We start from the raw sequence: 144,179 nt of genomic DNA, 5'->3' as shown, positions 1-144,179 counted from the left end.
GGTTCCCACCCTGGGCGCCTTGCAACATAGCAGAACTGAAGCCAGGGACTGAGCGCGGCGGGAGTGAAAGAATGAGTGAGGGGTCGCTCAGCACGAGGTCTGCAGAACAGACACGATAAATATTTGTAACTCCCAATGTAAAGTTCTAGATCCACCGGCCTGACCGTGGAGGGGTGCTAACACATTGTAGACCCTCGGTAAGCAACGTTAGTTGCCTCTCAGCTGAAACGATTTTGCAATCTCTGTCTGATCGTCAAGTCAGGTTAAACACAGATTTTTGCTCTGACGGGCATTAATTAGGGACCAATTTGCAATTCAAGTGTGAAGGCTAATTTTAAGCTCAAGTAAAACACTGACTTTCTAAGAATTGTTGCTTTGGTACTGAACTCTTACACACCAGAAATATTGAGAGCTTCCCATGCTCTAGGCACTGAGCAAGACGCTTGAAGAAGGTATTATCGTTCCCATTTTACAGAAGGGCAGATTAAGACTCAAGCGTGGTAGTAGCTTGTCCCCAGCGACACAATTTCGTGGTAAGCAGAACCTGGGTTCCAACTTTTCACCACACAATATTGCCTAATATATAATGTAGATAGATAGGCTGGTGAACTCCAAGCTGAGATGCAGTAAACACCATAACTAAAAAGATTTCCATTTAAAGGGCTTTCACCTTTAGGTTACCAAAGATGGGAAAGACAATGATCTCTAATACTCTATCCAACCGTATTGGGCACTTACTGTGTGCTAAGAAATATACTAGAATCTGGAGATAGACTGCCAGGTAAAAAAGACAGGTTGGATGCAGGCTTCGGCTTCTGATGTCTCCCAAAATCCCTGTAAAATGACAGTGATGGGGATTTGGGGTGGAGGGCATAAAACCACTGGGACAAAGAATGGGAGACAAGGGCAACAAAGTGGAAACGGGATAGCAAATGGGCAAGTGGTAACTGACTTAGCAGATCCAAGAAAGCTAAACCCTACATTGGCACAGGGAAAAGCTGAACTACAACCTAGGTTATATCACAGGACAGAGGGCTCTGGAACAGGCAGCACCAAGCCCATGTAGGAGTGGATCATTAGGCACAGTGGAGGGCAGGGGTACCATACTGAAAATTATGTATTTGTGTGTGTCTGTGTCTCTGTGTATCTCCTTGGATGCCAAATAATATGAAAGCAAAAAAATTTTTTTAATTCAATAAAAGAATTAGAGAAAAGGAAATCTTATGGGAAGTAGAGCCAAAAGGCAAAGAAATGGGAAATGAGAGAAAAGAAAATTAGAAGAATAGTCCAAAAGGATAATAGAATAATACTTCCATAAAGTTAAAACCAAGAAAATGGAGGGAAGAAACCATAAAATAATAATTCAATAACATTTTCCAGAACCAAACATGAGTTTTGGACAGTGCCCAGGACAGTGAATGAACAGGGACTTGCACCCAGGCCCATGGGACTGGCAAAGAGAAGATTCTCAAGGTTACAGAGAGGAACACAGCAGGTTTCACTTTTATAAAGGATCAGGAATCAGAAAGGCATCAGACTTTTCTACAGCAACTTTGGGAGCTACAAGGAAATGAAGCAAACCCTTCCACATCCTGAGGAAAAATGATCCTCACCTCGAAATCTGGTTCTGTCTGGAGTATCAATCAGGTATAAGAGTTGATGTCTCTTTCAGACATGTAGAGACTCCCTTTGTCCTTTTCTCAGGCGGCTGCTGGAGGACATCACCAGAACAAGGATTTAAACCAAGGAAACAAAAGACACGGGATCCAGGAAAGGGTGGATGCAGCCTAGAGAGAGGTGGTGAGAATCCAAGGGTGAGGGGACAGAGGCCCCAGTGCAGCAGGGCTAGGAGTCACCCAGCCCAGACTGGAGCAGCCAGAGGCTCTGAGACTTCTTCAAAACGAAATTAATGTGTTGAATATACAGAAAGAGAAATACATAGTTTCGGGAAAGTTTTGACATAAGTTGGGGATAAATGCCTAGAGAACTAAGCAAAAATTCATATATATTTATTAACTACAGGGAAAATAAAATGATTCATAGACAATAAGTATGGTAAATCTCAAGGCTCAGCTGTCAGTAATATTTGCATAACGATAATAATGTAAACAATGAATGCTGATCTAACCAGAAGTAACTATAGCAGAAAGGATAGAGGGACAGGATGTGGGCAGGTGTGATAGGGAGAAGGGGAGGGTATGCAAGAGATCTAAATACTCATCATCTATCATGAGAGATCAGTAGATGCTTAAAACTGAAAAATCAAGAGGTAGCAGTACGCATGTTAATTAAATATATAAAGATAAGTACAAAACATTCAGTTAAAAGTTTCAAAGTGTTGCCTCTGGGGAACAGGAAATTTAAGGAGGGTTATAGGCCTTGTAGAAGTATCTGATACTCTCAACTATGTGCACATATAACTTTAACAAAAATAAAAGCTAATGGGGTGCCTGGGTGGTTCAGTCGTTAAGCGTCTGCCTTCGGCTCAGGTCATGATCCCAGAGTCCTGGGATTGAGCCCCGCATCGGGCTCTCTGCTCAGCAGGAGGCCTGCTTCTCCCTCTCCCACTCCCCCTGCTTGTGTTCCCTCTCTCGCTGTGTCTCTCTGTCAAATAAATAAAATCTTTAAAAAAAATTGCTAAGGGGGGCTCCCGGCTGGCTTAGTCAGTGGAGCGCATGACTCTTGATCTTGGGGTCATGAGTTTGAGCCCCATGTTGGGTGTAGAGATTACTTAAAAAAAAATTTTTTTTTTTAATTTTAAGTATCTAAGAGCTAAGTTAAATACAATTTTTAAAAAAGGAACTTGAGAGTCCGTGGTGAGCAAGGCAGATACAGGCCCTGTCAGCATGGATGTGGAGAGCAAGTATTGAAACCTGTAAGCATGTGCTCTGGGAATTTCCAGCCAAGGATTTAATTGAGTCTCTGGATCAGAATTTCGGCTGAGATTTGAAATGTGAACAGCAGTTAGCTAAGCAAAGAGATGATAAGGGTTGATGGAAGTGTGTTCTAGGCAGAAGGAGCGAGATGTGCAAAAGCCCAGAGACAGGAAAAGCAGGGCACCGTGAAGAGGCTCAAATGCAGAATTTAAGGGGAGGAGGACGGCAGACAAGACCTGAAGCTGGAAGGAGGATGGCAGACAAGACCTGAAGCTGGAAGCAAGCCTCCGGCCGGTCCCTCCAAAACTCTTGTGGGCCATGTGACAGGGTGGACTCTGAACAGTGTTAAGCAGGAGAGTGGCCCCGGGGAGGCCTGACTTTAAGAACTCTGACTTCATTGAGGGAGAAGGATTGAGCGGAAGCGAGATTAGAGGCTTCCTCCGGTACTTATTAACTGTTCCCTGTTCCTGGACACTAGCCTAGGTTTATTTTTAGTTCTAGGGACAGACTCAGAATTTTTACTTCTGGTTTTTAACAGAAGTTAAACAGACTTCCAAAGGCTGTTGTTAGGCATCCCACATGGTAATGGTAGGTACAACCTGGTATTACGGTGCCTTCCTCAGTTTTAAATTGTAATGTATCACGAGTCTGTGGCTGTAGCTGTGCTCCAGGTGTCCGTGAGTGCTGAGATCAAACTGAGGATGACCCAGGGTAGAAAAGTGGGCCGCCTTCCGATAGGTGCCTTGGTTTCAGGGTCTGGTCCACATATCCAGGGCTGACTCAAGGCAACCCGACTCAGAAGAGCCTGATGGACAAACCAGATGTTACTTTATTAATTGCTGCCAGTGGATAGACTCTACCAACAATCCTAATGCTAATTCGTATCTCAATCCCTGAACTCGTCCTGAAAGAGTTTCTTGGAGCCATAGCACCCTTAAATAGGGGCTATTCCCCAGGATACCCCGGCTCACCTGATCAGGCCTGGCCTGGCCCAAGTTCCTCAACCTCTCACTTAGCCCTGAGCTTAGTTCCCTCCAAGGGCAACCATCTCCAAGTCTGCGGGCCTCCTCACTCTAGCCCCACACCACAAACACAATGATTCCATGGACTCATGGAAAGTTCTAACCTCAAGAGCATTGGTCCTCCAAGGACTTTAGATTCTTAATTCCATGAAGGACTGGGAGCAAAACACCTTCTTGAATGGTGTGGTCCCAGGTGGTCTTTACCTGGAGGCAGTGCCTGGCGTTGTTGAGGCAAAAGGGGGTTCACATTCTAAGGCCGCGCCCTAGCGCATCTCTGTGGGTGCTGAAAGTGGGGGTAGCTTTTCCTGTAACTTCAATTAAGCAACAGATCTAATCTACTTTTAATAAGCTCAGTAATTAGCAGGATCCCTAGAGACTTCTTCAAACAAAAATATAGACGGTGGTGAGGAACTAGAACATTTCAAGTATGAAGTATATAGTGGGAAGATGAATTAAGTTTAGCATTAAAAATGATCGGTGTTAATATCAAAATGAACCAAATGCCCAAGAAAATCTGATGTTTAATGTCACAAGACTAACAAGTTAAGTTTGAAACGATTTCACTTGTAAATGGCCTTTCAAGGAAAAGTCCCCATACAAATTCCTTATGTCTGAAGGATTAGACTCAAAGATGTAAAAATAAACAACCCATTTTTGTGTTTGAAAGAAGCAGATGCCCCTGTCCTCCATGGGGGGACTGACCGAACCCCTCCAGCCCCGTTCCCACACGCCTGGAGGGAGGGGCTGGGCCTGGGCGAATTCCAGGCGGGAGCAGTTCGGGGGTTGGACTTAACTGCTGCTTCTGAAAAAACTTGTTCTCTTCAGCCAGAAAAATGCTCTCCAAGTCTTCTCTAAAAATAGTACTTGCTGGGATTTTCCAGTTTGACATTCCTTCAGTTCCTATGACCAAGGACAACTCGAGCCAATCCATCTGCACCCCTTCCCAGAGACGCCAGTGGAACCCCACCCTCCGTGGGAGGCCAGTTTGAAGGTCCTGCTGCCACCAAACTTTGTGGGCACTCGACGATTCAGATTCAGGCAAAGATTCGCCCGCTCAGCAGCTGCCTTGCTTCTCCCTGGCGGCCCTCCACCTTCTCTTCTCGTGGCAGAGAAGAGGGAATGATTTTCTAGGGAAAGTAGAAGGTGTGACCATAAGGAAATGTGGGTGCTGGGGTGCCTGGGTGGCTCAGTCGTTAAGCATCTGCCTTCGGCTCAGGTCATGATCCCGGGGTCCTGGAATCTAGCCCCCCATCGGGCTCTCTGCTCAGAGGGAAGCCTGCTTCTCCCTCTCCCACCCCCCACCCCCCGCTTGTGTTCCCTCTCTCACTGTCTCTCTCTGTGAAATAAATAAATAAAATCTTAAAAAAAAAAAAATGTGGGTGCTGCCTTCACTTACCTCCAGTCCCCGTGGCCATGCCAGGCCGGATGCTGACTACATTAGCCTGGGAAACTCAGGGAGCTGCTGCGGTAGCCAGGGGGCGACATACATAAACCCACCCTTTGCCGATGGCCCACTTCCACGTGCCAGCCACCGGGCCACACGCTGCAGCCTCAAGGCTCTAATAGCAGAACTGTAGGCGTACTCATTGTGTGGCCAGAGTGCGCATGCTTGCTTCTGTCTGCCTAGCATCCATCCCCCTGCTTCTAATGACAGCACCCACCTTGTTATGGACTGCTCCTTTTCAACTCCGATTCCCACCTCTCACCTCCCAGGTGATGCCCACCCAGGAAGGGTCTGCCCCTGACCCAAGAATGACCCGTCCTGGTCCCCTTCTACCCTAGATTGGCTAGGGGGGGATTGGGACATGAGTTGAGCCAATGAGAATCCTACCCTGGGCTTTTTCTCTCTAGAACGCAGGGGTATACAGACTTCAGTGTGCATGGGCATCATTCAAGGGGTGGATTTTCAGGACCTCCTCCAAGAGTCGGATGCTTAGGCCTAAGGTGGGGCCAGGAATCTCCTGCTGCAAATATCTGTAGCACTTCCAGACCGGTACAACTGCCTGGGGGAGGAGAGGCAGGGAAAGCTTCAAGGAGCTAACCCGCGTCTTGAAGGCTACATAGGAATTCACTCAGCAGCCTGTGATCCCGCCAACTGTTCTGCCTTCTTGAAGCAGTTTCCTGGCCTGGTATATATGGCCCAGGCTCTCCTGATTTTTCTCCTACCTCTCTGGTTGCTCCTTTCAGTCCGCTTTATAGGTTCGGTCCCTGGAGTTCAGTATTTCTCGGGGTACTAGCTTCATCACCCTTCTTAACTCCACACCATTCTCCTGAGCTCCAGCTACTTACATCCACTTGCCCATTAGACGTTACCCTTGGGTGTCCTGAATTCCATGAGGCTAAACGTAATTCATAATCCCACCTGCTGGCGCCCCAACCTTGCAACCCTGCCCATTCCTTTATGAGGCCAATAGGAGAAGGAGGAGAAGGCATTTTTTTTAAAGATTTTATTTCTTTATTTGAGAGAGAGAGAAAGAGAGAGAGCACATGAGACGGGGGAGGGTCAGAGGGAGAAGCAGGCTCCCTGCCGAGCAGGGAGCCCGATGCGGGACTCGATCCTGGGACTCCAGGATCATGACCTGAGCCGAAGGCAGTCGCTTAACCAACTGAGCCACCCAGGCGCCCAGGAGAAGGCATTTTTAAAGTACATTCCATGTGCCCGACACTGCTCTACTCGGTTTTCATATATTACCTCATTTAATCTTCAAAATAGACCAGTGAAGAGGGCTAACTCCTAGGTCTCCTGTAGGGCTCAAGCTAGATGTCACCTCACCCAGGAACACCTTCCTGAGTCCCCAGGCTGGATCAGCTGCTCCTTCCCTGGGTTTCCCAGCCTCTGGCATCAAAGTATCTACCCATCCATCTGCAGCCCTTCCAGACCATGATCTCTGTTGTGTCCTCTGGGTCTGGCCCAGGGCCAGACATGGGGTAAGCACGCAAGGAACCATTTGTGGAACATAAGACCATATTCACTGGCTACGTCACCCCAGACAAGATGTTAACATCTGTGGGCCTCAGTTTCCTCGCCTGTAAATTGAAAAGGGTTTAGAATCATGTCTGAGACAAAGCAGACACTCAGCAAATGTTCACTCATTGTTGTCATTATTCTGAACAAGCAGTGCAAGACATTCTGGAAAGAGGAGATAGCCTAAGCAAAGGCCTGACAGAAAGGCCTGAGGGGTTCAGAAAGAGGTGAGCAGTCTCAGTGTGTGTTCAGACGGGGAGGGTTAAAGGGTCTGTGAGGGGCAGAGGCAGGGACGGATAGGCAGAGAAGGTTGGGAACACATTCTGAAGGCCCCTGCACTCAGGAGAGCCATCAGAGTTGCAGTGGGCTCTTTAAGCAGGGGACTGACATGATCAGATTGGGGTGAAAACAAAAAGTAGAGATAAATAATTCAAAGTCTTATCGTCTCTATCAAATGGGTAGCAGACTCTGTTACCTTAAATAATGTATAGAGCCCTTTATTTATTTTTATTTATTTATTTATTTGACAGAGAGACAGCGAGAGAGGGAACACAAGCAGGGGGAGTGGGAGAGGGAGAAGCAGGCCTCCAGCAGAGCAGGGAGCCTGATGCGGGGCTCGATCCCAGGACCCTGGGATCATGACCTGAGCCGAAGGCAGATGCTTAACAACTGAGCCACCCAGGCGTCCCTGAAAGTTTTAATTAAATGTATTTACTTGGGGTTGCCTGGGTGGCTCAGTTGGTTTGGCATCTTACTCTTGATTTCGGCTCAGGTCATGATCTTGGGGTCATGGGATCAAGCCCTGCATCAGGCTCCACGCTCAGCGAGGAGTCTACTGGAGAGTCTCTCTCTCCCTCTGCCCCTCCCCCTGTTCACGTGCATTCTCTCTCAAATAAATAAATCTTTTCAAAAAGTGTATACTTGGGGGCACCTGGGTGGCTGAGTCATTAAGCGTCTGCCTTCAGCTCAGGTCATGATCCCAGGGTCCTGGAATCGAGCCCCGCATTGGGCTCCCTGCTCAGCGGGAAGCCTGCTTCTCCCTCTCCCACTCCCCCTGCTTGTGTTCCCTCTCTCGCTGTGTCTCTGTCAAAAAAATAAAATCTTTTTTAAAAAATGTATACTTGGAAACAATCTCAAAATTACAAAAAAAAAAAACCTCCAAAAAACCAAAAACCTGTAAGTACAGTACAAAGAACTTTTTTCCCCCTTGACTATTTGAAAATAAGTTGCCAACCTAATATCCCATCACACCCAAATACCTTAGTAGTGCGTATGTCCTACAAACAGGGACATTGTCCTCCTTTACCAGAATACAACCATCAAAGCCAGGAAATTATTGATAGGTTACTACCATGTAATCCTTGGATCCCATTCAAATTTTGCCAAATGTCCCTATGTCTTCGTAGCAAAGTGATCCCATTAAGGATCAAGTGTTGCCTTAGCTGTCCTCTCTCTTTAGTCTCCTTCAGACTAGAACAGTTCCTCAGACTTGTCTTGACTTTCACGACATTCACACTTTTGAAGATTACAGCCAATATTTTGTAGGAATGTCCTGTAATTTGGGTTTCTCTGATGTTTCCTCAGGATTAGATTCAGGTCATACATTTTTGGCAGAAACACCCTAGAAGCGATGTTGTGTTCTTCTCAGTACGGCCTATCAGGAGGCATATGATTCCTGCTTGTCCTATTATTGTTCACTTTGATCAGTAGATGAGGCTTGTCTACCAGCCTGCTCCATTGTAAGTTACTCTTTTTACCCCTTGTAATGAACAAACCTGAGTCACACTGAGCACAAAAATAAGTATTAATCATATGGATAACCCATTGAATAAATCATATAAATTGAAATGAGGAATGAGAATTGGAATGCTGTTTCTGCTTAAACTTCCAATTTATTTATATCAAATATAGACTTATGATTTCCTATGTTTTTAATGGGTTATAATCCTTTTAGAATCTTTTTTTTCCCCCTCAAATTGTGTCTGATTTGATTTTGGGCTCCTGTGGGGTTTTTTTGTTTTTGTTTTTCCATGTCTCCCTATTCTTTGAGCCCTTTCTTACTTTCTGGCACACATCTCCCAAGCTCACTTACACTTTCTCTGTCCCAGCCCTAGAATCAGCCATTTCTCCAAGGAGCCCCAATTTATTTTATTGGAGAACAGTATTTAGAAACCAAAATCTAGGCATGAGCTGCACTCACTCAGGCTGATGCTGCTCCTAGGCCCTCTTGGTGCAAAGAGCTAGGGAATATACATATGTATATAAACACACACATATACATGCATATATATATATTTATATCTGTGTGTATTGAAAACCATGAGTTCACACTAATATCTCTAACTCCATTATTCTAGTTTTCTTTTTTTTAAAGATTTTATTTATTAGAGAGAGAGAGAGAGAGAAAACATGAGCGGGGGGAGGGGCAGAAGGAGAGGGACAAGCAGACTCCCCACTGAGCAGGGAGCTCAACGGGGAACTCAATCCCAGGACCCTGAGATCATGACCTGAGCCAAAGTCAGATGCTTAGCCAACTGAGCCACCAGGCACCCCTCTCATTTTCTCTTTCCAGTATTTGTTACTCCCTTCTCTGGTGGTGAGAAATCTGGCTATTATCTTTCATACATTAATTTACAAGATCAATGCCCCTGTATGTAACCACTTTCCAAATCTCCATCACCCCAGGCCCTGCACAGATGCTCTCCTACCACATGACCCCACATTGGGCCCCTCCTCTCACGTGGAGACTCACTTCATCCGACTCAGGTCCTGACACTCCATGTGGATGCCCTCCTTCCCCACTCTGGACTGATAACCTGGAGTTAGGCCAGCCCTCCCATGGGTTTGCCGTTTTCACCCCACTTGGGCTCTGATGCCCTATGCCCCTCTCCTCCTGAAGATGTCATCTTCACCCCCTTGAGAAGAGTGAGGAGGGTTTTTTAATGCCAGGCCATTCCCCCATCCCCACCCATAGGGACATTCTCTTCACTCTGCTCAGTTTCCAGAACCTGGCTTTGGGTCACCATAGCTTCTCACCCCAGCCCCAGCCACCTACTGTGCTCTGCCCACCTCAAAGCTTTAGGGCCAAATCAGTGGGGAAGAGGAAAAGCATCAATGATTTGAGGTTTTATTTTGAGCAGAGAAGCTGACTGGTGTTAACTCACTGCTTGCCTTGTCTGTTGCTCCCAGAAGACTATTAGTCCTGGAGAGGCCGAGCCTACCTTGTTTACCTCCTCCTCATCAGTATCTCAAGCGTCACCCACTCATGCCCACTGTTCCTTGGAAGATGGCAATGGTTGCTGAGGAGAGGCAGGGGGAGGCCCCAAGAGGCCACATACCCCAAGCACGTATTTGAAAGCCCACACATGCAGATGGCGGGGAGCGGCCTTGCCCAAGAATCAGGCAGTTGCCCAGGTGATGGAATTTATAGTGTGCTGAAAGCTTGTTTGCCCTAAAATAGCTCTCTTGCTCACTGTCTAAACTAGCAATTTCTTTCTTTGTATTTAAGGCCTGGTGTTTAGCACTGCTCCTGGGGGCTGGGAGACAGTGTACAGATTAGGTACAGGAAGGCAGCCAAGCAGGAGCAATGACACCTGGATTCTCAGTTCCCTTCTGTAGGACAGTGACAAGTAACTTCCCTCCCTGGCCTTCCTCCCCAACCTTGAAAGTGGTGATTTCAAGCTCTAAGGTCTCTCTCTCACACCAATAGTTCACGGCTGGTTCTGTTTCAGGACCATCTGCACACTTGGCAATGCACGTGGCATTCACCTCAACGCATCCAGCCTCCCTATGAGGTAGGAGATGGATTCTCCTCACCACTTTCCAGATGAGGATGCTAAGATTCAGAGAGGTCACGTGACTCACTTGTCCACAATTATACAACTCTTAAGCTCTGGAGCCAGGACTCAAAACCCAAGCCTACCTGACAGCCCATGTGTCAGGGCTGGGGCTGTGGGCTATGTTTTTCCTTTTATGTCAGAGCAGTTCCGGTTCAGCTCCATGCCAGAAATACTTACGGTTCCAAGCGTGGGCGAGAACCATCTGGCAGAGGGGCTGGTTTGAGGCTGTGTTTGGTGATGCCTCCCTTGAGGACTCGGAGCAAGAAGTGAGGTGTTTGCTGGATTGCCCTTTGTGCCCGTGACCATGCCACCCCTGGGAGTCGCAGAGACCTGCTCCCAGGGGTGTCCCTATAATGGCAAACCCACCAATTTACAAATGGCTGATTTCCCTGGGGGCAGGGAAGGTGAGAAGTAAAAATAGGTGGGGCAGGAGAGAGGAAACTGAGAGGCCACACAGAAATATTACCAGAGTCCAAATTCGAACAGTCATAAAGATAGGGATCCTTACCCAGCCTTAGTAACCCCGCACATGAACGTTCACAAAGAACATTCTGCAGAACCTAGAGGATGTCCATAGTCACAGCTAGCTGGGAGAGCCCACACTTGAGCCCTTCTGAAAAGTCACACCTACCCAGTCACCCATGAAACAAATCAAAACAAAATACGTTTAACCCTGAGTCTTCCAATCCCACTCCACCACCTATAATGATACGCGCAGAACACACGGTGGGAACCTAGATTTAGGTGTTTATAGATGGGAAGGGGGACATCAAGAGCAAGGCTGCCCAGTGTGGGGCAGAGGCTGCACCGGGACCAGGGGCATGCTCGTGCAGTTACAGCAGTGCAAAGCAAACATCCCTGCTGTTTGTTCCCTCCTGTGCTGCTATGTATGAGACATGTCCTCGAAGATGGGTTTTCAGGGTGCAAACCACCTGAACGCTAATTGGAACCTCTGAAATACTTTCTCAACATGCACATTTTATTTGTATACAAAGTCTAAACAACCACAGCCTTTAGTTTCCTATATACTCCAGGGTTTAATGCCCGCATTTGTTAGCTGATTCTGAGTAGGTCAAAAACGGATTCACAGTAAAATGGCGCCAAACATTTTAAGTATCAAGGACAGATGTAACATGCCACAGACTGCTGACAGATGTACCAAGCACCCCCGCTCTTTAAAATAAGTTACTGCCTTAAAAAAAGGACTTTTAAGCAGTTGAATTCTTCCCCAAATAAAAATTAAGATGCTTATAATCTGAAGTTCACATCTTGCTTGCCTTTTCTAGAACTTTAAAATAGTTCTTTGAAGAAGCTGATTGGGTGAGGTGGGTTTGGAGAGGAGGTAGGGTGGGTAAGATGGAGGAACCTGATGATCATTTCTGAATGTTAATGAAGTTCTATGCAAGAAATAGGTTCAATTAAATGTTCTAGAAAAACATATATGAAGCTATCTCGGCGGTCTTGTGATTCATCTTGGTTGATGAAAACAAGATGGAAAACAAAGTTAAGTGTTAACAGTACTGGAAAAATTTTAACTTTACCCACATTGGAATTCCTTTCCTTTTTTTTTTTTTTTAAAGATCTTATTTACGGGGCGCCTGGGTGGCTCAGTCGTTAAGCGTCTGCCTTTGGCTCAGGTCACGATCCCAGGATCCTGGGATCGAGCCCCGCATCGGGCTCCCTGCTCAGCGGGAAGCCTGCTTCTCCCTCTCCCACTCCCCCTGCTTGTGTTCCCTCTCTTGCTATGTCTGTGTCAAATAAATAAAATCTTAAAAAAAAAAAAGATCTTATTTACTTATTTAGAAAGCGAGTGCACGAGCGGGTGGAGGGGCAGAAGGACAGGGGGCTCAGTCTCACGACCCTGAGACCATGACCTGAGTCGAAATCAATAGTCGGCCGGCCGCTTAACTGACTGAGCCACCTGCGCGCCCCAACACATTGGAATTTCTTAGGATCGGAAACACTAGAAAAGTTAGGCAACTCTGTCTAAAATGCTGCCCAAGGTTGCAAAAGAGACCTCATGACCTCAACCCTCCCACACAGAGCCCTGGTCCCCGCTTATCTGTTGCCCACCCTAGATCCCCACTGCTGCCCTCTCAAACCTCTCCTTTCCCTTCAAGCTCCAAGATTCCCTCAGACTCAGAGCCCAGGGAAAGTTCTGGGCTGCAGCTCAGCTACGGTCTGGCTCTTTGTACCAGCAGGGTGCACTGTCCACCCACGGTGGGCGTTTTGGCTTCTTCCTCCTGCTTTCAACCACGCTGCTACAGCTGTGTTGTTTCTGTCTCCTAGTCAGCACACACCACCTGTGCCTCAATTAGCAGAGCACTGGGATGGCACTTCGCATCCCTGTGGCTATCTGCAGGCCTTGCAGGGTGAGAACTACAGTACTAAACAGCAAGCACTGTCCTTGCCTCCAGAATCCAGGGTCAGGTATGGCATCCCATGGGAATTGCACCAGGCAGGTGCCCACCGGTTATCCGTCCCTTCAACCTCTATTTCCTTTATAGATGAGATACTAAACTACAAAATGTGAGATGCCACAAATGGAAGGTGTAGATTCTACACAGGTACAGATGGGGTTGCTGGAACAATGTTTAAATTACAGTTTCCGAGAGGTATGTTCAGGGCCAACAATCACACTGAAGACCAACCACATGCCAGGCACAGGTATGCATCCTGTACTGTTCACAATGATTGGAAAGAAATTTGATCCTTCCTTTATAGAGGAAGGAGGCCTAAAGGTGTGAAGTTCCCCAATTTAGGCTGCTTTCTTGTTCTGCTTTTTTTTTTAAACATTTTATTTATTTATTTTAAGATTTTATTTATTTGACAGAGAGATAGAGAGCACAGATAGGCAGAGTGGCAGGCAGAGGGAGAGGGAGAAGCAGGCTCTCCGCAGAGCAGCGAGCCCGATGCGGGGCTCGATCCCATGACCCTGGGATCATGACCTGAGCCAAAACCGAGTCGGACCCTCAACCGACCGAGCCACCCAGGCACCCCTCTCGTTTTGCTTCTTCATCAGTTCCGTATCTGTCTGAACTGTACTTGCCTGATTCACAAGTGGTGAGACTTCTGTAAGGTCAGAGGAAGGACGCATGCCGGTCCCATCAGGCCAGCTGCCTCCCTCTGTGTGCTGCCACCGATCCAAGGTGAGAGAAGGAATCCAGAGCGGGCGGTAGTGTGTGTGAGGGCCACCAGGCAGGCTGGCCTTGCATGCACACTCAGGGATATCTACACTCGTCAAAGTCTGTATCTTAGGGCCCGACAAGAGCCTTTACCACAGGTGACCCCCCAAACTCTTCATGCCCTAAGAGGCAGAGGTCCTTCCAAGATAGCAGAGTGGCAGGCCCCTCAACCCACCTTTCTCAGCAAAGAAACTGTGATTACAGCCCCTTCTCCCTCTGTATAGGTATACTCTATACTTTCTCTTTGGGTGCATTCTCTGCCAGTTTTCCCACCTAACAAGAACGACTTCTCCATCCAGGACAGAAATGGAAAAAGGTTAAAGAGCAATATACATGCGCTTAGCACCACAGATGAAAACACTTTCAATAGGTACATTTCCCTCACCCGCTACACAGGAGTACAATACACACCAGCAGAGCACCACAATTAGCTCAAACTCCAAAGCTGGATGTCTTGGGTTCAACTTCTCACTCTGACCTTACTAGCTGTTCAGCCTTGTTTCCTCTCCTGGAAACTAAGATGGGGATGATGGCAGCACCTGCCACACCGAGCTGTTATGAAGATTCAGTCAGTGTATACAAAACCTCTAGAGGAGTCACTGGCATATAGTGATCTCTAGTAGCTTTGCCATTACAATGCTACTGCTAGCCCCCATGAAATAAAATAAGCCCCCAAGGACGTCTTTATTTACCAAACTTCCTAAACTCAATTTCAAGGCAAAAGAGAATGGGTTAATAATTTCTACAACTGACAGGTGTTCAGAATGATGTAACCTTTAAAAAAAATGATGTAACCTTTATGGAAGGGATTCTGATAACATCTAACAAAAACTACAGAGGTACATTTACCTTTGACTGAGCAGTCCCTCCCCACTGTTAGGAATTTACCCTGAAGATACATCCCCACAGATAAAAACAACATATGCACAGTTATTAATTGTAGCATTATGTACAAATAAGACCAGAAATGTCCTAAATGTCCACCTATGAGACTGGGTGAATAAGCTATGATACATGTGCATAATTGGCTACTATGCAGCTATAAACAAGAATAAAGACTTGAAGACAGAAGACTGAACTCATAAAAAACTTTTAGGCGACGTTAAGTGAAAAAAGTATATATTGTATGTCCACTGAAAGAACCTAGATCCAACAGCATCCAGTAACATTAACCATGCCTACAGTCTAGACTAAAATAAATACTGATTCCCACTAAAAAGAACCAGGACTCCTTGGGGAAAAAAAAACTAATTCCAGGTCAGAGGCAAGGGAAATGCAAGGTGAGCCTGAAACATCTTTTTGCGCCAGAAATAAAAGAAATGCTCCAAGACCAATGGGGGCATATCAAAAGGACACAGCTGATGTATCTGAGTCTAGTAACCATATATATAAAGAACTCCTACAATGCAACAATAAGACAAATACCTTAATTTAAAAATGGGCAAAGGATTTGAATAGACAGTTCTCCTAAGATATACAAATGGCCAATAAGTACATGAAAAAACGCTTGACATCATTAGTCACTGACATACTACTTTATGCTCATTAGGATGGCTACAATTAAAACAAAACAAACAAAAAACTCCCAGAAAACAAGTGTCAGCCAAGATGTGGAGAAATCAGAACCCTCATATATTGCTAGTGGGAATGTAAAAAGCTAAAATGGTTTAATTGCTGTAGAAAACAATCTGGTGGTTTTTCAGTTAAAACAGAATTGTGATATGACCCAGCACATACTCTTAGGTACGTGTCTACAGAACATGTTTACACACAAACTTACATATGAATGTTCCTAGCAGCATAATTCATAATAACCAACAACTGAAAACAACCCAAATGCGTATCAACTGATAAGGGGATCAAATGAAATGTAGTTTTATCCTTGCAATGGGGCGGGCATTATTCAGCCACACAACGAGATGAGGTACTGGTACATGCTACAACATCGATGAACCTAGAAAACATTATATTCAATAATTGGGGGGGAGGGCAGAATTTGGACTAATAGGTATGAGGTTTCTTTTTAGGGTGATGGAAATGATCTGGAATTTGACAGAGGTAGAGGGTACATAACATAGTGAGTGTACTGAAAACCCTTGGACATTTTAAAGTGGCAAATCTTATGTTGTGGATTATAGCTCAATAAAAAGAAAAAGGGACACAGCTGGATGAAGGGGCTACCACTCATCAAATATGGGGCAATTTGAGCATCAAAAAGAATGAGTTACTAGATTATAACACTCTGAATTAAAAAATTCACAGTGAAAACAATGACCCAAAAAGGGAGAGGGAAGAACTCCTCTTTATAAATGAATGCCAGCTAATGCAGGAGGAATGATGGGATAAGAAAAATGACCATTTAAGACTCCTAATGAGATAACTGATTTAGGCAAGGGTCATCAGTGGGTGCTCACAACCGATGTGTAAAAGGTGGCCGAAGACGAAGATACTCAATGGTACCACGCACAGTTTATTGGGTAGATCTGGGGGACACCACCTTAACCAAAGAATCAAACCCAACATCACCAATACAGGGACAACCCGATGTGATGCACTAGAACATAGACAACCTCACTTATGTATCCCTGCAGAAAACATTTAACCTGAAATGAATCATGAACAAACAATAAGACAAACCCAGAATGTGGGATTTTCTATAAGACAACTGGCCTGGACTTAAATATATTTAGGGGTAAAATGCCCTGATGTTTAAAACTTACTTAAATGACTTAGGGAAGGAAAAGTGTATGCATACATGCGTCTATGTGTGCACGCGAGAGAGAGAGAGAAATGGAGGGAAAGAGAAAGCAAATGTGGCAAAATGTTAAAAACTGGTGAATCTATGTTAAAAAAAAGTACAAGGGTATTCAATATACTTTCAAATTTTCTGTAGGTTTACAATTTTTCAAAATAAGTTGGGAGAAAATGTGTATAATCAGCTTTAAAGAACAAAAATTTAACGTGCTTATTAGTTAAATGTAATGAACAGAAACAATGTATCTCTAATACAACAAATGTGATTTTCTTCAACATATTTTACTGTTCCCCATTTAAACAGGTAAAAAACGTTACGGTATAGTTGCTCTGAAATTCCTCTACGAAGCCTGAAGGCTTCTGAATTAAGTAAAAGTTAGCCCAATTCAGTTGATAAAAAGTTTATCTAAGAGGCAAGAAAATATGTTGGATAACTCACAAACCCCACTGTACTGCACCCGCAGCTTAGAACTCTACATACTTCAAAATATGGCTTCAAGATGTTTCTTCTTTAACAGAATTTGTTAATTTTTCGTGAGAGAGGTAAACATTTTTTGCTACACAGACCATATGATTAGCAGACAATTCAACTTTTATCTCCAGTGAGATGATTTATCATAAAGAAAGTCACCAAAAGTTGTAAGCAGTCTGGATTCGCGTTTATTGAAGCCAGTAATTAGAGACATCTTCTTTTCCAGCACTAGAAAGCAAGGTTCCACATGACTGCATAACTGCATCCGGTTAGAGCCACACCCCTGGACTAAGGCTGGTGGGGGAATAATCTGCAGTCCTAATTTTAAATTAAAAACACCAATGAACTTAGTATAGAGACGACAGTGAACTTTCACTTACAGCATCAACATTGTTAAAGGTCATCATGATGTACAGAGCAGTCACTTTCAACTTTGTTAAACCAATAAAACACGACAACGTCTTCAGTTTAAATAGTGATTTTAAAATGCCAATCAAAAAAAAAAAAGTGCAAACAAAATTAAATAATGATAGCAGCATACCCGTTGCATTTTTAGGAAAGACCAATTCATGGCCCTTATCATGGCCACATCTTCAAGGTTGGGCTTATTTCTTTGATTTTTCCACTTTAAAGACAAACAGCAGATGTAACCACTACAATATATATAAATAGTCTTAAATTGTCTTTAACAGTCTACCTTACAAGTGTATTCTGCAAATAAAATGAATTTTATTTTAAAAAGTAAAGGCTGTTTACTGTTCGGCCTTTGGTTCCACTGCTTGAAAACCACGAAATAACAAAAAATATCTCCCCTCCTCCCCCCCCCCAAAATAACCCTGCAGCTCCCCAAAGTTGGTAGACTTTGGCAACCACTGAGCACGTGACATTACGTGCTCCAGTGTCTTCTGCTACTAGGAGCATCCACTTGTCATGAGAAACTAAAAGTGATCTTCAAGAAACCTTCCCTCACAAGACAGGTGTCTTAGCATTTTAGCAGTTTTAGTACATTTTATATTGACACAAAAGTGCTTATCGTATTTAAATGACAAAAAATTTTTAAAAAGTAAAATTCTGCATTAAAATTTGAAATCACACTGTATCCCCTGTAGGCATGTCCCTTTCCAATAATTCTTTCTGGTTTCTGAGGTCACTCATTTTGCCCCCACCCCCACCCCAGCTGCTATAGAGAGAGGGATTAAGTGACCCCACCATCAGTGTGGTCACAGTTGTTGGGCACCTATTGGTCACTACACCACAGCTATCCTTATACAGTCAGTTTACTGTCACTATCTGGACAATCTAGTAATTGGAAGCCACAATACATTTAAAAACAAAAACTGAATTTAAAAAGGGGTGAAAAAGTGTATTTTTAACAATAAAACTGGCACAAGGAACATGTTTTTGTTTGTTGGAAAGGCAACTAAGTACTCAGCTTTCTCCTTAACAGTGTTCAGACCTTTACAAAAGAGCAATTCAAGACAGTCTTAAGAGTCTTGTCTTATTATATAACACAGGTTATTAAGTTATGCCCAGTACTATGTTAGTGGTCAGTCAAATGTGGTATGTAAAAGTAATGACATTAGGGAAGTTATGCTCAGACACAGTACAACAAACATTCATATAAAAAAAGTAAACTCCACATAAGTGAACTGAGGTTTTTTTCCCCTTGGTCTGACAACAAATGTTTTATACATTAAATTAATGGTAGTGTTTGCATTCAAATGTTCTGTGTCACGTATAAAATTAAAAGTGCCATTTCAAATCCACAGAAGTCATTTCCAGAACGGTGGTATGACATGACGACATGTATGAATTTGCCCTAAATGGAAACACTGAAACTCTTATTTCCATAAGAAAAAAACGCTACATTTTATGAAAAACACAAACAAGAAAAAAATGTATCATTTCCATTTTCAATATAAAACATTCACACTTATTTGCCCATCTGATAGCACTGATCAGACCAGAGAGCTAGGACAAGATCCTTTTGCATCAATGGAACTCTGTGAAGGTTTCCACAGACCATAAGGCAGGGATTGGTGCAAGCCAATTCATCAGAGTGCAATTACATTACAAACCTCCCTCAAACTTTCTGTAGCATATTGCATTATGGTAAAATGAGAGGTTGTTACCCATTCTCTATTAGTAGGCCAGCCTGTGGTAGTATAAAAAAATTTAATTTAAAAAACAAAGCAGGACCTATTTAGAAAACAATTCAAAGGAAACTAATTTTGTAACTGCTGACTTGAATCACACCCCACAGTGACCGTCTGCCCCGATGCACATCTGTGGAGCCCAGCATGGCCCACAGGGACATGGCCTGGGCCACACATGTGACTCTGAGGCAGCTGCCATCTTCCCCACCATTGTCAGCTCCACCTGACTCAGGCACCCCCACACTCTACATATCTGTCATAAGTTAAAGATGCATTCAGAACAAGTCTAATTCCCATTTTCTCAGTGTTTAGCTTGGAAATGCTTTTGATTTTAAGTCTTAAAAATAATTATTCGACTTTCTACTGACCACACAGTATTTACTCACACTGCTCATCTCCGCCTTCCTCATCTCCTTCGACGTTCAGCTTCCCCACCATCACTTCTCTCATTCTTCCTTTCAGTCTTCTCTTTCCTGGACTTGCTGCTACTTAATCTGCTTCCCAAGAACAAGTGAATTCGCCAAAACGCAACTGGTCAGACTAACCACCCTCTGATCAATGATTTCCTGGTCTCATTTGCTCCACCCTGAAAGAAAGCAGGCCCTCTTTCTCCCATCTACCTTCCCTTCCACAAGAAGCCCAGCTGCACTTGCTTCCCACGAGAGAGCCGCATGCCTGAGAGTCCAAGGGTTATCCTTAACAAAGGGGTCTGACACATAACCTTCCTAAATGTGCATTTCATACTCGGACAAGTCAATGAAGTATTTTTTAAGTTCATCTCCCCTGCCCCAAAAAACTGATAGCATGTGCCATATCAGAAAAATCCTTGTCTTAGCAGATCAATATACATAGTTATTTGGTCATTTTACATATGTACTTTTTAAGGAGGATCAGGCTTCATTTTCTGTTGAAGAGTTTGTTACCATGGAGTCTGGTTTTCGAGTCATTCTATCCAGTTCTTCCTGAACATTTGTCAACACAGTCTTTTGTCCTTTAAAAAAAAAAAAGCAGCAGTGTTAAGAAAAATTATTTTTCTAAAAGGAATATTTGAATTTACAGACTACTGTAATCATCTGTGGTGATATAAACCTCAGTAAGAATGCAAGCAAGTCTTTTTTCATTGCAATTATTATAAGGAGATACCCTAATTCAACCCTTCTTAATTCCAAACATCATAGGTCTGTGTTCCCCTGAATACATAACTGCCCCCCTGTGTGGGCATGCCTTTGTGCCAAATATAAGAGCCTTTCTGAAAACACTCTCACCACCCAACTCCAACCCCAGGCACTGTCATCGTCGCCTTCTTAGAGGTGGTATGTGAGTTTCTGGTATACCATAAACTACTTTCTGTGCCTCAGACAGGTGTTTGTTTTGTTTTTAATTACAACACTAACTCACATGGGTAGTCTGGAAACACCATGTTTCAATAAGAATATAATGCTAGGGCTAGACATTTCAATACTGTACAAAGTCAGTGCTCATATTCTTTTGTTATCAAATGCTGAGGCCTGGAAATGACCCTTATCTCCTATCAGGGGATATCAACCCGAAGCTTTGGCCACGGGACCCGATTTAGAGTCTCCAAGAACTCAGGAGCCCCTAAAGGCTTGGCTGACCTGAGGATGGAGTGATCTCCTGCGGACCTCCTTTCATCTGAAAACACCAATTAGGGAAAATACTCTATTAACATTCCTTATAATCAGTGGAAAAGTAAAAGCAAAACCCTTTTTAAAATGGCCTCAAACTTCCTGGCAAAATGGGTAATTCCCAAGGAACTTGGCTCTTTTGTTTCAGAGGCCTCCAAGACATAGACTGGCCCTACTGCCCACATGGAAGGAAAGGAGGGTGGGCTGCCACAGAGAGGAGTGTGACAAGTGGGGAGCTTCATGGAGGAGGAAAGGACAACCCTCCAGTGAGACAGGGAGGGTTCACAGGCTCCAGCTCATGGCAAGACTAGAGACAGTGAACAAAAATCTTTATAAAGCATCATAGAATATTAAATATAATAAATAAAATGCCACCCATGAACAGTTCCACACCAGGGTCACATGTACAGTTTAGAATACACCTCAATTTACCCAACAGTCAGTTCCTGACAACCCCATGTACATAAATTCCACCTTAAATGTGCCAAGGAAACCTGCATGCTAATAAAGTAATCCTACTGTAAAGTGTACTGCTCGGTTTAAGGTGGGGATGTGCTTACTCGCTTGGCTGTTCAGAACACGGAGGATCTGCACGTCAGGTGAAGGCAGACACTCCTGTCCATTCCCCCACCTCCAGCACTGCTCAACTGCAAGGATCAGAGGTCTCCAAGGGCCCTTCAGTACCTGATTTCTTGGCTGTGCTCTGCACACCACCAGCACCAGGACTTCCGGGAGAACCCGTTTTTTTACTCAGCAGGCTGTTGAAGAAGCTGGCCAACACACCTTCACTTGCTGCATTATCTAAGGAAACATTAAGAAAAATAGCATCACACCACTGGACGACTCAACACCACCACAAAACTAGCTTTCAGCTTGGAATTATCCATTTGTGGCTATCATCTTCCCCAGACACTGAGCACATTCATTTACTATGATTCCTTCTATAAGGCCACTGCCAAGGCTAATTACGTGTTAGCATGATTTATTAAGTGCAAACCTGTTTACATTTTCCATCTGTTTGGGGACATAGCTCACCCAGGCGCCCTAAGATTTTTTATTTTTAAGTAATATCCATACCCAACATGGGACTCAAACTCACAACCTTGAGATCAAGAGTCACATGCTCCACCTAATGAGCCAGACAGGCACCCCTCAAAATACACTTTTAAAGTGTCATCTTGGGACGCCTAGGTGGCTCAGTCAGTTAAGTGTCCACCTTCGGCTCAGATCATGATCCCAGAGTCCTGGGATCGAGCCCCGTGTCAGGTTCCCTGCTCAGTGGGAAGTCTGCTTCTCTCTCTCTCTCCCTCAGCCCCTCCCCCTGCTCATGCTCATGCTGTCTCAAGTAAATAAATAAAATCTTTACAAAACAAAAAAGTGACTTATGTTGTCTTCCTCTCTGAAGGAACCTGCACAGCCTAACTGGTATCTTACACAGAGCTAAATGCAAAGGCCACTGATTCCAACAAAGGGACAGGCCTTGGTCTCTGCCAATTGTGAGCCCCCTCCCTTTGAGGGAAAGGGGAAAGCAGCCCCTTCTTGGGGGAAGAGAACAGCCCAGCTGCCATGAGTCTCACCTTCCAAACCTAGCCACCCAGGCCTTTCAGGGTTCAGGCCTAAGATTAAAGACTCTCCATAGAAATAGGATACATACTTTTGATGTTTGGGTCCGGCTTCTTTACTGATGTGCCTGGGGAGGCGCTTGGCACACTGGCTGGCCCACCCCGGCCCTGAGTTCTTGGAGAGCCAGAGGGTCCTCTCGCAGGGGATTCCTAAGTCCAAAACCAGCCCAAGTCACACATAGGCATAAAAATAACAGGAAATACATATTCCAAAAATGAAGACATTCTCTGCAGGATGTTTTTCACAGTCTAGGGAGAAGGATGGTAGGACTGGGAGTTTGTTCCAGCTCAGTCTCTTTCTAGACCTTAGTTTCTCCTTAGAGAAATCAAGATAATAAAGCCTGCTCACTCTATTTCCCTGAGCTATATTCCTTCATCAGACATTTCCTGAGTCCCTATTATGTTCCTGGCCCTGGGCCTTCAGGGAAACCAAACTCCCTGGAAAATACAAAAACCCACACAAATATAAGCTCTTAGAAATAATGGCATCAAGAATGAAGACACCTACAACACTGGGCCTTGACACCCCATTTAGTTTAAGGTACTCACGGAGGCTCTCGTGGGCGTGGCTGGCTGCTTGGCAAGGAGTGACTGCAAAGAGAGGGACACACTGGCTATTAACCAAGGTCTGCAGAAACACTTACTGCCCAGTGTTCCACTAGAGGGCGCCATGAACAACAACCAAGTCATAGATTTTATATTATGCATGCAAAAAGTTTAAATTCAGCAATTTGGTATATGGTGAAAAAAATAATCCAAGTAACCAGTTTTGGAGCTAAGGTAGCAAGGAGAGCACATAAGGGAGGACAGGTTGGCAAAAGAACCATCAACACCCCAGCCTGCTGAGCTGCCTGCACCATCAGGCAGACCCATGACATGGCTAAGAGACATGTCTAACAACAGTCCTAGTGAAACAGAAAGGTGAGAGTGGGTTTCCATTCTGAACTGTCAGCTTGGGGAAGTTACTCTCCTCACCTACAAAATGGATACATCAGCTCACCTGCATTCATGCACAGGAGGCTGTGTGGGGCTATGTAAAATAATGGAAGTGAGGTCAAGGCACTTGGTAAACTGTCAACACAGGAGGTATTTATTTGAGGAAACCTAATTTCCAGAGAAAAAGGTTACTTAAAATGATAATAAACCCCTCATTGCTGAGAATCTGCAAGCAGGTAGGGGATCACCTGAGACAGATGGCCTAACCCCTACTCTGTACCAATGCTAGAAATGGGAGGGAACAAGGAGACCTGGTTACAACCCCTTTGACACTGAAAGCTCTTTGTGATGTCCTCAACCTCACCCCACGGGACTGGCATTTCATGCATGAGAAGGCCTCTGCTCTGGTCTCACTGGTTTGTCTTACCTGCTGCTTCATTAGGAACACCTGCTCATCCTCCGCTGCCAACTCTTTGTCATGGACCAGCTGTGAAGTGAAATGACATACTCGTTTGCGGTCACAGGCCAAGAACACCAGAACTAGTATCAAAATTCTCAATGAAAGAAGAATCTTGGGCTCGGGTCTCAACATGGACCTGGGGAGAGTACCTGCTGCAACTGCACAATTACGTTTTTTCTAGCCTGGAACCAACTCTGTCCCGAGACCAGCCTTGGCATGTGGCCAACTGACATTTTTTAAGTCTGGCAGGTTCTAAATGCCTCCCAGATCAGGGCCTGCAGATCAGAGGTGCACAGGGATCTCCTAGGTTATCCAGAGGTGTGGTGGCACTGTCAGGACTTAGTGGGAAACTTCAACCCAACTCCATGTGGGCATTCCATCACTCATGCCCCACCATCTGGAGCCATTTACTTAACACGAGACTTGAGATGAACATTTTTTTAAAGGCCCTTGGATTACGTTTTTTCCCCCTTAAAGTGGTTCAGTATGTAAAACAGATTTCTTTATATATTTCTTTTCTCATAAAAACAAACAGACAAATAAACCCCCAACAAAACACAAACCCTATAACTCAAACTGACTGACTTGGTTACCTTTCTCACAGGTGGCTTCACAATAAAATCTTCATATGCATCTTCTGGCTTCACAGTTGTGAAATTTTCATATAAAATCGCTATTTTCTTTTCATTGTCCCAACCTGCAGGTCTAAAAGCAAGGAAATAGGGATTGATGTGCTTCTCCTGGGACTGCCTCACAGCACACTTTAGAGCACATTCCGGGTTAAGAGGGGTCCTAGGTGAGCGCCTTTCTCACAAGATCTGGTCTGTAGTTGCTGGGGCTGGCTTCTAGCTTGTGGCAGACAAGCCAAAGTTTAGTGCTGGCAAAACCCATCAGCTTGACAGCGCAGATCCTGCTCCAGACTAAGCTCATGGGGCCCAAGATCTAAGGAACCAGAATGAGATCTTACTGACTACACATGCTAACCCACAGAAGTGTTCAGAGCTTTCACACAACACCATCCAGAAAAGCAAGGACACAATGGGGCCTTATTCAGAGAGAGCGGAGGTTGCAGAGAAGAGCACAGAGGAGAGCTCAGGACGAGACTGTTTGTCTTGGGCTTCAGTGTAGAGGAAATTTCTCTGAGAACTCTTCTGAAAACAGTTTTCTTATGGACTGCTTTATTAATGTTACTGGTGTGGGAAGATGTGGAGCAAAGGAGGGCATCAGGACCTACACTCTCCTGGGCCCCAAACCAAAGGGACACAAGGAGTCCTTGAGGCTCCTACATGGGTGCTGCCCTGATTGTTATCACTAATGGCACCCAAGTTCCATTAAGTTGAGCTACAGTAGCCTACATTCCCACCAGACTCTCCTAAAAGAGCAACTGTAAAATGCCCTACACAACACACTTTTGAATTCTACAAGCTGTAAAAAATGCCAACTGATTGTTCTCGCAGGCCTCCCTTTCCCCACATAACCACTGCTTCACAGCTCTATGACCCAGACAGCCTTCTTAGCCAGGGTGCTCTACCCAAATGGTTTTGCTACCTTCACCAGCTCCCAAATAGCTAAAATACCAACAGGATCAAAGATGCAAAGGGACAGGGTATGATCAAAATACCATCAGGACCCAGGCAGCCTTCAGAAGCTGTGAGATGCTTTTCTCCAGAACAGCCCCGATCCCCAGACCATCTTCCTCAGCTTCCTGTTCCTCAGGATCCCAAGTGATTTGGGCACTCACATACCACTCACTGAGCTTGTGTCTCTGGTGCCTGCCTGATCGCTCTGGACAATTCTCTAAAAATCGATCTAAGGCTCTAGCTTTGCCATTTGTAAGCAGCCTGAATGAGGCTCTCCCTGAATGCTCAGGAAGCAACCCTGTTCAGTCCCCAGAGCTCTTGGCTTTCATATCTTCAGCCTTCTCAGAAACTGTCCCTCCTGCCCCTCCATTCCTTCTGGTCTGCTTAGCACACAAACACTTAGCCTTCTGCCATCACCCCTCTGCCCTCCCTGCCACAATGCCTCCACTACTCCATTACTGCCCCACCCCTGCCCTCCCAGTGCTGTGTGCAGGGACCACATCTTGTTCATTTCTGCATCCTTAGCATAGAACCTGGACACCTAGAAGTGCTCAGCAGTTGCTGAAGACACTGTAATTTCCGTGAATATCTACGCCTACAAACACTAGCACAAGTCCTCGGAGGCCACACAGCTTCAACATTCATTCATGCATCCAAAACACTCATCATTCTCCAGGGACAGAAAGACACAAACTGGAGGAAACAGGTATCTAAATCTCTGCCCAAGAACATCAGCCCCAGTGGCTCCTAAAATATGAAATGCCAAATATACAGTAAGTATTCAGTATAGCTAAAGCTCATGCTGATAGGTACACCAACGAAGGTGCCTGCAATCTTCCCTGCCAATGAGCAGAGAAATCAAATGCTTCAGAAGAAGATTATCAGGGTCCCCAAAGCCCAATTCCCTACACTTCAACTCCCTCCTCCAGCCAGTATTCTATCAGAGCTGACAATAAGTGGCAAAAATGGCTGGCTTAAGTTTTGGCACCTTGCTCTCAATGAAGAAAGGCAGCACACCTGACCTCACTCCACCTACTTCCCTTAGACTAGAGGCAGAATGACAAGTAATCTGGAGAGGAGCTGGGTCTACCTATCCCCTGTGAGGTCCAGCCCAAGCACTTCGCCCCATGGCAGCAGAAAACTGGCTGTGTATAAAAGAGACAGAAGGCACCTTACTTGGAAGGATAAAATGTGAAAAGCAAATGTACTATAAAAAGAAGCATTAAAAAAAAAAAAGCATTTGAAATAACCTATAAGGAACTCACATAAAAACTGCATCCTTTTCCACAACTAAGGCAGGTGTGATAAAGTGGAAGCCATACGTTTTATGAACAATGTACTTATACAACAAGTCGAGGTTTTTCTCCTCCTTCACTGATGTGTAAATCAAGGCTGCTCCATCTAATCAATCCGCTTAAGGAAAACAAATTCACTGCAGGAGGAGATAAAAACAAACACATACAAGCATAATCCTCAAAGTACTACTCACAGGTGAATCAGTTTTTGCTCAATACATGATCAACAGAAAGCGTTAAAACTTTTAAAACTAAAACGGTAATCGTAACAGATGAACCACGTCGAAAGCATAAAGCATGTCAATGCTGGCAGACCATGCACTTCATTTTTTAACACGTAGACTGCTACCTTTTGACCCATCAGGTTGGTTCCTAAGCAGTCAAGTTAATGGCTCTGAGGTTAGCCCAGAAAAACATCCTTGGCATAACCAAGGTACACAGATTTGTTCCTGGACAGATGGTTCACAAGGGATCCAGTTTATCATTAAGCCCATCTTTTGTAAGAGATGGATACCGAACATGTATCAGCACCCTCACTGAGCTGGACAAGATAAAAGGCCCAGAGGAAGTGGCAGGAACCTATCCCTCACCCCCATATCCCAGAATATAGAACCAAAGCACCAACTACTATTGTATTTTTACAGAAATAAGATTCAAAAGACTGCTGACACAGTATCTCTCTCGTGGACAGCACAAAACACACATATGGGAAAAACCCTGTGGCATCTAAAACAATACCGTGTTGGGTAATTAACCCTTTCTGCAAAAAAGCAAAGTTTAAAAAGATTTCCAAAATATGATAAAAGTAGTTTGGTATTAAGACTATCCATATCAGCTTTCTTCTTAATATGAAAGCCTTATCAAATGTACAGCATTAAAAATAAAAAGTGATGAAAGACAGACACAAATTAGTAAGTCTCAAATTCCAATACAGTAAAATACAAAACTCGTGAAAAGATGTATACAATTTCTCCATGGCAGAAGATTGTTCTGGATTCAGGAAGTACTTTAGCTTTTTGAAGATGCCCCAAATGGAGAGAAGCCTGGATCAGCACAGAGAGGGGAGCCTGCGCTCCTATGCCCTGACACAGCGTCCCAAGGATACACTGGAGGCAGAACCTCCGTAGGTGTGACTGGATGAAGTCAAAGTGCTCGTCCCTGTAATCATGCTCCTTCTCCAGGACACTCACTGCATCACACTGCAGGGAAGACAGAAAGAGAAAGGAGTCATCTTTTTGCTTCTCTCCCTGCTGAGGATGGGAACAGCATCTTCTTTAGAAATAAGGTATCATAGTTCCAAAGAAGAAAGCCGAAGCCAAAGGTCTAAGCATTAATCAGACAAGAGTCAGAAACAACTGGAGAGTTTTCTTTCATCCTGGGCCACAGTTTCCAGAGCTGTAAAGTGGGGATAGAACAGTCTGATCACCTCACAGTTGTTCTCAGAATCAAACACAGTCACATCAGGAAGCAGGCCCATGGGACATGGCTGTGCACTGCACACTCCACAGGACTCCTGTCTCACAGAATATAATGCGAATGGCACACTCTGTGGTTGAGAATAAAGTACTTTTGAAACCCAAAATGTTGTGTGTGTTTTAAGTCTATTTATTTATTTAAGTAATCTCTACACATAATGTGGGGCTCAAACTCACGACCCGAGATCAAGAGTCTCAGGCTCTTCCGACTGAGCTGGCCAGGCGTCCAAAAACCCAAAATGTTTTTAAAGCTTTTTTTTCTTTTGCAAGAGAACAACTTTATTTCTCTCTGACTGAACTTAATTTTCATTCTCGCATCATCATCCTATAGGGTAGAACAAACTGAAACTTTGAGTTCCCTTCCTTCTTTTCCTACTGAGTGTTATGTTCCTTTCTGAAAATCATCTCAAATCCAACAGATTTTAAGAGACTAAAACCCTGAAGAATTCTGCTCTTCTATATTATTTTTTATAATCAGCTTGGGCTAGATCAACTGGTTCACAGAGCCTTAAGAAAACTGCTTTTAGTTCTAAGTTTGAATCACTCAACAAAGTTGACAGTGCTTCCTGGACTATGAACAAACTGAGTGATGTCATGTTTCCAGCAGCAACATTAAATGACAATATTCTCTAGCCTGACCTACTCAATATACCTTAGTGAATCCCGAATTAGTACAACTCTCTTGTAGGAAGACACACAAGCAAAGCCCCTTAGCTTCTTTCAGATGGTGACTGTACACTGGCCAAACCCAGCCAGATTTACAATTCCCTGGCTCATACCTTTGTGCACACCACCAACACTGGGATTCCCAGGTTATGAGTCAGCATATTGTCACCAAGAGGCAAGGCAACATTTTCTTCATCAGGACCTGAGGTCAAAGGTCCTCTTCTCTGTGGGGAACCTTGACAACCTTCTTCAGGCTCAACATAGTCTTGAAACTCTTTCACAACTACAGGTGAAAAAAGGAAAAGAAAATCACAAATAAATAAAAAATACACATGCCAGTTTTAGGAAACCAAAAAAGGCAGTAATAAGCATAAAACATAAAGAGTCATAACAAACTTCCCAACTCTGCTCTACTGCAATATTAGGGATTTGGAGGTAGTGATGCAAAATGCCAATTCTGACACATTCAGTCTGAGCACTATAAATTCAGAGCAGCAAAGACATACCCCTGGACATCTTTAACCAATTTTTTTTTTTAAAGATTTTATTTATTTATTTGAGAGAGAGAATGAGAGAGAGAGAGCATGAGAGGGGGGAGGGTCAGAGGGAGAAGCAGACTCCCTGCCGAGCAGGGAGCCCGATGCGGGACTCGATCCTGGGACTCCAGGATCATGACCTGAGCCGAAGGCAGTCGCTTAACCAACTGAGCCACCCAGGCACCCCCCCCGCCCCGGACATCTTTAATTATATACAACTCTTAAATAGGTTTTAATTTTTTTACTTACCTATTTCTTTAAGATTTTATTTTTAAGTAATCTCTACACCCAATGTGGGGCTTGAACTCATAACCCTGAGATCAAAAGTTGCATGCTCTACCAACTGAACCAGCCACAAGTTTTTAAAAAAGAGTAAGTGTTGCGGCGCCTCAGTGGCTCAGTCGTTAAGCATCTGCCTTCAGCTCAGGTCATGATCGTGGGGTCCTGGGATCAAGCCCCGCATCAGGCTCCCTGCTTGGTGGGAAGCCTGCTTCTCCCTCTCCCACTCCCCCTGCTTGTGTTCCCCCTCTCACTGTCTCTGTCAAATAAATAAATAAAATCTAAAAAAAAATAAATAAAATAAATAAAAAAGATTAAGTTTGTTTTTTTTTTAAAGATTTTATTTGACAGAGAGAGACACAGAGAGAGAGGGAACACAAGCAGGGGGAGTGGGAGAGGGAGAAGCAGGCTTTCTGCTGAGCAGGGAGCCCGATGTGGGGCTTGATCCCAAGACTCTGGGATCATGACCTGAGCCGAAGGCAGACACTTAACGACTGAGCCACCCAGGTGCCCCAGATTAAATTTTTTTAAAAAAAGTTTTAAAAAAATTATAAGATTTTAATACTTTCTAATGTGAAAAAAGCTGCATTTCTTACATATCTAATATTTTAAAAAATGAGACTAGTAAAATAATCTGAATTCCACAAGAACATGCTGTTTCCATACAGCTGACATGTCTGTACTAAGGAGCGAGGCTGGGCTTGGCCAGCCCATCCACATCTCTTCATGATCCTCACTCTTGTGGACGGTCTCATCTTTAGGAGATCCCGAGTCACTGTGCAGTGCTGACCGACCTGTTCCTGCCTAACACACGATGGAGTCAGTGGTATAATGTCCACTTCTTGGCACACACAGTCACTACTTCAGGTCAAGAGTGCAATCCCATAGGAGGGCCTTCAAGCTGAGAATAGTCCATGGCCCTGGTTAAGCTAAGTGAACACAAAGCTCACGGATCCATACCTTTTCATGGGTACTTCAAGGCTTACATGTCAGGCCAGAAAACAAGGATATGATAATTAAAGCTACTTTGAGCTAGAGCAGCAAACACGCAGCTCTATACCCTTCTACACCCATTAGGACAAAAGGACCAAAATGCCTTTTAGTCTCATCCACAACATGCTCATTAAGAAAATACAAATAAATGGATTAAAGAGAACCTAGAGAGAGGTGCACATACTCCTCTTCATCCACAGACAGATTTCAAATATTTTTTTAAGGGGGGGAGGGGCAAAGGGACAGGGAGAGGAAAAGAACTTTTTTTTTTAAGATTTTATTTGTCAGAGAGAGAGAGAGAGACAGCGAGCACGCATGAGCACAAGCAGAGGGAGCAGCAGGCTCCCTGCTGATCAAGGAGCCCAATGTGGGATTCAATTCCAGGACCCTGGGATCATATCCTGAGCCGAAGGCAGACGCTTAGCCGATTGAGCCACCCAGGTGTCCCACAATTTCTCTTTATTAAGCTCATTCATATAATTTCATTGTCAATATAAACACTCGAGATCTTCACTGCATTAAAAAAAAAAACAACCTAAAAAACAGAAATGGTTTCTGATGAACTTAGCATGGCTGTTGAAGGATTTTCAAGAAATCAAAGGTTCTCAAATTTTCTCCTTGAAAGCATTTTAACAAATCTTCAAATCAATGGAAAACACAAAGGCTTAAGTGTGGGTAATACCTATCACTGTCCAACATCACATGAGGCACTCAACCAGGAATTCCAAGACAGTGAGCATGGCAGAGCCTGGAGCAAGTTACAGGTAAGCTAAGTGGCTATGGGAAGTGAGGCAGGGGTGCGCCAACTCCCAACGGTGAGCTCCAGGGAACTCCATCACCCAGTGCACTGCATGTATTCTACATATGCCAGGATGTAAAAATAGTTGAGAAGCCTAGGGTTAGACTAGTCACTCTCTAAAGGAATGACTTAACTATAGCTATCGAGCAACTGTAGGAAACACACGTGTTTTTAATAACTCAGCATTTTAGAAAATAAGTTGGAAGGCAGAATTAAGTGTTCATAACATAGAGATTGGTGAAAAAGGAGGATAAACACATAATGACTGTGTAATTCAGATAATAAAATTTGCATTTCCCTTAGGGGGCACACATACCACAGTATTAACAATTTCTCTCCAATGGTGGGATGGCCAATATTTCACAGTCCACCTGGGGGGTCCCCCTTTAGTATCTCATGGGAGTGGGTAAGGGAAGGAGATCAGAGTACTCTACCCTAGCTGCTGCCTCTCTCTCATCTTTTCCCTCCTACCTCATTGATCACCCACTGATTCCACAGTCCTGAAAAGATTTCACAGACAGCACCTAATCTTTTTTCTCTATTTGATAAGCAAGGGAAGCCCCAGACATAAAGCAGGAATGACTAACCTACACAAGTACCACCTTCTAGTAGCTCTGGGGTTGCTCTGCCTTCCCCGGTCACTGCCAGCCAAACAGCTGCCACAGATTCAGGACCCCTGGGGAATCACATCCTGAAAGAGTGGCCCGCTGAGGAATAGCATTCCAAACTCAGCAGACTGGAGACCGGCGTTGGATTGGAACTAGGCTGGGTGACAGCCCTTCGCTCATTCAATACAATACCTAGAGTCCAACTTATCTGCAAAGTGGGAGTCTGATGAGCAAGAAGATGGATGACTGCTTTATGAAAATGTAACCTACAGCCAGTACTAACAAAGGCATTCCTTCAACAGGCAACACAAAGGCACGACTACCATCCAAACATCTCGGAGGAAGGGCGGTGAAAACAACAGAGGCCTTCAAGGAAGGTTAACCAGAGTCATGAGGCACAGACGTGGTTCCAGCAATCGCTAGTTGCCCTCCTGTGTCCCCTCTCTACTTCCTTAGAACCAAACCCAACCCTGATACATGGAACACATGGCCATACAGAACTACATTTCCCAGCCTCCTTAGGAAGACAATAGGCACGCACCCTTCAGCCCCTCTTTTCTCTTCCTCCATGTGCTGCCTGGAACACGGATGTGAAGGCTACAGCTCTAGTTGTCCAGAGGAAGAGAACCACACCCTAGAGATGACAAAGCAATAAGCAGAAGGACCCAGGGTCTTTTGAGTCTGCCTTCCCAGAGCTGCTTTCCAGGCTTGAACTGCTTACCTCTAGATTTCATTCATAGGACAGAATCAACTTGTCTTTTTTAAACCACTGTTATTTTGGGTTTTGTGTCACAAGCAGCTGAATCTAATCCTAAGTGACAGACATCAATGACTAAGCACATAATCAATTCAATAGTTCATGGGAACACAAGCATCCAGGAGCAGGCATCTTATCTGCTGTGTGCATCTCCGATGCCTAGAACAGACCCAGTCCAAGAAAGACACTTTCCCTATCTGGGAAAGAAAAATATCCTTGGCTTGATCTTTCTTTTTTTTCTGTTTTAAAAATCTTCACAAGGTTATAACACTAAGAAAAAAGATTCAGAGACTGAAATCTCCAGGGCGTTAACCCACTAATCTGGGTAAGCCTGGGGTTACCAGTGAATGGGCAGTGAAAGACAAACAGCTCTTCAGCCTCAGACCTATTCTAAGAAGTTGTCTTTAAGTTCTCTATTCCAGGGGAAAAAGAGGCATTATCTAGAAAGGTCAGTGGTTGAAGACAGACGAGCTGAGCTGCATAACAACCACTGTAGCATACATGCGGGTGACCCGGGAAACACACATGTATGCAGCAAACCAAATAATTAAATGTTAAACTCCCTGTTTTAGCTAATGTGGGACAGGAGCAAGAGGAATTTATGATAGGCAGACACACAGTGAGAGATACAATTTAGAAAGCACATCAAAATTTCTGAACCCTTCTGCCAGTAAGTGTGAAGATCCCATGTGCCATGCCCTAGAAGCCCTCATTAATTCACTAAAGGGAATGATGTCATCCTGTGGCAAAAAGCCAGGCTGAGCCCAGCCTGCCCTGGCCAAGACTGCGGCCGCTGCCCACGCCACAGCCCCAGCCCCTGCCCCTCCCATTTCCCTGGCAAGTGGACAGAAGCTGATGTAAGTGCACAGAAGCAAGGGAAAGGAAAAATAAGCTTCTGAATCACAATAAGGAAAAACAAAACAAAACAAACTTTGTTTAATTTGAAAGTTCTCTGTTGTCAAAAGGGCTTGGGTGTCCTTAGTCTCAAAATAGCCTCTCATTTTAATGACAAAAAATGACCTTCCTATTTCTAACTAAAATCATGCTTGCTGGATCCCAAAATGAACTAAGGTAGCAGCTCAAAGATTTCTCTTTTGTACGGCTTCCTTTAAACCTCTCAGTAAGAGAGTCCATGGGGCCTCAATGGAATCTCAGGGCAATGGACTCAAGCTGCAGATCCCACAGTAGGCCTCCACACCCACTGATGCTAACTCAATAGCCAGAATAACAGAAAAGTGGAAAGACCCACAGAACTGATCCAAATTTGAGGGGTGAGGAAAGAACCCATATTTTAAAAGAGAACCAATGAAGATAATAAGGAATATGGATTCGTTTACTTTCTTCAACTGTGATGCTTGAGAATAAGAATGCTTTAAATACTTTTTGACTACTGAATTTACAAGAGCAACTCTGAAATAAACTGTACAAACAAAACTACATATTCCATAAGGGAAGCTTTGTAACCTCCTGACACTATGAAAAGGAAGGTGGCTTGAACCATCCAAAGACACTAGTGAATTTTCCAATTAAGAAAATCTATTTTACTTACACTTCCGTTCCAGCTCCCTCATTTCTTCTGGTGGAATTTTCATTTTATCAATGTGCTCACGTAAAACACTAGCCCATTTCTGTAGAGATTCCATCACGGTCCAAGGCCTAGACATGTCTGCAACAAAAATGACCAGGGTCTCCGGCAAGGATTCAGCAGACACTGCAAACTTCAGCAAGCCTTTGTGGTATAGGTCTCCATCCAGAATCCACACATTGCAGCGTGTGTGATCTAAAAAAAGCAGTAAAGCTAAGTTACTACCTGACAATAACCATCAGCACAGCTGGAAAAAAGCCACATCAAGAAGAACTTGAGGAGTGCCTGGGTGGCTCAGTCAGTTAAGCATCTGCCTTCGGCTCAGGTCATGATCTCGGGGTCCTGGAATCGAGTGCGTCAGGCTCCCTGCTTAGTGGGGTCTGCTTTTGCCTCTCCCTCCACCCTCCTCCCACTCCGCCACTCATGTGCATTGTCAAATAAATAAAATCTTAAAAAAAAAAAAAAAAAGAACTTGAAGGTAACCACCGTAGAATTCCAGACAAAACACACAAAGAAATCCTCTTTGGAAAAGAGCCCAAGTGTTCAGTGAGCAGTAACCCTTGGTCAAGGTGCCTAGTGAACTATCTACACTTTAAAAATTTGTAATTACCATAATATATTATATCCACATCTAAAGAGATTCCAGCAACGTCTGAGGAATAAAGAGTGAAGGACATTTTAGCTTTCAATAGGAATCAAATGATACATATAAAAGCTAAAATGTTCACTGGTCAACTGCCCTATAGTCTGTGTAGTCCATTCTCCTCAGCTACCAACAATCCATGGGGCAACAAGCTGTGCCGAAGAGCCTGTGGTTAAACAAGCTCTTCTTGTCAGACACACTAAGCAGGGAGTTCACGTAACTACAAACGGTGCCAAAGACACAGGACCTTTGTGTTTAAATGCCAAGATAAAATCATTACATATAAAAATTGAGGTATAAGAATTACTGGATGCCTGGTGATATTAAGGAATTAGTTATTTTTGGTATAATAAGAATATAGTTATGTTTTAAAAAATCCTTATCTTTTAGGGGCGCCTGGGTGTCTCAGTCAGTTAAGCATCTGCCTTCGGCTCAGGTCATGATCCCAGGGTCCCTGCTTGTGCTCTCACACTCTCTCAAATGAATAAATAAAAAAATCTTTAAAAAAAACCCCAAAAACCTTATCTTTTAAACATACATATGGAAATATTTGCAAATGAAATGATATGTCTGAAATTTGCTTCACCATAATCCAGTGTGGAGTGAAAGAAGTGAGAATATAGTTGAAATAAAATTGCTAAAGAACTGTTTAAGGTAACTCTTTGAGGCAAATAACACACACTGGGGTTCATGATCCTAAGTCTATGTTGTACCTATTTTTAAAGGTCTTCCATAATAAAAGGTTAAACATACACACAAATGTGCAACTACTGACATTTAATGAAGCACATGGTTCCAAAATCATACCTGGATGATCAAACCATAGAAGGTAATTCTCCACGGGCGCCTGGGTGGCTCAGTCTGTTGGGCGACTGCCTTCGGCTCAGGTCACGATCCTGGAGTCCCAGGATCGAGTCCCGCATCGGGCTCCCTGCTCAGCAGGGAGTCTGCTTCTCCCTCTGACCCTCCCCTATCTCGTGCTCTCTCTCTCTCTGTTACTCTCTCTCTCAAATAAATAAATAAAATCTTAAAAAAAAAAAAAGATAATTCTCCACAATAAGCTATTTTAAAAAGTTTTTAGGTATCATTTTTGAGAAATACTTTTCTTATAAAAGTGCCTTGAGGGAGAACTCCTACAATCCTAAGTATCATTTCACTAATTTCTTTCCCAACAAATTCCAAAATACACTTTTAAAAACCTATCTTCTGTTAGCTATGCTTTTTTGTGTAATTGATTCATTAAAACATATACTGTTAAAAATTTTATACTCACGACTTTATTTCAACAGTATAATAAAAGGTATCTCCACCTAACTAAACTTTCAAAGTTCTAATACACTTTATTTATTTTTTAAAGATTCTGTTTATTTATTTGACTGACAGAGATAACGAGAGCAGGAACACAAGCAGGGGGAGCGGGAGAGGAAGAAGCAGGCTTCCCACCGAGCAGGGAGCCTGATGTGGGGCTCGATCCCAGGACCCTGGGATCATGACCTGAGCCGAAGGCAGACGCTTAAAGACTGAGCCACCCAGGCACCCCTCTAATACATTTTAGACAGTGATTTTCGTTTGGGTTCTGTGGATGTCTTGAAAGATACTGCCCCGTACCTGAAGCCCACTGATTTTAATGCCTTCCCCTCACTAGGCATGGTTCCTTTCTTCAGCTTCTCTTCCCACTGCCCACTACATATAATCAGCCATGCGCATGGAGAGCACACACACCACATGTGATGTTAAACGGATGCCCACAACCCTGGAGGCAGTGGTTCTTTGACGTGTCATGCCCCACCACAAACCAGGGACAAGCCAGAGACCATTTTCTCTACCTGTGTGAGTGTCTGCAAAATGTATTATTTATAACCCACTCACATCACACAATAAAAAAGACTACTGATGAAAGATGTATAACTAATCACTGGTAAGGCAACTCCTCCATCAAAAAAGACCTGCAAGTAGGTGGCCTAAAAATGTAGAGACCAGGAAATTTTTAAGGCAACCTTAAGGAATCTGAAATAAATGTTAACACGTTCTTCAATTCAAAGGCAAGTGAATATGGTTAATATGATGCTTTGGCATGATATATGCTTATACCATCTTGACACAAGAAGCTACACAGGTTCACAGAATGTTTACACCAGGTTTTGTACTTTCAAAAGGGTACTGGAGCTACCACTGTGTCTCAAGTAGTCGGCCACCTCTCATTCCATCAACCTACAAAATAGGTATTGTTACTCAATTCTACAAATAAGGAAATGGAGGTGTGGAGGGCTTAGGTCAGTCACAACTAGTGATTATAGAAGCAGGACTCTGAACCAGTTCTGGTGGCTCCGAAACCCAAGTGCTTTCCACAATAACCATGCTGCCCAACAAAAACAGGATGCAAAAGACTCAGACAATATGAAGCCCTCTAAGCCTGGCCCAGTGGCCCCTCAGTCCCAGACTTACCCACACTGATGCTGGTGGGCCCAGCTGAGCACCTGAATGCCTGTCTTTCTTACTAAGAAGAGCCCTCAGCACCAGGCCTACCTCCTACCTTTCTTTCACAACTTTCAGGCAATGTTTGGCATGGCAAAGGAAGCTAGGAGAGGAAGAGCAGGAATCAGACCTCTGGGGTTCTAAAATGACCATTCAGTTAACATTAATAGAATGCAGGTCTCCAAGATTTAATAAGAGATCCTTATCCATGACCTCTATTAAATGACTTTTGGAGATCAAAGAATTATATTGCTGGAAAGGACATGGGTCCATCTTCTTCATTTTAGCACTAAGGAAATGGGGAACCAGAGGTGGTGGGATCTGCTCCTTTATATAATCACCCTTATACTATGATCCTTACTGTTTAAATGGGTAAAGGCAAATATAAAGTAATCTAACACAGGTATTTCACCCTTAGATGAAATAACCTTCTTACAAATGAAAAGACCTAGGCACCAATGATTATTTGTTTTAGAGCCATTCATAAAACTTCAAAGTTTATAAAAGAGGTATTACTGAGTAGTGGTAACAAAAAACAATTACTCCAATCCAACTCATCATTATACTTTTAAGAAAGAATTTTTAAGTAATATCCAATCTTTATAACAGTGCTTATCATGTACTTTTCTTTTCTTATCATGTACTTTTCATATTCCCAACTACCCTGTAGGTAGAAACTATTACTATCCATATTCTAGAGATAAGGAATTAAGAGAGAACATCATCACCTCCAAGCCTCTATTTCCTCCACTGAAAGAAACACAGGCAATCAGCATTTCTACATTGTCACAAAAAGACTCAAAAAACTCTACTGTGAATATCTATTGAGCTGTTATTCTCTGAATCATACGAATTTCAGATTCTCCACTAGGACATGGCAGAGTAACAATGTGCCCAAATCAATCTGCCAAGCATTTCTCTCATAGAAAGGTCCAAAGCCTTTATGTATTTATTTTTTCCAAAGCTTTTAAGAACATCTTTCTTACTACCTTTACGTGCATTTGAAACTTTACCTTCAATATCTCCTTTTAATTAGGGGCTACCCAGAGCAATAGCTAACAGTCCCAATTCCTCATTTTTATTAACATACTCTAAAAGGGAAAAGTGGGTTGGGGCGCCTGGCTGGCTCAGTTGGAAGAGCATGCGACTCTTGATCTCAGGGTCATGAATTTGAGCTCCATGATGGGTATAGCGATTACTTAAAGAAATAAACTTAAAAAAAAAAAAAAAAAGTGGTAAAGTCCTGCAAAGATATACATTTCATCTGTTGCCCTGTGACTAACTCTCTTAGAACTAAACCGAAAAGTGAGAATGCCTAGACACACTGCAGGAGCCACAACCACTGAGTCTGAGACATGCATATACCCCTTACCACGGATCAACATTTCACTTACCGTCTCGGTCCTCATCATGGACGCTGAGGTAGAGATACTCTAGGCCTCTTCCTTTTTTGCCATGCTCAGCTCCTTGAAGTTTAGTCATGAGGGTTGTTTTCCCAGAGCCATCCTCACCTACAAACGATATACAAAAGAAGGCAAAGTGTGCTGTTTATTCTAGGCAAGGACGGGGAGTATTGACACTTACACAAGTGACAACTAAGAATTTCATGCAAAGCCTGCTGCTGAGATCTGACCTGCATTCATCATAAACAAAGTAGGCTTTGGGGTGCCTGGGTGGCTCAGTCGGTTAAGCGGCTGCCTTCGGCTCAGGTCATGATCCCAGGGTCCTGGGATCGAGCCCCGCATCAGGCTCCATGCTCAGCGGGGAGCCTGCTTCTCCCTCTACCTCTGCCTGCCTCTCTGCCTACTTGTTCTCTCTCTCTCTCTCTGTCAAATAAATAAATAAAATCTTTAAAAAAAAAAACAACAAAGTAGGCTTTGCTGTAAGAGTGGGTGGGGGGATGGTGATAAAGGTGGCAAATTCCAAGATCTAAAATGATATTCTACTGCAGTCATCCTTATTTCACAAGGGACAGAATAAGGCAGGTCCACAGGCCCTACCTACAATTTGTAAGACATGCATCTGGAGAAGTAAAAGTAAAAGGTGGAGTCAGTTTCTCACAAAATAAACTTTTACTACAAGAAAAGCAAGAAATCTTCAAAATATAATTAACCTTAAAGCCAGGAACTGGGAACTAAAAAAAAGTCTGATCCTGCCTCATAATCATGAAGAATAGAAACTATTATTCACTTTTGATTTTAGTACCTCTCTTTCATAAGCATCCTGGAGGCTAGGAAACTGATGAAAATAATTACAGACCTGAGCAAAACTCTTTAAGTACAGTCTCAGTAATTATCAAGCTCCTCCTCATCCCCCTCCCACCAACTAACAACCACCCCCACCCCCGAAAAAGAAACCTTACACATTAAGACAAACCACCACCCAGAAACATTACTAGGCACCCCTGGGATTTAATAATATGGAATTACAGGACATGAGAATTGAGAGGCATTCCACAGATCAAAGGCCTCTTCTCCATCCCCAGTGCCACTACTGCATTCAGATACTCCACACAGAGATACTGCATTCAGATACTCCACACAGAGCTACTCCCTTCTGGGCCATGGTGAACATTTGTCAGCCTGACTTCAATATCTGCTCATTTTTGTCACCTACAACTCTGCTGCCAGAATTCCCTTTCTAAAACACAGATCTGGTGACCTTGATGCCCCACTTAATGAGGAGCTCTAACGGTCCTCTATTCCTCTATTACCTTCTGTAGTGATTATCACCTAAAGACCATAAACTTTCCTCAAAAACACTGGCAAAATTACCCTAACAGCTATTGCCAGGAGGATTAGGGGATGGAGGGGAAACAAAAGGCCTTGAAACTGAGGGGCCTCCAGGAAAAAGCAACAACTCTTCAGTCCTCCACAATCTGCCCCAACTTACTTCATCCGTCACCTTCCACAAGAAGCTTCTGGCAGCTTCCAACCCCCCACACCCTCCTGTCACCTCTGTGTTCCTACAAACACTAACCCGCTGTACCCTTTCATGTTGACACTTATCCTTCAAAACACCGGACACCAAAAGTACCCTCCCGCAAAACATCAAGCAATGTGATGCTCCCACAGTCATCTTGCCATGCCAACATGGTGTAGCACAATTACCAACCTATCAGTCTCTCATTAGCCTGAGATTCTTGTGCAAAGTCTGAAAGACATCTGTGCTGTCTCTGTGCCCAGCCTACAGGAACCGCTCAACAAACGGGTTCTCTGAATGAATGAACCTGATCAAACTCCCTCACTTGCAGAAGGAACTGAGACCAGACACACTAAGGGACCTGACCCAGCAGTGAGGGCTGGAATAACGCAGTAAAGTCCCCAGGGAGGACTCCAAGACCTACTGTCCTTTGCAGGGTCTCCCCGACTGTGCACTACTTATGAAGATGAAGGAATGGCCCCGGTGCCATTTCTAGCCCTGACCCCAAGTCATCTCGTTCCCGCACCTCCTTCACCTAACCTACTCATATTCTCACCCTCCCTCACCCCATCCGCAATTTGGTGAACTTCGAGGCTATGAGCGCAGGGAATCAGGGATATTTAAAATAAGTTGATGTTGCGGCCAAATGACTAAGGAATGTGCCGACAACTCCATGCCAGCATCACTGGACTCTCCAAAAGAGATGTCCCAACCTCAGGCACGGTGGACTTGGCCATCCTCCGGCTGTCCAGCCAGGATCTCCAGCCCTCCCGGGAGAGGCAGGCTGCGGGCAGGCGGCAGGGGAGGGAGAGGCTGGGACCTGTGAGAGGGGCGCCCGTCTCGCCCACCCCAGCTCCCCGGGCAACGCCCCGCCTCCGGCGCTCACCGAAGACCAGGATGTTCTTGCCGGACGGCAGCTTGGACCTGGCGCGGGTGGACACCTCGCTCAGGATCGAGGACCTATGGGGACAACAGCGAAGCGGTCAGCCCCCGGGCTAGCCTCACCCGACTGGACCTACCCTGCCCGCGACGGCCCGTCAGACCATCAGACGGTCCAGTCCAGTCCGGCCGGCTCCCCGCCCGGCCGCGCCCTCCTGGGCTCAGCCGGCTCGGCCCGGCCGCCTCGCTGTCTTACCATAGGCTCTGGCCTTCTTCCTCCTCACCGGTGAGGTCGCCGGCAGCCGCCACGGCGGGCCCGTTGGGACCCAGCAGCAGCTTCTTCTCCACCCCCACCGGCGCCATCTTGCCAACTGCAGCCACAAAGAGGGCCCTCCCCCGGGCCCGCCGAGGACCCGCGAGGACCCTGGTCGGGCCGCCCGCCGCCCGCCGCCCCCCACGCCACACCTCACGCCGCCCGCCCTGTAGGGTCCACGCCGCCCGCCGCGCTCCGCCGGGCCCACGATGTCCGCGAGCTCCCACAGGGTCGTGAGGCCGCCGCGGTGGTGGAAGGTGGGCGGCGGTCAGGCGGCCGCCGGGGCAGCCATGCGCAGAGAGGCGACGGCGGCTGGAGGGGGAACCGCCCGGCCGGAGAGCGCGCGGGCGGCCTCTGCCGGCCAAGGGGCGCAGCGGCACCCGGCCTGGGGTCCTCGCCCCGCTCCGCGCTCGCGGTGCGCCGTCGGGGGCCAGGAAGCCAAGTGGGCTGGCGCGAACAGTTCAGGCTTTGGAGTGAGACCAGTGCACGACAGCGCCATTTATCTGGCGCTTACCTGTGCCACAGTCACACATTATCTCACTGAATGTATCTAACCCTTTCGCAGACGAGGAACCTGAAGCTTGGAAAGCTTAATAAACCTTCCCGAGGACCCCAGTGCCAGAAGATAGCATCCCAGTACTTAAATCTTATTCACTGAGTTTAAACTATTGTATCATGAACTCTGCCCAGTTCTCACCAAGCCCCGCACTGAAAGATCGACCTTAAACTAGACCCTCAAATCCTCATAAATAGCCCGCTTTTCTACTCCTCTTTCCTTGACCCTATTAAAACTGCAAGGTAGTGATCTTTGCCGCAGTAAACAATACACTCGAGTTTATTAACGTTTTTTTTTTTTTTTTAAGATTTTATTTATTTTTTTGACAGAGAGAGACATAGCAAGAGCAGGAACACAAGCAGGGGGAGTGGGAGAGGGAGAAGCAGGCCTCCCGCAGAGCAGGGACCCCGATGTGGGACTCGATCCCAGGACCCTGGGATCATGACCTGAGCTGAAGGCAGACGCTTAACGACTGAGCCACCCAGGCGCCCCTATTAACGGGTTTTTAAAAAATGTTATTTCCAGGGAGCCAGCATTTCACACCACAAATAGGCAGCTTTACTTTCCTGTCTTGGGGTGGGGGGTTGAAGGAACGAAAAAGATGTGAAGGATAAAGGTCAAGAAGCGACAAGGGGAAATAAAGTAATGGGAAAAAAACAAGTCCATTTCACCTATCCAGCTTAACTTTAGGTGTGGCCTCTGAGGGATCTTGCTATCCTCAAACAGCTCACTTTATAAGGCATTTCTAAATATCACAAGGAAGTGGGATATGGCGGAAAAGCAACCACCTACATGAGTTTCAAATGAGCAGAATTCTGATCCGGCTCTGCCAAATGTTGGCAGCAAGAGTTACAGGATCCAACAAATGGGCATAGCATCTGCCAACCTGAATGTAAGGTTCAAACAAGACAATGAGAGTGAAAACCCATTAAGAGTTACACCCTTGGGCGCCTGGGTGGCTCAGTTGGTTAAGCGACTGCTTTCGGCTCGGGTCATGATCCTGGAGTCCTGCATCGGGCTCCCTGCTCGGCGGGGAGCCTGCTTCTCCCTCTGACCCTCACCCCTCTCATGTGCTCTCTCTCTCTCATTCTCTCTGTCTCAAATAAATGAATAAAATCTTAAAAAAAAAAAAAAAAAAAAGAGTTACACCCTTGGAAGTCTGAAAGTGTTACAAGTCATAAATCTGAATTTTCACAGGACAGAAGATGGAGTTTAAAACTACAGGCCAGTGAACTTATCAGCCCTAGGTAAAATTCTCTAATGTGACCATTGGAAAAGGAAAAGATAGGACTAGATTTACAGTCCTTTTCTTTTTTGCAGGAATACCAGGCAGGAGGATGTTGCAGACACAGCAACTGCAGTTTTCAACAGGGCATCTGGCAATTCACATCATAGATAAGAAAGTGAAAAATGTAAGCTGAATGATAGCATTGAGGCAAGTTAAAGACCAGGCCCAGAGGGGACCAATGAGCAGGGACAACCAGAGGCTGCTAGGAGCCTGCCCCACCTCTCACCTTGGCCCAGCCAACTCAAGTTGCCATCAGCTGTGGATGACCTGAAGCAGGAAGGGATGCCTAATATACTGGATGACAAACTGCGTGCAGATTAAATCTAGCAAGATGGGGCGCCTGGGTGGCTCAGTCGTTAGGCGTCTGCCTTCGGCTCAGGTCATGATCCCAGGGTTCTGGGATCGAGTCCCACATCGGGCTCCCTGCTCGGCAGGAAGCCTGCTTCTCCCTCTCCCACTCCCCCTGCTTGTGTTCCCTCTCTCGCTGTGTCTTTCTCTGTCAAATAAATAAAATCTTTTTAAAAATAAATAAGTAGGGCGCCTGGGTGGCTCAGTTGGTTAAGCGACTGCCTTCGGCTCAGGTCATGATCCCAGGGTCCTGGGATCGAGTCCTGCATCGGGCTCCCTGCTCTGCGGGGAGCCTGCTTCTCCCTCTCCCACTCCCCCTGCTTGTGTTCCTTCTCTCGCTATGTCTCTCTCTGTCAAATAAATAAATAAAATCTTTTAAATAAATAAATAAATAAATAAATAAATAAATGTAGCAAGATGAAATTTAAGAGACTGCTGAGTTCTGTAGTGGGGTTAAAAATAAAAGCCTAAGAACAAAATAGAAATTAATTAAAATTATAATCTGTAAATCATAAACTATACTAACTACAGTCTGAGAGTTGATCATGTAGAATACCAAGAACTATCTCAGGTGAGGTCCATAAAACCTCATTGGGCCTCTCAAAGCTGATCCCTTACTCTGGCAGTCAGGCCACATTTCTTTCTGGACACAGTTTATAAAGACAAAGAAGTGGGGGCACCTGGGTGGCTCAGTCGTTAACTGTCTGCCTTCAGCTCAGGTCGTGATCTCAGGGTCCTGGGATCAAGCCCCGCATCGGGCTCCCTGCTCCGCGGGAAGCCTGCTTCTGCCTCTCCCATTCCCCCTGCTTGTGTTCCCTCTCTGTCAAATAAATAAAATCTTAAAAAAAAAAAAAGACAAAAGAAGTGTTCAGTGACTAAGTTCATAGGAGACATGACACTGTTCTGCTGAAGTAACTGGGGCTTATCAGCATGAAAGATAAAGCATGTAGAGGGAAAAGAGGAAAATGATGGATATTGATCTTTGCCTTTCAAGGACTGGCATAGTGGAAAAGAAATTCAACTTTTGTGATTCTACAAAAGGTGCTCAAGGAAAGCACATTTCATTTTAATGTAAGGAAGAAATGACCATCAATTATTACCCTAAGTAGTAAACTCCATGTTTCTGAGGATTTTTGTAAAATTAAGGAGAGCCACCAATGGCCAGGTACAGCAGTTCATGCCTCTGGCAGCAAACTATAACTGAGGTCAGTTCCAACTCCAAAGGTCTGTCATTATTAAAGTCATTTTTTATTCTCAGTTGATTTGGCCAGGTCTGAATTCCTAAAGCCATACAGTTCTCGGTCATTATTCTTCAGCTTTCCTTTTGATTATGTCATTTATTTTATTACCAAATATTTCCATTTGAAGGAAAAAAAGTAGCTCATGTTAACCAAAAGTTAGTCAAGGGTTAGGACAAAATTTCAGTATTTCAGAAGGCAATAGAGTATTGGTTCTTTTCTTTTCATTATTTTTTTTTAGGGGGGGAGGGGCAGAAGGAGAGAGAGAATCTTAAGCAGGCTCCATGCTCAGCATGGAGCCCATGCGGGGCTCAATCTCACAAACCCTGAGATCATGACCTGAGCTGAAACCAAGAGTCAGACACTCAACCAACTGAGCCACTCAGGTGCCCCAATACTGGTTAATTTAAATATTGCCTCAATAACTGATACAAATCAGTGTCTAAGCTATAGTATGTCATATTCTTGGGGATGCTTCACTTAAGCAGTGTTTGATTTTTCTGTTACATACATAATTCCCAGTCAATAAAAGAACTATTGGGGTGCCCGGGTGGCTCAGTTGTTAAGCGTCTGCCTTCGGCTCAGGTCATGATCCCAGGGTCCTGGGATTGAGCCCTGTGTCGGGCTCCCTGCTCAGTGAAGAGTCTGCTTCTCCCTCTCCCACTCCACCTGTTTGTGTTCCCCCTCTCAGTTTCTCTCTCTGTCAAATAAATAAAATCTTTTTAAAAATTAAAAAAAAAAATGAACTATTACCTGAGACCCACTTGAAGTGGAAAAATATGCTTAAGTCGTATTTGAACAATATTAAGAAACAACTTCGATTATCTAAACTGGTAAGGCTGAAACAACAGACAAAATGTTTTCCCTTTTGACCTAAAATAACTTGCATAAATCTTGAGAAGTACAAATCGAAATAACCGAACAGACTATTTAAATAATCTCCATAGTGCTTAGGAAATACTGACAGATAATAGACTAGATTCATTCACACTTTAAATGCTTTAAGGAATTTTCCTAATTGTAAATTATTCTTTCCTTTAAAGGAAATTTTGGATTTAAATAGAAAATTTTCTGCATATTGGCTCTCTGGAATTTTCACTATGGATCAGAAAATTAAAAATTTAATAAAAACTCTGAGTTTATCAAAGTAGAAATAGTCATGATGTGAAAAGGTCAAAGAATACAAACTTACAGGAAATAACTTCTGGGACTGAAGAAATCTACAATGACATGAGGCAGTGAGCCAACGGCTACCTAAGTATACAGGTGAGGTTTCAGGCCCTGATAATCACCTTGCCACAGCAATAGCATTTTAAGTATAATAAAGGCTGCAACAGCATCCTTTGGGGATCATGATAGAAATATAAAAAGAATAAGAAAAATAGAAAATTGAGATCAAATAGTTTGGTTTTCCACTAGAAGAAAACTAACTTAAAAATGAACAAAAAAATGTTCTCAGTTTTTAAAAAGCAAAACAAATAAACATACACCAAAAAGAAGTGAACCTAACCATAGAATTTGGGAGTATTCAAAGGAATTACATAATCAGCCTTTAGAAGAGGAACATTTTCGTTAACAAAATGTCAAACATTGATTTAATGTGTGGGAACTTCACGTGAACAGCTTGGGAAACTATTCTAAGTTCTGGGGAAGAACTTTCACTGGGTAAGAATATACTAAAATCCAAATGTCTCACATGGTATCCATTACAATATAATGTCAAATAATGTTTAAAGGCTGATCATTTTTTTTCTCTGACCTGTGTTCCTTGAGCTTAAGGAAAAATAAAAGCATATTCCTAAATGAATGTTTGACCTTATAAAGGAATTTTGTCTTACTAATCTACACATTAAAAATGTATTGTTTTAGAAATTACTTTAATAATTCGATGAGACAAAGCGTCACAAAAAGTATGTAATTAGAACAGTATTCCTGTTTTTAGATTCCCTGCTTCATGAGCGTTTAGAAGAGTATTTTAAATTGTGTTTTCTCAAGGCATTGTATTTTAAGAGTTCAAACTAAAAACTGACAGGTATTCCGATCAAGGAGCTGCACACTTGGGACGTTTGGTCAGCTTGTGGTATTTGTGAGCAAGGTCCACAGCCTTCCGTCCTTGCTGAAAGGGGAAAGACCACAAAATTAAATTCCAATGATTTCCCATTTTCTTAACTCCATTGAAAAGGTAATTTACTTCTTCTTCAGTAAAGTTTTTACGAATTCTTCTTTTTTCTGTAATTAAGAATAATTGTAGAATATATTAGTACTTGCTGAAAAAAGGGATCTTCTTGAGACCCAAATAAGTGCTTAACTTATTCTAAGGATATGAACTATATAGTGAGAAAGCTTCATGCCTGCACTACTCATCATAGAGAAATCCATGTCAATTTAAAAACTGAGTGCCTACTATGAAGCTAGGCCTTATCACTCTGAATTCTTCAATAACTGTAACTTAATCCTATTGTAATAATACTTGCAACACCTTTCAATCAAGAAACACAAGAATTTATAAACATTTGACTGTTAATTCTCTCAACATTCCTGTGAGGACAATTAACAAACAGCTTACCTATCTTACAGATACAGTCTTCCCAAAGGGCTCCATTACTTCATAGAATAAAAAAGAATATCAACACTTGTTACTTTAATTAACAGGCTTGATAAATATTTTTAAAGAATAAGGGTCTTTTGAAATTCATTTTTAAAAAACACATTCACTACCTATATGGGTGTTCAGCTTGATTAAAACTCAAAAAACAGGCTGCACAAAGGGGGAAGGAAGTTTTCAACTATCTGGCTTTTAGGGATACTTTCTACAAAAGAAAGAATAAACAGTTGGTGTTAAAAACATAAATATCTTCTGGTGATGATTACTAGGAAATAGTTTTCTTTTAAACTTTTTCATTCATTGCTAATTCATGTTATCATTGTAGATAGATGCTGATATGGAGGGCTTTTTTTGTATTCACACTTAAGGCTACTATTTACTTTAGGAGAACTTGAAATAGTTGTGCTGGGAAAACCTTAGAAAATCTTGCCCTTGCAGGTCAAGACTGTTAGCCATTTGTCTAGCTCTCCTAAGACAGGAGCCATAGTTCAGATCTTTTAAAACAGAAATAAAAATCCTATCAGAAGGCTGAGAAATCAATAAAAATAATGTCTGATTATTACTTAATGGTATTACTTAGAATGCAAGATCCATGAAGGTAAGAATTTTTGTCTGTTTTGGTCACTATCATATCCCAAGGCCTAAAACAGTACCTGACACATAGGAGAGGATCAATAAATACTTGTTGGAAGAAAAAACTTATTGGTAAAAAGTGTTTCAAAACTTATCAATGGGGGGGCGCCTGGGTGGCTCAGTTGGTTAAGCGACTGCCTTCGGCTCAGGTCATGATCCTGGAGTCCCGGGATCGAGTCCCGCATCGGGCTCCCTGCTCGGCAGGGAGTCTGCTTCTCCCTCTGACCCTCCTCCCTCTCATGCTCTCTGTCTCTCATTCTCTCTCTCGCAAATAAATAAAAAATTTAAAAAAAATTAAAAAAAAAAAACAAACTTATTAATGGGGGCGCTTGGGTGGCTCAGCCAGTTAAGCATCTGCCTTTGGCTCAGCATGATCCCAGGGTCCTGGGATAGAGCCCCACATCTCCCGCTCCCTCTGCTGCTCCCCCTGCTTGTGCTTTCTCTCTTTCTCTCAAATAAATAAATAAAATCTTTAAAAACAAAAAACAAAAAAAACTTATCAAAGACGTTACTCTTCACTTTTGGGTCTCCTGGAAAACTACTGTTATCCAAGAAATACATGATTTCAACTTCACTTGCTAAATGATTTGAACTCATAATCAGGACAGGACAGGTTATTATAACGTTCAGGACACAGGCATCTGGAAGTTGTTCACAGCCAATTCCCACTTTTCTAATGAAGCTGCCATCTCACGGACTCCTACATCTGTGCCCAATTCCTCAAAGTTTACTGCAGCTGAATACGGGGCAGCCTAGAAGGAGGAAGCAGCTCTACCCCACAGGGCTCCCTTCTGTGACTTCTTTAGTGCTCTTCTTAATATTGATCGGGTATTAGGAAAGAATAGGGGAAACAAGGCAAGAAGGTTCAATTCTAGAAACCCTTATTTTTCAAACCCTCTCAAGATACCAGTCCATTCTGAACGAGAGCCAAGGCTCTTTAAATGCTGAGATGCTGCAATGGTCTCTTCTCAAAAGAATGGTTTCAAATTTGAATGTAACCTACAGCCAAACAAATGGTCATAAATGTCTTTCAAAAAGAAAGGGAAATCAAGGGGGGAAAATGGCAACATATCCAAAATTCCTAGCCTGCTTGTGAAAGAGGTTTGTAAGACCAATCTACTCCACACCTCCTCAAGATGTCTTTATAAATTCTAAAAAAAAGCAGGCCAAATTATTAACTATTTGTTTTTAGCTAAAGGAATTCTAACCTACAAAAAAGATGTATGTATTTATGAGCTGGACATCACTTAATAGTATTTAGGATCCCTCTGTATAATCAATGTATAACCATAATTATGTACATTTCATGAGGCTGTGCAAATGAGTTTACTATGTAAAATGATTATAGGATATTTTTAGTTGTTATATATTTGCTTTTAAGTCATGTTGTTGAAAAAAATCCATTATTAACTTGATGCCAACTCCTTGTCAAAAGCAAGTTTTCCAAGTGCAACATGTTTCTATGGAAAAGTTACCATTAAAAAAAAAACAATAAAAAAAATAAATTAATTAAAAAAAAAAGTTACCATTCTCTAACAGTTTCTACAGGAAATATTTCAAAAAAGTGGGCTGCCCTATAGGAGTACTGTACATAATTTTATTTTGCATGCAGAACTTTTAACTTAGAAAAAGATCCAGATATAAAAAGTTAATTCAAGGGGCACCTGGCTGGCTCAGTCAGTAGAGCATGTGACTCTTGATCTCGGGGTTTTAAGTTCAAGCCCCACATTGGATGTAGAGACTACTTAAAAAAAAAAAAATCTTTTTTTTTTTTTTTTTTAAGATTTTATTTGTCAGAGAGAGTGAGAGTGCACAAGCAGGGGGAGAAGCAGGGAGACGGAGAAGCAGGCTCCCCGCTGAGCAGGGAGCCTGATGTGGGGCTTGATCCCAGACCTGAGATCATGACCCGAGCTGAAGGCAGACGGTCAACCAACTGAGCCACCCAGGTAACCTCCTCCCCAAAATCTTAAAAAAGTAAATTTGAAACTTCTTTTAAGGCTTTGGAAGTGAAAATGGCCAATTAAAAGTATATGGCAGAATGTTTCCATATGTATCAAGTCTAAATATCTTTGCAATAAATAACAGAATAACTCTATAGATACCACTAAATTCCAGGTTATTTTGACAAGTAAGGTTATTCAACTGCTTATTCTTACTCTTCAGGCATTAATTCCATATGAAGAGAATACAGTGATAACATTCTTTAAGTCTCTGTAATAAATTTGGAATGGTTATAAACCTGAAATGTTAACCCGTAGTTAAATAAAAATTCTCATAAATTAACTCATCACTTAAGAAGTATTTTGATTTTTAAGCAGGGTTCTATGTGTCTCTTCAATTCTGATGGTGTGAAGTGCTGTAGTTATGAACCTAAACCCTTTGCAAAATCTCTCTGAGGCACTTATACATAGGAGAATAATTTTGTTCTTAAAATAGAAATGTGATCGAGAGGATAGAACAGGGGCTTCTGAAGAAAGACAGGCTTGCATTTGAATGTAAGCTCTGCCATTTGCCAACTCATTGTACCTTAAAGTGGGAATAAAATAAAACCTACCTTATAATAATATTATTATAAGAATTAAAGGAAATGTCTGTAGTACACCTAACATACAGGAAGTGCTTAATAAATGTTAGTTTCCTCCTGCTTCTTCCCCAGCTGGCAAGCAATGGGTGAGAAAGCAACATGAGAAGGAAAGTGAGAAGCCTCTTTTCTTAGGACCTATGGCCTTCATCAAAGCCAAGGATTATCATTTAAGAACCATTAATGATGAGACTGAGAACAATCCTTCAGCTGTCCTCTTTTTCTCAGAACTATATGCAATTTAGGTTTATTTAAAAATTAAATATATTAACTTATTTCTCCAGAGGTAGAAGATTCACCACTGAGTTGTCGTCTTCTACGTGGGGTCAGCAGAATTTCTGAAAAATACAGAAAACATTTAGGATACTTAGAGTATCAATCTGAGTAAGAGCACATCAATTCCATTAATATGGTATCCCCCCCCCCACCGCTCTAATGGGAATTCTTAGATGGATTAGGAAGAATTTTTAAACTACCAGAGACTAAATCTGTTCCCTGGGTACATCTTAAAACACTGGTTGCTCAGAGACATTTTCTTTTCAACATTTTGCCCTCTAGCTTTTTAATATATTTAATGTTCTAGATCACAGTTCAGAAGGCATAGTCATAATTACAGTTTCAAAGCTGCGGAATTAATTACTTTTGTTACAGATAAGTGATTTCCTTAGTTCACTTTTATATCTGTCTTCAGCTTCCACAATGACTTTATGACGATCACATTGGTATGGGCAAGAGTGCAAGAGCTTGCTAAAATTTCGGCTATTCAGAGATTTTCCTACTGCTATGCAACCTAAAAGAAAACAAATTAAAGTGATATATAGATGTTACAAAATATCTAATAACAAAAATCTGTGAAAGCAAATATCTTTATGATGGTAACTGAAATCAGGAACTTAATTATAAATATGTCAAGAAGCTCAGTCATAGGAGAGATTAAAGACAACAGATACAATACAGTGAAATAAGTGTTACAATAGAGGTGTGAACAGTTAGGTTGATATATAAACAGACCACCTAGCTTGGTTCTGAGTAGGAGTCACTATTAGGAAAGCTATCCAAAACAAGTGACCCTTATGCCTGGTTGTCTTTTTCCCCCCAGTGTTTTATTATGGAAAATTTTAAACACACAAGAGTAAGGGAAAAAGAACTTCCACATATCCATCATTCACCTTCAGTAATTATTAAGTCATGCTCAGTCATATTTTGCCTACAACCCACTTACTCTGCTCTGCCCCCCATGTATACACTGGATTATGGAGGCTGGAATTGGCATTAAAGTATCATTTCATCTGTAAATACTTCATATGCAACCCTAACAGAAAAGGGCTTCTTTTTCAAACACACAAAACCATTATCAAGCCTAAAAAAATTATGCCTAATATAATCTAATATCCAGTGTTCAAATTTCCCCATCATTTCAAAACTTTCTTTTTACAGTTAATTTGTTTAAACCATGATCCAAAGAAGTTCCATCATTACATTCAGTTGAAATGTCTCTTGAGTTTCTTTTAATCTATCAATTCTCCTCTCTTCCTCCTTGTCATTTACTTGATGTAAACACTGGGTCATTTGTACTATGGAGCTACTCAAAGGCTAGGTTTTCTTGATTTTATCCTAGTTAGATGCTTTAAAATGTTCCTGTGTGTCCAATAAACTAGTAATTAGATCTGGATGATTGATAAGATTCAGATTCAATTTTTTTTAAGATTTATCTTATTTTTAAAGATTTTATTTGAGAGAGAGCAAGTAAGTGAAGGAATACGAGTGGGGGGAGGGGCAGAGGGAGAGGGACAAGCAGACTCCCTGCTGAGCAGGGAGCCAGATGCGGGGCTCGATCCCAAGACCCTGAGATCATGACCTGAACCAAAGGCAGACACTTAACTGAAGGCAGACGCTTAACCGACTGAACCACTCAAGCACCCTTATTTTATTTTAGAGAGAGGGAGAAAGAAAGAGAGGGAGCAGGGGGAGGGGCCAGGGGAGAATTTCCAAGCAGACTTCCTGCCAAGCACGGAGCCTGACATGGGGCTTGATCCCATGACCCTGAAATCATGACCCAAGCAGAAACCAAGAGTTGGATGCTCAACCAACTGAGCCACCCAGGTGCTCAGATTCAATTGTTTTTAGTAGAATTCCTCACAGGCAGGATTGAGAACTTCTTTCTGCATCATATTAAGAGGTACAGAAAGTCTTTTTTTAATGTTAAGATTGATCAGTAGGTTCAGATGACGTTAGCCACTTCCATCCATTATAAAGTTCCCCAACTACCAGTCACCTAATGTTATTAGTGGCCCACTCCTAAAGGACTAGAAGTTAGCCAGGAAGAAAGCTGGCTGAGATAAGGACATTTCAAGTACAATGAACATGTGCAAAAGCCTAAAAAAGTGAAAAGGCACAGCATGGTCAGAGAATTATAGGTACTTTGGTGTGGCTAGAGAGAAATGTGGGAGGAAAGCTGAAGCTAGTGAAGGTTGCAGGGGGCCAGATAAGAATGTCTTTTTTTTTTTTTTTTTTTTAAGATTTTATTTATTTATTTGACAGAGAGAGAGCACAAGTAGGCAGAGTGAGGGGCGCCTGGGTGGCTCAGTTGGTTAAGCGACTGCCTTCGGCTCAGGTCATGATCCCAGAGTCCTGGGATCGAGTCCCACATCGGGCTCCCAGCTCAGCAGGGAGCCTGCTTCTCCCTCTGACCCTATCCCCTCTCATGCTGTTTCTCTCTCTCTGTCAAATAAATAAATAAACAAAAATCTTTAAAAAGTAGGCAGAGTGACAGGCAGATGGAGAGGGAGAAACAGGCTCCCCGCCAAGCAGGGAGCCGGATGCAGGGCTCGATCCCAAGACCCCAGGACCATGACCCGAGCCGAAAGCAGCCGCCCAACGGACTGAGCCACCCAGGCGCCCCAAGATAAGAATGTCTTGAAAGCCATACTAAGTATTAACTATCTTCAAGTCAGTGCGGAGGAACTAAAGGATATTTATTAAGCAAGGAAATGATTTTCATTTGTCTCATAGAAAGCTTAGGCGAAGGTAAGAGGATCAGTTGAGGGGTTACTTCAATAGTCCAGAATATAAATGAGGGGATTCTGAAACAGGACATTTAGAGGGAGAATGTTAAGATTTCTGAGGTAAAAACTGGTGAATGAGGAGCTGCTGGGGTAAGGGAAAAGCTTAGGATAATTCTTAAGTAATCTGATAGTTGATTGAATGACAAAGTTTGGAATAAGCATGGCAAATTTCTGGAAGACTTAAAGAGAACAAATATGCAATAAAATTTAACAAGTGGAAGCAGAACAAAATTCCACAAAAAGCCAGGCAGAGAGTTTGAGTCACTGAGTTACAGAGAAGCACTGAGGGTTCTTTTAGCTTGATGACATGATAAAAAGCACATGTTAGAGAAGTTAACAGCAACATGAACATTATAGTTGGGGGTTGGTGAGACTTCAAACTGCAAGACTGTTAGAAAGTTGGTTTAACTGAGCATGAAGCAAAAAGCGCCTCTGTGGGAATGAAAGAACCAAATTTGACAGACTAGAAATAGGAGATGTAAAGAGAAAAAATGGTTATAGATAATTGAAATCTGGAAGGCCAGAAGAATAGTAACAACACTAACAGAAATGGAGTGGAAAAAAAAAAAAAAGAAATGGAGTGGCTGGAGGGAAGGCAATTTAACGAGGAGGAAGATGCTGTTTTAAATACATCAAGCTTCAAGTAAAAACACGATACTTAAGTGAGTATGTCCTGGATACAGCTGGAAATGGAGGAATGAGGCTATAACCAGTTCAAAGTAGAAGCCAAGTATAGAGATAACAAATTTGAAATCATCAGTAAAATGATAGCTGATGCCACAGAAGTAAATGTTGCCACCGTGTTGAGAAAGTGCTACAGATTATGTCTGGGGGAAATATCTGTAGAAATTTGGCAAGAAGAGAAAGATAAAGTAATAAAGGTGATAAAATGGAGTGGTTTTTAGAGTTCTTGAAGGATTGAGATCGATTCATCTTTGATACTCACGCCTGCCATAGAAGAAACACTCCCTGAGTATCTGTGAAATAAATGAATCATCATTGAAGAAAGGAACTAGGAGAGAACCATCTCAAACAAAGTAAGGGATGAAAGGAAGTTAACAGTAATAGAGCATCCACTCTGCCCTCTGAAATGCGTCAGACCAGAGGTTCCCAAACTTTCCCACTTCATGGCATCCTTAAGTTCTTGGTGATTTTTTATGGCACCCCTGGGCCAAAAGAAATACTGATTTGCCTGTTAAGTCCAAAACAACTTAATAAATATTTATGTTCTAATAACTTAGTAGCCACTTGAAAAAATACACCTAAATTGAAATAACACGGGCACCTGGGCGGCCGAGTTGATTGGGCCTCTGACTCTTGATTTCAGCTCAGGTCAGGATCTTAGGGTCGTGGGATCGAGCCCCGCGTTGGGCTCCACACGTAGCACAGAGTGTGCATGTCCCTCTCCCTCTGCTCCTCCCCCTCTCGTACGTGCGCTCTCTCTCCCTCTCTCAAATAAATAAGTAAATAAAATTAGGGGCGCCTGGGTAGCTCAATCCGTTAAGCATCTGCCTTCAGCTCAGGTCATGATCCCAGGGTCCTGGGATCCAGCCCCATTTCGGGTTCCCTGCTCAGCAGTGAGTCTGCTTGCCCCTCTTCCTTTGCCCCTCCCCCCACTCATGCTTGCTCGTGCTCTCTCTCAAATAAATAAAATCTTTTTAAAAAAAAATTTTAAAAAAGAAAATAGTATTTAGATTCCATTCTTATTAATCACAATTATTTCTAATGGGATATGTGCACCTACTAGGTACAGCACAACTCCTCAAACCTTGGAATCTGACATTGCCACCCTCATTTCCTGTTCCATACTATTTTCATGTGGTGCTTGCTTTTTTTTTTTTAAAGATTTTATTTATTTATTTGAGAGAGAGAGAATGAGAGAGAGCAAGCACATGAGAGGGGGGGAGGGTCAGAGGGAGAAGCAGACTCCCTGCCGAGCAGGGAGCCTGATGCGGGACTCGATCCAGGGACTCCAGGATCACGACCTGAGCCACCCAGGCGCCCCTGGTGCTTGCTTTTTATCACAACCACTGAAAGCCCAGCTCCACAAAGACGACATCATCACAAGGAATGTAGTGCAATCTAACGCTGAAACTGTAAACGACTTTGAGCTAGTAGTGCCTGTGGTATCCAAAAGATGTTGACTATTTTGTGTTTCACTTAAAATTTAAAGTATTGTGTAGTGCCTTGTGAGTTCAATGCACACCTCCAGGGAGCCTGGGTGGACGATCTGGGAAGTTTGTCTTTAAACTACTGAGAGGAGGGCGCCTGGGTGGCTCAGTTGGTTAAGCGACTGCCTTCGGCTCAGGTCATGATCCTGGAGTCCCGGGATCGAGTCCCGCATCGGGCTCCCTGCTCGGCAGGGAGTCTGCTTCTCCCTCTGACCCTCCCCCCTCTCATGCTCTATCTCATTCTCTCTCTCAAATAAATAAATAAAATCTTTAAAAAATAAAAAATAAAAAAATAAACTACTGAGAGGAGAGGATTTCAAGGAAGGGCAGTCAGCAGCACAGAGATACTAGAGAGGATAAAAATTTTTTAAAAAGTCTTCGGTTTTGGCAGGAAAAAAAGAGACTTCAGGAAATCTTTAACATTTAAGTTTAGTAGAATGGCAATAAAAGGAGCCAGAGTGCAGGGAGTTAAGAAGGGCATTCATACCATGAAAGAGAAAGGAGAAAGAGCAGGCTGTCTGGTAATAAATGATGAAAGAAAGAGGGGATGAATACTTGAAGAGATAGCAAATCACATCAAGTATTTAATACTTTTTCCCTCTTTTTAAAATTTTTATTTACTTAAGTAATCTCTAAACACAACGTGGGGCTCAAACACACAACCCTGAGATCAAGAGCCGCATGCTCCTCCAAATGAGTCAGCCAGGAGCCCTTAGCTTTTTCTTTTTTAGATGAAGAGAAATGAACATAGTTTAAGGTGGGCCAAAAGGGGTTAATGAATAGAAAGGTAATGAAAAGAAAGATTTCACAAGTATTAAAGTGAGGAGGAAAAAAGAGATGGGATTCAGATGATGTAGCTAATTTTAGAGTAATAGAGACAAACTCTACATTCAAGACTAAAGAATAGTGTTATTTCAAGCCTACTATAGAATAGCCTCAATTTTGTCCATAGAGCAGAGAGTGACACTAAAAGAGGAAATATCAGGGTATGGAGGAGAAGGGGCTGGGTTAAGCATTGTGGGTTAAGCATTGTGGCACATTTACAGGAGACTTGCAGAAAAAATAAAATAATGGGGCGTGGAACACTAGAAACATTTACACATTAAATATAGACATAAAAATAGATACTGTTTAATATTTAATGTCTTATGTTTAGAGCATTATCCAGAATACATACCTATTGGCTCTCTGAAAATATAAAAAATGTTTACCTTACTCAGAAAAGTTAAACTTGTAGATGGTATTGTTGACAAAAATAGAATAATAAAGTAATAAAGTATTAGATGTGGTGATTCATATAAATAAATATTGGAAGCACAGGCTAATGCAGATAGGTATTGATTTGAGTGTTTTATGATATTCCAGATTGTTATTTTTCCAAAGGAAATGAAGTTTAAATCACACAGGCAGAACTACTACAAATCCTAGTTAACTAATTTCATACAAAGTTTTAATTGCAAAACAAATGTAATTAAAGAATATTTACCTGAGCATCTATACTTTAACATTTTGGAATGATTGTCAGTTGCTAGAAAACTGATGACTTCTTTATTTATTATATCTGAACATAATGTAAATGGATCTGGAAAAAAAAAACTGCAACACGTAAGATTCTTCTGATTGATGAAAATGCCCTGACATTTACACGATATATTAATTCTCAAGATTTTCATAAACTTTAGCACAGTACAACATATCCAGTCACCCTAGTAGATAAACAGAAAGGTTCTGGTTATCAGTAAAAGGTGACTGAGGCACTTAAACCACCAGAAAGAGAGTCAAAGGTGTGGCTCATATGTTAAGAGGGCAAATATACCAATGTACATTTTTAGCTATATTATCCACCTAAATATGTTTTCTTAAAAAATCAAAGAAGAAATATTTTTAATCATACCTGTTACTGGTAACTGCTGCTTTCTATTTTTGACAACGGGAATTGGATGTTTAAAAATATGGTCACTAAAAGAAAACAGACACCAGATATTTAAAAGTAAACATAGTGGGGGCGCCTGGGTGGCTTAGTTGGGTAAGCGACTGCCTTCGGCTCAGGTCATGATCCTGGAGTCCCGGGATTGAGTCCTGCATCGGGCTCCCTGCTCGGCAGGGAGTCTGCTTCTCCCTCTGACCCTCCTCCCTCTCATGCTCTCTGTATCTCATTCTGTCTCAAATAAGTAAATAAAATCTTTAAAAAAATAAAAAAATAAAAAATAAAAATAAACATAGTGTTTGGTGTGTGGACAAATGTTTCTGTAGGCAGTGGTGCAATTCTGGGTGTTTGGCAGGCAGAAGGAGATGGAACCAGGGTCTACCAAAGTCTATCAAATTCTGCCCAAGTAGTGTTTGTAATGGTTATAGCCTCCTTTCCAAAAATGGAGTTAAATAAGATTCCAGGGGCGCCTGGGTGGCTTAGTCGGTTGAGCATTTGCCTTGGGCTCAGATCATGATCCCAGAGTCCAGGGATCGAACTCCACGTCTAACTCCCTCTGCCCTTCACCCTGATCATTCTCGTCCTCTTTCTCTCAAATAAGTAAATAAAATCTTTAAAAAAAACCCAAAAACCTACAAGACTCCAAAGGGCAATAATACTGATGCCAGCAGAAACATGGGGGAAAAGTTATAAAAGAGGAAAACATGGGACACCTGCCTGGCTCGGTTGGTAGAGCATGAGACTCTTGATCTCAGGGTCATGGGTTCGAGCCCCACACTGGGTATAGAGATTACTGAAATAAATAAATAAACTTAAAAAAAGAAAAAGGAAAACAGGAAGGAATGAGGCGGAAAAAAAAAGGAGAGAACAGAATCAGAGAGCAAGAAGGCTGGCCCAAGAACGTATCTCAATGCTTTCCAATTCCATATCCCTGAGAAATCAAGTTAAATTGACATCAAGAATGGTTTTGCAAAGGAAAAAAGGGGTGATGATGATGTAATCCATCTCCCTAATATCCTGTTCACCCTGCAACCTTCCCAGAATATAGCAGCATACTCTTCAGTTTCCCTCCTGGCACAGTAACCATCAGAGGAGAGAACACAAGTAAGGGTTTAAGAAACACTACAATCCCAGGTCTGGCCCCACAAGCTACCTGAGGGAGAAAGGACATCAACTGGAGGTGAGGTGCAAGGAACAAGTGAAAAGGCAAGCCTAAGCCAGATTTTCATCACACACTATTCCCTTTTATCAAATTAAATTTAAAAACTGGTTTTTGCTACATTGCTAATGGATTATCAATGTACACACTGTTACTTCAGGTATAGCATTTCAGGTTAACTTTTCTGAGTATCTTTTCTAAAATTCAAATCTGATGTCACTCAATTTAAAATCCTCAATGGCTCCCATGCCCTATGAGGGAAAACCAAAAATCCTGAGTATGACATGCAAGGCCTTAGATGAACTGGCCTATACCTCCCCAACCAAACTCCCTTCTCAACATTTCCATTTAGGCTCCTCCCAAGACCATGTTTTTTGTTTTGTTTTGGTTTTGGTTTTTTAAAGATTTTATTTATTTATTTGACAGAGAGAGAGAGAGAGACAGCGTGAGGGGGGACACAAGTAGGGGGGGTGGGAGAGGGAGAAGCAGGCTTCCAACTGAGCAGGGAGCCTGATGCAGGGCTCGATCCCAGGACCCCAAGCTCATGACCTGAGCCGAAGGCAGTCGCTTAACCAACTGAGCCACCCAGGCGCCCCAAGACCATGTTTTATCATTTCTATATCCCAGGGCTTAACAGTGTGGCACATAGTACTGCACAAAAAATACTTGAATAAATACATAAAAGTTAGAAACAATTATTAAACTATACCTTGATTGAGAAACAGAATTCTTTTTTTCAAAAGTTGTTCCTTCATGTAAGTTTTGATTATAGCTTGAAATGGCTTTACATAAAGTCTTACTTTGCCCACTCTCCCTATAACAAGCATTAACTGGATTTGCACTCTTTAACAGGGTTTTCATTTGGTGATCATTTGTACATGCTGAAGACAGAACTCCATGGGACTGATAACTCTGAAGTTTTCTCGACTGCCTTTTATCTTTATCTTCTGCCGTAGGACCTCTGCCAATACTATCTGCATGGAGGTGTTTCAATGTATTTTGAATATTTATGTTCATAGATGAAACATTATCCTTATCTTTTTCTCTTTGTATTTTTTCCTATAATATAAAAATGACAAGTAAATAATCTCAAGATAATCCATTTGCTTTATAGTCCAATTTACACTCCCTTTAAATAATGTAGGAAAAGTTCATGATTAGCCAAAGAATATACATAATAAAAGGGACAGTTTACATTAGAAGAAAAGGGAATATATTTAATAGATAATCTGGGGACAACTGGATAGTCACCTGGGGAAAAAAATAAATTGGATCCCTATCTCAGAATTTACACAAAAATGAAGTCAAAATGAGCTAAATATTGTCATGTAAAAAATGCAATGTTATGTTTTAAAAGAAAACATAGTATTTTAACACTGTTAAGAGGAAGAAGACCTTTCCAAATATCACAAAGAATCAATAAATCATAAAAGAAAAAAACCAAAAATACTTTTTCAAGGTTTTGCTACAGACCAGAACAATGTGGGTGGGTAGGGGAGGAACTCAGAAGAAAAAAAGGTCAGAAGTCAAATGATAATCAACCCATATAGAAAGAATATGTATAAGTCATATCTTTTTTTTTTTTTTAAGATTTTATTTATTTATTTGAGAGAGAGAATGAGATAGAGAGAGCATGAGAGGGAGGAGGGTCAGAGGGAGAAACAGACTCCCTGCTGAGCAGGGAGCCTGATGTGGGACTCGATCCCAGGACTCCAGGATCATGACCTGAGCCGAAGGCAGTCGCTTAACCAACTGAGCCACCCAGGCGCCCCATGTAAGTCATATCTTGAGGTATGATTTTTTCTTTTTTTTTTTTTTTAAGATTTTATTTATTTATTTGAGAGAGAGAGAGAGACAGAGAGCATGAGAGGGAGGAGGGTCAGAGGGAGAAGCAGACTCCCTGCCGAGCAGGGAGCCCGATGCGGGACTCGATCCCGGGACTCCAGGATCATGACCTGAGCCGAAGGCAGTCGCTTAACCAACTGAGCCACCCAGGCACCCGACGTATGATTTTTTTCTATTAACATTTATAAAAAGCTACTACAATGAAATATGAACAAGATTAACAATAGTGTAGAAAAACAGGAAAAGGAGATGAACAGTTAACAGGAAAGAAAATATAAATAGCTCTTAAACATATGAAAAAACGCCCCATCCCATTTGCAATAAGAGAAATGCACAATAAAACCACACTGAGACAGCATTCATCTAGGACACTGGCAAAGATCAAAAGGATACAGGGAAACATTCTCATACAAGTGGGAGTATAAATTGTACAACCTCTGTGGAGAAATAATTTGACAGTATCTTTCATAATAAAACCTGTGCATATCTTCAAAAAAATCCTATAGGTATACTTGTGTAAAGGTAAGCATATCTTACTTTTATGTGCAAGTACTCAGGTGAGTGCAAAATGTTAATGTTATTACAAACAGTGTTTGTAATAGCTAAAAGTTGGAAATAACCTAAATGTTCATAAGAAAGAGAGCTATCATATCCACCAATAGACTACCGCAACCGCAAATAAAGAATAAAGCAGGTGCCTGGCAGGCTCAGTTGGTAGAACATGCAACTCTTGATCCCACATCGTGAGTTTAAGCCCCACGTTGGGCTTGGAGCCTATTTAAAAAAAAATTTTTTTTTTTTTAGGGGCTCCTGGGTGGCTCAGTTGGTTGGGCATCCGACTCTTGATTTCAGCTCTGGTGGTTATCTCAGGGTCCTGAGATTGAGCCCTGGGTAGGCCCCACTTAGCAGGGAATCTGTTTGGGATTCTCTCCCTCTCTTTCTGCCCCTCCCCCCAACACTTTCTCTTTCTCTAAAATAATAAAAATTTTTAAAGATTTTCTTTATTTATTTGAGATAGAGCAAGAATGAGAGAGAAAGAGAGAGCGGGCACAGGTATGCACACAAGTGGGGGTGGAGGGGCAGGGGCGCACAAGAGTGGGGGTGAAGAGGCAGAAGGAGAGGGAGAAGCCGGTTCTCCACTGAGCAGGGAGCCCGATGCAGGACTCGATTCCAGGACCCTGGGATCATGACCTGAGTCAAAGGCAGATGCTTAACAGACTGAGCCACCCAGGCGCCACTAAAAATTTTTTTTAAATAAAGAGAGGTAAGTAAATAAGCAAACAAACAAACAATGAGGGCTTCCGGTAAAGATGATGAATTTAACACCTTAATTTTTAGTCCTGAGTCCAGTGGAGTAAACCAACTGAAGAACAGTTTTCAAAAAGGCATAAACCCACAAGAAGGAGAAATGAAAGAAGAAATAAAGGTAACCCAAGTTTGGAAATTGGAAAGCAGGTAGGTGAATGATAACCTACTTAGCAGTCTTAATAAAGCTGAATCCAAAGCTGACAATGGGAAAAGCTAAGAAACTACCTAGGATGGGCTGCCAAACTCTCAAAAGACTGAGGAATTGGAGGTGCTGGAACCTCTAGAAGATGGGGCTTAAAAATAGGAAAACTGGATGAAAGTCTGTTTAAGAAATAGTTGGATTACAGGGGTGCCTGGGTGACTCAGTCAGTTGAGTATCCAACTCTTGATCTCAGCTCAGGTCTTGATCTCAGGGTTGTGAGTTCAGACCCAACACTGGGCTCCAGGATGAGCATGGAGCCTACTTAAAAAAAAAAAAAAAAGAAAAAATAGTAGTCGCATTATTAGATCTCGACCCCCCTATTTATGCACACTTAACAGGCAGTTGACTGACACCAGAAGGTCCTCTCCTTCCCCAAGGTTGAAAGTTCAATCTCTGGAAGGGATAGAACAGTTTCTATACTGGAGGACACCAAACAAGGCTGAAGGCAGAACACTATTTAAGAAACAAATCTAAGCAAATATTCACATACTGAATACTAAGACCCACAAGCTTTCTTCTCCCATTTTGATTCCAGAAAACTGGTTGACAATCTCTAGGCAGGAGATTAGACGTTGGAGGTTCTCCCCAAAAACGACTCATCTAACTGATCCTATGAGAATCCATAATCAACAAATTTTCAGAAAGACTTTCAGTATCTGACTCTTAAATATGAGTAGCAACCAAAGACCACCAGAAATATGAAGAAAGCTAGAGACCAAGGAAAAAGGGGGGGGGAGGGAAGGAGAGAGACAGAAAGCAAGCAAGTAAGCAAATAGGCAAGCAAACTCAGAGGAAAAAGATGGAGTAGGAAGAAAAAAATTTTTTTTTAAGATTTATTTGAGAGAGGAAGGGAGAGAGTGAGAGACAGAGTGTGCCCATAAGCAAGGGGAGGGGCAGAGGGAGAGGGAGACAAGCAGTCTCCCCGCTCAGCATGGAGCCTAATGTGGGGCTTGATTCTAGGACCCTAAGATCATGACCTAGCCCAAATCAAGAGTTGGATGCTCAACCGAATGAGCCACCCAGGTGCCCCAGAAGAAAAAAAAAATTTTAATGAAAATTATCACTGAGGGGCACCTGGGTGGCTCAGTTGGTTAAGTGGCCTTCTCTTGGTTTTGATTCAGGTCATGATCTCAGGATCTTGGGATCGAGCCCTGCATCATCGGGCTCTGGGCTCAGTGGGGAGACTGCTTCTCTGCCTCTCTTTCCCTCTCCCTCTGCTCATACTCTCTCCTTCAAATAAATAGGTAAAAATTAAAAAAAAAAAAGAAAATTATCATTGATATATTTAAGAGAAGAACGCCAATGATGTCTTAAGTCCATGAAATAAGAGTAAGATTTAAATGGAGTAAAAAAGAGGCTTTGGTAACTACAAATATGAAAGCAGAAGTGAAAAACATATTTGTTTAAAAAGTAAATATGAGGTGCCTGGGTGGCTCAGTTGTTAAGCATCTGCCTTTGGCTCAGGTCATGATCCCAGGGTCCCGGATCAAGCCCCGCCATCGGGCTCCCTGCTTAGCAGGGAGTCTGCTTCTCCCTCTCACACTCCCCTGCTTGTGTTCCCTCTCTCGCTGTGTCTCTCTCTGTCAAATAAATAGATAAAATCTTTAAAAAAAATAAAATAAAAAGTAAATATGAGAACACTTCCTAAAATGTAGAAAAAAGAGGATGACATGGACTCCAGGAAACAGGGAATCAAACTAGGAAGGATAAAAAGAGCATTATGAGATGATAGTAAAGGAGTATCCCAGGGTAACAGTTGTATACTTGGCCTACAGGGTGTATTAGTTATTAATTTATTGCTCCTCAACTCCCAACCCAACCTTCTTTGCCCTACATTGTAAAACTGAAACTAGGCTCAATGGACTGCTATTCTATGACTAGCAATGATGTTAGTCTCTGTTATTAGCAAGTGCTGGAAGGACAATACAAGACTGCAAGAGAAAGAAGGGACTTTTTCTCCTTTTGGTGTTCTGTTGTTTGAGTGGTGGCAAATGGAAGTAGATAACTGAGAGAGGTTCGTAATTTCTTTAAGGTATAACTGTCCAGTGATTCCACTCCTAGGTATTTACCCAAGAGAAATGAAAATGTAAATTTCACACAAAGAAGTACAAACCAATGTTCACAGCAACATTATTCATAGTGGCCAAGATCTAGAAGCAATCCAAATATCCATCAACTGGTGAATAAACAAGTTGCAGTACATTCATACTGTGGAATATTCAGTCCACAATAAAAAGGAGCAAATATTAATAAAACAACATTGATGAATCTCAAATACATTACACATTAAGTAAAAGAAGTCAAACACAAAAGATTATATAATATATAATTCCACTTATGTGAAATTATAGAAAAAGAAAACTAGTGACAGAAAACACATCAATGACTGCCTGGGCCTGAAGATGGGGACTGGGACTGTCTACAAAAGGACACAAGGAAACATTTTAGGGTGAATGAACTGTTCTATCTTAATTGTCATGATAGTTATGCAGCAGTATAAAATTATCATAACTCAAACCGTATATTTAAAATGTGTGATTATCACTGTATGTAAATAATCTTACTAAAAAATATTTCAGAAAAATGATTGTTTAAAGCAAAAATAATATTACTGAACAGTTTGTAACAATGTAGCAGTAAAATAATACATGGCAACAACAGCACAAAGAACAAATGGAAATGTATAATACACATGAGTGGAATATTATTAGTTGAATATAGACCATGATCAGTTAAAGATGTATAGTATAAACCCTAAAGCAACCACTTAAAAAAACAGGAATGTTTAGCCAATAATCTAAGGTGAGCTACAATTTTTAAAATAATATAAATGAAGAAAGGAGAGTAGAAAAAAAGGAACAAAGAACAAATGGTACAAGTAGGAAAAAAGTAGCAATATGGTAGACTTAAACCCAAACATACCAATACTTACATTAAACATAAATGAAGAAGTGATCACATCAATTAAAAACTAGAAACTGTCACACAGGATAAAAAAAGACCAAACTATATGCTGTCTACAAGAAACCCATGCTAACTATAAAGACACAGATTACAAGTAAAGAATATTTCCATCAGGGGGCGCTTGGGTGGCTCAGTCGTTAAGCATCTGCCTTCAGCTCAGGTCATGATCCCAGGGTCCTGGGATCAAGCCCCGCATCAGGCTCCCTGCTCAGCAGCGAGTCTACTTCTCCTTCTCCCACTCCCCCCTGCTTGTGTTCCCTCTCTTGCTGTGTCTCTCTGTCAAATAAATAAATAAAATCTGTAAAAAAAAAAAAAGGAGTATGTCCATCAAGGAATGGATAAACAAAATGTGATATATATCCACTCAATGGAAAATTATTTGGTCATAAAAAGGAATGAAGTGCTGATACATGCTAAAACATGAATGAGTGTTGAAAATACGCTAAGTGAAAGAAGCCCGTCACAAAAGATCACATATTACATAATTCCATTCATATGAAATGTCCAGAATAGGCAAATCTATAGATATACAAAGAAGATTGTGCATGGCTGGGAATGGGGGATGCAGGGAAATAGCTAAAGGGTACAGAATTTCTTTCTGAGGTGATGAAAATATTCTAAAATTGACTATAGTTGCACATATCTGTAAATACACTAAACACTACTGAATTGCATACTTAAAATGGGCAAATTGTATGGTATATGAAATATATCAATAAAATATCAATAAAGCTTTTTTAAAAGGAATGAAATACTGATATAAACATGCATAAGCCTTGCAAACATTATGCTAAATGAAAGAAGCTAGTCACAAAAGCCCACATATTATATGATTCTTTATATAAGAAGTCTAGAATAGGCAAATATATAGAGACAGAAAATAGTTTAGTGCTTGCCTAGGCTGGGGAGGTGGGGAGAATGGATGGGGGAAATAGGAAGGCTGACTGCTAAAATGTATGGGATTTCTTTGGGGGATGATAAAAATATTCTAAGATTGATTGTGGTAATGGTTGCACAATTCTGTGAGTATACTAAAAACCAATGAAACGTCTTTAAACAGGTCAATTGAATCAAATGTGATTTACATCTCAATAAAGCTGTTACATACACACACACGTAGCAGGATGTTTATTCTAGAGTTGTCTACACTGGTGACAGAATGAATATAATCTGAATGTCCCTCAACAAAAGACTAGTTAAATAAATTTATGATCATCTATAATAATGAATATTAGTCATTTAAAAGAATGAAATTACTATACTATTATACTAAGTTGAGCACTATGCTTTTATTTTTATAAATGCATGCACAGGGGTGCCTCGGTGGCTCAGTCAGTTGAGCATCCAACTCTTGACCTCAGTTCAGGTCTTGATCTCAGGGTCATGAGTTCAAGCCCTGTGTTGGGCTCCACAGTGGGCTTGGAGCCTACTTAAAAAATAAAAGTAAAAATGCATGCACATACAAAGACACAAAGCGTACATTCACAGAAAAAATAGTGAAATGTGCATATACACATACATATACATATATGTAAAGAGAGGGATTATTATTTCTCCATCCTTTTTCTTTTTTCTTTCTTTCTTTTTTTTTTTTTGATTTTATTTATTTGACAGAGAGAGACACAGTGAGAGAGGGAACACAAGCAGGGGGAGTGGGAGAGGGAGAAGCAGGCTCCCCGTCGAGCAGGGAGCCCGATGCGGGGCTCGATCCCAGGACCCCAGGACCACAACCCGAGCCAAAGGCAGATGCTTAACGACTGAGCCACCCAGGCACCCCTCCATCCTTTTTCTAATTCTTATTATGCAAACGTTAGATCTCTATCTTCCATGTCTCTTATTTTTTCAGTCATCATTTCCACCTTTTAAAAATCTTTTTTTCCCTATGTTCTAAGATGGTTACTCAAGTATCAACTGAATTTTAAATTTGAAACCATTAAAATCTGGGGCACCTGGGTGGCTCAGTCGGTTAAGCGTAAGACTTGATTTTAATTCAGGTCATGATCTCCTGGGTAAAGGGATTGAGCCCTGTGTCAGGCTCCAAGCTCAGATGGGAGTCTGCTTGAGATTCTCCCTCTCCCTCTGCCCCTCCCCCCACTCACAAGCTCACTCTTTCTCTCACTAGAATAAATCTTTTTAAAAAAACATTGAAATATAAAAAATAGCTTAGCAAGAAAAATCTTTTACCCTCCAACCTCTACTGTAGAAAAATACTTGAAAAAAGTTCTATATTCCTTGAAACAAAAAGGCCAACCTCATTTCTTTCTCTTTCAAGCTGTTCTATTCTGTGTAGAATTTCCTTTGCTTTCTTCCAGTACTCTTCAAGGCTCTTCTCTTTCATATTTACGTCTTTCAATTGTTCTTCATTTTCATCAAAAGAGTATTCTCCTAGACTTAGAGATAATTTCTCAGCTTTGTAATATGGGAAAAAATAATGAATTTATCCATTACTAGAACTGTTTTTTTTTACACTTTAAATATAATTTTAACACTTTAAATAAGGACTACTTCATACCCCACACCCTCTTCTCTAAATTTTGCCCATGCAGACTATCTTATTTGTCTAGGTGGTACTGAAAATAAATGGAAAGCAAGTACTTGGCAGAAGCCCAAGCCCCAGTCATAAGTTAGACTTTACTCTATCAGAGGAGTATAGGAGAAAGAACATCATGAAAATACATTATGCCAGGCACATAAACATCCCCAAGTATGTGGATACCAGTTTTAGGTTTGTTTTTTTTTTTTTTTAACAGTTTTCATAACGCAGTTCTTTCCTTTAATCTTTTAAGTTTACTTTTTACATATTTCAGCAGCAATTCTTCTTCCACAAAGACCAATTCAATGGCCATATCATTTCTTCCATACATGCTCCCTCCTATCATAGGGTCTTTGTGCCTCACCATTGCTTATGGCTGACCTAGTTAACACTATACATTCAGATCTCAGCTCAAGAATCACTTCCTCCGACAAATAATACATTATATGTTAAAAAAAAAAAAAAGTAGCAAGGGAAAAATGAAGGGGGGGAAATCAGAGGGGGAGACGAACCATGACAGACTATAGACTCTGAGAAACAAACTGAGGGTTCTAGAGGGGAAGGGGTGGGGGGATGGGTTAGCCTGGTGATGGGTATTAAACAGGGCACGTATTGAATGGAGCACTGGGTGTTATATGCAAACAATGAATCATGGAACACTACATCAAAAAATAAATAAATAGAGAGAGAAAAAAAAAAAGAATGTCTAATGGAAAAAAGAAAAAAAAAAAAAAAAAGAATCACTTCCTCCGAAGCCTTTTCCGCTCCAAGTCTAGGTCACAGTCTTTTGTTATATGCTAAGATCTATGCTCCATCCATTCCTAACCCTTCAGTTAACATATAACAATTCATTCATTTTTTAGATTATTCAAGGACTATTTATCTAGTTAAACAAAGCTCTAGGGTGCAGACTGTATCCCTAAAACTAGCACAGTGCCTGCAAATAATAGGCACTCGAACATTTTTTTAAATAAATAAACAAGCGGCACCTGGGTGGCTCAGTCGTTAAGTGTCTGCCTTCGGCTCGGGTCGTGATCCCGGGGTCCTGGGATCGAGCCCCGCATTGGGCTCCCTGCTCCCGGGAAGCCTGCTTCTCCCTCTCTCACTCCCCCTGCTTGTGTTCCCTCTCTCACTGTGTCTCTCTCTAGCAAATAAATAAAATCTTTAAAAAATAAAATAAATAAATAAATAAATAAACAAATGCACTTTATATTATAATTTAACCATAAGTCACCTGTAGGCCTCAAATTTAAGTCCTACAACTAAACTGTCCACATTGCATAAAATAAGTGAATTATCTATATTGCTGCTCTCTTCCAGATAGGCTGAAATGCTGAAATACTCTTGTTGTCATGTCCAAATTATATACTCTGCTTCTCAAATTAAGAAGCACCTGGGAACCTAAAGGGCTTGGCTCATCAAAGCAGATATAAATTCCCCTTCATAAACTTTGGTATTTTTTTAAGTAACAAGAAACTTACTAATTTTTTTGCAATTGTGAAGCACAAAAGTGGCAGCTTTGTTTAGTTCCTCATTCTGCGATTCGGTTAAGGCTTGTATCATGAGTGGAAGCCCATTGTTTTTAAAAAGATCATACTGATTTTCCTCTGGAAAACATACCAAAATGAAAGTAGAAAATAGTTATAGTTATTTTTTCATAAAATATCTGCATAAGGTCATAATTCTTCTTTGTGATCATTATGATCACAGTTTAAATCTTTAGAATAAAAAATAGTTTCAGAAGTATTTTCCATTTAGGAAATAATCTTCTGACATAAAATACCTGTCTCATAAGTGATGATCTCTGAAATATAGCCACAGAGTAGTCATACCTCATTAAGAGTAAAAAAACAGCCCTCACCTAGTTTAAAAAAAGGTATCATTGAAAATAAAAAAAGTATAGTTGTCAGATTAAACCTCAATAAAAAATAAAAATAAAAAATTTAAACGGTAGAATAAATCCAGAGCACCTGGGTGACTCAGTTAAGTGTCCAACCCTTGATTTGGTATCAGGTCATGATCTCAGGGTTGTGAAATGGAGCCCCACAGCATGGAGCCTGCTTAAGATTCTCTCTCTCCCTCTCCCTTTCCTCTCCCTCTAAAAAAAAAAAAAAAAAAAAAAATGGAGATAGGAGAAGAGGAACACAAGGAGGAATCTAGTCCAATTACATTGGTGAAAGATGTTGAGGGGCTGAGGGCCTAAACTGGAACTGGGCAGAAAGGGATAAGGAGGGCTATGGATGAAGGAGGATGAGGAGCAAAATGACTGGTTTGGGGCCTGAATGACTTAAAGAAAGGCAGTACTTTCAAGCCTCTCATATGAAAATAAGGAAAAAACCAAAAGTGGATTTCCACTCCACTATTTTAATAAGCATAAATAATTCAATACTAGGGGCGCCTGTGTGGCTCAGTCGTTAAGCATCTGCCTTTGGCTCAGGTTATGATCCCAGGGTCCTGGGATCGAGCTCCGCATTGGGCTCCCTGCTCCACGGGAAGCCTGCTTCTCCCTATCCCACTCCCCCACTTGTGTTCCCTCTCTCGCTGTGTTTCTCTCTGTCAAATAAATAAATAAAACCTTTAAAAAAATAAATTCAATACTAACCACAATCCTCTGTGCAATGACCAAGAGTAAGTATAATGCTAAATTTTTCTCCTGAATCCAGACCTTCATGAAGCAGTAATGTCAGAAGTTTTGAAACAATCTGATACTTGGATAGTATTATTCCAAAAGTAGCTATTAGTATAAAATAGGGGGAAAAAAGTATAAATTTAAAACTTGAAACTATACATATGCTATTTGTCAGATCTTATCCTGGGAGAACAATACCATATCAATATAATAGCTAATATTCATATCTCATACATATGTTTATGTATGTGTGAATATAAATAAATGTATTGTAATAAGATAATGGCTTATAGAGCCCTCATTAATCCCTGGTTATGGCTGGGTGAGTCAGACTTCATACTTATCAGAAAGAGGCATACCTTAATTCTTCATATAATTTTTAAAAATCTATAAATTGGGTTTTCCATTGCTTATGTTTCCAAGATGTCCCTTCATTTCTCATCTAAAGTTTTTCATTTAATACTGCTTTTTCAGTGAAACAAAGGTTTAGAAATGACAGAATCTTATCTTGTTCTATCAGTAGACTTAAAGTCAGAAGACCTCGATTTGAACCCTGAGGGAAGTCATAATCTCCACATGAAAACAAGGAGTTGGACCAGATAATTTTTAAGATCCCCTCCTGCTTGTGAGACACTGAAAGTCCAATCTATGTTTGTGTTCAATCTATCATTTCAACACTCACCATGCTGAATTCAAATAAAACTCAACTGTAGAAAAATTACTAAGCATGTTCACTCACGATTATCAGCAATACACGCATCCACTGTCTTTGTCACCACCACTGCAAGCTTAGCACTGGAAAGAGTCTTGTGTGAATCTGATTCCAGTTGCACCAGAACTTGAGACAATACATCCAGTCCACCCACAGATATAAAGTATTTCTGAACATATGCTTAAGGAATAAAGCAGCAAAACTATTAATACCTCAAACAAGAAAAGTGTATGGTTCCATTCAATTAATTTGCACTAAATATGACATTCACATGACTTTTTCAAACACTAAAAATCCCAAAATTAAAGAATGAAAAATCCAATCTTTACCTGTGCATACATATAATCATAAAATGGGTCATTTGCTTAGGTAAGAAACGAACTTTTACATAGAACAACTACATATACAGTACAGTGTTTCCTGTTAGATATGTTTTTTGTTTCATTTAGCAAGAACTGGTATATTTTGCAAGAATGACATTAGTAAACTCGAAGTCTTTCAATAGAGCTATGAAGAATAGATTCATTCATTTAGCTTGGTATTGCAATTAGCAAGCTGCCTATTTTCTGAATTCCAACATAACTCATTCCTTAGATTGCTTGAATCTACAAAGGGCAAAGTAATTATTCCAAAGGAACACATATTTTCTCCATCTTATTTAAGCCTAAATCTTTTACTTCTTAGAACATAAAATTATAACATATTACTGAGAAACATAACAACTATTCCAAAAAAATACTCAGTGAAAAATACATTTTTTTAAAAAGTCTGAAGTGTCTTGTTCCACTGTTGAAAAGGATTCTGATGGGAAAGTATCCCATGGGTCTGTGCATTCTATAGTCTTCACAGCCCCTATATAAGCAGTGGGTTTATAACAAATGGATATAATTCTGCCACAAATCTTCTTTCCAGTCTACCCTAGCATCACAAATTGAACCAAGATTATTTTTTTTTAAGATTTATTTATTTGAGAGAGAGTGAGAGAAAGAGCACAAGTGGGATGAGGGATAGAGGGAGAAGCAGGCTCTCCACCTAGTAGGGGGCCTGATGCAGGACTTGATCCAGGGACTCCAGGATCATGACCTGAGCCAAAGGCAGGCACTTAACCAACTGAGCCACCCAGGTGCCCTGAGCAAAGATGATTTAAATGAAAAAATTACTTTTTATACTGTTTGATAAAACACAAAGATCTTAATCTAAAGAAAAAAAAAAAAACATCAAGTTCAGGGACACCTGGGTGGCGTGGTAGGTTAAGCCTCTGACTACTGGTTTCAGCTCAGGTCATGATCTCAGGGCTGTAAGAGCAAGCCCTGTGTCAGGCTCCAGGCTCAGTGCAGAGTCTGCTTGGGATTCTCTCTCCTCCCCCTTTGCCCCTCCTGCTCATATTCTCTCTCTCTCTCAAGTAAATAAATATTTAAAAAATATGTACTGGGGCGCCTGGGTGGCTTAGTCGTTAAGCATCTGCCTTTGGCTCAGGTCATGATCCCAGGGTCCTGGGATCGAGCCCTGCATTGGGCTCCCTGCTCTGTCAAAAGCCTGCTTCTCCCTCTCCCGCTCCCCCTGCTTGTATTCCCTCTCTAGCTGTCTCTCTCTGTGTGTCAAATAAATAAATAAAATCTTTAAAAATAAATAAATAAAAAATATGTATTTAAAAAAATATCAGTTTCAGAATTTTCTACATCTGGGAAAGGAGGTGTTAGGAAATGTTACTGAAGGATAAGCAAGCATTTTCAATATTATGGAGACTCCAAAACAGGTTTCTTTTCTGCGAAGTATTTTCATTAAAAAACAAAACAAAACAAAAACCTCTTGAAAAAGAAATATCTTGGGCGCCTGGGTGGCTCAGTTGGTTAAGCGACTGCCTTCGGCTCAGGTCATGATCCTGGAATTACAGGATCGAGTCCCGCATCGGGCTCCCTGCTCGGCAGGGAGTCTGCTTCTCCCTCTGACCCTCCCCCCTCTCCTGCTCTCTCTCTCTCATTCTCTCTCTCAAATAAATAAATAAAATCTTTAAAGAAAAAAAGAAAAAGAAATATCTTTAAATGTTTAGATAAAAATGGCACTGTGTTACCACATTTTCTAGTAATAGCCTATGTAATAAAAATTCAGGCTTATAAGCATAAGAACATCCTAGTCTACACTTGTACACTGAGTATTTCAAATTTTATCTAATCTCTTATTTCATACGAGTTTGCTAAGAGTAATGAGGTCCTAAAATTATTACTATTTCAAGTTGACTTTTAGAGAAAAAGGAAATGTCAAAGCATCATGGAAAGAGAATACAATTTTGGAATTATAGAGATATGTTCCTTTGCACGTGAAACATGACTATTTGCTTTAAATACATGAATATAGGTACACACCAACAATGTGTGAGAAAGTTCTAGTTGCTCCATGTCCTCATCAATGTTTAATATTACTAGCCTTTCTGCTTTTAGGCATGGTGTGAGTGTGTAGTGGTATCCCTGGGGTTTTAGTTTGGATTTCTCTGATGACCAATGATTTTGAGTAGCTTTTCAAAAACTTTCTCATTACTTATTTACAATTTAATACTTGTATCTTCTTTGGTGAAGTATTTGTCCAAATCTTGCCCATTTTTTTAATCATTAGGTTGTTTTTTGTCCTACCAATTTGTAGGAGTTCTCTATATATTTTGGGTACAAGTTCTTTGTCAGATGTACATTTCACAAATATTTTCTTCCAGTCTATGGTTTTCCTTTTCATTTTAACATGGTCTTTTGAAGAGTTAAAGCTTTCAATTTCACTGAAGTCCAATTTCTCATTTTTTCCTTAGTAGCTCATACTTTTTGTGTCCTAAGAAATCTTTGTCTTCTCCCAAATTATGAAGATTTGCTCCTATGTTTTTGTCTAGAATTTTACAGTTTTAGTTCTTACACTTAGGTCTGTGGATCACTTCAGGTTAATTTTTACAAACAGTATAAAATTAGGGTTGAGATTCATATTATATGTACAGATATCCACTCTTTCCAGAAGCATTTGTTGAAAAGACAAATTCCCACATGGAATTGTTATGGCACTTTTTTAGAAAACCAGCGACTATATATGTGTGGGTCTATTTCTGGATTCTCTATTTTGTTCCATTGATCTAGTATGTCTACACTTAAACTAATGCCACACTTTCTTGATTACTGTATAAGTATTGAAATCAAGTAATATAAATCCCATAATTTTGACCTTTTTCAAAACAGTTTTGACTATCCTCGCCCCTTTGCATTTCCATGTAAATTTAGAATCAGCCTGTCAATTTCTACAGCAATGCCTGCTGGTATTTTGATGGGAATGCCTTGAATCAAGAGATGAATTTGCAAAGTGACATTCTAATACTACTGAGTCTTACAATCCATGAGTGTAATATATCTCCCATTTATTTAGGTTTTCTTTACCTCAGCAATGTTTCATAGTTTTCAGCATATAGACATTGCACATATTTCATTAAATATATCCCTAAGTAGTTTTTTGATATGATTATAAACGATAGTTTAAGTTCCCGATTGCTTGTTGCTACTACATAGAAATACAGTTGATTTCTGTATATGACCCTGTATCCTGCAACCTTGCTAAAATCATTTATTCATTCTTGTAGCTTTATTGTAGATTCTTCAATCACGTCACGTATTAATAAATACTGTATTTTCTTTTCCTTTTCAATCTCTATGCCTTTTATTTTCTTGTCTTATTTCACCGACCTGAACACCCAGTAAAATGCTAAAGCATTGAGAGTGGCCATCCTTATTTTTTTCCAATCTTGGGGTTGGTGGAGAGCACATTAAGTCTTTCATCATTGACTATGTTAACTGTGTTTTGTAGAGGCCCTCTATCACACTGAGAAGTTCTATCTATTCCTAGTTTACCAAAAGCTTTTGTCACAAATGTATGTTGAACTACGCGAAAAGCTTTCCTTGCATCCTTTCAGACTGTATAGTTTTTCTTTTCTGTCATAACCTGTGAATATGGTGAATTTTCCAATGTTCAACCAATCTTGCATTCCTAGGATAAATGTCACTTGGTCATAATATATTATCCTTTCTGTATATTGCTGGATTTGATTTGTTAATATTTTTTAAAATTTTAATTATAACTTTTTAAAAATTTCTTTAAGTAAGCTCTGAACCCAACATGGGGCTTGAACTCATGACCCCAAGATCAAGAGCCATATGCTCTACACACTGAGCCAGCCAGGAACCCCTGATTTGTTAATGTTTTGCTAAGGATGTTTGCATCTATATTCATAAAGGATATTGACGTACAGTTTTCTTGTAAAGTCTTTTTCAAGTTTTAGTATGGGAATAATGCTGATCTAAAATGTATGGGCAAAGGGGCGCCTGGCTGGCTCAGTCAGTAGAGCATGGAACTCTTGTTCTTGAGTCGTGAGTTCAAGCCCCATGTTGGGCATGAAGATTACTTAAATAAAATAATAAAATAAAATAAAATAAAATAAAATAAAATAAAATTAAATTAAATTAAATTAAATTAAATTAAATTAAAAAAACACATCAAAATGTGTTGGGAAGTGTTTCTTCCACTTCCATTTCCTGGCAATTTATGTAGAATTTATTTTCCTTAAATGTTTGTCATAATTCACCAGTGAAGCCATCAGGGCCTGGAAATTCCTGTTTTAGGTTTTCAACTACAAATTCAATTTCTTTAATATATATAATAATATTCAGGTTATCTATTTCTTCTGAGTGAGCTTTGGTGGTTGGTGCCTTTCAAAGAATTTATCCAATTCATGTAAGTTGTCAAATTTAGTGGCATAAAGTTGTTTTGATTATTCCTTTGATTATAAAGTTGTTTGATTAAAAGGAAAATATCCTTTTAATATCTGTTCGGATCTAGAGTGATGTCACTTCTTATTCCTGATATTAGTAATTTGGGCCCTCTCTTTTTATTTTGTGGTTAGTCTGGCTAAAGGATCCACCATTTCATTGATCTTTTTAAAGAACTAGCTCTGGTTTCATTGATTTTTCCCTATTCTGTTATTTTTCTATTGCATTGATTTCTTATCTTCTCTTTATTATTTCCTTCTTTCCTCTGAGTTTAACTTGATTTATTTTCTAGTTTCTTAGGTGGAAACTAATATAATTGATTGAGAGCTTTCTTCTTTCCTTATACAAACTGTAGTGCTATAAATTTCCCTCCAAACACTGCTTTCAGAATGTTTTTGCAGCAACCCAGCTTTTATTTTTTATTCATTCATTTATTTATTTTTAGCAACCCAGTTTTTTAATGTTGTGCTTTCATTATCATTCAGTTAAAAACATTTCTAATTTCTTCATGACTTACTCTTTTTTTAAAAAAAAGATTTTATTTATCTGACAGAGAGATACAGCGAGAAAGGGAACACAAGCAGGGGGAGTGGGAGAGGGAGAAGCAGGCTTCCCGCGGTACAGGGAGCCCGATGTGGGGCTCAATCCCAGGACCCTGGGATCATGACCTGAGCCGAAGGCAGACGTTTAACGACTGAGCCACCCAGGCGCCCTGTGACTTACTCTTTTACTCATGGGTTTGTAGGGGTTTTTTTTAGTCTCTTTTTTAGCACTGAGTAATTTTCAGATATTTGGGACTTTTCTAGATGTTTTATTTTTATTCATTTCTAATTTAATTACGTGTGATCAGAGAATATACTGTGTGGGGCTTTAATTTTGCTATCTAGTTGCTCTGTTTCATGAGGGTATCTGGGGAGATTCAAAACTATGCTGTTACCTCCATCTTTCTTACTATCTTCCTAACGATGTCTACTTTCAAGATTTTCCTATCTGTAATAGTCTAAATGCAACCAAAACAACCCAACTTACTGTAATAAAATTATTTCATTAATTCAATTAACTCCATAATTAACTCAGTAGATTTTTGTTATGTTTTGAACTATGTTTCTTCAAGTAAAACTAGAGAATAATGAATACTTACTGTTATTTGCAAGAGTGAGTCCAATAAATGAGCAAACAGGGCGAATTATCTCAGGTTTGATACAATTTATTAGCCAGTCATTGGCATGTGGAAAAAGTGAACAGCAAAGCATTTGATTTTCATCTGAAAGGAGACAAAGTCAATCATGTTTTAATATATTTGGAAAATATCAGTTCATTTGTTTTTATTTTATTTTTATATTTAAATATTTGAGATATTACCATTTTGAGGATTGTTGACACAGACGCACAAAGTACTACACACTGAAGACCATAACTGATAGCTCTGGAATGCATCTTTATCCGACAAATTCAACTCGTATTTTGAAAGAACAGTCCTATTTGGTTAAAAAAAAAAAAAAAAGGAAGAAGCAAATTAAAACAAATGTGTTAAAGTCTTAAGTAATGAATAACAACAAAAGATTTGTATTTTCTTACCTGAACAACTGTGTCAGAACTGTAATACAACCTGTTTCTCTTACAAGTGTTTGTCCAGTCCCTTAAAAAAACAGACATATAATACACAAATAGGACTTCTGTTTATAAGTAATTTTGCAGAAATGAAAAACATTTAACTAGTATTTTTAATAAATAACTTGTAATCACTTTAAAGTATTGCAATAGATAAAAATCTGTAATCGGGGTTATACACTACCTATGCCCAGAAAAAGACAGCATTCAAATTTCCTCCAAAACTGAAATAAATTTTAGCTAAGAGCTACATGAAATTTAAGGTCATTGTTAGCTGATATAATAAACACTGTAACTAAATGGCTAATTCAGTGGAAAATCAACCAAACTAATCATCAAATGCCTCTTTTGCTTTTAAAGCTGCTCCTTTTCAATGTTATTTAAATAACACAAATCACTTTACTATTTTTTATAATTAATAAATATCAAACAATTAAATATATGTGATTCTCTTTTCTTTAAAGCCAGTAGTTCTCAGAAGTTAGTAAGATTTTTTAAAAAGACACTGATATAGGGGTGCCTGGGTGGCTCAGTCGGTTAAGTGTCCGACTCTTGATCTCAGCTCAGGTCTTGATCTCAGGGTTGTGAGTTCAAGCCCTGCATTGGGCTCCACGCTAGATGTAGAGCCTACTTTAAAAAAAAAAGACACTAATATAAAGACTAGAATAAAAAGAACAAAGACTATTTCAATTTATAATTTTTTTAAATGTTTCTACACCACGAAAGAATGTACTTACTATTATTTGAAACTAGAACCAAAATAACATAGACAGACATTCTTTTCAAATTTGTGTTTGAATCATCATTAGATAAGAACCAAGTTAAGTCTTCAAATAATTCTGAAGTGCACAAAGACTGCTGACAGTAAACTGAAAAATAAAAATATAATTGCAATTTCTATGCATTAGCCTAAGTCTTAAAATATGCTGAACAAAATATAAAGTTGCCAAACAGATGGTTCTCAACCAGATCTCATTTCATTGACATTTATTAGTCATGCAACAAAATTTCTGAAAAATTGCTATGTGCTTACTCAATTAGCAGACTGAAAAAGCAGTACCTTAATCAGAAGTACTTGACTGAGGCTCTAAAACATGTACAAAATCTCCTAGAACTTCTAATAAAAACCTAACTAGGGACGCCTGGGTGGCTCAGTCGGTTAAGCATCTGCCTTCGGCTCAGGTCATGATCCCAGGATACTGGGATCGAGTCCCACATTGGGATCCTTGCTCAGTGGGGAGCCTGCTTCTCCCTCTGCCTGCCGCTCCCCCTGCTTGTGCTTGATCGCTCTCTTTCTCGCTCTCTCTCTCTCTGGCAAATAAATAAATAAAATCTTTAAAAAACAAAACCCCAAACCTAACTAAACAAAAAATATGAAAAAAAATTTAAGAGGATGAGTAAGTAACAAAAGATAGCAAGAGAAAAAAAAAAATTTTTTTTAAAGATTTTATTTATTTATTTGACAGAGAGAGAGATAGCGAGAGAGGGAACACAAGCAGGGGGAGTAGGAGAGGGAGAAGCAGGCTTCCTGCTCAGCAGGAAGCCCGATGCGGGGTTCGATCCCAGGACCCTGGGATCATGACCTGAGCCGAAGGCAGACGCTTAACGACTGAGCCACCCAGGCGCCCCAAGAGAAAAATTTTAAAAAATTCAGAAACCTGTTTTAGAAGATAGACAAATGATACTTGTGCTATTTTTTAAAAACTTTCTAGAAATAAAAATATTTTTCCAAAAAGCAAAAATGATACCTGACAGTAGGGTTGTGTGTGTGTGTATGTGTGCATGTGTGTGTGTGTGTGTGATAATAATACAATAAACAGAATTTTTTAAAAATAATTTAAGAGGGCATGTGGCTGGCTCAGTCAGAAGAGCATGTGACTCTTGATCTTAGGGGTGATGAGTTTGAGCCCTACATTGGGTGTACAGATTACTAAAAAAAAAATAAACTTAAAAAATAAAATTTTTAAAAATAATAATTTGAACACAGAGATATAATTTGTATTTTATCCAGTATTTAGAACCAGCTATTAGACTTTCTCTCGAGCAAAGGACAGTGTCTGATTTATCCCAATGACTAGCACACAGCTTGGTTCCTACCAAATGATGAAGAAATATTTATGGATGAAAATTTAAGCGGCATCTGGGTGGCTCAATTGGCTAAGCTATTTGACTTTTGATCTCAGCTCAGGTCTTGATCTCAGGGTCAAGTTCAAGCCCCGCATTAAAAAAAAATTAAACTTTAAGAATAGAAAGTTGTTTGACAAACCAGTACTTTAGATTCAACTTCATTTTGGGTATAATACAGGAAAATGTTTTTACCAACATGAATTTCTATACGCAGAGTATATTTATCTATATACAAGATGCTGTAGGTTATCTTTGTTTTTTGACTCAACTACCTAGTTATATAGAGAATGAACGTAATAGAAAAACCAGAGATAGACCCACCACATGTGCAAATTCATGAAGCCCTAACAGCATCTCAAATCAACATGAAAAAGATCTTTTTAATAAGAAGTGTTAGAATAGCTGGATTGCCACATAAAAAAGATGAAACTGGAGCATATATCATGCCATACCCCAGGATATTCAAAAGGAATTCAAAAAGGAAAATGTAAACGTAAAAAATAAAACCATACTAGGACCAAAAGTCAATGTGGGTGGATTCCCCTAGAACCTTAAGAGTATGGAAAACTTTCCTATAACTCAAAATCCAGAAGCAAAAAGGGGAAAGAATGTTGAATTTTATTTTTGTAAAAATAAACTTTTGCATGACAAAAAAAAGATACGCACAGAAGACAAAGTGAAACAAATGTTTCCGACTAACAGCAAGAAAAATTGTGAAAGATTTTGAAATGATTACTGAATGTCCCATCTAGCACACCCTTCTAGATTATCTGTGTCTTTCACTGTCTTTGGGCTATTTTACATCTTTGTAAATTGTAGAAAATTGACAGTAATCCAAGTCATCCTTTAAAAAATATTTATTTATTTATTTATTTATTTTGAGAGAGAGAGTGCATGCACATGAGCACATGAGCAGGAGGGGCAGAGGAAGAGGGAGAGAGAATCTCACACAGAGCCCCACGCAGGGCTCAGTCTCACAACCCTGAGATCACAACCTGAGCCGAAACCAAGAGTCAGACGCTTAACCAACTGCACCACCCAGGTGCCCTAGGTTACTCTTGATCATAGAAATACAAAACATTTTGGCTAGTAGAATGCAACTGATTATTGCCCTGCAGATACTGACCAGTTATATGCCTACGTACAAATCTATTTTAGCATTCCGTAACGCCTATGTTGTTTTTTTGTCATTGCCTTTGAAACAGTTGTCTTATTTTACTGGTTCCTTCATTAGTTAACAAGTGGCATGCATGAATTTAAACAAATAAAATAACTGGATAAAACTATTCAGACATGTAAAAAAGGAACTTAATTCTAAAATTACTTTTTAGTAGTTTGTTAAAATATAGCATAATGCTTGAAGGATAATGAAAAAAAGTTTTCATATATTACCATTTTGTTCTGCAACAGCTCCTAATGTGTATAAGGCTGCTTCTTTTACCATGCTATGTTCACTTGACTTTGCAAGATTTTTTACAAACATCAAACCACCAATTTCCCTAAAATAAACACCTGCATTACCTATAGGGTGTACAGAAAAACAAAACAAATGATATTATGAATCTTTTAAGGAGAAAATAAATCACATGAACTTTGTAACAAAGCATACAGAGTAACTGAGTCAAAGAGAAAGAACTATGCATATTTCATATATCACAATACTAAAGAACTAGAATCACAGATAAAAATTCAGTATCATGTCTTACTATTTTGTTGACAAACTGAATGAATAGTGACCAAAGCTTCCTTTTGTGAGAAAGGGTTGTCCATTTGATACTTCAGGCACTCCAATAATAAGTTCAGGTCAGTCTTCATTTCTGAAGAACAAAAATTTCTTTTTCTTTTAAACCAAATGTTTCTTTTCAAAAACTAACCATTTAAATTTCACTTTCTAAATGTATCTTTGTAATGTTTGTTTTTAAAATAATAGTATATATTTCTTTTATAATCTATCAAACAGTAAAGACATATAAAAGATGTTCCTTAAATAAAAGAACTTGAAATGAAATTCTTATAACCATTAGATTTTCCCCTTGCATGAAATAGAATACAAAATTCAAATATTATTTTCTTTAAATACATCTACACTGGTTTAAACATCTGCCATTTAGAAATGAACTGAATGAAAATGAAAATACAACACATTAGAACTTGTGGGATGCTACCAAAACAGTATTTGGGAGGAAATTTACAATACTAAATGCTTATATTATAAAAAAAGAAAGGTCTTGGGGCGCCTGGGTGGCTCAGTCGGTTAAGCATCTGCCTTCCGCTCAGATCATGATCCCAGGGTCCTGGGATGGAGTCCCAAATCAGGCTCCCTGCTCAGTGGGGAGCCTGCTTCTTCCTCTCCCTCTGCCGCTCCCCCCTGCTTGTGTTTTCTCTCTGTCAAATAAATAAATAAAATCTTAAAAAAAAAAAAAAAGAAGAAAGGTCTCGAATTAATGACCTTAGCTTCCATCTTAAGAAACTATAAAAACAGTAAATTAAACCCAAAGTAAGTAGAAGGAAGGAAATAAAGATCAAAGCTAAAAATCAATGAGATTGAAAGCAGAAAAAAGAACTGGTTCTTTGAGAAGATAGTAAAACTGATAAATCTCTAGACAAACTGATGAGGGAAAAGGAGCAAAGACACAAATTACCAATACCAGAATGAGAGATGGCATCATCATAGATTCTATTTATATTCAAAAGATAAATAATAGTTATGCATAACTTCTTATCTATGGATTCAATGACTTAGGTGAAATGGACAAATTGCTTGAAAGACACAAATTCGGGGCACCTGGCTGGCTCAGTCAGTAAAGTATGCAACTCTTGATCTTGGGATTGTAAATTCGAGCCCCACATTGGGCATAGAGATTACTTAAAAAAATAAAATCATTAAGAAAGACACAAACTGGGCACCTGGGTGGCTCAGTTGGTTAAGCCTCTACCTTTGGCTCAGGTCATGATCCTAGGGTCCTGGGACAGAGCCCCATATGGATCTCCCTGCTTAGCGGGGTGTCTGCTTTTCCTTCTGCCCCTGCTTTTCCCTCTTCCTGCTGATGTGCAGGCACGCTCTCTCTCTTTCTCTCTCAAATAAATAAAATCTTAAAAAAAAAAAAGAAAGAAAGACACAAATTATCTAAACTCACCCAAGAAGAAATCAGATAACCTAAATATTCCTATATCTATGAAAGAAATTGAAATCACACTTTAAAAACCTTTTGTAAAGAAAACTCTAGGTTCAAATAGCTTCATTTGTAAACTCTTCCAAATGCTTAAGGAAGAAGTAATACCAATTCTACACAAACTTTTCTAAAAGTTTGGAGAGAAGGAATACTTCCAAACTTATTCTATGAGGCCAGCATTACCCTAATACCAAAACCAAAGCCATTAGAAAGGAAAAAAAGACAACTACAGACCAATATCCCACATGAACATACATGTAAAAAGTCTAAATAATTTTAGCAAACTGAACCTAAAAACATATTAAAGTAGCAATACATCATGACCAAGTGGGTTTATCCTAAATTTCAGGGTTGGCTTAAGATATGAAAAATCAATTGATGTAATATGACAAACTAACGTGGAAAATCATATGGTTATCTCAATAGATGCAGAAAAAGCATTTGATAAAATTCAACATTCATTTCTGATAAAAAAAAAAAAAAAAGCTCAGCAAACTTGGACTAGAAGAAAACCTCCTCAATTTAAAAAAGTATATCTACAAAAAAAAGCCCTACAGTAAACATAATACTTAACAGAGAAAGACTGAATTCTTTCTCCCTGAGATCAGGAACAAGACAGAGATGTTTAACATTGTACTGGGGAGTCTAGGCAATGTCATTCTATTTAACATTCCATTTAACATTGTACTGGAGAGCTTAGCCAGTGCCATCAGGTGAGAAAAAGAAAAAACATTCAGGGGCGCCTGGGTGGCTCAGTTGGTTAAGCAACTGCCTTCGGCTCAGGTCATGATCCTGGAGTCCCTGGATCGAGTCCCGCATCAGGCTCCCCCCTCGGCAGGGAGCCTGCTTCTGCCTCTGACCCTCCCCCTCTCATGTGCTCTCTCTTTCTCATTCTCTCTGTCTCAAATAAACAAATAAAATCTTAAAAAAAAAAAAAAAAGACATTCAAATTAGGAAGGAAGTAATAAAACTATCTACCTTCATGTATAACATGATCTTCTATACAGATAATCTGGTGGAATCTACAAAAGAGCTACTGAGTATAGTAAGGTTTCAGTATATCCATTTAACATACAGAAATTAATTACATTTCTATATATACCAGCAATAAGTAACTGAAAATTGAAATTGAAAAATAATGCCGTTTATGGGGAGCCTGGGTGGCTCAGTCAGTTGAGCATCCAACTCTTGATCTCAGCTCAGGTCATGACCTCATCAGTCATGAGTTAGACCTCTGCCTTGGGCATGGAGCCAACTTTATTTTTTTATTATTTTTTTAAGATTTTATGTATTATTTTTTTGACAGGGAGAGACACAGAGAGAGAGGAAACACAAGTAAGGGGAGTGGGAGAGGGAGAAGCAGGCTCTGCGGAGCAGGGCGACCGATGCATGGCTCAATCCCAGGAACCTGGGATCATGACCTGAGCCGAAGGCAGATGCTTAACAACTGAGCCACCCAGGTGCCCCTGGAGCCAACTTAAAAAAAAAACAAACAAACAATGCTGCTTATAATAGTATCAAAAATATTAAATACTTAGGGATAAATCTGACAAAAGATGTGAACAACATGTCTACTAAAACTTAAAAAATACTGTGGAGACATATTAAAGAAGATTGAAATAAAGGGAGTAAAACACCTTTTTCATGGGTTGGAGGACTAAATATTGTTAAAATGTCGATTTCCTCAACTTGATCTATAAATTCAATGTAACCCCAACAGGCTTATTTTTTTACAATGGCAATGCAGAGAAGGATAGTCTTTCCAACAAATGGTAGTGTAACAACTAGATACCCACGTTCAAAAACATAACAAACCAAACTCGAATCAAACCATATACAAAAATTAACTCAAAAGGGATTGCAGACATAATGTAAAATTGGAACTATAAAACTTTTAAGAGGTAACACAGGAAAAAATCTTTGCAACCTTGGTTTAGGTGAAAATTTTTTAGACACAATGCAAATAGCACAATCTGTAGAAAAATAAGGAATAAACTGTATTTCATCAAGATTTAAAACTTCATTTTCTTTTTTTTTTTAAGATTTTATTTATTTATTTGAGAGAGAGCAAGCACAAGCAAGGGGAGGGGCAGAGGGAGAGGGAGAAGCAGGTTCTCCCCTGAGCAGGAAGCCTGACACAGGGCTTGATCCCAGGACCCTGAGATCATGACCTAAGCCAAAGGCAGATGCTTAACCGACTGAACCAACCAAGCACCCCTCAGCAGTTTCATAAATTGTTAAACATACACCTACCATTTGATCCAGCCATTCCACTCCTAAGAATTTATCTACAAGAAAAGCAGGTATGGTCCATACAAAGACTTATACACAAATGTTCATGGCAGCATTATATGTAATAGCCAAAAACTGAAAACAACTGAAATGTCCATCAACAGATGAATGGATAAATAAATTGTGGTATGACCATACACTATGGCTAAGTATAACAACAAAAAGGAGTTAACTATTGATATATGCAACAACATGGAGGAATCTCAAAATAATTAAACTGAAAGAAACCACAAAAAAAGAATGTATACTGTATTATTCCATGTATTGGAAAAAAAATGTAAACTATAATAACAGAAGGCAGATCAGTGGTTGCTTAGGGGAAAGGGGTCCAGGAAGGGACAAAAAGAAGTATTATAAGGGTGCATGAGGATATATTCCCTATCCTGATTGTGCTGTTTGCATATATACACATGTGTGTGTCAAAACTTACGAAAATATAAACTTGAAATATTTATTTGCAACTAAAAATGAAAAACAATCATTTCCCTATAAAATTTTCACTACGACCTTTTAACAATTTCATCTCTTGGTTTTAAATAAAATTGTATGCAGATTTTGACATAATGTTTGAATTAAATTTAAAGTTCTCAAAGATATAGGATGAAGAAAGAACATAAAAACATAGAGGAACACATTAAAAGAAACTTAGATCTATTATCAATCAATATTTAGTTCTCCTCTTAAAAGAAATTCAACTGACAATTTGGTTCAATAAAATTACTCATGATTCAATCTGTTAGTAAAAAACCATAGTACAAAGGTTATTACTAAATTATCTTAAAGCAATAGCAAACATTTATTGATCATTTTCTACATTAATAGAGACCGTAAGAAGGTTAGTTTGACTGTATGGATAGCAATAACAACAAGCCAAAGAGGATTTTTGATGGGGCATGCTGATTTTCAATTCTAGGCACAACTGCAGAAAACAAGAAACTTCTTTAAGTATTCTTCTATTCCCTCCTGTACACCCTTCTCCTACTTTGATATTTTCTATTATAATCCCTCCCTTCCCAAAGCACCTAATAACATCTACAACTCAGTTTTATCTTCTCCAGCCTATGCAACCTAGTTCCTTCAGTCATTCCTGAAGAAAATAAAACAAAAACTCAAGTATATACAATATAGAAGCACAATTTATAAAAGAAAATTGGATAAATTGGACCTAAAATTTGAAATTTTTTGAGCTTCAAAAGATATCAAGAATGTGAAAAGACAACTCACAGAAGGGAAGAATAGATCTACAAATCAGATATCTGATAAGGGGCTTGTGTTCAGAAGATAAAAAGAACTCTTAAGACTCAGTAATAAAAAGATAACCCAAGTAAAAAGCATATAGACATTTCTCCAAGAAAGATACACAAATGGTCAGTATATGAAAAGACGCTCAACATCATTAGTCATTAAGAAAATAGAAACCCAAACCACATTAAATACCACTTCACAGGGGCGCCTGTTGGTTAAGCAACTGCCTTCAGCTCAGGTCATGATCCTGAAGTCCTGGGATCCAGTCAGCATCAGGCTCCCCACTCAGCAGGGAGTCTGCTTCTCCCTCTGACCCTCCCCCCGCTCTCATTCTCTCTCTCTCAAATAAATAAATAAAATCTTAAATAAAAGTAGTTAAAAAAAACACCACTTCAAATCCACTAGTATGGCTATAATCAAAAAGACAGATTATGACAAGTGTTTACCAAGAATTTGAAGAAAATGGAACCCTTATACATTGCTGTAGGAACGTAAAATGGTACAGCCACTTTGGCAAAAAGTCTAGCAATTCCTCAAAAGGTTAAATATAAATTTACCAGACTCAATAATTCTACTACTAGATATATACCCAAGAGAAATGAAAACATGTCACACAAAAACTTGTACATGAATGTTCACAGCAACATTACTCATAACTGCCAAACAGTGGAAACCCAAATCTCCATCACCTCTTGAATGCATAAACAAAATAAGATATATCCATTCAATGGAATATTATTCGGCAACAAAAAGGAATGAAGATACTGATAAAACTTGAATAATCCTTGATAATACTATGCTAAGTGAAAGAAACCAGCCACAAAAGCCCACATATTGTATGATTCAATTTATATGTCCAGAATAGGCAAGTCTAGAGACAGAAAATAGATTAGCAGTTTCCTACAGTTGGGGGTGGGTGGTGGAGGTGTGACTGCTAAAGAGTACAGGGTTGGGGGGAAATCGGAGGAGTAAATGAACCATGAGAGACGATGGACTCTGAAAAACAAACTGAGGGTTCTACAGGGGAGGGGGGTGGGAGGATGGGTTAGCCTGGTGATGGGTATTGAGGAGGGCACGTTCTGCATGGAGCACTGGGTGTTATGCACAAACAATGAATCATGGAACACTGCATCTAAAACTAATGATGTAATGTATGGGGATTAACATGACAATAAAAAAACTAAAAAAAAAATAAAACTCACACAAAAAAAAGAGTACAGGGTTGCTTTGGGGGTGATAAAAAGGCACTAAAATTGTTTGTGATGATTGTACAACACTGTGAATATATTAAAAACAACTAAATTGTATACTTTAAATGGTTGAATTGTGTGGTATGTCAATTATATTTTAATAAAGCTATTCTATATACAAAAATCAAATTACTGGGGGCGCCTGGGTGGCTCAGTTGTTAAGTGTCTGCCTTTGGCTCAGGTCGTGATCCCAGGGTCCTGGGATCGAGCCCTGCATCGGGCTCCCTGCTTGGCGGGAAGCCTGCTTCTTCCTCTCCCACTCCCCCTGCTTGTGTTCCCTCTCTCACTGTGTCTCTCTCTGTCAAATAAATAAAGTCTTAAAAAAAAAAATCAAATTACTGGTATGCTTTGCAGTTGTCCAAATGACCAAAGTGACCCCAATCTCAGTTCTTTTGGGTGACTGATATGGATACTAGGAAAGAGACAGTCTCTCTTTTCTAAATCTCAAACTGCATGTAAACCTGGCTATTCATTTCCAAGGCCAAACTTTGGAACCCTGTCATTAGTCAGAACAGATCCATCAGTAATATTTTCAAATCTATCATCTTACTTTTGGAATATTATCCCTAATCCTTTCAACTATCTTACTTTCTTATTCTTATATTTACTCCTTGACACCTAAGATCTCTATAATCCCTTTACTCCTCCTGCACTGAGGATGTGAGGGCGATCTGACTGCGACATCTGTCACCCCATTGATCGCCAGGGTTGATTCGGCTGATCTGGCTGGCTAGGCGGGTGTCCCCTTCCTCCCTCACCGCTCCATGTGCGTCGCTCCCAAAGCTGCGCGCTCGGTCGAAGAGGACAACCTTCCCCGATAGAGGAGGACCGTTCTTCGGTCAAGGGTATACGAGTAGCTGCGCTCCCCTGCTAGAACCTCCAAACAAGCTCACTCCTCCTGCACTGAGGCTTCTAGTTTCATTTCCTTCCCTATTCATCCTAGATCCCATGATTCATCACCTCAACCATTATCTTGCTAAGATTACTTTGACCCCCGTCCTTCTACTAAACATGTCCTATAATCCTAACCATGACTCAAAAACATTTTCCTTTCTCTGCTCTTTCAGCCCAAATTTGGGCATTGCTAAAAGAAAAAAAAAATCAAGCAATTATGCCATTACAAATATTTGGTATGCATTCCAAGTTATAACCCCCAAATCTATTCAGCAATCCCATCCACGGTCAGCTCTCTCTCTCACACCCTTCTGCTTCCTCTGCCATTTTCCGCAATGGCTATTCCAAATCTTCAGCTATCTTTAAACCTCCAACCCCTGTCCCACATCTCCTTCTCTTCCACTTTGTTTTATTTTGTTTTTTAATGATTTTATTTATTTGAGAGAGTGAGAGAGAGAGAAAGAGCACGAGCAGGGAGGAGAGATGGGGGGCGGGGCACAGCAAGAGAGGGAACACAAGCAGGGGGAGTGGGGGAGGGAGAAGCAGGCTTCCCGCTGAGCAGGGAGTTCGATGCGGGACTCGATCCCAGAACCCTGAGATCACGACCGGAGCGGAAGGCAGACACTTAACCAACTGAGCCACCCAGGGGCCCCTCTTCCACTTTGTTTTAATTGGGTTTCCCCAGAGGTAGACCAAGAGACAAGGATTTGAGTGTTAAGTACTTTTTTGAGAAAGTGACACAGGACAGGAAGGCAGACAGAAGAAAGTTATTATTAAGGTAACTGGAGCTTCACTCCACAAGGGAACTCTGGGAGCCAGGGTGGAGCCACATGTCTCAGAGATATCCCCACCAAAGGGTGAAGAGTATTTGTCCATCAATTCCAATCAGTCATTTGTTCAGGGCTGCTCCCAGGGAAAGGGCCATTAATTATCTGGCATCTCTGGCTTGCCTTGCTCTCTGGGCAAAAGCAGGTTACAAATGCCAAGATAAATCCTCAAAGACACAGATGTTAGGCCTCACAGAATTCCCCACTTTCCACAACACAGGATTCCTACAAAATATTTACAGCCACACTCATTCTTATCTCTTCCTCTACAATATCAGAACAGGTATCTAGCGCCCTTCTTCGTGGTTAATCCATTCACCTGTGTTGTGGGACCCTAGAGTGACTACAACTAGTATACTTTGGTGGGGTTTTTTCCTGCCCAGAATGATTTCCCTCCTTTTTGTGCTTTTTTTGGAGAACTCTTCCTCACAACTCTGAGTTTCCCAGTGGTATGAACTGATAGATTTCCTTTCTTGCTTGTACTAGTTTGACTTGATTTCTCTCACATGCAACTCAAATGGCACCATTACAGGCCCATGACTTCCTTAAAAATCTATTCATTTAACAAATATTTATTGCCTGTCTACTATGCATCCACTCTGTACCAGATGGGGATTCTGATTCCAAGGAACTCAAAATCTGGTGATGGAGACCGAGAAAAATATGAATAATTCCCATAGTGTAAAAAAGGTTCTGAGAGGAGCATCTACAATTATCCCTCCTCTCTTTTCAGTTCTCTTCAACCTCTACCTCTTCAGAATCTCCATTCCCTTTTCATATATTCTCTTGTCTCTACTCCCTTACAAGGCTCCCTTAACATTACAGTCTCCCTCTACCTATTGCCATATATCTTCAGTCAAGCTTTTAAGAAGAGTTAGGGGGGCGCCTGGGTGGCTCAGTCGTTAAGCGTCTGCCTTCGGCTCAGGTCATGATCCCAGGGTCCTGGGATGGAGCCCCGGATCGGGCTCCCTGCTCAGCGGGAAGCCTGCTTCTCCCTCTTCCACTCCCCCTGCTTGTATTCCGTCTCTCTCTGTCAAATAAATAAATAAAATCTTTAAAAAAAAAGAAGAGTTAGGTATTCATACTGTCTCCAGATCCTTATTTCCCACCCAAAAGTCAATATACTGCAACCTGGCTGAAATGTATCAAATTTACTGTTAATAAAACAAATGATCTCCTAAATAGAAAATCGAGTGGATAATTCAGTCATCTGTGGACATTTGACACTGATGAGCTCAAGCAATCTTTCTCATGAAGTATTCTCCAAAGGCTGTTTTCCAAAATTCCACATTCCTAAACTTCCATTCACCTTTCTGAAATATTTTTCTCAGTCTTTGAGAGCCCTCTTCCTCAGCCAAAACCTTACGTGGTGTGCATTAAGGAACACTATTTCTCATCCTTTTTTTTTTTTTAATATTTCCTCTCTAATGAATCTCCTCCATGCCCATGGATATAATTTCTATCTTTCTAAGGACAACTCTGAAATCTGTACCTCCATGTATACTTTGGTGGTGGTTCTCTCAGGTTCCCACTGTTCTTGTATATACCTCTATTAAATCAGCTATTATACAGTATTCTAATTATCAGCATGCCTTTACCCATTAGAATGTCAGTGTCCTGAAGTCAGTGTGACAGGCAGGGTAGATGCACAATAAATACGTATGTAAATTGCTGAGTAATTCTCTCATTTCCTGGATCCTGTCAGATAATCTGCAGTATATCCCACTAATAAATTATAAAATTAATACCAGATAAATAATCCATTAATTTCTCACCTTGTATCTTCTTTGTGTCCTCACTTTCCATACTCGTCTGTATTCTTTTTCCTTATATTTCATCTATAAGATAAAGGTATTCTCTCAATTTAAATCAATGTTTGAGAATTCCAGAATTATAAATGCAAAGGGGCAGGGAAAAATAGTTTTCCTGAAGCCAGAGAGCAGGGACTGAATCTACAACTTATTGAATATGTGATAAAGGTTATATTTAAGTTCTCTGAGGCTGTTTCCTTATCTGCAAAATAGGAAATTCCTACTTTATAAAGTTGTTACAAGAATTAAATTTAAAAACATACATAAACGCACGTGGCATTCTTAAGTACTACAGGCATTCAACACATTTTATTAAATAAACATAAAAATGGTTGGTTAACTGAATCTAACTGATCCTCTTCTGGTACTCCTTCCTTATTTTCTCTCCTGTAAATTTTCATCCCATCATTTCTGATTGGTCACCCCTCCATGAATCAGAAATTTAAAACACACACACGCACACACACACACACACACACTTAAGAACTCCATTTCTCTACACAAGCTAAGTTTAATATTAAAATATTTTTCTAACAACCCATTTTTTTCAACATAGTATTCTTTTAAGCTAAAAATCTTTGTTTATGTATCACTTGTTAGAAGAATTTTTAAAATAACCAGCAACCCTGATATGGCATCTCATATGCTAAACTGATTTTTTAGAAAAATCTCTGAGAGTCCGATTAACTTCTTAGAGTCATCAGGACTCACAGAACTCTAGAATTCTTATTTACTCCAACACTATAAGGCTAAAGGGAGATAGCTACTTATCCTTTCTATTTTTTTCTCATTCTCAGAATGGAAATAAAATTCCCAAACAAAAAAATAATAAATGTGAGAATCTTTTATAAGGTAATATATAAATATACACCAGTTTTGCCATTTTTTTAACCTAGATATTCCATAATGATGTAATGTATGGTGATTAACATAACATTTTAAAAAAAACCTAAATAAAAAAAAGAATGGTTAGGTACATTATGGTACATTCACAGGATACTGTTAACAAGAATACTGATGTTTGCTTCAAATGTTTAATAACAAGGCAAAATGCTTATGCTACAATTAATCTAAAAGAACAAAACTCAAACTTTTATCTACAGCATGATCCCAATTTTGTAGAGGCAAACATAAAATAAAACTACATAGAAAACAACAACATTAACACTTGTCTTTAGCTGGTGGTTCTATGGTGTCTTATCCCACTTTTTTCTATTTTTCACAATTTTTATAATAATAAAAGCTTCTAACATTCAAGTCCTATCATAGGCAAGGTTGTGTTCTGTAAACCTTATAAATATTATCTTTTTAGTTTTTACAACAATCCTAAGAGGGAGCTATTGGAATGAATTCTGATGAGGAGAGGGTAAATAATTTGCCCAAGTTCAAACAGAGAGTATGTGCCAGAGCTGGAATGGGCACTAAGAAAATCTGAGGCCAACCCCTACACTCTTATCCTCTATTGTACTGTCTCCCATATGTAAACATGCATTACCTTTCAACAAATGGGTTAGGATTTGGAAAAGGAAGACTAAATAAAAAAAAAAACTTATAAAAATGGACTACTATATCATATGTGGAAATTTTTGCTTTGTAAAGGAATTTAAGGACTATTTCCTTAGTTTTAATTAGTCAGAATTAATTATTCTGCTTTAAATATGATTTTATTTAAAGGGGGCACCTGGGTGGCTCAGTTGGTTAAGCGACTGCCCTCGGCTCAGGTCATGATCCTGGAGTCCCGGGATCGAGTCCCACATCGGGCTCCCTGCTCGGCGGGGAGTCTGCTTCTCCCTCTGACCCTCCTCCCTCTCATGCTCTCTGTCTCTCATTCTCTCTCTCAAATAAATAAATAAAATGTTTGAAAAAAAAAATAAATAAATATGATTTTATTTAAAAAGGAATATAACTTTAAAATCTAAACATCTTGAAACTGAAACTGACAAAATACACTACCTTCTATTCCCCTTTGTCTTTCCTATACTTTTTTCAATTAAATGGTCACTTTGCACACAAAAAAATAGAGTTTTCCAACTACCTTGTAGCATTAATACAAGTCATCTATTTACTAGCAAAATGCTTTAGAAACATCCACAGCAAAGGACAGGCTATAACTTTCAAGGAATTGATATTTATATAATTATATTTTAAATTATATAGTCTCTTCCCCAACACAAAAGTATCTGTTCAATAAAGCAGACAGTGTTTTCAGTAATTTAGTGAAGATGCAAATTGTAATGAACAAGATTTCAAAATTGCTGTGTTCTCACAGGAGGGAGAAATGATTTTTCCAGGTAACAGGAAGAAACCATCCCACTTACAGGTTTAATTTAATCTACTCTCCAAAACAGTGCTGTTAAATTCAAATTTAAGCAAGAAAACTAGCTGAAAATTACTCTTTCCCTTGGCCTAGAAACTGTTAACATGAAAAGCTTTTTTGAAATGTAAATATTACCCCCAAAATATCAGAACGATAAATGGCATCTTCCTGTATAAGGCTGGCAGGCTGAAAATCCCACCATTAATTGCCATCACTAAGTTCTTGACAGCGGATACCCAGCTTGGACTCATACATTGTGGAAATTTTCCTTACAGTAGGAGAAGCGAGGGAGAAAGGGCCAATATGCAAATAAACTAGCTTTTACAATAGTTAAAATAGATTGAGAACAGGTGCAGAAAAGCGAGGGTACCACGAGTGAGTTCACACTACATTTACATTCCCAGACTCAGGAGATCGGAGCAGCTGTTCCACATTAATCCTCATCACCTCTTCCCAGTTTGCACAGGCGGGCGATGCCCGATCTTTCCAAGGAGGGAAGTCTATCTACCTCCACCCTGTTTCCCTCATTAACACCAAGACCTGGCTCACCTAAAGAGCCGGGAGATCTCCTTTTGAAGAGCAGAGGTCTTCCCCAGACCCTCTCTTCTTCGTAGGCCAGGGCTCTCCAACTCCTGCCAAGGACGGGATGCTGGTTAAAGGCGCGAGTCCCGGCCTTTCATGGGGGATTCACCTGCAGCGGGTGCGCCCCTCAAGGGCTGCGGCCCACGCGGCCCGGCCCACGGTCTGAGAAAGGGCCTCACCACTGGTTCCCACCCCTCCCATAACCCGAATCACCCGGCGAGAGGCCCGAGGATTCTCAAGTACAATCAGGGTCGGAACCTGCCGGGCTCCAGACGCCCGACTACATGGTACGTGACAATTCTCTTTCTGCCACCAGCTGCTGTGGGGACTGCAGCCGGGGTCTGCTGCCTCCTCAGGGAAGCCCGTTCCTGCCGGCTCAATCCACCCCCTCACGTCAGGGGGTTGGAAGGGGAAGAGCCGGGCGTCCCGCATCCCAGCCGCTGTGACGGCGGACCCGGGCCTACCAGCGGCAGCCCACCTTCCACAGGAGGCCAGAGCTCGGTTTCCGGGCGGGAGCCGGGCAGGATCCGAACGCGCGGGGAGCGGAGGCCGTGACCTTCACCCTCAAGTCGCAGCGCGCTGGGGTTCCGCCCCTTCTCCCTCGCCGCCAGCCTACAACGACGCCGTACTCGGTTTCCCGCCCAACGGGTCGGGCCCACTTCCGTAGGGCGGGACTTCCGGCTGCGCCCACCCGGTCTCTCTCCGCTGACCGCAGCTCCCGTCACCAATGCGGGTTCCGGGTATGAAGCGGGTGGATGCAGTGTCATTGAGTGGTGGAAAGTCACAAATTGAACGGGAAATCCTCTGATCTCATCGCCCCCAGATTTTAGGGCTTTCTTTGCGCAGAGAGGGGCGTTGGCAGCAAGGAGTCAGGAGAGCAGGCTCTGGGACGATGAAGCTGGTTCTGGGACTGTGGCTGCAGGGCACAACATGGGTTAAGAGGCCATACGAGCACCAAGCCTGGCCTTATTCCTCTCTCCCAAGCTTCCTGTCCTTTCTAATAAAACTATACAGTGAAATATTTGTCTTTTCAAATCGTGATGGTCCTAAGACGTCCATAGCTAAAATCTATGCATGGCTTAAATTCATTGCTTAAGAGGGTAAGAAAAAAACCTACTTTAAACTGTTTTTAATGAAACCCAAGAGATTTTTTTTTTTTTTAAGATTTTATTTTTAAGTAATCTCTATATGCAAGGTGGGCCTTGAACCTACAATCCACAGATCAAGAGTCGCATGCTGTAAGGACTGAGCCAGCCAGGCACCCCACAAGGGATTTTTATAAGTAACTTTGAATTAGCAAACCAGAAATAATGAACTCAATTAAAAATGGATAGCTTTTGGGGAATCTGGGTGGCTCAGATGGTTAAGCTCTGCCTTCTGCTCGGGTCATGATCCCAGGGTCCTGGGATCGAGCCCCATGTCTGGCTCCTGGCTCAGCGGGGAGCCTGCTTCTCCCTTTGCCTCTCCCCCTGCTCATGCTCTCTCTGTATCTCTGTGTCTCGAATGAATAAATAAAATCTTAAAATAAAATAAATTAAAATTCTAAAAAAAAAAATGGATAGCTTTTATTCTCAGAAAAACGACTGCTTCTTTCCCCCACAAAGAACAAGACTACATTATTACAAATGAGAAAAATGTTTATTAAGGAAACAATTTAACAGTTCTCCCTAGAATTTTACAAACTAGAGCACAACCTGAAGGCAATTACAGTTTAAATCATTAACACACTACATAGGATGCTTATTCTACAACTGGAAAGTTGCTGAAGTTTGTGACATGCCACTATAAATGTAAGTATTATTAAAAATTACAAATTGTTTGGTAATTATTTTGATAACCTCCTGAGCAGCAGCTCCTGCAAGGAAAAAGGAGAAAAGCAAATCTTTGAAAAAGGTAAATTTCAAGTTATATAAAAATATCCAATTCTGTAAAGAAAACCTTTCATTTCCAAAAGCAAAAGTGTTTAAAAATAAGCCAAAACAGGCATAGCTTACTGAAGCACATCAAAATCAAGGACTGCAATTTTTTTATAACTATATTATTACAGGAACAAATTTTGTCCTATACATTCACACTTTGGGATATTATGCCACAATTTAAAAGAATGAAGTATTATGGTGGTTTCGAATGCTGATGGTATTTTAAGTCAAGTCAAAACAGTAGTATGGTTGATAGCGCTTTTTAAAAAATACAAATAGGGGCGCCTGGGTGGCTCAGTCGTTAAGTGTCTGCCTTCGGCTCAGGTCATGATCCCAGAGTGCTGGGATCGAGTCCGCATCGGGCTCCCTGCTCGGCAGGGAGTCTGCTTCTCCCTCTCCCACTCCCCCTGCTTGTGTTCCCTCTCTCGCTGTGTCTCTCTCTGTCAAATAAAATCTTTAAAAAAAATAAAAAAAATAAATAAAAAATACAAATAGAAAAAAATTCTCGAAGATGATCCTTATGTTACATTTACCCTGTGCCTACTTTACTTTAATAAAATGGAATAAAGGTGTATTTGTTCTAAATACATTTGTAATTTGGAAACAATCTATATTAAATACCGCCAGGCTGCTATACTCAGTAACAGTCTTATACAGTAAGAAGTTTTGAGTAACTAATCAAAGCAAACAATAGAAAAAACAAAACTACAGAGGAAAAAAAAATTCTTCATCTATTATAATATGAAGCTTCATCTTTTTTTTTTTCTTCTTTCTTTAATGGACAGAAAGAGAGAGACAGCGAGAGAAGGAACACAAGCAGGGGAAGTGGGAGAGGGAGAAGCAGGCTCCCCGCTGAGCAGGGAGCCCGATGCGGGGCTCGATCCCAGGACCCTGGGATCATGACCCGAGCTGAAGGCAGTCGCCTAACCGACTGAGCCACCCAGGCACCCCTGAAGCTTCATCTTTCACAAACATTCATTGATTCAATAAAATATGAGACTCTATTACGTACCAGAAACTCTTCTAGGCACTAGGGATAAAGAACAAAAGAACAAATCCTTGCCCTCATGGATCTTACTTTTTAGTAGAAAGGGAGAGATAATTTACAAGTAAGTAAAATTTACCGTAAGTCAAATGACTCTAAGTGCTAAGGAGAAAAAGCAAGAAAGGGGGATATATATGAGTGCAAGAGGAGTGACTCAGTTTTAAAGTGGGGAGTCAGGAATGGCCTCATATAACATTTTAACAAAGGGAAGGTAACATTTTAACAAAGACCTGAAAGAAGTGGAATATAACTGTTGTGCAGAATATAGAACACGTTATGGACTAAATGTCCTCAAAATTCATGTTAAATCCTTAATACCTAATGTGATAGTATTTGGAGATGAAGATGGTATGGGGGTCTTTGGGAGGTAAACAGGGTCATGGGGTAGGGCCCTCATGATGGGTTTAGTGCCCACATAAGACATCAGAGAGCTTGTGTCCCATCTGTCCTCCCTGAACAAAGACAAGGTTATATAATGGCACACAGCAAGATGGTAGCCACCTACAAGCCACAAACAGGCCTCACCAGAAACCAACTGCCCTGGCCCTGACCTTGGACTTCTAGCCTCCAGGGAGTTTTTATGAAAGAGATGCTAACTTTCATTTGGGCCTTGAAGAACAGGTAGATTTTAGACATGCAAGAAATAGGGAGATTTATGGCAAATGGGCCCTGAGGGTTAAGGATTGTAGGAGCAGGAAATCATAGGGCATGTCTCCAGGAAAAGGAAATAACTTGAAAAAACCAAGGCCAGAAAGGCAGAGTGGAACCAGAACACGGTGTGTTTTTAATGTCAAATCAAGGACTCTGGACTTGTTTTCTGAAGATCATTGTAGTGTGTATATGTTACTGCCAGGGCAGAGGGTTAGTTAAGTAAGAGACGTGATCAGAGCTACGCTTTAGGAAGATCAATGACACTTCACTTTAAGATGGACAGTAGTGGGAGATGAAAAGCAGAGACCAGTAAAATAATCTAAATAACACAATATCCTGCCTCACTGACTCCCCTAGTTAAAACAGCTCAGAAAACCAAACTTCTTAACTGTACTGTGTTACCACAGATGCCAGTCTTCTCATCTATGGAACTCACCCCCTAAGAACGCAGCAATGGTGTGTGGCTCAGCAGCTCCGTATCGGCAACTACAGAAAGAGAGGGAGACGTGAACTTAGATTAGCCTTATGACAAGACAGGTATTATCTTTCCCATGCCCTAAAAATACTCACAATTCATGGACATAGTCATCTTTCACCATTACAGATAATCCATTTTCCTGAAGGAAGCCAGTGAGACAAGACTTCAGCTTTCCTATATCTTCTTCAACTTGGTAGTTAGATACCCCTAAAAATACATATGTCAGTTAATTTTCATTAAAATGAATAATGAAATTCTAAACCAATGGCTATCTACTTTTCTAAATCCAGTTTTAGGTGTTCTAGTCAAAATAGTAAGGAATGAAACTGAAGTAAGAACAAAAATAAGGGTAAGTACGAGACCAATATTTACAACTATCACAAAGCTGTAACAATCAAAGAAACCATCTGAAACCTATTAAAATTTCAAGTTTGGTAAGTCTGCTTTGTTTACTGTTCTATACCCAGTATCTAGAAAAGTATCTGACACATAGTTGGTGCTCAATAATTATCTGACAGAAGAATTAAATGAATAAGAAAGTAATGTTCCATTTATACTCTGTATAAAAAATTATGGTGCTCGGGGTGCCTTGGTAGCTCAGTCGTTAAGCGTCCAACTCTTGATTTTGGCTCAGGTCATGATCTCAGGTCAAGGTCTTGGTCTTGAGATCAAGCTCCACATCAGGCTCTGCGATGGGCATGGAGCCTGCTTAAGATTCTCTTTCCCTCTCCCTCTGCCCCTCCCGCCCTAAAAAAAAATTATGGTGCTTAAAAAAATTATGGTGTTTATTATCCATTTGCAGAAGACTAAATGACACTGAAGACATAAAGCTATAATAGGCAACATTTATTGAACATTAATAAATGCTGGACAGTGTTCTAAGTACCATATATATTAATTGATTTAATCCTCACAAAAACCCTATGAAGTAGGTATTATTATTATCCCCATTTATAGGTGAGAAAACTGAGGCAGACAGATTAAGGTATTTGCCTGAGTTACTTAGCTCCTAAGTAGCAAAACTGGGATATAGGCCTGGGCAGTTCTTAATGATTATACTATGTCTCCAAAGGCAAAGCTATTATTATTACTACCGGAAGGAAAAATACAATTGCTGTAATATTCAAGAATTACTAAAACAAATAATATTTTTTAGCCCTTCTAGTTTAAAAACCATCACTACTCTTCCTCATAATAATAATACCAAGCCTTTATTGAATACTTACAAGGTGCCATGCAGTGTGTTAAGTGATTTTCATACATCACCTACGTAACCCTTACAATCCAAGAGTAGACACTATTATCGCTGTTCCATAAATGAGAAAACTGAGACTTGGAAATACTGACCCACCCAAGATCAAGAGATAGTAAGTGACAGAGCTTAGATCTGAACCTAGGTTCAACTCCAAAGCCTGTGCTCTCTGTGGTAGCTAGTCTCCCAAGATGGCTCCCCAATGAATACTCCTTTGTGCCCTCACGAAGTCCCCTCCCGCTCTTAATCTAAGCTGGCTCTGTGAAGCCAATAGAACATGATGTAAGTGATGTTGTGTGACTTCTGAGGCTAATTCATAAAAAGCCTTGTATGTTCCACCTGGGTCTTTTGGAATGTTAACTTTGGGAAAGCCAGCCACCATGTAAGAAGTCTGCCCTAGGAATACAATGCTAAAAGGAAGCCCCAGTTAGCCATGGAGAGAGATGCCTAACCAGCCCTCAAGCAGTTCCAGCTGTTCCAACTAAAGTGCCAGTCACATGAGTGAAAATGTCTTCTTGGATGTCAAGCCTTCAGATGACCCCAGCCCCAGGCGTCATGCAACTCCGAGAGTGATAACTGCCTAACTGAGCCCAGCCAATCCACAAATTACAAGATAATAATTTACTGTTTTAAACTAGTAAGGTTTAGGATGGTTTGTTATGCAATAAATCAAAAATACAAGCTATCAAACAATACACATAAAGTAATACATATTTGGTGTTTATTCCTTTTCTTTCTGCTGGTAAGCTTGCTCGTTAAGACTGTAACTCAGTGGGCATACTACATCAGTTGGGGCAACAGGTTTTCTGATACTTCTAGAATGTGCTGCTATGCCGTAATACTGCACAATTAAAATTATCATCTTAATAAAAATATTCTGGTCAACTGAAGATCTTTTGAGATTATACCAATTCTCCAATTAACTACATTTACAGACAACAAAAAATAGATTCTGAGCAAAGAAATCCCTACACCTTCAGAGTTTGGAATTCAAGTCACTAGGCATACTTCTTATGGCTTTCCTGTTCCACTAAATTAAACTCAGTGTGAGTCTTAGAAGTAAACTATGGAAACTGACAGGAAAAAAAACATTTTATTCTAGGGGCACCCAGGTAGCTCAGTCGGTTAAGTGTCCGACTCTTGATTTCAGCTCAGGTCATGATCTCAGGGTTGTGAGATTGAGCCCCGAGTAGGGCTCTTTGCTGGGCGTGCAGCCTGCTTAAGATTCTCTCTTTCTCTTTCCCTTTGCCCCTCCCCCCCAACTCCTCAAAAAAAGAAAAAGTTTTATTCTATAGGCATTCAACCAACATTCTCCTGTAATAGTTTAGAATCAAACATTATTTGCAAATACTTACACTTAAAAAACAAATGGTATTTCCTCCCTGAGATGAAGTAGGTATAAACTGTTTACAATGTAAAATTCAAGCACCACTGCTGTAAACACCCCAAGAACACCCAAGAAACTTTAAGATTTAATTCAATTTAAGTATTTACTCAAGACTTTATTGTATATGATAATGAGATTGCTAGTCTCACCTGGATATCGACCATGTTGTTTATGAAACCTATCAACAGCCCGTAACATTAAATATAATACTATCTCATTATCTGGATTGTCCATGCTGGAAACTGAAAGAGAAAAACAATTCAGTGTAATTTGGATAATTCATTACATAAAAACAATGTAGAACTGAATTTACTATATACTCCAGTTTCAGGATACACGGCAATTCTATCACAAAATTTAAATATTTTGTGACAATAAAATAGAAAATGATAAATAATAGTAAAATAAAGGGAGAGGGAGATATGTTAAGATGAAACTCAATGTTCTTAAGGACTATTAGTTAGTCACATAATCTCTAATGACGTAGTAACGTTCTGACTTTAGCTCTTCTTCATATCACATAACTTACTCAGTAACCTAAAGATGATTTCATGTATATATTAAGTTTTTATTTTGCAGTTATGACTATTTGGAAGTATGACTACTTCTTGGTTTATAGAATAAAATTTACAGTACAATGTTTACATTATCCTATAAATTATCATCATATACTCACTATTAAACACAAAATATTTATTTATACCTCTAAAATTGATTAAAACTAATAACCTAGCATCAAAGGATTATTATACTTACTTATTTCCTCCTTGTTAATTGTATCCAAGCCATATTCTTCAGCTAAGGATCGACATCTTACCACTCGAAGAAATGCAGAATTGGTGCCTGAATACAGGAAAGACATTATGGAAGTAAACGGTTGAGATGTGAATATTCCAAATCACAAGTCACTCTAAGAACAGGAAATTTTGGGGGCGCCTGGGTGGCTCAGTCGTTGGGCATCTGCCTTCGGCTCAGGTCATGATCCCAGGGTCCTGGGATCGAGCCCCGCATCGGGCTCCCTGCTCAGCGGGAAGCCGGCTTCTCCCTCTCCCACTTCCCCTGCTTGTGTTCCCTCTCTCGCTGTGTCTCTCTCTGTCAAATAAATAAATAAAATCTTTAAAAAAAAAAAAAAGAACAGGAAATTTTGTATATACTCTTTACAGACATGGAAATGTGAAGAAACGCCTCTTTGGCTCTCATGGTTAGCAGAGAAGGCACTAGAACACAAATCATCTGAAATTCATATCCTTGGCAGTACAACTAGCTCAGCACTGAGTAAGTAGGTGATGGCACCTCTCTGAGCTTGCTTTCATTTGTAAAATGGGGATATTACCTTTGAAAGTTGTTCTGTGGATGAAATGTGCAAGTGTATCAAGTGCATACCTCCCACAATACCTGATAGGACTCAGTGAATAGTCATTTTTATCATTATTACGGATAAGTAGTCCTAAAGGAGAGCATTATATATATTGTGCGCTTTATATATGTAAAACTTTCTTAAAAGAAACCCTTTGTATTATGGAAATTTTCAAACATACCCCAAAGTAGAGAGAAGAGAATTAACTTTCAAGTACCCAACATCCAGCTTCTAATCTGGTATCATATGAGCTAGTAGAGCAAACACAAATTCAAAAACAAGGTGCAAGATTGGTAGTGAAACAAAACAGTAAAACTAAGCCTCAACAAGCACTATGGAAGAGTCATTAAAGGAAGAACATGGATAAATACATTTTAAAGCTGGGGAACGTACAAAATATAGACTTTTGCAGAAGCTTAAGGCAGTAGCTACAGGGAAAAATTCTCAGACAGCATGTAAAACAAATTTTATTATTCTTAAACTAATTTTTTTTTTTTTTTAGATTTTATTTCTTTATTTGAGACAGAGCACAGAGGGAGAGGGAGAAACAGACTCCCTCTTAAGTATTTATTCAAGACTTTGAATAAATTAAGCAGGGAGCCCGATGGACACAGGGCCTAATCCCAGGACCCCAGGATCACGACCTGGACCAAAGGCAGATGCTTAACCAACTGAGCCACTGAGACACCCCTCTTAAACTAATTCTTTTTTTTTTAAAGATTTTATTTATTTGACAGAGAGAGACATAGTGAGAGCAGGAACACAAGCAGGGGGAGTGGGAGAGGGAGAAGCAGGCCTCCTGCGGAGCAGGGAGCCCGATATGGGACTCGATCCCAGGACCCTGGGATCATGACCCGAGCCGAAGGCAGATGCTCAACGACTGAGCCACCCAGGCGCCCCCTCTTAAACTAATTCTTAAATACAAGAAAATGCTTTGGGCCTCCTAAGGAGTTATCAAGATCCCAAGAGCCAACCCACTCTGAAACTGGTTGGCAAAATTCTTAATTCCATCAGTCATTTAACACAGATCAAAGTGAGTATTTAAACCAATATTGTCAATGTACATGTGACTCGAGATTTCACATCCAAAGTCTTCACATAAAACTTTCCCAAACTATTTAAAAGTAATAAGCTGAAAATAATTCTGTATTGACAATTTTCAACTGACCTTCATGTCTTTTCAGCACTGCCATAGACAGATAAGCTCTATCACTGACCGTCTTAAAACACCCTCTCCCTTTATTATGAGGGGAAAAAAACACCAACTCTTAGTAATTCTTATCTATACCACTGAGACCATGGAAAATTTTTAATGTTAGCCATTTAAAATTCCTGAAAACATTTCGATCAAGCGAAGTAAAGAAATTAATTCAAGGGGACTTACAGAGTAATTTTAATTCTTTCTCTGAAATGGACTCTGGTGCCTGTAAAGACAGAAATGCAGGTTTTGCTCCAGTATATAAGAGGAGATGAACACAGACTGCAGCACAAAGCCAATCACTGGGAGATGGAGAGGCTTTCCCCAAGCACTGGAAGAGCACTGTAAAAACACCTTGTTTCCTTAGTGAAGGCCTTTCTCATTAGCCAGGTCAGAGATCCCTCTAAAGAAGCCTAGAACCAGGCCACACCCTCTATCTCTAAACCTTTTTGGCCACTGGAGTTATGCAATCAGGCCAAATGGAGCCCTACTGTCCGTGAAAGGCACAGTACGCTCGGCTCAGCAGCTTACCTGGCCGATAGACTGCAACAATTTGGCAACATGATTACCCACAGCAGCAGCATCTTTCTTTGCTTTTTCACGGTAACTGGAAAAGAACAACAAACAGCTGTTTTCAACAATTTTTAAAGTTAGCAAAATTTAAATATCACCATGAAGCAAATTTCTTTCCTTTTCATGAAAAAATACTGGTCTGGTAACATACAATGTAAAAATGCCATGGAAATGCTAGCAGCAGCAGCTGTTAGTGGCTGGGAATCTCCCCAGTGTTGGTGATGGACTCTTGGAATGTACTAATGCCTGAGCTCCCTCTATAATTAACAGCAATTTAAAAACTACCCTCCTAGAGGGATCCACGATCCATGCTTCTGGGAGGACCTGACTACGTATGTTACTGAAGAACATGATTTATCTCCTTGAAGTTAAATCCAAGGAAAGTCAAATACTTCAAAACTGTCTATCTCCAGGGACGCCTGGATGGCTCAGTCAGTTAAGCATCGTCTGCCTTTGGCTCAGGTCATGATCCCAGGGTCCTGGGATCAAGCCCCATATCAGGATCCCTGCTCAGTGGGGAGCATACTTCTCCCTCTCCCTCTGCTGCTCCCCCCTTGTGCGCATGCTCTATTTCAAATAAATAAATAAAATCTTTAGAAAGAAAAAAATTCATGTAGAAAAAACAAATTCATGTAAAACCTATAAGGTCTATTTACACTTTCATTCTCTGAAGATGATCAGTGTTAAGCTGACTACCTTGATTGTGAGGTCATACTTCCGTCTATCCTCAGCTGACTTTCCCCAAGTTTTAAATAATTGAACTTTTAGACTAGGACAACAAAGGTGTGTTAGACAGTGGCTGAGGTGAAAAATACAATGTCTAGAGAACAGAGATCTTCTGTGTGACATCATTTGGTCCTTGAGGAACCCAAACCAGTGGCCCTGGATTCATCAGCAACATGCCTAAACTACATAAGGGTAATATCCACTGAGATCCATACTTATGACAGTCTACCTGGGTTCAGGCTAGTGACACTTAAGAGAGCTGGTGTCCATCTACAGTCACAAACTCTTTAAATTATGAAACATTTTGATAAAATATTCATCAAACTAAAGACTTCAAAGTTTTAAGTTATAGATAAAAGTTCCTATAGGGCCATAGTTAAGAGTATAGAGCTGGGGGGCATCTGACTCTTCTTGGTTTCAGCTCAGATCATGATCTCAGGGTCGTGGGATCAAGCCCTGCATTGAGCCCTACCTCAGCCTCTGTGCTCAGCAGGGCGTCTGTTTCAGGTTCTCTCTCTTCCTCACCCTCTGCCCCTACCCTTCATGCTTGCTCTCTCTCTCTCTCTCCCTAAAAAAAAAAAGAGTATAGAGCTGGGTTTCATGGGTTCGAATCCTGACTCTATTTCCCAGCTATCTGACTCTGAATAAATTACCTTTTCTATGTTTCAGTTTCCTCATCTGTAAAACTGGGAAAATAATAGTATCTCTCTCATGGGGTTGTTGTAAATATTAAATTAGTTAATACATAGAGCAGTTCATAGCACAGAGTTAAATGGTCAAATATTAGGTTTTTATCATGAAAGATGAAAGAAAAAATCTGCCCCCTAGTCAGTAGATGGGAACTCTCTGTACTTTCTGCTCAATTTTCCTATAAACCTAAAACTATTCTAAAAATAAGATCTATTTTAAAAAGTCTGCCCGTAAGTTTTTTTAGCTTATTTTTAAAAACTGTAACAGACTTGCATTTGATTTCTGATAGAGTGGTAAAATATGTTCATCTGTACTATAAACAAGTTAATTTATTGGTAACAGAGTTTGAAAACAGTGACTTACACATTTTGCAGCTTTATATATTTGCTTGAATCTGCGATCATATCAGGAATTGTGCCTCGAACAGGTAAATTTCCCTGACCCTCTTTGGCCACAAATTCCTTTAAGGCACGAGCTAAAATCCAAAATGATGGAGTCTAAAAGAGTAAGAAAAAAATTAGTATTAAATGGCATCTGAATTTGACCCAAAGGTTAAGATGGCACTATTTACTTTTGGTTGTTACCTGTTTGGTGATATTTATGCAGTGATCATCATTAAATATATCTTCAATACTGCTTGGGATCTAACAAAGGAACACAAAACATTTACTTATACTAAGAATGTGCCCATCTGTATTTCCACTCTTTCCCCAAACAAATTCTTTTAATTCCTACATTGTAATCAAATACAAACTTCTGATGTGCTTAGACTTTTTTTGTAAAGATTTTATTTATTTGAGAGAAAGAGAGAGAGAGAGTGGGAGCACGTGTGCACACAAGTGATGAGGGGGAAAGAGGGAGAGGGAGAAGCAGACTCCCTGTTGAGCAGGGAGCCCCACTCAGGGCTCAATCCCAGGACTCTGGGGTCATGACCTGAGCCGAAGGTAAATGCTTAATTGACTGACCCACCCAGCCGCCACCATGCTTATTAGACTTTCATTGAGAATCAGTACCAGACAGAGATTTGATGAGGAAAGAGAGAATGGAAGGAAGTCCCCTCCTGCCCACTGGTGTCAGCATTAAAGACTGACCAGTTCTCTTCCATCATACATGGATTAAAAAGGGAGCCAAAGTCTTTTGATATAGTTACATCTGAAGATATAACAAAGATTTCAGACATTACTAGCAAGCTAGATTTGTAGTCCATGTGTTTCCAGCTTGTCAAAAATGTGAAACCCTTACACCCTAAATCAGGAACTACTGGAAGAGACAACAACTCTGGCAAAAACTAGATAGTTAAATTAAGTACTTTTAAGGCTGGCAAAAATCATCATACATTAATAACAACTATTGAAATTATAGGCTTTGATTCTACAGCTGTGTGGAAAGAAGAAATTTCTTATTGGTAACTTCCTAACTGGTCTCTCTGTTTCTGCTCCCAGTCCCCTACAGTCTATTCTTCTCACAAGAACCAGAATGATTTTTTAGATATATAAGTAACGTCACTCCACGCCCTGCTCAAAATGCTTGAATGGCCCCCTCCCGATCCTAGAACTCCTCATCCTCATCATGTCCTACCCCTCTGTTCTGTGCAAATTTTGTTCATAGCACCTAGTGCATGTATCTGTCTGCTTGGTTCACCATACAGAACCTAACTATGAGAACCTTGGGTTTTTTTTAATTGGGGTAAATTTTACATTCAGTGAAATGAATCTTAAACGTACAGTTTGATGCATTTTGATTACTCTGCGTGTCCTTTTAACCATCACCTCAATTAAGACAAAGAAAATTATCATCACCCCAGAAAACTGATTGATAAAGCACACACTTTAATTACTCAGCAATATTACCTCATTGTCTCCAAAAAGTTTGTAATGACAGCTTAAGTGCTTTCCTAATGTGAAAGACAGCATTTTTTGCCATTTTAAATTATAAGAAAATTCTTAACTTAAAATACCAGTTGTGTTATTCCAAATTTCCCAAAAACCTCACTGGCGAGACCTTAACAACAAAACAAAGGGCATCTAAACAGAGTTATCCTCCAAATAATGTTTTACAATGTCATTAAGAACGTCTTCCATTATATCCAAACAACTACTGTCAAAAGCAGACGCAGGGTAAGATTTAACTTTCAGGCAACACTATTTTGGGCCAGCAAAATATCACCTTCATTATATATTTCCTACACCCAAACTGTTACTATTCACAAATCATGTACTTCAAATAATGTATATAAATCACTGTATCACTAGTATATGCTGAAGCACCGATAACCATTTTAACAAGGACAATACAGTCTTATTAAAACAAGATTCAATCCATATTATAGATATTAATTTCTAACAACTTTACAATTTAGGAAATATTAACTTAAATCTAAAATAAGGGCACCTGGTGGCTCAGTCAATTAAGCCCCTGACTTGTGATTTCAGCTTAGGTCATGATCTCAGGGTGGTGGGATGGAGCCCAGCATCTGGCTCTGCACTCAGCTGGGAGTCTGCTTGGGATTCTCTCCCTCTCCCTCTGCCCCCACCAAATCATGCACACATGCACACATGTTCTCTCGCTTATTCTTTCTCTAAAATAAATAAATAAATGGTTTTTTTAAAAAAAAGAAAAATATAAAATCAACTATTTCAGATGAGGACTTCAGAAAACACCTTTCTTGTATGAATTCCTCAGCAACACTTTTAATACCTGAGTTGTGTTTAGTGCTGTGTTCACATTTTTAATAGCTTCTTCAAAATTCTCTTCATCTTCCGGAGCCCCGTTTTCATTCTTTAGAATTCCTAGTAAAATAGAAATTGGTTAGCAAAAAATAGCCCTTTTCTTCTCACCCCTTTGCTCTCCCTAACATTATGGAAATAACCTCATCAGATCTTAAAAGGGAGGACTGGATACTGAAACTTAAGAAGAAAGAGGCTTATCATTAGTCATTTTTTTATTAATATTAGCAGCTAACCTTTGTTAAGCTTTTACTTTGTATCAGACACTACTAAGTGTACTTCACATTTTACTGTATGAATGAATCCTCACAACAACCCACGAGGTAGTTATCAGCAGCACCCAGTTCCTCATTCACAGATGAGGAAACTATCAGTAGTTATTTAAAAAACTATATGATGAGTGGCTCCTAAACCTCCCCTGAGAAAAAATAAAATACAAGCTCATGATGGCACTGTCTGACAAAGCCACTGACAGAAATCCAACAAACAGCTTCAAGCAATTTGCTTTTCAAACTTTATACAACATTCAACTGTATCCCATCATATTACCTTGTCTAATCAAATCTCTGAAGTCTTCTTTTTCTTTATACGTTTTAGGTATTCGTCCATTTGTCTAAATTGGTTAGAAATTTTTAAATTCTAGTTATAAAAAATCAAAACATGGAAACTGAGAGTCCCAAGTTTCCCCCATTCTCCCATCCACATGAGATTTCATCAGCAAATACCTCAGTGAAATCAGAGACTGACTTGAAAGAAAACAAAAACTGTGAGCCATTTCTCTACATTCATTCCCCACTGCCAGTTTCAGAATGACATTTACTGATATTTCATTTTGTTAATAAAAATATCAGTATCAAAAGAGGTACTGCCAGATTTAAACAGAAAAGCACCCACCTCCTCTATAACCATATAAAGAAAAGAATTAATCTCCCACTTTCCTCCACTGAAATCCTTTATAATAAATTGAAAATACAGTCATATATGAAATTTGTGTTTTTAAAAAAGGACGTACTTCACTATACCACTGTGCTAAATATTTAGCTACGATCACAATCCATGGAGTATGGCTATGGTCCTAAAAACGAAAGAAAAACCAAAGAAAATGTCAGTATTAGTTAACATTAATTAGTTTACATTTAGTTTTTATCACATCATCTCATTTTCAACAAATCCAACAGTAATTATGATCATCTCCCACTATATGTAGTATAATGAATGGAGGAAAATGAACTGCATTAATGAAAATGGCTTTACAGGGGCGCCTGGGTGGCTCAGTTGGTTGAGCGATTGCCTTCAGCTCAGGTCATGATCCTGGAGTCCTGGGATCAAGTCCCACATCGGGTTCCCTGTTCGGCAGGGGGTCTGCTTCTCCCTCTGACCCTCTTCCCTCTCATGCTCTCTGTCTCTCATTCTCTCTCAAATAAATAAATAAAATCTTTAAAAAAAAAAAATGGCTTTACAAACTTTTTTTAGAAGCAATATCCAATTTAGTCCTAATATGGCAGGTTTGTACTAAGACTGTCCCCATTTTACCGTCAATAAAAGAGTCTCAGAGATTGCCACCTGAAGAGAAAGCTCAAATCTCTTGATTTCAGATACCAATCCTAGACTGAGAAAACTCTGTTTTCTGGTCAAATACCTGCATTTTAATTAATACATGGGTAGGAAAAAAACCACATACTCCCTAAGTTACATAGTCTATTATAAATATCATTATTTCTATAATGAAATATGGAGTTGCTTTGGTAACTCTTCAAACACTAAAAATAACTTTCAAGAGGAATTAATTTCAACAAACACCCACCCCAAATTCACACTATTTTAAAAAGTACATCTAATTGTTTACAAAAGGGTTATGAAGAAGGCTGCTGGGATGTTATTACCCAATTTCTTTTTTTTTTTTTTTTAAAGATTTTATTTATTTATTTGACAGAGAGAGGCAGTGAGAGAGGGAACACAAGCAGGGGGAGTGGGAGAGGGAGAAGCAGGCTTCCGGCGGAGCAGGGAGCCCGATGCGGGGCTTGATCCCAGGACCCTGAGATCATGACCTGAGCCGAAGGCAGACGCTTAACGACTGAGCCACCCAGGCGCCCCTATTACCCAATTTCTTGACGTGGGTGTTGATCACACAGATATGTTCAGTTAATGAACTGCTCTTCAAAAAAAAAAGCTTTTCAAATTTTGGTGGAAAACAAATTTATTTCAAACAAATTAAGTACAATGTTGTTACTATGTAATCTGGATGACAAGAATATGGATGTTTATAATATTTTCTCACTATGGTGTAATTCAAAAACCTTAGGTTAAAAAAAAATCTTTTAATCCATCTGTAAATGGAAGGTCATACATACTACCAACCTTTTTTTCCATATGATCCAAATCATAAGACTGAAAATGTTCTCTCAGTTCAGGAAATGGCTTATCCAGTCGTAGATCCTCTAATGCATTATCTGGATGAGATTCTATTACTGTGAAACAAATAATCCCAAAACATAGACTTCTTTAGCGATACTTCTGGAATACACTACATTATAGGGACTTAAGAAATCTATAATTTCTGAGAGAGTGGGACATCCGGCTTGCAAGCAGGCAGATTCGTTTTGCATGTGATAAAAGAGCGACTTAAAAATGGGTGATGTTGAGAAAGGGCAAGAAGATTTTTGTTCAGAAGTGTGCCCAGTGCCATACCGTGGAAAAGGGAGGCAAGCACAAGATTGGCCCAAATCTTCATGGTTTATTTGGTCGAAAGACATGTCAGTCCCCTGGATTTTCTTACACGGATAACAACAAGAACAAAGACATCGCCTGGGGAGAGGAGACATTGATGGAGTATTTGGAGAATCCCAAGAAGTACATCCATGAACAAAAATGATCTTCACTGGCATTAAGACAGGAGAAAGAGCAGACTTGACAGCTTATCTCAAAAAGGGCTACTAAGGAGTAATAGTTGGCCACTGCCTTATTACAAAACAAAAATGTCTCATGACTTTTTCTTATGTGTACCATATTTAAATTGATCTCATACACGAGAATTCGGATCATGAATGGCTGATAGAATATTTCTTTTGGACAGTCCCGATTTAAATAAGATGGGCTCGTGGTTAAATGAATAGGATCAGCTTTTTGAACTTTGATAGTAATTCTGGTTCAGCAAGTGCTGTCACTGTTTTCCCCTTCCAGAGATTCAATTACAATTGATTAGTAATGGTCAGCTTTTCACAGAGATGGTAAATGCCATCTCTAAACTTATAGAAGATTAGTTTTATATTTAGACTGATATAACTGGTTATATTAATACATATGTAAATACTGAGGAAATCCCTTCACTGTCTCAGAACAGCAAGACTCAGCTGTGTTCCAAGTTGTGTTTGTTAGCCTGTTAAAGGCAAGGGCTGAAGATAAGCTGGCAGTGTCCACTTTATCTTTTTGGTCTTAACTATGCCAATGCGGTTAAAATTCCCTGCATCTAAAATGTTGCCTTTTGCTTAATGAAAGGCATTTTAGTGTGGTTTATGTACAATATTAAATAAAGAATACTTAACACTTCTCACATTTTATAGATGATCTGTAAGGTCACATGCTTTTAAAATTCTGTGTGACAAGATATAGCAGCAGATTTGGCTTGTGGATTCTTCACTAAGTCAGACTAAGTTATAATTCAGGATTGTCTTCTAAACAGCTATTCAAAGACACAACTGTGGAATTACCATATATGTATGATTGGTAATGGTGCTTTTGCCAACTCGTTAGAAGGGTGAAAAATGAAAAGATATATCATCAGCACAAGTCTGTAAATTATGTGATAAGGCTTAAGATAATTAAAAACAAAATCACAGATCATGAAAAAAAGAAATCTATACTTTCTAAATGGGCATAGGACCTACAGGTTTTTTTTCTGTTTCTTTTTTTTTTTCTCCCAAGGAACTGATTTTATTTAATTTTTTTTTTAATTTTTTTTTTTTTAAGATTTTATTTATTTATTTGAGAGAGAGAATGAGATAGAGAGAGAGCGTGGGGGGGGAGGGTCAGAAGGAGAAGCAGACTCCCTGCTGAGCAGGGAGCCCGATGCAGGACTCGATCCTGGGACTCCAGGATCATGACCTGAGCCGAAGGCAGTTGCTTAACCAACTGAGCCACCCAGGCGCCCCTGATTTTATTTTTTAATTTTTTAAAGTAAGCTCCACGCCCTATGTGGGGCTCGAACTCACAACCCCAAGATCAAGAGTCACATGCTCCACCAACTGAGCCCGACAGGCACCCCTTTTCTGTTCATGATTGAGATAAATTTATATACACATATATATTTACATTTTTCTAAATGCACAAATCATAAGTGGACTATAGTTTTAGTAAGAGTAAACTCAAAATTCCTCTAGAGCTGAATTTTCTTGCTATTATAATTTTAAAAGACCAAAACTGATAAAATATGTGTTCAGATAGTACTTAACAATCTACCTTTCCCCTCCTGTGGTCTTCAATAGACATCATCACCATCTACCTAGACCTCTTCCCTAGAAACCTGATGGTTATCCTTTACTTTTTTTTTTTTTTAAGATTTTATTTTTAAGTAATCTCTGCACCCAAAGTGGGACTCGAACTTTCAACTCCAAGATCAAGAGTTGCATGCTCTTCTGACTGAGCCAGCCAGGTGTCCCTATCCTTGATTTCTTTCTTCCTTGGCCCAACATCAGTCATTACACAGCCTAATATCACAGTTCTCCATATGGCGGGAGTACAGGAATGTGTAATTTCGGTGAGTGTTTAGAGCTAGGCCTAGTTCTGTCACTTGCTAGCTGTGTGACTTTAGGCAAATAACTTAATCTCTGTGCCTCAGCATCCTCATCTGCAAAAAGCAGATATAACAGTATCTACCTTATAAGGATTTTGGAAAGATTACATGAAATAATCCACATTACAGCAGGCACACAGCCAGCAACGTTAATTATTATTTACCCCTTTATTATTATTATTTATTATTATTATTTACCCCCTCTTCCCTATCCTTGTAATATCTGCCTTAGGTCAGGGGCTCGGTCTCTGTCTCTCTCACCTAGTTACGCCACTGGAAATTTCCTAACAGCAACCCCTGCCTCCAATCTTTGCTCCTTCAAACCCATTCATTCTCCACCCCACTTCAGGGTATACATTTGAAATAAAATTTTCTCCCTGTCACTCTCCCACTTACAACTCTTAAAGGGCCTACTACCACCTGCCGAGAGCTGATGCCCAGAAGCCACCCCCTAACTGCCCAGGCAGATACTACTCCCCCGTGATACTACCAACACCAATGGCTATCACTACGCCAGCAGAGTTCCCTGGCTCAGAGCCATGCAGGAATACTGAATGAAAACTGGATGATGATTTAAGCTTAAAAATTTCTAAGTAGGGGCACGCCTGGTGGCACAGCCAGTTCAGCGTCCGACACTTGGCTCTGGCTCAGGTCATGATCTCGGGGTCATGAGACTGAGTCTCACGTGCGGCTCCCACTCAGTGTGGAGTCTACTTGAGATTCTCTCTCTCCCTCTGCCCCTCCTGCACGTGCTCACTCTCTCTCTCTCAAATACATAAATAAAATCTTTTTTTTTTAAATTTGTAAGTAAAGGTCTAATATCATCCTTGAGCTAATGCAAGCTTACCTATATATGACTTCAGTCTCCTATAACACTGTTTCCTTGGAGCAGTAGTTAGGTAAATGCCTTGCTTATTGTGTAGAACTGTACCTGAACTGGGGGAGCCTAATGCCTCTATGAGAATGGAATGAAAGATTGGTAGAGAAAAGCTGGTACGACGTCCATGTGTCACTGTGACCCACATACTGTGGCTCTCACCTGTAGCAGCCCTACACGCCCTATGTGGGTTGAGAGGCAAAAAAAACTAGGGACTTGTTTTGCTCCTGGGCCTCCTAATAAGATGAAGAAGCTGTACTTGTTGTATCTCTTGCTTTGTACCCTTCTATAACACTAAGTAAAGGAAATATTAAAGACTATTGATTCTGATTGCCACTCTGAACCTGTAACCAGAGTTGTGCTGTTAAAATTTACTTTGTAATTTATTTATTTATTTATTTATTTAAAGATTTTATTTATTTATTTGACAGAGAGAGACACAGCATGAGAGGGAATACAAGTAGGGGGAGTGGGAGAGGGAGAAGCAGGCTTCTCTCCGAGCAGGGAGCCCAATGTGGGGCTCGATCCCAGGACCTGGAATCATGACCTGAGCCGAAGGCAGACCCTTAACGATTGAGCCACCCAGGCGCCCCTAAAATTTACTTTGTAATTTAATACTGACTTTCTATGGGGCACCTGGATGGCTCAGTCGGCTAAGTGTCTGCCTTCGGCTCAGGTCATGATCCCACGGTCCTGGGATCGAGCCCTGCATCAGGATTCCTGTCAGTGGAGAACCTGCTTCTCCCTCTCCCTCTGTTGCTCCCCCCTGCTTGTGCTCTCTCTCTGTCTGTCTCTGGAATAAATAAATTAAAAAATAAATAAATAAATAAAAATAAAAAACAAAATTGATTTTCTAAATTGTCAGGTTTCTAAAAGTGTAGCTAAAGCAACCAATGGCAAGCCCCATAGGTGCAACAGACTTACCTGGATGTTCTTTTATAATGATCCTCATATAACCAACTAGTCCATATGTCCTACAGATCAAAAGAGGTATTTGTGAATTCCAAAGGACATCCGCTAAACGTAGTAATGTACTGTAAAGGAAAGCACAATAAATAAGAACATAAGCAAATGGATATAGGCCAAACATGAAAACACTCTAAAATAAAGCAACTTTCTTACTAAGTAATAAATGCAAAGATATATCTATTATATTTACACAAGCAGATCATGGATACACTGAAAAGCAATTCCACAAGACTGCAGCCTCACAGAAAGTGTATCTCTTGGACTAGAGGAACATGAAAGCCTCCTCTTTTGTATTAGGGAGAATGTTATTGAAAGACACTTCTACTTCTTACACGTTTCCATAATGATAAAGAAAATATCTATAAAACCCTTATCTACACCCCCAAGCACACTCTATAATTCTAACTAGGTTTTTTTTTTCACTAAAAAATAACCGATGTTTAATTTAACTGCTCTAAATATAGTAGGAAAAGTTTCACATCTCAGTATTTTTCTCTTCCCCATCTTTTTGATGTTGGAGACTTATAAGCACTTCCATTAAAGGTTTCTGTGGAGTTTAAGAACTTTAAGAACTACAGGGGTGCTGGGTAGCTCAGTCAATTAAGCATCCGACTCTTGATTTCGGCTCAGATCATGATCTCAGGGTCGTGAGACAGAGACCCACACCAGGCTCCGTGCTCAGCGGGGAGTCTTCTTGAGATTCTCTCTCCCTCTCCCTCTTGCCCCCCCTCACCTGCTCTCTCTCTCTCAAATAAATAAGTCTTTAAAAAAAAAAAAAAAAAAAAGAGGGGCACCCGTATGGCTCAGTCAGTTAAGCAGCAGCCTTCAGCTCAGGCCACCATCTTGGGGTCCTGGGATTGAGCCCTGCATGAGGCTCCCTGCTCAGCAGCGAGTCTGCTTCTCCCTCTGCCCCTCCCCCCGACTCTAAACTCTCTGTCTCGGTCTCTTTCTCTCTCTCAAATAAATAAATAAAATCCTTAGGGGTGTCTGGGTGGCTCAATCGTTAAGCGTCTGCCTTTGGCTCAGGTCATGATCCCAGGGTCCTGGGATCGAGCCCCGCATCGGGCTCCCTGCTTGGAGGGAAGCCTGCTTCTTCCTCTCCCACTCCCCCTGCTTATGTTCCTGCTCTCGCTCTCTCTCTGTCAAATAAATAAATAAACTCTTTAAAAAAAAATTTAAATAAAATAAAATCTTTAAAATAAATATATTAATTTAAAAATTTTTTTAAATAAAGAATTTTAAGAACTATAGTCTTTGCAGAGAAAACAAAACTATGCAAATCTAATAAGAGACTAAAATAAAAATGAATTAACATAAAAATTTACCTTTCAGGAAGCTGAGTTGCAACCACAATGGTAAACCTACAGAAAAACGAAGGATCATTGTCTAGAAGGTTTTCTGGACTCTAAATAGGACACAGGAAAAAAATTAAACAATTTTATAATCATGTTAAACATGGCAGAAACAGTTAAGCTATTTTAGAACAAATGAGGCAACATGTTAGACTCCAGTGTTAAAGTAATTCAACTCTTAAATATACAAAGATTCAAAATTCTAAATGCTAGGGCACCTGGCTGGCTCAGTCAGTATAACAGGTGACTCTTGATCTCGGGGTCACCAGTTCGAGCCCCATGCTGGGCGTAGAGATTACTAAAATAAACTCAAAATTCCAAACTCTTAGGGCTCTGAATTATTAAAAAATTACATTTCCACATATATATATATACCATATATACCTCTTCCACAAAACTCCCGGAGACATCGTTATTTAATTCTTGTAAGAATTCCATGGCAGCCTGAGCTCGGTTCTTTAAAAAAAAAGAGCATTTGACTTGAATTAGAAAAAATTTGGTTAAAATATAACCACTCAATTTACAGATCAAGCAAACATATTATAAAACTTCCCAAATTTCATGCATAGCTATGACAATTCTGCTTTTCATAGTATTTAAGCTGAGGTTCAATCACAATATTTCTTTAAATACTACTTAAAGACTATATTATTTGTACCCAACTTTTCTGAGCAGGCAAATGACCAGAAAACCTTGGGTAGCAGGCAGAGATATTCTGGACCAAGTTTAGACTCACTCTAACCTCCCACATTTATAATCCTGTATGAGAGGTCAAAGAAACAGTCATTTCCATTCAGAACACTGTATTAAGTTGACTATTATGGCTTTGTAAGAATTTTAATACGGAACATACAAAAATAAAAGATATGCTGGCTAACTCTTAAAAATCTTGTTAACCAGAATATTCCATCCTCCTTATGTTAATCTCAAGGTTTAGCTTTAATACAGGATACAGCATAAAAACATAGACAGTACGTTTAAGTTCTTAAACCACCAAGCATATAAAGATTTGCGAGATTTAAAAAAAATAAAGCTAATTTAACTTTTTTCTCAGAGAAATAAAAGCTCTTTGAACGTCAAAGCTTTCCAAGCAATCAAAATACAGTGGCATCATTAGATGCTCAAACACAGCTATATTCTATAATAAACCGATGGTTTACCTTGCCGATGCTGCTTCTTTGAAGGAAAAAACTAGAACAGAATTAAAAAAAAAAATTAAGGGCTTCTTTGACTATAAAGGAAAGGTTATTTGTAACACCAGGTATATTTCATTCATAGTATAAATACTAACTATATTTTAATAATAGATTATTAAATTTATTTAATAACAGCGTTCCTGGAGGAAGATAACAGGATGAAATTTGTAATCAAAGACCAGGCTAATAAATCAATGTTCCCAAAGTGTGTACCACAGAACACAAATTTCATAAGATGCTCTGAGAGAATAAAAGTTCCCTGGCTTGGGCGCCTGGGTGGCTCAGTTGGTTAAGCGACTGCCTTTGGCTCAGGTCATGATCCTGGAGTCCTGGGCTCGAGTCCCACATCAGGCTCCCTGCTCAGCAGGGAGTCTGCTTCTCCCTCTGACCCTCCTCCCTCTCATGCTCTCTGTCTCTCATTCTCTCTCTTGCAAATAAATAAAATCTTAAAAAAAAATTTAAAAATAAATAAATAAATAAAAGTTCCCTGGCTTTACAAAGTTTGTGAAACACCATATGTTATATTTCCCTCTTGGAAATTCATAATAAATATATCACATGATATTAAGAAGGTCTTATCTTAGAGAAATGTTTAACTTCATTTGGCCCATTTCCAAACTCATTTGACCATGGAATCCATTTGCCCATTTAGCAGCTATTAACATTCCGTAGAGCCAGTGTTCCACAGACCACACTTGAGAAGTGCTATATTGAACTGCTTGCTTTTGCAGGTTAACTAAAACAGACTTATTCAGGTTTCCTCCCACATACCCTTGTCATGTCTCAAGGCCCAGATTTGAGGCTGGGCACCATTTTGTAGCATAAAATCAGTGGCTCCATAATCAAAAGAAACCTTATTCTTATCACACACTGCTCTACCAACCAAGTAAGCAAAGATAATAGGACTTTTTCTTTATAGATAGATACCAATAGAAGGGTGCTGTTGTAGATACACTACCACCCAAAGAAAAGATATCAAAGCTCAATATGAACTAAATTCTGACTTTTCTTGAATGTACTCACTGTTGTCATATACTAACAAATACAATGAGAGATTCCAGCCTCCAAGTCTGGAGAAGAACTTGAAATCCAAATCTGGCAATGCTTTGGAAAACTATATTATGATAATCTTTAAAAAATAATATACAGGCCATCTTTAAAACAGCATTTTTATAGAGACAGTGGAGTATACAGAGAGATATACCTGGACTAAGCTCAGAAGAAACACAAATAAAAGGTAATTTTTATTATTCTTGTAATCCAAAAATACAATTTTTTTTTCAAAAATACAATTATTTTAAATTATGTACTAACCCCTAGGGATCAATGCAAGGACTTAGGAATTGTCTAGATTTCACAAATCAAGGAATAAGGACTACTCCTTTGCACTAATAGCAACAATGAAGACAGTAATGATGGGTACCTTTTATTAATGGTCTATCTGCTGGACACGTATAATGACTTACTTCATCCTCACCATAATCCTAAACACAGGGATTATTTCCACCTGAGAGTCAAGTCACCTTGGCTGAGGAGGTGGAGCTGGGATTTAGGCCTTACTCTCCTGTGACAGTGCACTGCTTTCCCTAATATGCATGTGTTTGAAAAGAATAGAACATACTTATTTCCAGCATCCTCTCCGCTGACCTGATTTCCATCGATAATTGTAAATGAACCAATACCTGGAAGACAAAACAGAGTCAGTCAAGGACACATAATTTCTAGTTCAAAACTGTATGGAGTAAATTTACTACCACAAAACTACCTTACCTGGTAGTACCAAGTTTTTAAGAATTTCGGTTCCTGTGGCTGTTGCATTTATTAGGCAAACATGAGCAGATTCTAAAGCCTCTTGCCCATGATCACCCCACAACCTACAAAACAAGACACAAATTCAACACTTCTAAAACTTCCACACAAATCCAACTTTCTTATTTGGATGGTGATCTTTGATCTTCAAAGTGTTCTTGCACAGAATGGCTGATGTGATAACCACAGTAAACACGTGAGACAGGAAGAGCATCAGGTGTTACGGGGACTATAGCTGAGTAACCTAAGATTCAGACAGGCTGATGCTTTGCATGATTAGAAGGGGGTCAAATCTGTACTAAAAACTTGGGTCTTCCAGCTCCTTGTCCATTACTCTTTTCAAGCCAGATAACTTATAGAACAGATATATTAGATATATTCATTAACATTAAAGAACTGCCTTAGACTTAAAACCCATTTGATCCTCTATTTCATTTCTCCTTAAATTACACAGAGCCAGTATATTTAAGATCTTGACATAGAATTTATCACTGTGACATCTCCAAGAGTGATAAAAGCTTTACCAAGAAAACTGAATTACTGTCATATGGAAAGCCTCATGTTGACTTCTATAGGAGTGCTTTAAAATATAAAACCCAATGCTCATTTTAATAGCATGATTAATAAATGCATACATTATCAAACACAAAGATATAATAAGGATCAGAAATATACGTTATAACCTGATTCACACTGGCATATCATTAACAGGGCAAGGTGCATGATCACACATGCATCATGGCATCTGGCCCAGTCTGGTTACCTTCACCCAGAAAGCCTTTTATCCTTCCTTGTCAGTATGGGAAGTATGAAAATCATTAGAAAAATGCCACAGTCTGGAGGACTGACAGGCTTTAATGTGCTTTCCCGGTCACCTGATCAAAAACAGATGCCCTGTTATTGCGTAGCCAGTATGTCCTCCAGAGCATATCACAACTGTAACTATTTCATTTGGTTTTTTATTTGAGGAACATCCATCTCTCCATTCCACTCTAAACTCCATGAGGGCCCAGATAACTCCCTATGTGCACCCCTGGAGCCGCAAATGCCTGGCACGCTGCCTTGCCCAGAGGAAGTGATCACTGAACAGCTGTCAAATGAATGGAGGAATAGCCTAGAAGAACCAGACAGACGGGAAACATCTGTTTTGTTTTTTTTTTGAAAGTAGGGCACACACAAGACAAGATAGATTTGGTTGATGGATGCTTGGGTACTCAGATAGTGAGCCTAAGAGAATACTGGTGCATTTCTAGGTAAGGCGTTTCAAGAAAGAGGCCAGACAAGAAATCAATCCTCTTTGCTCCCATGCTGGCCTAACTATGGAGAGCACGGCCTGGTTGACTCCTGCCCGGCTGTACAACTTTGCTTCTAGCAGCCTCCCTCTGACATCCCAAAACCGATAACCAATTCTCACTATGCAAAGTAAAATTTGGTCCTTAACTGGATGGGACTCAGCAAAAATTCTCAAATTTGAATTCTCAAATTCAAAAATTTTAATAACCTAAAATATCTTCTCAGCTCTTTCTTGTATGGTTATATCTGAATTCAAAACACAAGCAATGCTAAGAATTCACAAAAGAACACAAGTTGGTTACAAGGGCTCTGTCACTTTGCTTCCTTTCCCAGAAGCTTGGGAGCAGAGTGATGTGACTGAGAACAAGCTCTGAAAAAGCCAGAAGGGCCTATGTTTACATCCTGGCTCAAATACATGGGAGACTCTGGACAAGTTATCTAAGTTTCTCCAAGACTCCATTTCCCCATCTATAAAGCCAAGAGAATGTCAGCCTTCAATGCTGCTCTCAGAATTAAGTGCCTGAAGCCCCTAATACAGAACTAAGCTGTAGGTGCATATGGGAGTTCCAGGGGACATATAGGGACATACTGTAACTTCTCCCGGCTTGGGGGGTGGGGCGGTTTCCAGAAAGGATGAGGGCCAAGCATTTGTGTTACTTCCACTGCCTTAACACATAGACGATGCTTAATAAATAAGGAATGGGGTGTGTAAGGAGAAAAGGCAAGGTAGAGGAATTAGCCAAGGACCTGCCTAATGGCTTAGACCTGCAGTGTCCACTAAGGTAGCCATTAACCACATTTGGCTACTGAACACTAAAAATGAGGCTAGCTGGTCGGAACTGGGATGTGCCTACAAGTGTAAAATGCCAGATTTCGAAGACGGCATGAAAAAAGAGGTAAAAAAAAAAAAAATCCGTAATAAATGTTTATATTGATTAAGTGTTAAAATGGTAATATTTTGGATATATTGGGTTAAAGAAACTGTATAAAAATTAATTTCACCTGTTTCTTCTTTTTAATGTGGCTACTAGAAAATGTATAATTACATATGCGGCTCACACAGGACAGGCATTATATTCCTCCTGGACAGCGCTGGCTCAGGACAATCCCTAAAACTCGGCGCTGCTCGGGGCGGCCGGGATGGGGTACACGCGATCCCCCCAATTCTGCTAAATGAGGAGTAAGCGCCCAGCGGGGCGGGGCCGGCTGCCGCCCTGGTGACCCGCCCGACACTGGGGCGGCGAACCTCGAACTGCACACCGCGTGGCGGGAGGGCGGGCGCACCCCTCGGAGGAGAGTTCCGACCCTCAAGGGTCACCCCGGGGCCCCAGGCCGGGGAGCCCCGGGAACCGGCTCCCCAAGCCCAAGACTGCCCGGCCCGGCCCAGCCGGAGGCCTGGAAGAGGCCCGACCGCGCCGCCCGCTCGCTTAGGCCCGGCCGGGACGCAAAGGAGCCCGCCGGCCGGCCCGCCCAACTCGGTGAGCCCTGGCTCACCTCAGCTGCCGGTCGTACTTCTGCTCCTTGAGCAGCTTCCCCGGTTGCGCCATGGCCGCACCCGCCGCGCGAACAGCCGAGCCCCGGCAGAGCACCACCACCACCTCCACCAGCACGCAGGCGCACTGAGCGCCCCTTCGCCGCCTCTGCCGCCCGCGCGCCGCCCGCAGGGGGCGCCACCACCTCACTGCGCACGCGTCGCCAGTCCGCCTGGGAGTACGCGACCACAGCCCCTAGCCGGAACCCGGACAGAGGCGGGTCTTTACCCTGTACTGCTTCCCTGCTAGTCCGCCAGTCTGTGTCTTGGTACGTGCGGTAATCGTGGGGCACTCGGGCCCTGGAATCCGGCAGATTTGGTTTTTAACCACTTACTATTTATGATATCTGCTCTTTGCCTCTCAAATCCTCTGTTTGTTCATCTGTGCAGTGGGGATAAATGGGTCTCCAGCACCGGCTCCTATTAGCCTTAAATGAGATCTTGAATACACACAGAGCCAGACTCACAAAAAATCCTGTGTGGATAATAACTTTCATTATTATGGTCATTACTGTTCACTTATTTCTTCCATCCTCTCATGCAACAAGCCCACGCGAGGTCCTGTTTCAAACCACAAAGTTAGCTGCTCCCAGCTGCAGATAAAAAGACAAATATGTCCGCGGCCCTGTTCTTGAGAAGTTCACAGTCTCCAGAGGGGAGAGGGACAGTAAGTAAGGACAATGTGGCCCTCCTATTAATAGAGGGAACCTGGGGTCCCGAAAGGTGCACAAAAGAACTCTACCCACTCCCCTTCTTCCCTCTCCAGGAATGTTTCACATCGTGTGGGCAAGGAAGCATGTTTTTGTTTTTTTTTTTTTTTGCAGAGAAAGTATGGTCTTTTATTTTTTTTATTTTTATTTTTTATTGTTATGTTAATCACCATACATTACATCATTAGTTTTTGATGGAAGCATGTTTTAAGCAGAGGGAACAGCAGGTGTCATTCCTGGGAGGCAGAGAAGGCATGTTAGGATGGAGGGTCTAAAGGAAGTTTGGTGTGGTGGGGAGTTAGGTGAAGGGTAGGACATGGTCAAGCTAGGTTGTGAGGCCCTTGAATACAAAAGCAAGAAGGAATGTAAAGCCCTCTACTTTCTGAAAAGAGCCACTTTTCTTTTCCTTTTTTCTTTTTTTAAAGATTTTATTTATTTATTTGACAGAGAAAGACACAGTGAGAGAGGGAACACAAACGGGGAGTGGGAGAGGGAGAAGCAGACTCCCTGCCGAGCAGGGAGCCCGATGCGGGACTCGATCCCGGGACTCCAGGATCATGACCTGAGCCGAAGGCAGTCGCTCAACCAACTGAGCCACCCAGGCGCCAAAAGAGCCACTTTTCAAGAAGAGGCTGGCTGCCCTGTGGGGATGGGTGCCAAGGAAGAGTTACCCCAAGAGAAAGGGGGAGAGGAAACTAGAAGCCAGAAGAGCAGCAGGGAGGGAGATGAAGATTCTTTCCCTTCTATCTCCCAGAGCCTACAGGCACCTTCAGGTTAATAATTGCCTGAAATAAGATGAAAATGAGCACAGACCCCTGCCTCTAACACACCCTGGGATCGGATGGAGGAGAGACAGTTTGATGGTAATGATGCAGTGGGATGATGGATGCAATTCCCCTGGATGCTGTCCCCAGGATCAGGGTGGGGCACACCCTCTTATGACTTCCCTGGTCCCTACCCAGCACCCATAGAATACAACTGATGGGAAACAAAGGCATGAGGCTTTCCCAGCACGTCGTGTGCTTATGCTGTCACATTTCCTTCTCCAGTTGGACAGGTGAAATATAAGGGATAATAAAATACACCCAAGGAATGTGGGAAGGTCAAAAGACAACAGGTAAGAGTTCACTGCTTAGCTTCTGATGCTCTTCATGGACTGCATGAAAGGAAACATCCCCAAATTTGGTGGGGGAAGTCATAATGCCTATGAAGAAATGTATGAATTTGACAAAGGTTTGTGTTGGGAGTGTCTGTAAAAAGATACGGCACAGTATTAGATTCCTAGAACTGCTGTAACAAAGTACCACAAACTGGGTGGCTTAAAACTATAGATACGTAGGGGCACCTGGCTGGCTCAGTCGGTAGAGCATGTGACTCTTGATCTTGCGGTTGTGAGTTCGAGCCCCACATTGGGTGTAGAGATTATTTAAAAATAAAATCTGTAAAAAAAAAAAAGATTCTTACATTAAAAAAAAAACCCTACAGAAATGTATTGTCTCACAGTAAAACTTCAAGTCTGAAATCAAAGTGTGGGCATTATGTTTGTTCCCTCTGCAGCCTGAAGGGAAGAATCCTTCTTGGCCTTTCTAGCTTCTGGTGGTTGGCTGGCAATGCTCGGCTTACAGCTGCAACACTTCAATCTCCGCTTCCATGGTCACATGGTACCCTCCTCTCATGTCTCCGTCTGGATCTCTCCTCATAAAGACACCAGTCACATTGGATCAGGGCTCACCCTAAGGACCTCATCCTAACTTGATCTCATCTGCAAAAACCCTATTTCTAAATACTGTCACATTCACAGTACTAGAGGTTAGGACTCAGCAACTTTGGGAGGAGGGGAGGACCCAATTCAACCCGTAATAGCATGTAAAGGTGCCTGTGCTGGATCTGTGGAGGTTGATCAGACCCAAACCTTGCCACCTGAGAACTGAGGGCCCACTGATGACCTATTCCTATTGTGGAGGTCAGAGAATAAAACTAGGAATCAAACTGGGAAACCATGGCCTCATTCAGTGAAGCCATTGGTTTTCAAAGGGCGGTCCTGGACCAGCATCATCATCATCACCTTGGAACTTGTTAGAAATGCAAATTCTGAGGCCCCATCCCAGACGGGCTGAATCAGAAGCTCTGGGGGTGAGGCCCAGGGAATCGTTTTAACAAGCCCTCCAGGTGATTCTGATGCACACTCAAGTTTAATAACCACTGACCCCAGGGGTCCTGGCTCAGTCAGTTAAGCATCTGCCTTGGGCTCAGGTCATGATCCCAGGGTCCTGGGATTGAGCCCCACATCGGGGCTCTCAGCAGAGAGCCTGCTTCTCCCTCTCCCTCTGCTGTTCCTCCTGCTTGTGCGTTTTCTCTCTGTCAAAAAAAAAAAAAACAAAAATCTAAAAACAAAAAAAACACTGACCTAGACCAACCCCCCACCGAACAAGACAAGTGGGAAAACTGAGCCCTATAACCACAGTATTACCCCCACTTACTGAGCACTTACCATCTTCCAGGCAGGCCCTTGCCATGCATCACCTCATTTTGTGCTCACCCAATGCAACAGATACTGTTGCTCACCCCATTTCATAGACAAGAGAGCAGAGGGTTGGAGAGCCTTACATTAAAAGTGATTACAATTCCAAAGCCTCACAGCTATTACAAGATGGTACGAGGATTAGAAACAAACACCCCAACAGATCTGGCCAAACCCCAGCTCAGATCTATTATTTTACCCGTCCTGGTTGGTCTTGGCTGGGGGAGACTGGATCCTTGGGCTCCCAGGCAGTTTGGGGCTAGCTCTGCCCTTGAAGAGCTTACAATATGTGGGAAACCAGCCAGAAAGAATGAGTCACACCCCAGGACACCCTCCCTGGCCTCCACCACTATCTCTCCCTTCCTGTCCTTGCCTATCTTAGCCCTTTTCATCCTGGTGCTCTTTGGCCAATTTCTTGTCTTTCTCACTTACCCCTCCCCTGAGGCAGGTGTGGCTCTATAATGTTCACAGTGGTATCACCCATGCCTGGCCCAGAATGTGGCATTAGTAAGTCTTCAATAAATGCATATTGAACAAAAGAATAAATTTTGAAAACTACTTCCACCATACTTTCTCATTTTCAAATGCCTTACTGGCAATACATATATCATTGGATTTGGTAATTCCACCTTTAGTAATTTGTCCCAAGGAAATTATCAGACACACATGCACAGATGTATAAATAAGAATGTTCGCTGTAGTGCTATTTACCATAGTGAAAACTGTAAATAATCTATACATTAGAGCATTGTGCAGTTATTGAGTGCGAAGTTCTCCAAGGCTGATCGTGCAGAGAAATGCTTACCATAGGGCATTAGGTGAAAAAGCTAGTCACAAAGCTATACATATGATTCTGATTGTTTTTTCAGCACTACTAATACATATCTAAAAAGCCTGGTAGATGGTCACTAAAATGTTAACAGTTTTGGTTCTTAGGTAATAATATGTTCAGTGGTTTTAATTTTCTTCTCTGTGTTTTTCTGAATCTTCCAAGTTTTCTACAATGAATAAGGTGTCACTCTTATAATTGCAAAAGGAGCATTTGGGATTCTAAATGTGCCCAACAAGCTAAGGAAAAGGGGAAGGAATAGAGGTTCTAGGGTCTAAGGAGTACATCCTTGACACCAGGAGTCTCACAGATATCATGTTACCTGACCATCCTATTAGCCTCCTAGACTCTCATTCCCATTTTATAGATGAGAAGACAGGTTCAGAGAGGTAAAGTAACTTGCCCCAGGTCCCACAGCCAGGTATGCTGGGAGCCATATCAGGGCTCATTCCATCCCACTGTTTGTACACATATACATACATACATGGAGTGGAAATTTAAAAAAAAAAAAAACAAAAAGCTCCAGTTTTGCTTTTAGAGTCTCCAGGCCACAGGGCTTCTGGGCCTGGCCTGTGGGTCCTATGCATAACATACAGTGACAGAGTCATATACAGTACATAGGACTCTACTTGTTGGAACAGCATTGGACATCTGTTGTCTCAACCAATACTCACAGGTTCCCCATGAGCTGGGCGGGGAGGGACAATCTCCTCATTACCTTGTAGAGCAAAGGCATTGTACCTTTGAGAGAGGAAGTGAGATCTGGTCAAGGTCACTTGATGAATGAGATATGGCTGTGTAAGCTGCTTCTGCCCTCCTCCCCCTTCTCCCCCCCCATTTATCATAGCCCTCATACCACCCACCCCCTGCCCATGCTCCTCCTCCCTTATAAACAACAGTGAAATCCAGGAGCCACTAATGCCAGTGAGACCAAAGAGTAAATTTCTGGGCAGTGAAATCAATTCATTTTTAAAGACAGCACATAATTGAGACAGGAGGCACCTGAATGGGGGTATTGTCTTTCCCAAGTTGACCGGAATGGACTGCTGGGGTAACGGGGGCTTCACCTGAAATGGGCAGAAACGGGCAGAGTGCATCGGCTCCTCTCACCTGCCTGAGTGCCCAGCACTCCAGAACCCGGAGAAAATTGCTGGGTACAGGAAGGAAAGAATTAGATCAACTTGTATGTGGTTGTTAAAGAGGTAATAGTTTCTTCCAGAAGGTACAAAGGAGTAAGCCTTAGTGTCCCCCCCCCCCCCCCCCATTCTGCACCTTCCCCACCCTTCCTGTCTCCCAGTCTCCTTCTGGGAGGCAAACACTCTCCCAAGCCTCTCTTAAGTCCTTCCAGAGAAAGTCTTGCATATATGCAAATGACAATCAAATTTAAAATCCACTTCCTCCCCCTCTCCGTGCTTTTAGACATGTTGAATAAGGGACTCAGCAGCACTGGATTTTTGTCTTTGCTCTGTTACTTGCTATTTTCCCTAACAACTTCTCTAAGCTTTACTTTCCTCATTTGTAAAAAGGGGCAAAAATCCACCTAGGGTTGGTGTGCAGATGAAATTGGATGCAAAACTATATGAATAATTCTAACTTTTTAATTAAATGCTCTAAATAAATATGGAATAGGCCTGGGTCACTCTGAAGAGGTGACTCAATGAAGTAGCTACACTTGGACCCCTCCCCAGAGCTGAGAGTGTTACAACTCCCCCAGGAGAAGTGTGGCTGCTTCCTCTGGGACTGAGCAAGCGTTTGTCTTCTTGGTCTGAGGATGACAGTTCTGGCTTAGACCTGGGGCCCTGACAACGTTGCATTCTCTGTCACACGCTGATTTTGGAGGCCCCATCCCCTGAATCTCTATCATGAGTCTCCTGCTGCCGCCTGACAGTCGTATTTCTAGTAAGGGTGGCTTCCAGCTCCTGGGTCAGAGAAAGGCATCTAGGCAGGGCTGGGAAGTCATTGACTGACCTTGACCCAGCCAACCAGTTGTTGATTAATCTCCACAAGTCTAACTTGCAGAACTGAGGTTCAGGGCCTAGAAGAGGGAAACTGAGATAACCACAGAGATGTAGGGGAGTCAGGCAGACAAATGGCTGATTCCTTCACAAGGTCAGCCAAGAGCAGGGCCTGAAATAGTCTCCTCTGGTCAAGGTCAAATGGCCCTTCACCTCCTGTTGGGTACAGGTCCCTGGCTGGGATCATTTGTCGGTCCTTCCATCCACCCATCTATTTGTCTTCCCAAAACTGCCTGCTGAGGCCTAGTCAGAGACAAGGCCTATCCTTGGCACAAGGCCACATCCTAAGATGAATCAGATTGGGCGGCCTAAAGCCAGTGGGTGGAAGATAGAGGACGCCCGGGCAAGGAGGGCACAACAAAGACCAAGGCTTGCAGGGGGGCAAGTGTTGGGCCAAGGCAGGCAGTGAGGTCGAGTACAGGGTGGAGGGCCTGAGTTCCCAGCAGGTGTGCCAAAGGTCATGAAGAGTCAAGGAGAGGAAGGACAAACAGCAGGCTGTAGAGGGGCAGGCAAAGAGTCCTGCAGGGAAGGAGGAAGCAGTGGAGAGAAGAAGAGGGTGGGAGGCAGGGTCTCAGGCTTGGTTCTGTGAGGGAGCTCTTGACCATCTGTCCTCATGCCCGCTGGTTGATGCTACTTCCTCCCCCACTCCCCCTTTGGGGTCAGGGGTCTGGATTGCCAGTCCTGTCCCCTCTCCTACCCCAGACTCCTAGATCCCCATTACTATGGGACCCCTGCCCCCAGCACCAAAGAGAAGTGGTAAAGAGCACAGTGTCTAGAGTGAGACCATCTGGGTGGGAATCCCTTGCATGCTGCGCAGATCATTTTACCTCTCTAGGCTTCAGCCCTCTCTCTGTGAAAGAGGCTACTTGGAAGTACCACCAAATGTTAGGGTAGCTAAGAGAGTTAGATGGCAGGAAGGACCCACAGCTTGGCCCAGCACCTGCCACAGTGTCTGGTTCCAGTTCTGGACACCTGATGGCCAATGCACTTTGCAGTTTAGAGGGGACTCTCCAATCCCAGAGGACTCAGGACCCAGAGTCCAGGTCCCCGGTAATGGGATTTGCGGCTCAGGGACAAGCCCCGGGATGGGATGGGATGTGGAGAAACCAGGGCAGTCCTCAGCACAGTACAGTTCGGAGCCTGTACACGTGAAAAGTGGGGAGAGTCCTCTAGCCAGGGCGGGGGAGGGGAGATGGGGAGTAGGGAGAGAGCTTTAGGTCCCCAGACCCCCCACCTGGACTCAACTCTGGGGTTCAACTGGCCTGCGGGCTGGCGCGGGCGGGGCACCGCTGGCCTCTTTAGCCCTGCTGGGGGTTGGGGGGGCGGGTCCCCCAGGAACTGCTCCTCCCGCGCGCCGCAGCTTTAAGAGGCTGCTCGGCGGTAGCGAGCGGGCCGGAGCCGCAGCCGGAGCCAGCGGAACTGAGCGGAACAGGCAGGTGCACGGCTGCGGGGACAGCAGCGGCATGACCGGCCACCACGGCTGGGGCTACGGCCAGACCGACGGTAGGTACAGACCCCGCCAGCCCCTACCCTCCGGATCTAACCCCCGACCTTCGAGCCCAGTCGGATTTCCTGGACCCGCAAGCCCCCCCCGCTCCGGCCGGACCGGGACCCCGCTCTGGTCCAGCGCCCATAACCCAGGCCACCTGCCCGGCCCGAGCCCCGGCTCCCCGGCTCCTGGCCCAAAGTCCGCGCTGCGACCCGGCCCGCCCCGCCGCCAGCGAGCCACCCCGCGGCTGAGCACGCGTCCTGCCACCTCCTCCGCGCAGCCCCTGACTGCCGTTCTCATCCAGACCTGGACCCCGAACTCACTCACCCGCGGCGGGCACAGGGGGTGGAGGTGGCCCTGGGCAGCTGGGGACGGGCGGGGCGGGGCACTGTGCGCGGGTGTCTGTGCGGGGAGCGCGCACGGCGTGTGTGCGGGGACCTCCCGGGAGCCGGGCTCTGCTGGACAAGGGCGCGGTGTCCCCGGGAGAGTTTCCCCGCGGAAGTGTCGGAGCTTTTGTGTCGGCAGGTATGTGAAGGAAGGGGGAATTTGGGGGTGCACGCGTGTGTCTGGGTGTCTACATAGAGTAGGGTGTCTGAGCACGTCCTGGTGTGAAGCGTGGGAGCGCATGGCCCACATCAACCTCCTGTCTGGGAAAATAGCTCCCTGATCCTGCCTCAGTTTCCTTAGGATGCAAAGGAAGGGAGAAGAGGCAGAGGTGAGAGCCAGATGGCTTGAATGTGGGTCTGGGGCAGGTCAGTTACATTTTGGGCTATTTTTTACCAAGCTGGGGTGGGGGTGTGGGGTAAGGGCTCCCCCCTCCATCCGGTGAACAATGAAGACCCAAGATCCACGCTGCCAGAAGGAAACCCCAGGCAGGGTAGGTGGATGTGCAGAGACAGGGAGTGTTGGTGAGAGGAACACTCCTCATCTCCCCTTTTCTGGGAATCACTCTTTGAGGGAGGGTGGAGGTCCTGGGCTAGTCTCGGGGTTAGGAGGTTACAGTGGGCCAGAGGGAGCTGGGGAGGTGCTGTGATGTGTCTGGTTCCCTCTGGGACATAGGGACATAGGAGCATACTTTGGAGGGGAGACTGCCAGATCTGGGCATGGAAAAGCTAGAGACATTCAGAAAAGGGCAACAGAGACCAGCAGAGTTGGAGAGAGAGGCAGAGAAGGGGCAGGTTGAGAGAACCCATAGAAGATCATCTTCCCTCTAGCACCTGCTCTGAACTAGGTTCTGGGTGCTCTCTCCAGAAGTGGAGTCCCCTGACTGTTAGTCCTGCCCACCAGCTCTGAGCATACAGTATCCTATATGGCCTGCCCCATGGGCTTGCCACCCTCAGGCCACTGCCCCTCACCCAGCCAGACCTGGGTCATTCAGTCTAGGGGCAATGAGGGAGGGAAGGACAGAAGATAGAGGTGCGGGCATGCAGCATGCTCGCAGGACTTCAAAAATAACCCAGTGGGTCTGGGCCACGATTCTGAGTCATCCACTGGGGACACAGCTCTGTCGGCACCTGCTGCTGTTTTCTCGGGAAAACTTAAGAAGCCAAAAACGGGGAGAAGCACCAGCCGGCAATAGCTCTAAAAATAGGTTGTATCTCAGGATGTTCCCCAGGGAGATGCCGAGCCTCTCGGCTGCAGATGGAGCCTCTGGGAGGCAGGTGGTGGGCGCTCGTGGGTGTGCACGCAGGTGTGTGTGTGTGTGTGTGTGTATGTGCTTGCACGAGCATGTGTTTTGCTGTAGTCTTTTATTGCAGACCTGGGTTTACAACAGTGGGTGTTTGTGGGTGATGGTGCATGTGCGTGTGTCAGGTATGGTCGGCAGGACTGTGTGTGTGTTTGTACTCATGTATGTTGCTGGGCCTGGCCACTCTGGGCCCAACGAACCCAGGTCACTGTACACATATGTGTGCAGACATGAAATTCTCTACGGATCTGTAGGTAGATGCCAGGGGAGGGCAGTTGGGGCTGCCCATGCACATGCTGTATGTTTATATCTGTACCCAAGTTTGTGTGTGTGTGTGTGTGTGTGTGTGTCCACGCGCACATGCATGAATGGGCCTCAGTTCTTTCATCTATGAAATGGGGATCATGCTGGTTTCTACTTCACAGTTTGGTTGTGAGGAGCAAGCGCATATCACAGAGCCCAAGCTAGGTTGACTTTAGCTTTTGTTATTGTAATCACAAACACCAACACAAACGTGCTCAAGGTGTGGGAAGAGGCTAGATACCTGGTAAGGTCAGGTCAGGGACTTCAGAGGCCTGGGGTTCACTGTGAGCATGCACTGGGAGTTGGGGAGGAGTCCCTGCCTAGAGCCGCCTCTAGGCTTGTGGCTATATTGTGCTCCCTTCCATGAATTACCTCTCTAGGCCTCCTATCACCTCTGGGAGGAGAGTTTTAGTGAGGCCATTTTGCAGAAAGGAAATGGAGGCAGAGAGGGAAGTGGCTGAGCTGGGACTGGACAGCTCCGAAGCAGAGGCTGACATCTGAAGGGATATCGGGAGACGGTCCCCCACGGGCGTCCTCGGCCTGCAGCCCAGAGATCCCAGCTAGCCCGAGCCCTTGCCCTCTCCCCACCTGCAGGCCCCTCACAGTGGCACAAGCTGTATCCCATTGCCCAGGGAGACCGCCAGTCACCAATCAATATTGTGTCCAGCCAGGCTGTGTACTCGCCCAGCCTGAAGCCACTGGAGCTTTCCTATGAGGCCTGCATATCCCTCAGCATCGCCAACAATGGCCACTCTGTCCAGGTGGATTTCAATGACAGCGATGACCGAACTGGTAAGTGGCCCTTGCCAGAGGCTGGCCCCCCTCCCACTGGGGTCCTCACCCTGCATAGGGGCAGGCTCAGGAAGGGCAGGTTGCTGTGGTGGGGAAGGAAGGCTCTACCTCTCATCAGCTCTGAAGCCTTGTGCTGAGCCTCAGTCTCCTTATGCATACAATGGGAGCAAAAAGACCCTCTTTTCCTCTCTGGGTTCATAGGGAGGAACAATGAAAAACGGAAGTGATGTTTGCAGTGCTGACATACAGCAGATCCTCAAGAAATATGAATTCCCTTCCTTCTCTTCCATTTACTGCTTTAGGTCAGGTTTGTTTTCACTCCAGGCCCTGTCACTGACCTGCTGTGTGGCCTAAGGCCAAACCCTCCTCCCTGTGTGATCTGGCCAAGCCCAGAGACAGAAGGGAGCTAGAGTGTTCTGTGTGCCAGGTCCCTTGCTAAGGTCTTAGGAGGCTCTTTTATTCCTCTCAAGAACTCCCCTCTAAGATGGGCAAGCAGAGACTCAATGAGCGGGGAAGCCCAAATCAGCCTGGTCCAACCCCAAAGGTCTTGTCTCCAGCCCATCCTCAACCTCAAGATTCCAACCAGTTGGGCCAGAGGAGGCCAGCAGGAACTTATGACATCTGTTACCCTGGGTTGAGAGTGTAGGTTCTTTCATAATAAATTCCTAGGCAGAAGCCTCAGGAGTGCTCCTCAGTGAAGAGATTTTATCCTTATGAACAGGCCTATGAAGGGTGGAGTGGAGCAAGGAGGGAAACTGCTAGAGTTTCTTGTGTAAGGAAGTAATTGGTACGCTGCCCCTCTCCACCTCCCCCCACACACACACATACAATGAAAGCACACAAGGGAACTTAACGTTTCAAGCAGAAAATCAAAAAGCAGAGAAGAGGAGGGAAGCCAGAGAAGAGTGATCTTAGTTGCTTAGCCCTGAGTTCCCTGGTAGGCTAGGAAAAAAGGGAAAGAAGACCAGCTATAGTTCTTATTGCCGAAGGGAAGAAATCCAGCAGACCCTCAGAAGAGAGACAACCCTTCCTGGTACAGAATTTTTAATAAAGCCTCTCACCAGAGCTTAGGGGAGGGACATGAGGTCTTGATGACCCTAAATGACAGTTTTTAAAGGAACAGCTTTCATGTGACTGTACCTTCTAACAGCCTTCAGAGGGCATTGAGGCTTCACCTCAGTAGCTTAGTGAAGGCCATTGTTGTCGGGAAGTGGGGAGGGAGTCCAAGGGAGCATGCCTCTGGATCGCTGATCCAGTGGCTTACTTTGAGGCCTGGCTAGGGCTCCGTCTCCTACCAGAATGCCCAGGCTTGAGGAGGCAGGGAGTCAGTGGAAAGAGATTGAGCTTGGGAGTGAGACAGTTGGGGCTCTGCCACTCACCAGCTGTGTGACTTTGGGCAGGACACCTGCTTTTCTGAGCCTCAGCCATACATCTCTCCAATGGGGGTGATAATATGTTCCTCTCAAGAACACTATGGGGTTGGTGCCAGCAGAGTGCTAAATACATGGTGAATGCAGAGTGAGTGATAGTATAATCTATAGTCAGGACAGAGGGAGAGGGCTAAAGGAGCTAAGTTCAAGGGGTTAGGTAGGGAGTTTATTCCCTGAGAGACCACACTGCAGCATCCTCAGGGGGGCATGAGGGGCATGCTCAGACGGGTGGGCCCCCAGAGGTCATATCAGGGAGCTCAGCCTGCAGGCCCTCTTGCTCCTGCCTCCCCAGGATGGGACAGCCTGATCGGGCCCCTGCCATGGCCACCCTCCCAGACTCCCTTTGTCAACCCTCTAGGAATGCTATGGACAGATCCTGCTTCTTGGATAAGGCCAGGTAGCAAGGAAGGGCCTTTGGACTGTTGGGTCATCCTCCTCCTCACAGGACCCACAAGGGGCAAGGCCCTGCCCTGGTCACCCATTCTGGACGGGCCTCAGAGTGGAACTCTGAGGCTAGGGCCGTCACCTGATCCAAGGGCTCACATTCAGGCCTCACTGGGGCTCCCTCCACTGCCAGATCCCTTTCACCTGGAAATTCAATCAGTCCCAGGAGGCCTTGTGCATGGCCCCAGCTCACCAGGTATCAGGGTGAGAAAGTCACAAAACCAGCACAAGTAGGGACCTCCCAAGAGGCCACGGGAGATGGCCTGGGCCTGGCCATCAGAGTGTGGACCCTCAGGAGCTGGTCTCTGGACAACACCAGGTCCTGAGAACGCTCACGGTTCTAGGGAGACAATGTGATCTGGCAAGTAGGGGCTTGGGCTCTGGACTTATGAAGGATATACAGGCTTATATCCTAGCTCAGTGCCTTGCTGTGTGACCTTGGCCAAATGCCTTGCCCTTTCTGTGCCTCATTTTCCTCCATTATAAGATAGAGATAACAAAAGGTTCTGTCCCTCATGACTTCTATAAGGCTTCTAGAAGGACTAAACAAAAGAATCCTTCTAATCTAGCCCTGGGTCAGGGATCCAGACACAAGAGGCCTCTTGTTAGCGGTAATGGGGGCCTGGGAGACAAGGTCCCAGCTTCCATGCAAAAGTGGGCGGGAGGGGTGCCTGGGTGGCTCAGTCGGTTAAGCGTCTGCCTTCCGCTCAGATCATGATCCCAGCGTCCTGGGATCGAGTCCCGCATCGGGCTCTGTGCTCAGCGGGGAGTCTGCTTCTCCCTCTCCCACTGCCTGCCTGTCTGCCTACTTGTGCTCTGTCTCTCCCTCTGTCAAATAAATAAATAAAATCTTAAAAAAAAAAAAAAAGTGGGCAGGAATGGGGAGGATGGCCAAGTGGACTGGTGTATTCTGTCACTATCTCTGCCACCTGCAGGGCCCAGGGGACTGGGTGAGGATGGACCCAAGCCTAGTTAGCCCAACGAATTTTCCAAATGAAAACTTTCTCCCGCCCCTGGACACTGGCCTGGGCCTGGCACCACCACCTGCTGGGAGGTGTGGGATCTCTCACATCAGTGACTACACACCCCACTTCTTCCTGCAGTGGTGACTGGGGGGCCCCTGGATGGGCCGTATCGGCTCAAGCAGCTCCATTTCCACTGGGGCAAGAAGCACAGTGTGGGCTCAGAGCACACGGTAGATGGCAAGTCATTCCCCAGCGAGGTAAGGGCCCTCTACTGGAATCCCTGTACTGTTTGGGGAAGGACAGGAGAGTCAGGGACTTGATGGGTGCTTGGTGTGGGGCTCTGGAGAGGGTGAGGAGGGGCACCCAGGGGGTTTGGGAGAGACACCTTCCACCTGCCCCCAGCACAGGGTCTTCCAACTGAACTCTGCCCACGGATATCCTGGTCTGTATATCCAGAGGGAGTTTTCTGAAGGACAAGTCCAGTCCCACCACATGCTTGCTAACAACCCTTTAAGGACTGAGCCTGGCATTCAAGGCCCCGCACGTAGTGGCGTTGCCTGGCCTCATCTTTTCCTGACCTCTCCCCACATTGGCCGGCATATGATGAATCTCCTGTCCACACCCAGCTCTTTCAAACCTCCAGGCTTTTTGCCTATGCTATTCTCTCTGCCTGGGGTACTTTTCACCAGGGTTCCATCTGATAAGCCCCTGTTTACTCTTCAGACTCAGCTGCAGGCACCGTGTCCTCCAAGATGTGTCACTCAGAGGGCCATTATCTATCTCACAGCTCACTGAGGGCAAGGCCCGAACCAGATTCCTCTTTAGGTCACCTGGGGCTCAGGAAAGGGTTGGGCCCAGAGCAGTGTGGATGTTATCTGTGACCACTGGGGGCTCCACTGGGGGCTCTACGGCCCCTCCCAGAGGCCTGGGAGGTTTAACAGCCTTACCCCTCTTGCAGAGGGGCCAGGAGTCCAGTGGGAGTGAGGGAAGCCTGGCTCTGAGCTCCCATGGCCCCTCGGAGGCGCTAAGCACTGGCCTTGCCCCTATAGCTGCACCTTGTTCATTGGAACGCCAAGAAGTACAGCACCTTTGGGGAGGCAGCCTCAGCACCTGATGGCCTGGCTGTGGTCGGTGTCTTCTTGGAGGTAAGGGGTGGTTACTGGGGCCAAGAGGGGCACGGGAAGCCTGGCGCTGCCCCCTCGTTCCAAACATGGTGGGTGCTGGGCTCACTCTACCCTTTCCCTGACAGACAGGGGATGAGCACCCCAGCATGAACCGTCTGACAGATGCGCTCTATATGGTTCGGTTTAAGGTGAGACTGGGGGTCCATACCCCTGACCCCGGGCAGCCTGGCGGGAGGGAGGAAGAGGCTGGAGCAGAGGGTGGGCCCAACCACTGCTCCAATCTGACAGCAAACCCCTGCTGAGATGAAGGGTACAGGCAAGCAGCCACAGTGCCCAGCAAATAACTCCTCTTCCCCAGCGTCAGTGGCCTCCCGGAGTGCCCAGCACATCACCCGGGTGGGTATGGGACTGGTAAGATGCTTGTTGAGTCAGTGGCCATCCTACAGGCAGCTAAGGGCAGTTGGAGGACGTGGCAGAGACAGAACATGGAGACCAGAGGGCTCTAGGAGCAGCAGGGTTTACATACCGGCAAACAGGTGGACAGGGCCCAGACCCGGGGGGAGACGGCATCTGGTATCACAGACCTATGCCCACATTTGCATCAGTGGGCCAAGGAAAAGCCTAAATCCTGCCGACAGCAGAGTGGGGAGGATGCTGGTCTGGTCCTAGTGGCAGGTCTATGCCGATTCCTGGGTTTGCCTGCCCTGCCCCAGGGAACCAAAGCCCAGTTCAGCTGCTTCAACCCGAAGTGCCTCCTGCCTGCCAGCCGGCACTACTGGACCTACCCGGGCTCCCTGACGACACCCCCACTGAGTGAGAGCGTCACCTGGATTGTGCTCCGGGAACCTATCAGCATCTCCGAGAGGCAGGTGAGTTCTCCCAGAGTCCCGGGTGAGATGGGAGGATATGGCACTCAGGGCCCATCCCAGGGAGTGCCACCCTCCCAACCGGCAAAGCTACAGCTTATGGTCCCACCATCAAGGCTCCCATCTTTTGCTAATAAACATTTAGATTCCTTTTTTTGCTTTGTTTTGTTTTAAAGTAGGCTCCATGCCCAACATGGGCTTTGAACTCATGACCCTGAGATCAAGAGTTGGATGCTCTACGGACTGAGCCAGCCAGGCGCTGCCCACCCCCCACTTTTTTTTTTTAACATTTAGATTCTTGGTTGGGAGTTCGCTTGATTGTTAGTCATTGGGACATAACCACAGGCTAAGAGGGGAGATCCCTGGATCCTAGGATGATTCCTACCGTGTTAGAATCTGAATCCTGCATTTGTTGATAAGTCTTAGCTAGATGGATTTGGAAGTGGAGTTAGGTGGAGCAGGGGCCAGGTTTAGAGGCCCCTTAGTGGGTGGATAACTGAGGTCAGGATCCCAAAGAGAGAACAAGTGGGGAGGAGTGGGGACAGGACCTAGGAGTAAGAGGAGGGAGAGGTGGAGCCAATTGGCCAGGTATGCCAGATGATGTGTCTGGGATCAGAGAGGACCACAGCAGCCCCATTCTGCCCTGAGTATCTCTTCCGCCTTCTCAAGATGGAGAAGTTCCGGAGCCTGCTTTTCACCTCAGAGGATGATGAGAGGATCCACATGGTGAACAACTTCCGGCCGCCACAGCCACTGAAGGGCCGTGTGGTCAAGGCCTCCTTCCGGGCCTGAGCCGCCTGCCTGCCCAGCCGGCCACTAGAGCACCATTTTCCCAAGGGCTTCCATGTCAGCAGACACCAAACCATCCGAGGCTCCCTGCCTGGGGGGTGCTGTGGACCACCCCCTTCAGCTGGCTTGCTCCTTGGCCACCCTGGAGGATTCTTGATGGGACCCTCAAGTCAGGGGACACCCTTCAGCTGGGGACAGGAAGGACAGGAGCTGAGCATGGTCCAAGCCTAAGGCTGCCTCTGCTCTCCAAGACCCAAAGGCCCCTGGGAATCTCCTCCCGTCTTGCCCCACTGGCAGCAGCAGCAGCCCCACCCTGAGCTCACACTGTGATGGACGAGACCCAGCTCTCTGGGGCAGGCACCTGGCATTGCCAGGAAGACTCAAGCAATAATTAGAGGGGGGCAGGGCTGCCCTCTCGGCATTACCTCTTTTGCAGGCCTCTGCCATGCACGCACCTCACTGCCGGGCCATTAAAATCAGCACCCAGCCTGCTGGAGATGACATGGCCTTTTCCCTCCAGCCACCTGCTGCCCTGGGCAGACACTGGCTACAGCTTCTGGAGTATCTTCCCTCATCCCCACCCAGCCACCAAAGCCACCTACATGACAATCCATCCATGCAAAGATTAATAAACTCATTTATTCATGGAACAAATACCCACCGAGTGCCTGTGCTGTATCAAGGACTGTTCTAGGCATTGGAGGAACTGACGGTGATGAGTCAAGCAGAGTATGTGGGGAGGGACAAGGGTACTGAGCGGGTGAGGGTTACAGAGAGAGCAGGGCAGGGGCCATGGGAGCAGAGAAAAGGGGGAGGGCCTACCTCATCTGGTGAAGAAAATTAAATTCCAACCAGTATTCCAAGGCAGAGAGAAGGGACCAAAAAGTTTGAAGCCAAGGGGAAGCAGGTGTGCAAGCCTAAAGGCGAGAGAGAGCCCAGAGTGTGGAGCTGAAAAGGACCAGACACGCTGGAGCCCTGGGGGAGAGGCTGGGACTCTCCCGAGGCTAATGGGGAGTCACGAAGAGTCTGGGGTAGAGGCGGGGCAGAGCCCCATGTGCAATGGAGGAAGATCCCTGGGGGGTGGGGATGAGCAGGCAGGAGTGGCAGCAGGGAGGAGGCAGGGGCCAGTGGCCCAGAAAAAGGGGACAGGATGGTAGAGGTAAGGAGCAGTGGGGCTGGATGAGATAAGTTTAGGAGGTGCAGCCCAAAGATAGGGTTTGGCTATCAGGGAAGGAAAGAGGATCCAAGTACCTGGGCCTCCACCCGGACTGGGGAGCCTGGGCAGGAGCTGACCAGGGTGGACGCAGCACTCACAGGGCCCGGGAGGGGAGTGCTAGGAATTAGTGGGATGTTGCGGTCTTAGCCAGGGGAGAGGTAAAGGGTTGGGCTGCTTTGGCGTATCTTAATTCAAGGTGATAGTGAGGTCTAGGGGCTAGAGGGGAGGGGTACACAGGAAAGAGGGGGCCCAGGATGTCCAGAGGAGGAAAAGCAGGGAACCTTAAACAGGAGCTGCTGAGAAGTGGGAGAAAAGCCATAGAATAGGGTCCAAAACACCAGGGGAAAGGGACCCACTGGGGGCTGCTGAGGAGTCTGAGGCAGGGCTGGGGCCAGGATGAGGCATGCATGCTCAGGCCCGACCCTGCATTTATAGGAGCCTGAGAGTGGGTGCCTCCTTAAGTTTGCACCCTAAGTGCCTCCTTGCCTCGCCTCAGTCCAGCCCAAATCTGGAAGGCTCCCTAAGGAAAGCACACAGGTGGGTTTAGAGACCCCGCTCACTGTAACCCAGATAGAGGGGCAGGGGCAGGCAGCAGACAGCCAGGGGGCTAAGGCCTGAGGGGAGGTGACAACTGGGACAGCAAATTTGAAGCAGAGAGATACATTCCTGAGGGGTGCTGGGTCAGGGCCTTTGCAGAGATGGGAGGTGGCCTGTCTGAACACCCTTAGGAGGGAGGCTGAGCTGCAGAGACTAGGGGGGCTGGCGGTGCCTCTCTCTGCTCACTTCACCATGGCTCCTGTCATTGTCACTATTTCCAGAAGGGCACTCCTGGGTTATGCAGTACTTCTGGACTTTGGATGAAGCCATAAGGAGAGGGAAGAATTGGGTCTGAGACTTTTAGCTTCGAGCCACGGATGCGGGGAAGGGAGAGGCTTGTTCAGTTGGCCCCTCTCACTCCCATGCTCAGGACCAATCTGTCTCCAGAGCGGGCTGAGGTTGGGGGACAGAAGGGACAGGGCCCCTCGATGGGAGGCCAGGGACAGCTTTGCCCCTGCAGGCGCCCCTGGCCTGATATAAAGGGCCATTTTCTGCCTCAGTGTTTCGGGAGACCTTAGGAAGGGTGGTGTCTCGAGGACAGTTTTGCTCAGCTTGAAGGCAGGCAGCGGCAGAGAAGTAATGCTAGGAAAGCTGCCTCTGAAGGCAGGCCAAGGGCCAGGGGCAGATGTCTGACTCTCTCCTTAGGATCCAAGAACTGTCTTCACCTCCATTTTACAGACGAGGATGATGAGGCTGGAGGAGGGTAAGTGGGCAAGTGGTAGAGTAGGATTGGAACCTGGATCTGTCCCGTAACTCTCTTGCTCTATGCCAGAGAAAATGGGCCCAAGGGAGGGAGGGATGGGTATGGTGGTGGCCACGTGGAGTTGGAACAACAGGCTGATGCCACTGGCCATGCCAGGGACCTTGGCCAGCCCCTCCCAGGGATGCTGGCATGACAGGCTTGGCGCCACCGAGGACTTGAGAAATGGGAGCTGGTGTTACAGTAATTATCCCAAGGCTGCCAAGAATCCTCACCCATTAAATCCTTCCCCTTAATTCGTTTTTTTAATTTAAAACTATTTTAAAATCAAAAGTGGCCTCCTTGTAATCACAGCCCAAGATTTGACCCTTTTACATCCAAATGGGATGCCCCCGTAGGATCCCAAATGCCTCCAGCAAACCTGGCCTCCAGGGACCCAGGACTGTGTCCTGAATCCTTACCCAGGGCAAGACTGGCCCCGGGCACATCTGGAGCACTCAAGACAAGATGGGCTCTGTTTGCTCCCAAGATCCCAGAGAGCTCTCCCTGGCAGCCGGGGTGGCCCTCGAAAACATCTGGGCTGGTGGCCCAGGCCAGTGGCCACAGCATGCCGAATCTGTGCCCAGGCTAGGGGCATCGCCTTCCCTCCAAACCTGGAGGAGCCAGGCCCTGGGTCTCAGAGCATCTCTTCTCTGCGCCTCCGGAGATGGGGTGGCTGTAAAGACCCGGCCCCCTGGAATTGTCTGCAGAGGACTTGCTCCCAACCTTGTAGTTACCTCCACAGCTGCTCCTGCTGCAGAGGCCTGAGGGGTCCCCATAGGGCTAGGCAGGGACACCCATCGGCCAGAGTGCTCGTCTCTGAGGACAGTGGCCTGTGGCCTGAGCAAAGGTTGGGGATACAGACAGAAATGGGTCTGAGGTGAAGGTTGCAAGGTAAGCTGACGGCCCCACTGTCAGAGCTGATGTCTGGGAGGGCGCCTCACTGATGTCCAAGCTGAGGTCCTGGAGCAGGACGGAGGCTTTGACTGCTGCTAGGGCTGGCCTGAGGATGGGGTCACACAACAGCATCTGCCCAGCCGGGACATCTTGGGAGCCCCCCGTGTCCATGGGTCACAACATCCACTCTGAACTCACTCTCAAAGGCAGAATAAACTGCTGGTTGGTCACAATTCTGAGGGGTGTGGGGAATGTGATTCTGGAGCATGGAAGGTTCTGGTATTTGTCCTGCAGCCAGAGGCAGGGCCTGGGGCACACATCCCTTTTGGAACCTTTTCTGCTCACAAACTTAGGGCAGATGCACCAGCGCCTTCCTACCTGGGCGTTGCACCACATGTCACTCAAGTCCTCGGAAGCTTGTCTTCTCCTCTGTAAAACGGAAATGATAGAATGTGAGTCTCACATATGTAATTCAAAATCTTCTAGTAACTCTATTTTAAAAGATAAAAAGCAGGGGAGGTGCCCAGCTGGCTCAGCTGGTAGGGCATATGACTCTTGATCTCGGGGTTGTGAGTTCAAGCCCCACGTTGGGTGTAGAGATTTAAGTAAATAAATAAACTTAAAAAAAAGAAAGTGAAGAAATATTAATAAATAGACAAATAGTAAAAAGAAATGTGATTTAATTTGAATAATGTATTTTATTTAACTTAACTACGTCCAAAGTAATTATCATTTCAACATGTCATCCATGTAAAAAAATTAACGACATATTTTACATTGTATTTTGTGCTCAGTTTTTCAAATCCACTGTGCATTTTACACTTACAGCATATCTTGATTCAGAGTAGCTACATCTCAAGTGCCTAAGAGCACATGTGGCCAGTGCCTACCATATTGGAGAGCACAGCCCAAAACGGATGTTTCCTTTTGCAGGGCCATCTGCTAGCAAGGTGTCCAAATAGGCCCCCTGGCTGGGCCGGTAGCCAGGCAAGGTGGTGGCAGGAACGAGTCAGATCTGCTCCAAGCCTCTGTCCTCCACAAGGGCAGTTTCAGAACATTTGATGCCAAATTGGCTCCCCCTGTCAGGGCCTTACACCTCCAGGAAACCTCCAACCTGGCTGGCCCTGCCCCAGGTCACTCTGCAGGACCTTTGCTGTTCCTCCGGGAGAGAGGCCAAGACCCTCAGCAAGGAGCTGACTGCAAGAGACGATCAAGAGTGGGGTAAGGTGGTTGTGTCCCCGAGAATGGTCCTGACTTGGTTGAGGAGACTTGATTAGTCTGAGAGGCTTCCTAGAAGAGGGGGTCCAAAGCCAAAGTACTTGGCATCCCAGCAGAAGCACAGAAGCCTCAGCAGCAGTGACCATTTACCAGACCGAGAGGAAGGCCTGGGTATCACCCAGCATGTGTCAACAAAGACGGGGGGTGTGGCTGGGGACACAGGGCTCCCCAGGCTCTGGAGGCCTCCAATGCCAGGGAGAAGTTTACCTTTATATCCAGGTGGCGTGAGGAGCTGCTGGAGGTCTGGAGCAAGAGCTGGGGGCCTTCCGGATTGGAGGAAGAGGACTCTCTCAGGCTCAGAAAGCACTAGGCATCATTTGGCCTGACTCCACCTTCCAACCCAGGCTCAAGTGCAAATTCTGGCAGGTACAATTCATCAGGCCCTCCTGCTGCCCCTCCTTGGCCCGGCGGAATGGACTCACACCTGGGCCCTGGCGGCTCTTGGCTTGGCAGTCTGTGAGTCTAATCTAAATCCCTTCAGCTGCAATTCAGTTTTTGTCTTCAGAGGCATGGGAGGGTGAGCAGGTGGCTCTTTAGTCCCACTCAGTTGCTCTCTTGGGACAGGCACTGTGGGCAAAAGCATGGGGGCTATAGGGTCACCTGGGCTCCCAGGGGTCCGTCAGGTTTTCAGGAAGGAGCTCTTCCTCCTCGTCTCTCAGCTCCTGCTGGGAGTGGCGAGTCCGTGGTTGCTCTGGGCACGGGTATCTCCAGAGGGCACACGGTCCTGTCTCTCCAGTTACCCAGGGCTCCCCAGGGAGCTGGGAAGCAGGTCCTTGCTGCCACTGCTACTGTGCCCAAGTGTTCAGGAGTAGAGTTTAGAGGGTGTGACTTTTTCAGCCTGAGGAAGCTATAACAGGGATCAATAAGCTGCCCAGGGAATCCTAGAGTATCCACACCAAAAGAACTCCTGTTCTGACCCCCCTATACAGACAGGACCAGTGAGGCCCAAAGAGGGAACAGAGTCTGCCGAAGTGAGTCAGTGGGAGAGCTAGGATTTATCACTCCTGGTCCAGTGCTCTTCACTCCTCAGGAGAGCCTTACACAGCAGAAAGGCCTGTACACAGAATGACTCTGGGCTTGCCTGTCACGGAGCCCAGAGCTTGCCTGTCATTTGAGCTTCAGTGCTCAGTTGACATGGTCCCCTGATGAAATGCAGGTACCCCTGGGAGGCAGTAACACCTTCTGGGGGAATGATTTTTATCAACTCCTTTTCGGTCTGTCCTGTGAGCTCTTCGCTGCATCTCGGTTCCAC

The 144,179-nt window shown here is 42.4% G+C and overlaps 4 protein-coding genes and 1 pseudogene across 4 annotated transcripts; 2 read left to right on the top strand and 3 right to left on the bottom strand.

The window, feature by feature from the left end:
* Positions 1 to 17,281: 17,281 nt before the first annotated feature.
* DYNC1LI2 (dynein cytoplasmic 1 light intermediate chain 2) lies at positions 17,282 to 41,823 on the bottom strand. Its single transcript, XM_035025047.1, has 13 exons — positions 41,682 to 41,823; positions 41,433 to 41,506; positions 39,019 to 39,135; positions 34,471 to 34,701; positions 29,063 to 29,232; positions 27,914 to 28,007; positions 26,779 to 26,914; positions 24,527 to 24,638; positions 23,901 to 23,960; positions 23,087 to 23,128; positions 22,570 to 22,687; positions 21,600 to 21,716; positions 17,282 to 20,260 (listed from the first exon to the last, which is right to left on the bottom strand). The coding sequence occupies exons 1-13, from the start codon at positions 41,786 to 41,788 to the stop codon at positions 20,160 to 20,162; spliced, it is 1,479 nt and encodes a 492-aa protein (XP_034880938.1). The 5' UTR covers positions 41,789 to 41,823; the 3' UTR covers positions 17,282 to 20,159.
* Positions 41,824 to 47,163: 5,340 nt separating this feature from the next.
* TERB1 (telomere repeat binding bouquet formation protein 1) lies at positions 47,164 to 95,767 on the bottom strand. Its single transcript, XM_035025046.1, has 18 exons — positions 94,897 to 95,767; positions 91,484 to 91,546; positions 81,734 to 81,844; positions 81,420 to 81,548; positions 78,638 to 78,769; positions 77,868 to 77,928; positions 77,652 to 77,767; positions 77,431 to 77,553; positions 71,530 to 71,682; positions 70,764 to 70,895; positions 69,643 to 69,768; positions 67,880 to 68,037; positions 60,019 to 60,368; positions 58,118 to 58,182; positions 57,710 to 57,805; positions 51,628 to 51,777; positions 51,260 to 51,325; positions 47,164 to 47,397 (listed from the first exon to the last, which is right to left on the bottom strand). The coding sequence occupies exons 2-18, from the start codon at positions 91,512 to 91,514 to the stop codon at positions 47,210 to 47,212; spliced, it is 2,187 nt and encodes a 728-aa protein (XP_034880937.1). The 5' UTR covers positions 91,515 to 91,546; positions 94,897 to 95,767; the 3' UTR covers positions 47,164 to 47,209.
* Positions 95,768 to 96,037: 270 nt separating this feature from the next.
* Positions 96,038 to 122,311, bottom strand: NAE1 (NEDD8 activating enzyme E1 subunit 1). The gene is made up of 20 exons (XM_035025045.1): positions 122,200 to 122,311; positions 119,374 to 119,477; positions 119,225 to 119,285; positions 117,568 to 117,598; positions 116,792 to 116,863; positions 116,381 to 116,460; positions 115,011 to 115,120; positions 110,779 to 110,888; positions 109,433 to 109,495; positions 108,970 to 109,033; positions 108,392 to 108,483; positions 106,279 to 106,338; positions 106,058 to 106,191; positions 104,237 to 104,312; positions 103,892 to 103,931; positions 101,907 to 101,993; positions 101,300 to 101,392; positions 98,604 to 98,718; positions 98,470 to 98,519; positions 96,038 to 96,273 (listed from the first exon to the last, which is right to left on the bottom strand). Exons 1-20 carry the CDS (start codon positions 122,250 to 122,252, stop codon positions 96,164 to 96,166), a joined length of 1,605 nt encoding a protein of 534 aa, XP_034880936.1. The 5' UTR covers positions 122,253 to 122,311; the 3' UTR covers positions 96,038 to 96,163.
* On the top strand, positions 111,049 to 111,357 carry LOC118023393 (annotated as a pseudogene).
* Positions 122,312 to 129,774: 7,463 nt separating the features above from the next.
* CA7 (carbonic anhydrase 7) lies at positions 129,775 to 138,203 on the top strand. Its single transcript, XM_035025044.1, has 7 exons — positions 129,775 to 129,814; positions 132,385 to 132,582; positions 135,560 to 135,678; positions 136,471 to 136,566; positions 136,671 to 136,733; positions 137,259 to 137,414; positions 138,081 to 138,203. The coding sequence occupies exons 1-7, from the start codon at positions 129,775 to 129,777 to the stop codon at positions 138,201 to 138,203; spliced, it is 795 nt and encodes a 264-aa protein (XP_034880935.1).
* The last annotated feature ends 5,976 nt before the right edge of the window (positions 138,204 to 144,179 follow it).

This window comes from Mirounga leonina, unplaced genomic scaffold (assembly GCF_011800145.1).
Source record: "Mirounga leonina isolate KUSES-001 unplaced genomic scaffold, KU_Mleo_1.0 Mir_180, whole genome shotgun sequence".
Lineage (NCBI taxonomy): Eukaryota > Metazoa > Chordata > Mammalia > Carnivora > Phocidae > Mirounga > Mirounga leonina.
This window is presented reverse-complemented; position numbering and strand designations above follow the sequence as displayed.

Coding starts and splice junctions, on each gene's coding strand:
- DYNC1LI2 (XM_035025047.1), bottom strand. CDS start 41,788: ATGGCGCCGGTGGGGGTGGAGAAGAAGCTGCTGCTGGGTCCCAACGGG. Junction 34,702..39,018: donor CCATGATGAGGACCGAGACG/GTAAGTGAAATG, acceptor TGCTTTTTTTAG/ATCACACACGCTGCAATGTG. Junction 26,915..27,913: donor ACGGAGGTTCTGCCTCCAGT/GTATCCTTGGGA, acceptor CGGATTGATTAG/ATGGAGCAGCCTTGATTTAC.
- TERB1 (XM_035025046.1), bottom strand. CDS start 91,514: ATGGAAAGTGAGGACACAAAGAAGATACAAG. Junction 77,554..77,651: donor TGTCAACAATCCTCAAAATG/GTAATATCTCAA, acceptor GTCTCCTTTCAG/ATGAAAATCAAATGCTTTGC. Junction 51,778..57,709: donor GTTAAAGTATAGATGCTCAG/GTAAATATTCTT, acceptor GTTTTCTTTTAG/GTTGCATAGCAGTAGGAAAA.
- NAE1 (XM_035025045.1), bottom strand. CDS start 122,252: ATGGCGCAACCGGGGAAGCTGCTCAAGGAGCAGAAGTACGACCGGCAG. Junction 119,478..122,199: donor AAGTACGACCGGCAGCTGAG/GTGAGCCAGGGC, acceptor CTTGTTTTGTAG/GTTGTGGGGTGATCATGGGC. Junction 116,461..116,791: donor CCGGGAGTTTTGTGGAAGAG/GTATATATGGTA, acceptor TGTCCTATTTAG/AGTCCAGAAAACCTTCTAGA.
- CA7 (XM_035025044.1), top strand. CDS start 129,775: ATGACCGGCCACCACGGCTGGGGCTACGGCCAGACCGACG. Junction 132,583..135,559: donor TGACAGCGATGACCGAACTG/GTAAGTGGCCCT, acceptor TTCTTCCTGCAG/TGGTGACTGGGGGGCCCCTG. Junction 136,734..137,258: donor TCTATATGGTTCGGTTTAAG/GTGAGACTGGGG, acceptor GCCCTGCCCCAG/GGAACCAAAGCCCAGTTCAG.